We start from the raw sequence: 127,312 nt of genomic DNA on the forward strand, positions 1-127,312 counted from the left end.
TCCAGAGAGAAACAGGCCACGACAGAGTTCTGAGAATCAGGATGGCCATCTTCCATGGCACCAGGAGCTGCCATACAAGAAAACAAGGCCTTTCAAATGTCCAACCTAGAATTCTGCTCTGACCACGCATCTCACTAAGGCCCCTGGTGGGTAGGTGGATGCTCCAGCAAAAGGAAGGAGCCAGCTAAGAAAGCAAGATGTGGGCCAACTGAATAGGGGAGCCAATCTGGGGGAGAGGCAGTCTGGACCAGCGACAGGAGGACCCGGGCCTACTTCATGCTAAGATTGGGACAGACGGCAGCCGGCTTTGAGAAGCACATCTCCAGGAAGAAATGGGGTCACAAGAAATGAGCAACATCTAATGGAACAGAAAATCTCTGTTACGCTGGAGGCATGTGCTCAGAAGGAAAAAGCATCAGAAATTCTGGGAAAACAGCAAGCTGAACAGTGGCATGAATTGGAGGAACGAGTAAAGGGCAAGGACAGGGTCTGCGCCTCCTGGCCTCGGGGACATTTCCCTTCAAGGTCAAGCCAGTGGCCCAGGACGACATTTCCCTCCCCGGAATGGTTCTGTCCGTCACTCATTCTTCAGGGAATAACAGCTACGGACTTGTGATCACATACATGTTCCTTCTGATTATTCTGTTTTTTCAATCAACCTATATAGATCCCAATACAGAAAATTCAAAATGTAAAAAATAACCCCATGACAAGTGGATGGGGAAAAGAGAAGGTGAAATAGTGGGCGGAGTGGGATGGGCATTTATTTCTTATTTCAATCAAATGAAACAGCTTAAAATGAGTGAGAAAAATAAACACTCAAGCCCAGCATCTGACAATAAACAGACAACTGATAGAAGACCTCAAATAGCACACATATTTTTTAAATTTAGGGGGCAACAAGAGACGTGGGGGTAAGTGGGTGCAAAGTCATCTCTCATTCCAAGAAGCCACTAGCTACCCTCTAACACCGATAAATCAGGAAACAGAAACATAGCACCTTCTGTTAGAGTTTACGGAGGTAATTAAGAGAATCCAAAAGTGGTTTCTCTGGGGCTTGAAATAGGAGGCAGGGTGAGAATTTTCTTTAAAATGTACTTCTGTGTGGTTGGATTAAACTGTTTTTACCCTGTCCATGTGTTACTTTTTTTTTGCGGTACGCGGGCCTCTCACTGTTGTGGCCTCTCCCGTTGCGGAGCACAGGCTCCGGACGCGCAGGCTCAGCGGCCATGGCTCACGGGCCCAGCCGCTCCGTGGCATGTGGGATCCTCCCGGACCAGGGCACGAACCCGTATCCCCTGCATCGGCAGGCGGACTCTCAACCACTGTGCCACCAGGGAAGCCCCCCATGTGTTACTTTGATAGCGGTTTACAATGAGTTTTAAAAGAATGAAGTAGGGCTGAATGTGTGCACATTGAAGGGTGTCCATGAGTGAATTGCAGAATGAAATTTAATTGTACAGTCCCATTTACAAATAAATAACAGAAAGCAAGAGAGATAAATTCATACCAGAGCTTTTAAAAGAGTATGTGCATATTTACATGTTTGTTTGAGGGGGAACAAGGCCTGGAAGAAAAAGCACCAAAATGCTAAAATGATTGTGCTACAAAATGGGGGGAAAAGGAGGGTGGTCATCTCTTATTTTGTTTACTTCTATTTAATTTGACTCCTTTTGAGATGTTTGCATGATAACTTTAAAGCATAAATGATGCAGTTCCACACTGTAGAGGGCTTTCTGTTGAAACTAGGTTTCACTAGCATCTCCTTCTAAATGTCTCATTTACTCTTGCATTTTGCCTCAATGATAGAGAATTTCGCCTTGATTTTGGTTAAAACTCAATCTTTGCAAACATACTCTCTTTCAAGATGATTTTGGTTCTGTCCAATAAAACACCCCTGAGCACTTTGCAAGCAGGCATGAAATGCTGGCGCTGGGGAGGGCTGTCCTGTCTCTGGAGGGGAGCGTGTGGACAGCCGGATGGTGGGGGCCAGGACGGTGGAGGGTTTGATGGTCTCAAAATGCTTAGACAACGGCCTGATTCGAAAACAGTTTTTATATCTGTGGTAAAAATGAAAATTCTTTTGATTTCTGCTAGCAATTCCGGAGTGCTTAGAGAAGGATCTTTCAGTTCAGCTTCTTCATATAATCTTTCAAAACTGGATCATAACAGGTAGGTTGTTGCCATTTGTGGGCATGTGGTATTTTCATTCAGAGTGGACTATTTCCTCTATCCTGCGGGGGAAATAAACAGCACAGTATGCTCAGCATTCAGTGAGTGCCTCCAACGGATACGATGAAAGTGAAGCTTGGAGATGCTGTGAGAGGAATGTTGTCAATCTCCAGAAGGCCTAGGTAAACAGTCGTAGACAGAGAAACCACGGGGATAGAACAGTGGCAATGAAGTCCTGGACTTTTCTCTTTATAGACTGATTCTTTGTACCTTCTAAATCCCTGATTAATCAGAGGGTAGTCTGGATCACAGAGTTCCTTGTCCCCAGGGTAGTCAAGGTGGGCATGAGACTGAGGGGCTGCCTGCAGTTCTCGGGGCAGGCGGCTTACCCATCACGTGGTCTGATCATTGCCTGGTTTCGCACAAAACCTTCTGACACATCTGTGTGTAGAGAGGCACCACCAGGAAGCCCCAACACCAGGGTCCAAATCCTGCCTTAGAAGGACATAACCAGTGAAGAATGAACGAAACAGACCTGACCCGGTTTCCTGTCTGACAAATGAGGCCAGCATACCCTGCCTGCATGTTTGTATTGGGAAGCCCGAGCCCTGGGGTGTCAGACACACAACTCCACCTGCCGGTGCCTCTGTCCATCAGGAATGCTCCAGTGGAGGTGGGATGCTCGCCCAACCCTCTAGCAAGAGCTGAGTGTACCACCATTTTTAACTACATAACACTTTTCTTCCTTTTTCGCATTTTGTATTTTTGATTGAAGTATAACTTATGAACATAAAAGTACAGAAGTCCCCAGGGCAGAACTCAATGAATTTTGGCATATGTATATACTCGGCTGACCACCACCTAGGTCCAGATAGTGAATGTTTCCACCCCCTGTGGTATACAGACAGAACATATGGTGTGGGCTCTTTTGGGTCTGAGTTCTTTCACTCAGAACTATATCTAAGAACCGTGTCTTCATCCATTTCGTTGCGTGGAGGTCCTTCCTTTTTCACTGCTGAGTAGTATTCCATTGTGGAAGTATACCAGGATTCCTTTGTCTTTCTACTGTTGATGCTCACTTGGATCGTTTCTAATTTGGAATTATAACAATAGAACTGCTATGAGCAATTTTTTTTTTTTTTTTTTTTTTTGGCGGTACGCGGGCCTCTCACTGTTGTGGCCTCTCCTGTTGCGGAGCACAGGCTCCGGACGCGCAGGCTCAGCGGCCATGGCTCACGGGCCTAGCCGCTCCGCGGCATGTGGGATCTTCCCGGACCAGGGCACAAACCCGTGTCCTCTGCATCGGCAGGCGGACCCTCAACCACTGCGCCACCAGGGAAGCCCCTGCTATGAGCATTTTTGCACGCGTGTTTTGGTGAACAAATCCATTTAATTTTGTTGGGATTATACCCAGGAGAGGAATTGCTAGGTTACAGAGCATATGTATGTTTAGCTTTAGTAGCCCTGTGGAATATTTTTCCAAAGCAGCTATTTCATTTTACACTCCCACTAGCAATGCATGAGCGTTCCAGTTGCTCCACATCCTCACCAACGCTTGGTATTCTTGATTCTAGATATTCTAGTGGTTGAGTAGTGTTCCACTTACATTTTTTATGGCACTAATTACACTAGAGTGTGTACGGCAGTTTCTAATTGTCCACACATATCTAGTTCTCCTTCCTTAATGTAGTAGACTTTCAGCTGGGCACACAGTCACTCAGTTAGCACCTACATGTCTAAACCTCCCTTGAAGCTACATGTGGTCCCAGGACTGAGTTCTGGTCAATGGTGTGGACCGGGGTGATCCGTGCCACTTCCTGGACTATTGAATTGCATAGTTTGAATCCTGCCTCCAGTCGGATGGGATGGCAAAGCTGCCTGCAGTCACGGTCTGGTCCTCTACCTCTGGCAATGTTACGTAAGAAGTAAATAACTCCTATTGCATTAATGAAGGAGACAGGACTCTTGGTTGCAAGTGACACAAGTTCAGCTCAAACGTTAGGCTCACTTACATTTAAAGGTACTTCAGGTACAGCTAGATCCAGGGGCTGAGATACCATTGGTGGCCTTCGTCCTTTCACTGACTCATTTCCTTCTTCTCTCTGATTGACTCTGGTTCTGCTTGGGTGTTGGTTTCACTCTCCTGCCACAAGGCCACTGGCAGCCTCAGTTCAAAATGATGACAAAGATTCTTTCTCACCAAACTACGCATCCCATGGAAGGACTTTGGTTGGCTTTGTTGGGTCTCCTGCCCATCCCGTGAACTTATAACCCTGGACAGGGCTGGAGAACCACCAGTGGTGGAAACCACTGTGTTTTATGTCTCTTTATCGCAGCAGGAAGCGCTGTCCCCCAAAGAATGCACTGTGATGACTCAGTTGCCCTCTGACTCTAATACAGCTGGATGGTGTTTTTGTCTGCTCAGCAGCATCTGTCCACTAGTCACCTAGCCCTGAGGTTCTGTGAGATTATTAACCACACCCCAGCAGGGACGTAAGCAGGTGGCTCAGGTCTGACCGCTGGTGGTTCTCCAGCCCTGTCCAGGGTTATAAGTTCACGGGATGGGCAGGAGACCCAACAAAGCCAACCAAAGTCCTTCCATGGGATGCGTAGTTTGGTGAGAAAGAATCTTTGTCATCATTTTGAACTGAGGCTGCCAGTGGCCTTGGGGCAGGAGAGTGAAACCAACACCCAAGCAGAACCAGAGTCAATCAGAGAGAAGAAGGAAATGAGTCAGTGAAAGGACGAAGGCCACCAATGGTATCTCAGCCCCTGGATCTAGCTGTACCTGAAGTACCTTTAAATGTAAGTGAGCCTAGCGTTTGAGCTGAACTTGTGTCACTTGCAACCAAGAGTCCTGTCTCCCTCATTAATGCAATAAACATGTTTGAGGGCAATTTTATACAAGCATTGTGCTAGATGCAGGGGATCCAAAATCATTTACCCTTTAAAATGGTCATTTTACCTTCATTATTTACCCTTTAAAATGGTAATTCTTAATCTGGATAGACTTTGGAGGGCCCATACGGATAGAATCCACGGGAAAAAAAGAACTACGTTGCCTCCCCACCCCGCTAATCTCTAACTGACATTAAGCAATTTTATTCAAATATCAATGCAGGCAACAGAATGCAGTCATGTTAGCCCAATGTGCAACCTGCGCCCAGCAGAAATCACAGATATTTGCACATCACATCTCAAAATACTGGGCAGCTTGGTCACGACTTCAGAATTCCTAGTTATCAGGCTTGCTGCTAGAGCGTGTTATTCAGTGTGTAAATAACGAAGCAAGTGGATCGCATTTTGAGATATTTTGTTAACCGGATTTCAGTCTAAGAGGTTTCCATTCTAATTCTGTATTTTACTTTATGCGTTTCAAAGCATATTCTGAAAAGAGGTCAAGAGTTCACTAAGCTCTAGGGGCTCAAAACGAAGACCAGACTAAAAGAGAAACACAGCAAGAAACAATTGTAGCGCAGCCTGGTGCAGGTGGTGATTGAGAGCCATGCAAGGTGACATCACAGCAGGAGGGGAGGCTCTGCTCTGCCCAGGGTGTGGGTGGGAGGGTGGGGATGGAGAAATGATGCTCCAGCTGTAATGCCTGATGGGCCTCTGCCAGAGGCCGGATGTCACAGGGAAGTGCTGTGGCTCGAACAGCTGGTGGCGTAGGTGGCCTTTGGGGGTCGGGAAGACATTGCTGTTGCAGGTCAACTGAGGACACCAGCTCTGGTTAAAGTTAATGGTCAGCCAGGGCAGCAGGCCAGCATCCTGTTCTGCGTCCCCGATTTCCACTCTGCCTTGTTCCAAGTGGGGTAGCGCTCAGCGGCTTTCACCAACCCAGCTCTCAGGAGTATTTACACTCCGTGAATACCACAAAGGAAGCCTTGATAAACCAAGCTTTGCATTTAGCAACAGGGAAAGTGCTGCGGAAGAGTGTGCATGAGGCCTAGGTTACACCCCTGAACCAGAGCGAGTTAGTACTTCGTGATCTGACAGCTAAAATACTGCTCGAGGCACACAGGACAATGAGGACAGCTCCAAGCCTTCATTTATAAGCTGCTGCTGGAATGCAGCTTTCAAGAGACGAGTGCTCCATGTTCCGTGGGGGTCCCAGGACAGCAGCACAGGAGCGTACTGGGGGCCCCGACCACTCCCTCTCCAGCTGAAGAAGGTGCTCTGATAATGAGGTGCCCAGTGGAGACCCGTGAGGACCCTTCCTCTTACGGAGGCTGCCAGGAAATGGGCCTTCTCTGGAGTGGGGGAAGGAACCGTGAGGGTGGGGCGACAGCCATGCCATCAGCACGCTAACAGCGGAGGCCTGGTCCCATGCATCCCAGGAGCACTTTTCGGTCACATTCAAAGGGTGGGAATGTAAGTTGGTGCAGCCATTATGGAAAACAGTATGGAGGGTCCTCAGAAAACTGAAAATAGAGTTACCGTATGATCCAGCAATCCCACTCCTGGGCATTTATCCAGATGAAACTCTATTTCAAAAAGATACGCATACCCTTATGTTCATAGCAGCACTATTTACAATAGCCAAGACAGGGAAACAACCTAAATATCCATTGACAGAGGAACAGATAAAGACGATGTGGTACATATATACAATGGGACACTACTCAGCCATAAAAAAAGAATGAAATAATGCCATTTGCAGCAATATGGATGCAACTAGAGGTTATCATACTAAGTGAAGGAAGTCAGAAAGAGAAAGACAAGTACCATATGATATCACTTATATGCAGAATCTACAATATGGCACAAATGAACCTATCTCCGAAACAGAAACACACTCATGCACATAGAGAACAGACCTGTGGTTGCCAAGGGGGAGGGGGGTGGGGGGATGGAGTGGGAAGTTGGGATTAGCAGATGTAAGCTCTTATACATAGGATGGATAAACAACAGGGTCCTACTGTATAGCACAGGGAAATATATTCAATATCCTATGATAAACCATAATGGAAAAGAATATAAAAAAGAATGTATATATATATATATATATATATGTATATATGTATAACTGAATCACTTTGCTGTACAGCAGAAATTAACACTACATTGTAAATCAACTATACCTCAATAAAGAAAATAGTTCAGATATGTGAGGGGGATAAAAGGACATAAAAGTTTAAGAGAGATTACTCCTTGGCGGTAAAACTGAAAAAGTAAATAAGTAAATAACTTTTGGTGTTCAAAAAAACAAAACAAAAGACATTTCCCCAGACCTGCAAGCAAGTGGGCAGAGGTTGCCCAGACATCACCTCAGCCCCCAGGGCCCATTTCTCCGGGGGTCACAGCCCTCTGCTTTGCCAGCCCACGTGCTAAGCCCTTGTTCACAGGCTTGGGCTCGGGCTGTACCCTTAGCTGCAGGTGAAATGCATAGGGCCAGCTCTTCTAGAAAACATTTCCTCCTTTGCTCAGATACTCCCCGTGTTGGCGGTCTTTAAAACTGCTCCCAATCAACCACACACAAGTTCCACTGCCCACGGAGGAACAGAGGTGGAGAAATGGGTGTTTCTCCTCCTGTCCCTTGGGCCATGGTGGAAGCCCAGTGTAGTGGTGCCCTGTAAACTGACACAGAGTTTTTTTTCATGTGGGATTGAAATATCATCTAGGCAGTCACTGTGCTCATCCACACAGAGATGCATCAACGTTCTGACAGGAAATGTAGAGAGACTTCACAGAACATGACCTAAGTATCCAAACATTTGGCGTTTCTGGGGAAGCTGGAAGACAAATTGGTGGAGAGGATGTCTTTGATGTGTTTCAATTTAGTGTTGGAGGGGGGCAGGGAGTGGGTCAAAAGTGACACAAGATTACCATCCCTGTGCACAGGGTTCCTTTGGTTACTCTTCTGAAGGAGTTTAAAATGTCCCATAATAGAATGTAAAACATCAACAAGAATGAAGAGACACACTGGGTCAGTTTGTGTGATCCGGATGAGTCCCTCCCAGGTGCTGGGTGGTGGGAATGTGTTGTCATCTCATTGAATCCACCCCTATCTCCTTTCTACAAATGAGGAAACAGGCCAAGAGAGGTTTATTTTGATTGTCGAAGGTGCTGAAGCCGGAAGCATGGGCTCCGGGTCAGGCGTGCTCAGTCAGTCTCTCCTTTGCCCGGCCACCCTTTGCTTTGTCTGCAGAGGGAGCAGGCAGGGGTGCAGTTGCCTTATTAAAGACAGCGTGGCATGGTCTAACAGCTGGGAGAGGTTCCAGGGGTCAGCCCTTCTGCGGGTCCCCTCCAGCAGTTTCCCGTGGTGGTCCCAGAACCTGTCTAGACGCTGGCCCTGTAGGACGTGCTCCTCTGGCAGGCAGATCTGCCAGGAAGCACTCACGAGTGGGAGGAAATGGACTCTCTAATCTAATTTCCACCCATCTGTCCTCGTTTTGCCCTTCATAACCCCGCAGGGTAATCCTTCTTCCCGGACAGCTTTGCAAATATTTGGATTCCACCATCTTGTGCTCCACACATGGATCTTCCAGACTGAAGGCTCCCCACGTGTCAATTAATTCCATCCGTATTACCAGCAACTCCTACGGCCTGCTGGTGGCCGTCCTTAGACCCCAAGCAAGGGCACCGTGTTCTGGATGAGTCACACTAGTGAAGAGCCCAGGAGAGCACCCCCACCCCGCCCCAGCTCTGCAATACTGGCTTTTACCAATCCAAAGAATGGGTCCCTTCTTGGGGCCTAGGCTGCTGTTAAAACAGCCCTGCCCTAATCTCTTCCCATCAAGTTTTACTCCAAATTAGATGGCGAACACAGATTCACAGACTTCTCCCACTGGAAGACAGCTTGGAAGGGACATCTCCCCCATGTCTTTCTCATAACAGTAGCCAACGATGAATGTGGGCCACGTGGTCCTGGGGGCTTTACCCAAGGTTCTCTCCTCCGTGCTCAGCAACGCTTGGAGAGATCCTCACCTTGGGAAGGGCGGGACAGGGCTCACAAGGTCACCCTGGAAGCATCAGAGCCAGGACTGAAACCGGAGTCTATCAGATTCCAGATTCCATGTCATGATCTCTACCTACAGAGGGTAAGGAGGTGAGCTCCTGGCAACCCCTACCTGCACCCTTGGCACTAGTTTCACCATCTTAGTTTTGCTGGCCCCGCGTCGGTGTACTGGCCCTAAGGCCTGCCTCTTGGACTGTCAGCACGGAAAGGCAACTGGCCCCTGAAGGGAGTGAGGCTCTCGGGCCTATTACTGAACCTTTAGGAATGGCTTCATTTTAAAACTCTCATCCTGGCTCTCAGTGGCTTGTAGGCATCAGGAAAGCGGCCTCAGGTGCCCTGGGAGTGTGCCTGCAGCCTGGAGATCTATGGCCAGGCCTCGCGACAGAGCTCCCTGACTCCTACACATGGGGAAATCCTGGCTCGTTCATTGGGAACTGTACCCCTTTCTCTGGAGAGCATCCCTTAGCAGGTCTACTGGCCAGGCCAGCCACCTTCCAGGCCTGTCACTTCTTTCTCCAGGGCAGAAAGGTTTGGAGCTGTCTTCAGAGGGTACCTAGGCCCTCAAACCTGTGGGTTAGTATAAATGTTGGGTAGCACATGTTGAACACGAAACAAACAGTTGGCCTGGAGGCAAACAGAAGGGCTGCAGCAAATCCTAGATTGGTACCAGCCTGCCTCACCCTGGAAAAATAGCAGGAGGTTTGGTTTGGAGTATTCTCATACAAATCAGATTTGCTTGGAAGCAAAGGAGCAAGTGTCCTGGGAGCCCACATGCTTTGTCCACACGGTGTGCAGGTCAGGTCCCCAACACAGCTGCACCAGGGCCTGCGGGCTCGAGAAACCTTGGAGATTTGGGGGGGGCCTGGAAAGGGTGGGGTCAGGTCAGTCTCCCAGATGGGGCAAGCTGCTCCATTAGCAGGTGGTGAGGAGGGGGTAACTGGGCACTTCAGCAGAACCTGTGTTGGACCCAGCAGAGAAGTGGCCAAGACAGAGGGAAAGTGTGGCGGTGGCGGGGGAGATGAGGTGGGAGGTGGTAGGGGCCAGTGGGGGAGGGGGGCGGGGAGAAGTAGAGGAAGGTGAAGAAAGGGGAGGGAAAAGGGGAGGGACGGAGAGGGTTGGGGAGAGAGGAAGAGGGCGGAGAGCCGGGCGGGGAGTAGGAGGAGGCAGGGGAGAGGGGGAGGGACGAGAGAGGAGGCGGGAATGGGAGGAGGGGAGCAGAGGAGGGGCCTGCGCACCACCCCTTGCCCTCCCTCCCGCGCCGGCCTCCGCGCCCTCGCGCGCCGCAGCATCCCCGCGCCGCCTGGCCGCGCCGCCCCTCCGCGCCGGGCCTGAGAGCCGGCCGCCGCCGCCGCCGCCGCCGCCATTCCTACGCCCGCGCTCTCTGGGCCGGGCACCGCTGTTTCGCGCGGCCAGGACGCACCGCGCCAGGTAAGGGCCGGCGGGCAGAGGGAGGGCGCGGGCCGGGCAGGTGCGTGGGGGCGGCGAGACCCTCCCCGGGCCGGTCCCCAGAAGCCTCCCGGAGCCCCCGCCCCGAAGCCCCGTGACTCCTCCCGGACCCCCGGACTCTCACGGAGTCCCGTTCCCGGAGCTCCCTGACTCCTCCCCGGACCCCTCCCGGAGTCTCCACCCTGGACCCCCAGGACCCCTCCCCTGCTCGGCTCCCTCCCTGCCCCGGCGCGCAGGTGGGTCGGCGGCGCTGGGGCGGCGCTGGGGGTTCGCGGCGCGTGGCCAACCCTGTCCAGGGGCGGGGGCGGCGCGTTCGGCCAGGCCCGCCGCTCCTGTCCACCCGGCCCCCGCCCCACTTTGGCCATTCGGGCCTGGCCAGGCCCCGCGGCTTCTATTTCTGTCTCTGAGGCCTCGGATCCTGGGCGCTGGACCCGGAGCCGCGTACTCAGACAGGTGGGGCAGGTCGGGGCCCTGGTGATGAATGCTGCAGGCCTCGGCTTCCTTTAGGGTTTTGGCTGCGTGATTCTAGAACAGCCAAGGAGAATCAGCAGCCTTAGCTCAGGGCTGCACCTGTTGCAGCCGCTTGGTGAGCTGCAGGAGGCTGAATCCACTGGGGTTTTGCCAATGCAAACATGGAAAGGAGAGTTGGGTCGTGGTGATCCTCTTCGTTTATTTGATTTAGTATTGGAGGTGGGGTGCAGGGGAGTCTGGAGGTGAGCAGTTCACCGAAAATGAGGCCTAGGCCTCATTGTCAAGGGCAGGGACCTGCTTTCTGGAGCGTTTGCCATGCGAAGTTGTTCTGCTTTTGATTTGAAAACCTCCCCTTATGTTAAGCACATCCAGGACTTGGGAACTGTGGCCAAGTGCCTGGCTCCCCTATTCTGAGTCTATTCAAATCCACTAGGCGCTACCGAGCGGAAGTTTCCTTTCCAAGGGGTAAAGTGACATCGGTGACCTGTCACCTCATATCTGCCCCAGGCCTGCGGCCTGCCTTCTGGCTGCCTGGAGGCCGTTATTTGGGAATGTTTACTGTGTCCCAGAAACAGACTGCCTTGGCCAGTGCTGAGGCCAGGATTCTGGTAGAGATAATGCCCCGATTGTCACTTGAACCGTTGGTGTCTGTGCATAACGTCTGCAAGAATAAAGAAGAATAAAGCAGGCCTGCTCTGAGTACTCCAGGCACCAGGTCCTACCAGGGATAAAACCTACAGGAATGAGGGGAGGGTGAGGGACACGCTGGGGTATTTCTGTGGACAAGGACTGTCCCCGCCAAGAGGCCGGACCTTCAGATTGAACAAAAAAGTGTTTGTAGTACAGCCAGCAGGTAAACCAAATAAAGAAATAAAAACTAACTGCTGGCACTGAAAGGCAGCCCTGCCCAGTTCCACTCTTGCACCGTGTTACAGGACCCCGAGCTGGCATGGGAACTGGCTGCCTTTGACTGTTGGAAAATGCAACCTTTCAGAGACCCTCCACTGGTAACCGGGGTGCTCTGGCAGGCTTGCTCAGGGTCCTGGCAGATTTATGCATCCACCCTGGCTCGGGAGTAGGGGGCAACGCCACACCACACAGCTGTCCAGTGGGTCTGGGGGCAGGGAGATGACCTTAATGACGTCATTCACTCGTGGTCTGTTCCCTGTGGGTCAGCCAAGGCGAGTTTCATCTCAAGTGCCTTCCCCACACCAGGCAGGGATGTCTAGGCCAGTGCTTGGGAGTGCACACTAATGGCTGGCTTTGAGTGATGGGGGAGGACCATCCGCTGGTGCCAGCACATAGCAAAATCAATAATGTGTTGCAGAGATCAATGGTTTTCTTGCTGGTCCTCTGTGCTTCTAGAGGGAGCCTGCGTCTCCCACACTGAGCATGGACAGGCCCAGGCTTCCCAGCCCTCCCTCTGGGTTCCATTTCTGGTGGGGGGAGGGGGGGTTCGGCCGGGATGCTGGCCAGGAGCCTCTTCCTAACCCCTTGTTCTGTCTGATGAGCCTGGGGCCAGAGCTCTTGGGTTGGCACTTTGGACCCATGTTCCCTCCCCACCAGCAGGAGTCCCCAGTGTCCCTGGGTTAGGCCCCTGCTGCTGTGTAAATGAATTGGCTTTCTGATTGTTCCATAATTAACAGCAACCTTCCCCTCATGCTAAGAATTTGTGTGATCAGAAGAACTCCTGGGGGGGCTTCCCTGGTGACGCAGTGGTTGGGGGCCTGCCTGCCGATGCGGGGGACACGGGTTTGAGCCCCGGTCCGGGAAGATCCCACATGCCGCGGAGCGGCTGGGCCCGTGAGCCATGGCCGCTGAGCCTGCGCGTCCGGAGCCTGTGCTCCGCAACGGGAGAGGCCATAACAGTGAGAGGCCCGTGTACTGCAAAAAAGAAAAAAAAAAAAAAAAAAAAAGAACTCCTGGGAAAGTGATGTGGCAAGTAGTTCCTCCCCGTGCCCCCAGTCCCCCATCCCCAGGCTCTTCTGAGAGTGACTGTCCAGGCCTGCAGGGCGCTGCGGGGTGAAGCTGGCCATGTGTAAAAATATACACATGAACTTGCCATCAGTTGACTGTTGAGGGTGGTTTTGCTGGAAGAAAGATTACCGTCCTTCCTGGGGCTTGGCAGGTGCAGCCTCCCCAGCCCCACCTGTGCCACTGGGGCCCGTGGCCACTTGGGGATGTCTCGGGGCGTCACCCGAGAGCAGGCCGGTCGGGCAGGCTCCCCTGTACTGGAGACTCACTCAGCACAACTCATGGCCGTTTCAGCCTGCCTGCTGTCAAGAGGTGATGTGGGGCAGTGGAGATTTATTAAGAGGAAATAACTGTTGATTCAGTCAAGCGGAGACAGCGTGTAAGTGGGCCTCGCCTGGAGCTGGGATGGCGTTTTTCCGTACGACAACTAAGCTGATCTTTGGGTTAGGCAAATTGACTCATCCCAGTTCCTTGGAGTGGCTCACTTTCCAGCTGCCTGACCCTTCCCGAGTGCATGAACGTTTACCTGGCAGGGTAGTACCTGGGCCAGGCATCACAGCAGCCCAGGTGTCATTCCCCCATAACTGCCTTCCAGTGTGCCCTTGTGATCCTCCAGTGGGACAGGGTCCCTTATTTGCTGTGAAAGTCTCAAGATGCTGTCTGTGAAAGTAGAGACTACACCCCCACCCCCTCCCCACCTCGGTTGCTTCTGCATAGCAGCCGGGATTGCAGTCTTTGAACAAAACGCAGTCAACCTGCGTTTGACCCAAGAATCACTCCTTTCAAAAATTACGGTATTTATGAGATAGTTGGACATTTGTTGAGTGAATGATGATTTTAAAGGATAATTATATTCCTTAGGAACAGCACTGAGGTTACGTTGAAGCAATCTTTAGCCTTTAGTGATAGATACTGGAGTTATTTGCAGAGGAAATGATACAGCATTTGAGATCTGTTTCAGGTTAGCACGGGTCAGGGTGGGCTGGGGTGGTGGAGGGCCAGGATTGTCCATGGTTGGATGGTTGTTGGCTCTGGGTGACCGTACCTGAGAGTTCGTTATTCTGTTCAGGCCACTTCTGTGTATTTTTGAAATTCTTTATCATAAAAAAAGTTAATAATCTAAGAATCCCATTCCACCCCCCCCCCAGAATGCCATAGGATCCTTCACTTCATGAAATAGTTGAGGGTTACTTTAAAAGAAGTGCCTATGTATTAAGTGAAAACACTGCTCCTTAGTGTAGACTGTATGGAACGACTCCTTTTATGCATGTGTAGGTAATAAGGTGTAGAAGCATCTGGAAGGACAGACGCTGTGTATTGAACAGATGATGATGGAGTGCCACTGTGGATGAGTGGGACAGGCACTGCTCCAGGCTCTAAGGACATAGCTCCAAGCAAGAGTGACTGTCCAGCTAGCAACAGGGGTGGGAGGGAAGGATGTGTGTGTGCACGCGAGTATGTGTGCTTGTGTGTTGAGGCAGGGTTGAGAAGGGGGAGGGCGGGAGGAGCAAGGGGACCCTGTCCTTTCAACCCCATGCACTTCTGTGTGGTTTGTTTCTTTTACAGTGGGATGATTTTTGTAATGATAACATGTATTTTTAAGAAGGGGTCTCCATTAAGGAATAGAATAGCCTATTTTAAATATTAAATTTCTAAATCTAAATTCTAAATGGGTTTGACTTGTAGGAATTCATGTTCCTACACAGCTTAATAACGGATGATGTGGCTTAAATGAGGCATTCAATGAATCGATAGTCACTGATGCTCTGAGTATGTGATCTGTGGGCCGTGAAAAAGAGACATTGATACCCTGACCTCGGCAATAGCAGAGACAAGACCCAAACCCTGAAAATTAAACAGCAACATCATCTCTCAATGGGGGCAGTAAGCTGAGGGACCATCCTGGTTCTGGGCCGTGGGATGGGGAAAGCCCTCAGCTCAGACCCACCATAGTCCTGTTTTCAGTGGAGAACCACCTTCCCTTCCATGGGACTTGGCCCAGAAACAAAAGCAAAGACGGTCCAGGGCCTTCGTGGGTGGATTTCCACTGCTAGTTGGATGACCTGCCCCTGTGGGGCTGTCCCACACATTTTTAGCAGTTGCTGTTTTTTCATTTAGTAGAGGGTATGTTAAGTCACTTTCATCTATACCAACAAAAAAGCATACAAATCCTATATCCACAAAGTAAAAAAGTACAAGTTTTCTGGGGTCCTAAGTTTTTTGTTTTTTTTTTCTATTTTCCTGTCCTATTGCAAGAAATTTGAGTTGCTTAAGCACCAGAATATAATCTGCTTTGATCTAGCATTTGGGTGTTGTTTGGCTCTGATGCGTGTTTTGATTTTGTTTGCAAGGACACTACGTTCCCGGGGGCCTGCCTTGAATAAGGGCCTCAGCTGGACCCCACTTTGTTCTCACCATGTGTTTGGGAGTTTTGTTTGTCGTTGTTGTTTACTAGTATTTTCTGTGGCTGTGGGAGGGCACAGCCAGGCCTACAGCAGGGTGGCTCTGCGCTGAGCCTGGGGTCTTGTCTGTGTGGCCGTGAGCCGCCTGCCATCAGAACGGGCTGTAAATACACAGCCCATTTTCCCATTGAGATCAGACGTGCTCCTTGCATCTTAGTGCTTCCCAGAGGCCTTAGGGATCCTGCCCAAGTAGAGCTGTGCTGTCCGGGCATTCAGGGCACACAGGAGGTCTGTGTCCTTTGTGGGTGAGGTCCCATCATTCATCTTTCTTGAAGTGAAGGAATTAGATACCTTTAAGCCCCCTTTCAACTCGCAGATTTGTCCACTTCATGGAGTCTCACCATTTCCCCCAGCAAATGTTTATTGAGCTCCAATTGCAGCAAGAAACCAAGAGACAGAAGACTCTGCCAACTTGGCACTTACGGTCAAGTAGCAGGTGATGGAAGGCTAAGGAGAAGTAATAAGTCAGAATGTCATGCATGGGGGCCATAGTGCTATTGTGGGGTCCAGGTGCTCAAGGGAGCCAGCAGTTAGGGGGAGTTTGAGATTTGAAATCAGGTGGCTGGTGGGCTGGCGGAGGAGGTGAGGAGTGACCCGAGGGGACATCCCAGCACACTGTAGCAAGACCAGGGGGCGGGTGAGGCTGGAGCACAGGAGCAGCCCCATGCAGGTGGTGGGTCTGGCTAGATTCTGGTATGTTGTGAAGATGGAGCCAACAAGATGATTGGAGCAATAGAGGAGTCCAAGGTGACCCCGAGATTCTTGGCTCAGGCAACCTGAGGGATGGAGTGGGCATCATCCTGAGATGGACTCTCTGTGGGCAGAGCAGTTGTGGGGAATTCGGGAGGGCGGCTGGCTCTCCAGATAGTACCTGTGAGCTCCGTTGCTGTCCACGTGCTGGTGGTGAGGGGCTTTTCAGGCAAGTGAGGCTGGAGTTTGGGGGAGTGGCCTGGGCCCGGCAATCAACCTGGCTCCTGCCGGCACACAGGTGTGATTTTTAAAACTGAGTCAGCACAAGATGGCAGGAGAGTTGGATGGATGGAGGAGAGGAGAGGTTCAAAGTCAAGGGACCAAGAAGGAGTGCCATCAGGGCAGGAGAAAGCCAGAGGTGTCGGGGGCATCCAGGGGCCACGGGCAGATCATGCATGGGGAGGAGGGGCTGCCTGGCCAAGGAGTCCAGTGAGGCGAGGACTGAGAATTATCCTTGGAGAATTGACCTTAGCAACGTGGAGGTCATCAGTGTCCTGATGAGAGGTGTAGGGGTGTGGTGGGCGAGGAAAGGGGGAGAAGGAGAGCTCGGGACAGCAAGAGTCGGTAACTCTTTCGAGAATTTTGCTGAGAAATGGGGAGAAGCCGATGGGCATAAGGATTTGAGAGAAGGCTTATGTTTCAGGTTCCTGTCCTGAAGGGAAGGACGGAGCGGAGGGGAAGAGTGATGAAGAAAGTGGGGTGGGGCCCTTGCCCAAGTCCTCCGATAGGGGCAGATGGGAGGCCAGCTGTTCCCCCGCAAGCAGACTTTCACTGGCTCTAGTGTGCACTGCCCCTCTGCTTGGCCCTGAGGTAGGCAGACAGGGGAGAGGAGCCAGGGTCTCAGACAATGGTTATGGAAGCTTGTGACAGCAGAGCCTCTGAGTACGGCCGTGGGTGCCCAGGGGCGATGGAGCGCTCTTGGGTGGTGAGCACAGAAGGCCTGGAGAGCTGAGTTTGCTAGGCTCCTGGGCAAGGGGTGGATGCCCTCCTGGCTGAGAGGACACCTGTGCGGGGCAGGAGAAGGGCGGAGGGGGGCCAGGTCCACTGGCCTGATGGGCCTGGCCAGAAACAGAGGCTGAAAGTGGGGCTGTGTCCTCAGCCAGAATGTGAGCATTTCCCTCCTGATATTAGCCTGGCATTTCCTATATATAGGCCCCGGCCACTAGCGAGGACCTGCGTGTTATCTGCAACACTGCCTTAATTCCATATCCACTGAACGCTGCGTGAATGAGCGAGAGAACCCGTGTGCAGGAGTGGTTCCTCTACCAGCGGCATCACATCCCCCGAACTTGCCACAAGTGCAGGTTTTCACCTCTACCCCGGACCCCCTGAATCAGAAGCTCTGTGTTTTCATAGGCCACCCAAGGCTGGGCTAAGCACAGCCTGCCCTTGTGGGCTGCACTCTGGAGGGCAGACAGGAGCACAGAGGCAGGGCTGTGGGCCTCACTCTGGACGTTCGTTAGACTTGGGGTGTTTGTCTGTAGAAACAATGTTTCATTAACCAGTATTATTGAGGCATAAGTTACGTACAGTAAAAGGTACTTTTTTTTTTTTTTTTTGCGATGCGTGGACCTCTCAGTGTTGTGGCCTCTCCCGTTGCGGAGCACAGGCTCCGGACGCGCAGGCTCAGCAGCCATGGCTCACAGGCCCAGCCGCTCCACAGCATGTGGGATCCTCCCGGACTGGGGCACGAACCCGTGTCCCCTGCATTGGCAGGCAGACTCTCAACCACTGCGCCACCAGGGAAGCCCCCAAAGGTACTCTTTTAAGTACCCTGTTCAGTGAGTTTTGACAAAGGTACACAGTTATGCAACCGCCAGGAGTGGGTGAACTCTGGCCTGCAGGTCAGGTGCACCTCACACATTCATGCACCCACACCATCCCTGGCCACTGTCAGCCGGAGTTGAGCAGTTGCAGCAGAGATTGTTTCGCTTGTGAGCCCTCCCCAAGTTTCCTGTTGCCTCTTTGCATTCAGCCCTCCACCCAAGCAATCACTGATCTGCCGAAATTAGACTATTATGAGATTTGTTTCTTTAAGAGTTTCAAAATGGAAGCATGTATTGTAGACTCTGTGTCTAGCTTCTTTCCCTTGGCACGTTTTTGAAATTTGGTGCATGTGGGTGTACCATGGTTTATTAATTAATTCACCTGTTGGTGGATGTTTGGATTGCTTCCTGTTTGAGGTTGTTGTGAATAAAAGTGCTGTGAGCTACAACTCAACACAAAAGGAAAAACAACCAGTTGAAACATGAGCGAACGTATTATATCTCCAAAGAAGCTAGACAAATGACAAATAAGCACATGAAAAGATGCTCAACATCATTAGTCACTAGGGAAGTGCAAATCCAAACCTCAATGAGATACCACTTCCGTCTCACCAGAATGGCTTTTATCAAAAAAAAAGGGAAATAATAAGTGTTGGTGAGCAAATGGAGAAATTATAAATTTCATACATTGCTTTGAGAATGTAAAATGGTGGAGCAACTTTGGAAAACAGAGATTCCTCCAAAAGTTAAATATAGAACTGTCATATGACCCAGCAATTCTACTCCTGGGTAAATACCCAAAAGAATTGAAAATAGATATTCAAACAAAAACTTGTTTACTGCTGTTCATAGCAGCACTGTTCACAATTTGGGAACCAACCCAAATGCCTATTAGTGGATGAATGAATAAATAAATGTGGTCCCTCCAGACAATGGAATATTAGTTAGCTGGAAAAGGAATGAACTACTGACACGTGCTGCAACATGGATGACCCTTGAAAACATTATGCTAAGTAAAAATAGTCAGACATAAAAGTGCACATGTTGCATGATTCCATTTATACGAAATGTCCAGAATAGGCAAATCTACAGAGTCAGAAAGCAGATTAGTGGTTGCCAGGGCTTGGGGCAGGGGAGAATGGGAGCAACTGCTTCATATGTATGGGCTTTCCTTTGGAGCTGATGAAGATGTTCTGGAACTAGATAGGGGTGATGGTTGCATACCCTTTAAAATGGTTAAAGTAGTAAATTTTATGTTCTGTGTATTTTACCACTATAAAAAAAGATATAGGGCTTCCCTGGTGGCGCAGTGGTTGGGAGTCCGCCTGCCGATGCAGGGGACGCAGGTTCATGCCCCTGTCCAGGAGGATCCCGCATGCCTCGGAGCGGCTGGGCCCGTGAGCCATGGCCACTGAGCCTGTGCGTCCGGAGCCTGTGCTCGCAATGGGAGAGGCCACAACAGAGAGGCCCGCATACCGCAAAAAAAAAAAAAAAAAAAAAGATATAAAAAATGCTATATTCATTCGTATGCACATCTGGGTGCAGACAGGTGTTTTCATTTCTCTTGAGTAACTACTTAACAGTAGAATTGTGCGGTTGTGGGGTAAGTGTATCTTGAACTTCATAAGAAACTGGCAAACTGTTTTCCAAAGTGCTGTGTCACTTTACATCCCCACTGCTAATGTGCGAGCACAGTTATTTCACGTCCTTGCCAGCACTTGCTGTTGTCAGTCTTTTTAATTTTAGCTATTGTAGCGGGAGTTGTTGTGCTGGATCATGGACATTCTAGTTGAGTATCTTTTCCTGTATTTATTTATTTATGTGTGTGTGTGTGTGTGTGTGTGTGTGTGTGTGTGTGTGTTATGTGGGCCTCTCACTGTTGTGGCCTCTCCCATTGCGGAGCACAGGCTCCAGACGCACAGGCTCAGCGGCCATGGCTCATGGGCCCAGCCGCTCCGCGGCATGTGGGATCTTCCCGGGCCGGGGCACAAACCCGTGTCCCCTGCATCGGCAGGCGGACTCTCAACCACTGCGCCACCAGGGAAACCCCTCTTTTCCTGTATTTAGTAGCTGTTTGTATTTATTCTTTTACGTTTTTGTTCAAATCTGCTGACGTTTAAATTGGGTTATTTGTCTTCATATATTTGAGTTCTAAGAGTCCTTTACATATTCTGGATTCAAGTTCTTTGTTAGATATTTGTATTGCAAATACTTCCTCTCAGTCTATGGCTTACCTTTTTACTTTACTAATGATATCTCCTCGGGACTTCCCTGGTGGTCCAGTGGTTAAGAATCCGCCTTCCAATGCAGGGGACACAGGTTCGATCCCTAGCCAGGGAAGTAAGATCCCACACGCCGCGGGGCAGCTAAGCCCGTGTGCCACAACTACAGAGCCCACACACTCTGGAGCCCGCACCACTACTAGAGAGAGGCCTGCATGCTGCAACGAAAGATCCTGCACATTGCAACTAAGACCCGACGTGGCCAAAAATTAGATGAGTAAATAAATATTAAAAAAATGATATCTCTCAAAGGACATACATTTTTAGTTTTAAGTCCAGTTATATCAATTATTTTTAGTAGTTTAGGCTTTTTTGTGTCCTATTTAAGAAACTTTGCCTCGCCCATAGTCATAAAGATTTTCTCCTGTGTTTTCTTCTGAAAACATTATGGTTTTAGCTTTTATGTTTAGATCTGTTATCTATATTGAGTTACCTGTTAACTGGAAAGAGCTAAGAATTGAGGTTTATTGTTTTGAGTGTGGATAGCCAATTGTTCCAGTGCCATTTGTTAAAGAAACTATCCTTTCTCCACAGAATTATTGGCATCATGTTTGAAAAGTAATTGAGAATCTGTGTGGCTTTGTTTCAGGCTCAATTCTGGTCTGTTTTGGCTTATTCACCATTGACCCTAGAACCATTCTGTATTCATGACTTGCTGTATAGTAAGTCCTGAAGTCAGGTAGTGAGACTTCCAATTGTATTTCCTTTTCAAAATTGTGTTGTCTAGCCTAGATCCTTTGCATTTCTGTATAAATTTAAAATCAGCTTACCAGTCCTTCTATGAAAAAGCCTGCTTTGATTTTGACTGGGGTTGCATTAACTCCTTAGATCAACTTGGGTAATGTAGACATTTTAACAATATTGAGCCTCAGTCAGTGATCATGGACTATCTTTCCGTCTGTGTTTGCCTTCCTTCATTTTTCTTAGCAGTGATTTGTAGTAGTCACTGTAGGTCTTATACATATTTTATTAAATTTATTCATAAGTATTTTATGGTTTTGAATGTTATAAATGGATTTAAACATTTTTTGTTTTCTAATTGTTTATTATACTATAAAGAAATACAATGGATTTTTATATGGTTTATTCTATCACCTTTCTAAATTTACTTACTTGTTTGAGTAGCTTTTCTGTAGTCCTTCAAGATTTTTGCACAAAGATAATGACAGTTACAAATAGGGACTATTTTACTTCTGTCTTTCCAGTTCAAATGCTTTTTATTTCTTTTTCTTTTATTCCATTGTCTAGGATGTTTAACAGAAGTGGCGACAGTGGGCATTCTTACCTGTTCCCAATCTTAGGAAGAAAGAACTTGTCTTTTCATTAAATATGATGTTAGGTGAAGATTTTATGTAGATGCCTTTTCTTTTTATTTATTTATTTATTTTTGGCTGTGTTGGGTCTTCATTACTGCACGTGGGCTTTCTCTAGTTGCGGCCAACGGGGGCTACTCTTTGTTGTGGTGTGTGGTTTTCTTATTGCGGTGGCTTCTCTTGCTGTGGAGCAGGGCCTCTAGGCGCACGGGCTTCAGTAGTTGTGGCAGGCAGGCTCAGTAGTTGTGGCACATGGGCTTAGTTGCTCTGCGGCATGTGGGATCTTTCCGGACCAGGGCTCAAGCCTGTGTCCCCTGCATTGGCAGGTGGATTCTTAACCACTGCACCACCAGGGAAGTCCAGTGCCTTTTTATTTTGAGGTTAAGGAAGTTTTCTAGTTTGCATGGAGTTTTTATCAGGAGTGGACGTTGAATTTTGTTATATGCTTTTTTTCGGTATCTGTTGAGATAATCATATGGTTTTTCCTCTTTTTTTTTTTCTTAGTAAATATGCTGAATTACATGAGTTAATTTTTGAATGTTAAACAACCTTGCATTCCTGGCACAAACCCCAGTTGGTCATGATGTATAATCCTTTTTATGTATTGCTGTATTCAATTTGCTACAATTCTGTTAAGGTTACTTATAACTACATTCATGAGGGATATTGTATTCTTTTCCTGTAATACCTCTGTCTGGTTTCTGTATCAGGGTAATGTTGGCCCCACACAATGATTTGGGGAGTGTTCCCTCTTCATTTATTATTATTTTAAGAGTTTGTGGGCTTTCCTGGTGGTGCAGTGGTTAAGAATCCGCCTGTCAATGCAGGGGACACAGGTTCGAGCCCTGGTCCGGGAAGATCCCACATGCCGTGGAGCAGCTAAGCCCGTGCGCCATAACTACTGAGCCTGCGCTCTACAGCCTGCGAACCACAACTACTGAAGCCCACGTGCCACAACTACTGAAGCCCGCGCGCCCAGAGCCCATGCTCCACAACAGGAGAAGCCACTGCAATGAGAAGCCCGCGCGCCGCAATGAAGAGTAGCTCCTGCTCGCCGCAGCTAGAGAAAGCCCGCGTGCAACAATGAAGACCCAATGCAGCCAAAAATAATAAATAAATAAAATAAATTTATTAAAAAAAGAAGGGTTTGTGTAGGATTGGCATTGTTTCTTCCTTAAATATTTGATAGAATTTATGAGTGAAGCTATCCTGGATTTTCTTTATGGGGAGGGTTTTAAATTATGAATTCAGTTTATTGATATAGGGCTATTAAGACTTTCTAATTCTTCTTTTTTATAAATTTATTTATTTATTTTTGGCTGTGTTGGGTCTTCGTTGCTGCAGGCGAATGAGGGCTACTCTCCGTTGCAGCGCGCGGGCTTCTCATTGCGGTGGCTTCTCTTGTTGCGGAGCACGGGCTCTAGGAGCACAGGCTTCAGTAGTTGTGGCACGTGGGCTCAGTAGTTGTGGCGTACAGGCTTAGTTGCTCTGCAGCATGTGGGATCTTCCCGGACCAGGGATCGAACCCGTGTCTCCTGCATTGACAGTTGGATTCTTAACCACTGCACCCCCAGGGAAGTCCCTCTATTTCTTTTTGAGTCAGTCCTGGTGATTTGTGTGTTTCAAGGAATCTGCTCATTTCACCTAAGTTGTCAAAGTGGTTGGCATAAAATTGTTTATAATATTCCTTTATGATCCTTTTAATGTCTCTGGATTTGCATGATGTTCCCTCTTTCATTTCTGAGCCTGGGATTCTTTAAGAAAAAAAAAAACAAAGTGAAACAAAACCCCAGTGTCTGTCCCCACACCTGCCCAGTTACATCAGAATCTTTTGGGGTGGGAGGGAGGGCATGGATCCATGGTTTTGACAACTGCTCAGGTAATTCTTGTGCAACCAGAATTGAGAACCTTTGACGCAGAGGAAGGAGGGATTAATCTTTACTTACTGGTAGTCCAGGCAGGCCTTCCAGAAGGGGGAGGAGGAAGATCTGAGCGGAGGAGGATTTGGGTCCTGGAGTGTGAACACAGGGTTTGTTTGGAGAACAGCAGGCCAGCAGCCTTGCCGGGGGCTTTAGGTTTGGTGTGGACCCCGGTTGGGCCTGCAGGTGCGGAGGGCATTCTGTATGTGCCAGATCTTGGAGTAAGCGAGAAATGGGAAGGAAAGCAGCTGGCCAGGAGACAAGGCCTGGAACACCAGACCACACGGCGTAGACTTCCTTCTCTGCAGGGTTGTTGTTTGTTTTTAAGTGAGATCTCCTGAGGTATAATTTGTGATCAGGAAAGTTCACCCATTTTCATGTCCTGTTCTATGAGTTTTAAAAACATAGTCATGGAACGATCACCAAATCGAAATATGGAAAATTTCCATAATTCCACAGATTTCCTTGTGTCTCTCTGGAGTCAGGTCCTTCCCCCACCTCCCGGCCCCAGCATTCACAGATCTGTTTTCTGTCCTTATAGACTCTTCCAGAATGTTGTATAAGTGGAGTCATACAGTGAGCAGCCTTCGAGTCCAGCTTCTTTCACTCTGCCTAATTGTCCAAGGGTTTGAGCAGTAACTAATGCCATCAGATCCCTGGTTAGCAGTGACTCTGGCATCTCTGGCTTATATGAGTTGGAAAGGTGAGGATGGAGACAGGGAGGCCGTTATGGGAAAGAGTGACTTAGTGATATTTATGGTAAATGACCTGCCACATGCCTTCTATACCTGTCTCATGGAATCCCGACCACAGCCCTATCAGCCCTGTTAGGACAGTTCTTCCCTCTTTTACAGGTGAGGACGTTGAGAATGGAGAGAATAAGAAATTTATGCACGGGGTCACTCAGCCAAGAGGTGGTGGGACCCAGACGTGAGCGAGGGGGCGGGGGCCTGAAGCCTGCAGGGAGGTGCACTCTGCATACACAGCTCCTAATGCACTCACTGAGGGGCGGCCATTGGTCGAGGTGTTTTAAAATTTTTAAAGATGTGTGTACCCCCGGCCATGGCAGTCCAGTGTCTAGAAGTTTATCCTAAGGAATCATGGATGTAAAGAATCATTTATTAGAAAGGGTGCCGGGTGTTGATAAACGGAAAACCCAGATACCAGCTGAAAGCCACTGACAGATGGTCAGGGATGAGGAGATACAGTTAGGCTAGCCCATCTCTAAAAATAGTAGTGTAAAATATGACTAATTTGATGGGGGATCAACATACCACATCAGGTGCTGAGAACCATTCCTAAAGCAGTACGTACAGCGAAGACCTATAATTTGCCTAGAAAGCACTGGATAGACTGTGTCCAGAATAGGAGTCACATGGTTAGTTGATGCTGTGGCTTTTGTTTCCTCCTTGGTGCTTGTCTGCATGTCTCCAGTTTTCTGCAGCAATAAAGGAAAAATACAAAGAAAAATGGAAAAACACAACTTCATATCACACGTGCGGGTACACACACGTCATATGCCTTGAGGGTCTGACACGCTTTTCTTAGACTTGTTATACCTGCCTTGTTTAAAAAGCAGGTGGGAGTTCTGTTTGTTGTGCTCTTAAATGAAAAACATACTGTGGGAAGCAGACCAGCCATGCTGGCCTCCAGACAGGGCGAGAGTAGCTGCCTGGGTGGGAGTGCATGGCTGCCCTGAGCCACGCACAAGGGGTGGGCCCGCCACTCTCCTCCGTGCCCGGCTCCAGCGAGAGCCCATTCTGACGGTCGGCATGGGGTTGGCCGCGAGGTCCTACCTAGGCCCTGTGTGTGGTGCGTGCGGCCTCAGCAAGGCCTGATCCGTTCTTGAGTGGGGTCAGCGACACCGGTTCCTGGGGGCTGTGGGATTACAAAAATGAGGTGACAAGTGAAACATCCCTTCTTGGCAGACTTTGCACCGGGATGCACATGGAATTCAGTGTCATATTTAAAACCAAGCTTCAGAGAGGTTCCAGTGCTTGTCTAATGTTGCTGCAAACATTTTATTAGAATATTAAAACCTCATGGCAATCAGGGAGCCTGGCTGCTTTCAGACCCTGAGGGCGGCTCACGGTAAGACACGCATTTGTCCTGGGAAGCAGCATACCTGCATACGTGTGTGTGCACACGTGCATACAGGCGCGCGTGCACACACACGCATGCCCCGCCAAAACCAGAGTTTTCCTCAGCAGGGCACTCACCCCTGACCACGTATGATGCTCTCCGATATTTTGTTCAGTTGCATCGTATTGAAAACTGTGTTTTCACCCCCACATGGAAAAATACGAAACCCCATTTTGTCATCTGGCCCTACGTGTGGCTGCGTGGACGTTTTAAACTTTGGGCCTTAAGCAAACGTGTGCAGGCTACATATTATCATTTTATTTCCCACATCAGCCAGTGGCTGTGGTACCTCATCCTTGGTCTCTGTGAGTCTGGGGCTGAGTGCAGGTTGGAGCCTCGAGTAGAGGAGGTGCCCCCGCCTCTGCAACAGCTGCCATGGGGCCACACACGGGTGCCAGGAAACTGGGTCAGAGCGGAGCTCCTGATCCACAGAAGTGGATCCTTGGCGGGGTCTTTGAAACCTGACGGAGTGGCTTGGGTTTCACATGTGAGATCCCTCGGGCCTCCCTGGAAGCAGGGCGGCCTCCGTTATGTTTATGTCCCTTCCCACTTGATGGACAAGACCACCAAGGGAGCAGGGCTTGGTTTTCCCTGGCAAACCGGGGAGGGGGTGGGAACACAGGTTTTAAAATAGATGCTCAGTGCTTAGGGCCTGGAGAGGCAGGTCCACTCTGGTCTGTACTGATGGCTCTGTGGCCCCCTGAAACCGGTGGGCCTGGACTTTCTGTCCTGGGGAGAAGGTACCACTTACAGTGAGCAGAAGGGACAGACATCGCTTCACACACAAGCGAGACCCAGGCCGCGCTCGCTTTCCCCCTCTCCCTGGGAGAGTAAGCAGCATGTGCGCGCACCAGCCCTCTCCCAAGGCCCAGACTTCTGCTGAGATGTTTTCTATCAGGACTGTTTTCAGGCCTTGACTAGCATTTATGTTGCAGTCCCTAAAGACAGGAAAACACTTTGTCCGAACACAGCCCCTTTTGTTAGCCACATCAGGTGTCAGCCTCTGCAGACCGCTGGCTGCGGGCTCGGGGAGCAGTGGCGTGGCTTCTGCCACCAGGGTGATTTTCATGGGCTTGGCAGCAGCTGGTAGCTGCACCGGCTGAGAATGGCTGGGCACTTCCCGGGGCAACCAGAGCCAGCGGGGTGCCTGTACCAGCCTGGCCTGTGCTTCTCTTTGCACTTTGACTGTGCAGTGCCTGTCTGTTGAGAGCTGAAGGAGGGTGGGTCTGTTGGAAAGACATGTGCTCCTAAGGCTGTGGTATCACAGTTGTTTTCTGCCCAGCAGAGTGACCTGTGTGTGGCCCTGGGCCGGCCCTCCTGTCCCGGGGCACCCTCTCTCCAGGAGAGCAGCCCATCTTCTTTTCATGGCCGCCCATCACTGGCTGCTTGGCAGTGGGTTCCCTTGCCCAGCTCGGCGTGGCCTCTCTTCCTCTCCCACCTTGAAATGCAAGGGAAGGTCACCCACAAAACAGAAGCAGCAGCAGAACCGTCTGGCCTGCTCCTGCTTCTGTGGTCATCTTCCCATTTCCCTTCTTCCTTTTTCAGTGAGATGTGTGCAGACTTTACAGTGATGCACACATGACCTTGCTTTGCTCACAAATGGAGCCCAGCTGTGTGGTGCCCAGAGCACCGCCAGCCCCGCAGCCCTTGGGCCCTTCCGACACTCCTCCCCGAGGGCACTGTCCCCACTGATTGCAGCAGAGGTGCATTCTGGCTGGGTTTGGTTTTGCATACACTGGGCTCTGGAGCGCACCCACGGCTGTCCCTCGGCGCCTGTGTGTGGCCGGCCTCGGGCCCTGCTGCCCACCCAGGGTTCTTTCTTCTTCCCCGCCGTCCACCATTCCCTGGGGGCCGTGCACCACGGTTCACGTGCCTGCTATGCTGTTGGCTTGGTTTCCGGCTTGGGCCATTATGAACGTAGCTTGTGAACATTCTTGTCCCTTTATTCTCCGTTCAGGGCGCCCCTGCTGCCGTCTAGCCCCTTGGGGTCTCTCCTTGCCACCCTCTGCCTCGCCCCACCTGGTGGGCCCAGCAAGGCTGGGTGGGAACCTCCCTGGTCATATTAACATGGTGGTCGGTCCTTCTCTGTTCCACTGTTGTGTCTCACTGCATTGTGCCCTCTCACTCTGCTGTGCTGCCGTTCACGCCTTCGGTGAGCAGGTGACGTGCTCTGCGTGTCCCGGGCGCTGTGTTTGTGGCAGGGGATGGGGATGTGGAGGGAGAGCACATAGGACGTGGTGCCTCCAGCTGGATGACAGCACATAGGCGCGCTGACGGGGATGTGTGCCAGCAGGGAGGGAAGCTTGGGGGGTGGGTGTTGACCACCAAGGATGGGCTTGAGGTCTCTAAGTCAGGAATGCTGAGTCGGAACTCAAGAACAGCAGGAAGCAGCCGAAGCTGAGTAGGGAGAAAAGCTGTGGCAGTTTAAATACAGTACCTGGCTGTAAATCTGTTAGCATTGCTGTCGCCGAGTTGCTGTGTCTGTCTTCCCTGTGGGTGGCCTCTTGACTGCTTGGATCTTGGAGCCCGGAGATGCCCAGTAAGGGTCTGATGGCCCTGCGGCTGCCATGCTGTGAGGAAGCCCAACCCCCAAAGACCACGTAGAACTGGGACTGCAGTGGGCAGTCCTGGTCTCTGCACCCTTGTCGCCAGGACCCTGATGTGTGAGGGGATCGGCCGTCACATGCTCGCAGCCCTTGGCCATCAGGACTCCAGCCGGGGCCTCAGATGTTGGAGCACAGACAAGAGTCCCTGCTGGGGCCCGTTGGGACTCCTGGCCCACAGAACCGTTGAGCGTGGGGAAGTGTCTTGTGCCACCGAGTCCAGGGTGGTTTGTTGCAGTGCAGTGGTGGTGTCTGGAACAGAGTGGTGGCTCCCCAGGGAGCGGGCAGGGCCTGGGGGTCGGGTGGGGTTAGCCCGGGACACAGGTGCTGGGTGGGAACCATACCGGCTACAGTAATGGTAATTACTTGAATTTCGTCCTGCAGTTTTTCATTGTCTGTGTAGCAGGGAGGCCTTATGCCTTCTCCATAAACTGACCGTGAAGGAAAACATGCTCACACTTCATAGAATCACAGTGTGCATGCATGTTTCCTAGAGTCACCATAAGAAAGCTTCACAAAACGGGTGGCTCAGACAACAGGAATTTATCTTCTCCTAGTCCTGGAGGCCAGGAGTCCAAAATCAAGGTGTTGGCAGGGCTGTGCTCCTTCTGAAGGCTCTAGGATAGGACGCTTCCTGCTTCTTCCAGCTTCTCTTGGCTCCACGCATCCCTTGGCTTGTGGCCACATCACTCCAAAGTCTGTCTCCGTCTTCACGTGGCCTTCCTCCTTGTGTCTCTCCTCCATGTATCTCTTATAAGGACCTTTGTCAGTGGGTTTAGGGCCCACCTAGGTGACCCAGGGTGATCTCGTCTGAACTCCAGGATCTGAATTATTGATACATCTGCACATGTTTTTCCAAATGTCACATTCACAGGCTCATAGTCAGCGTTCTTTGCAAGCTCCTGGAGCACATGAGAAGGCAAGAGAAGTACTGGGTGGGGCTGGAAGGAGGCGGGTGGCCCTGGTGGGGGGGCGGGGCTGGCCTGGTGGCTGGGTGCAGGGGGAGGGGGTGTGGACTGGGGCTGGCAGGCATTCACCTTCTCCAGGATATAGTTCAGCGAGGCTTTATCAGCAGGAAAATGGAAACTGCGGCTGCTTTCTGCATTCGTGGGAAGTTATAGAAATGAGAGTGTGGTGGAAACTTGCTGCTTTGTTAAATAATTGTGCATTGACTCAGAGGGGAAACAGGAAAGGGCCTTCTATCTTTTTATGTGGGTTTTTATCTCTGCTGCTGGAACCTTTTCTTTTAAGTAGCTTTTCTACAAAAATGCCCGTTGAATCTTTAGTGTGAACAGGAAGTCAGATATGCTGACTAACTTTTCCTTTATTTTAATGGCCTTTTTATTGTTTCGAAAATGAAGAGAGAAAGCAAAGAGTAAAAGCGACCTCCTCGTGCCCAGGGTACATGCCACTGCCAGCTGCATTTCTGAGGTCTCCTCTGTGCCGTTTACATACACACATATGTGCGTGCACACACAGGTACACATGCATGTAGATGGTGGTTTCCCAAAGATGTGGTCACACCTTAGAGGGTTTTGCAACTCCCTTTTTTCACTCAGCACTGTGGCATGGACACGCGTGCTCTGCATTGCACCGTGAAGCTGTGCACGAGTCTCTGAGCACAGTGTACCCTGTGTCCCTTACCGCATGATGGAAATTTGGGTGTCTCTCTAGTATGCCACATCCTTGACAATGTTTCTTGGTGTACTCCAGTGGATATTTGTATAGGAGTCTTAGAATGGAAATATTTGAGTCAAAGGGTGTATGCAATTTTAATTTTGACCAGAGTGGCTGGGCTGTCTGCCAGGACAGCACTGTGCCCAGCTTACAAGAGTCTCTCTTCCCCCTTACCTCCCAGCCCCAGAGCATTACCGGTGTGTTTAGTCCTCACCAATGTGATCAGGAGAAGGGAAGGTCATGGGTCTCTGACCCCATTGCTTGTTTGTGGTTTATTAGTCGTTTGCATTTTCTCCTTGAAGCACCTGACCTCGGTCTTTATCCACTTTATCATTCACTTTAATGGAAATTGAGCTGTTACTCTTTCACTGATTTTATTGATTTGGGGCATTTCTTTCACTTTAGAATATTCTGGAAAAGAAAAGCCTATTTACAAGCATTTCATCCGTAAGCTTTTTAATAGATGCCAATGAACTTTGATTGGAGACCCGTGGGACCATCACCTGCTTCTGTCGTTCGCTGGGGGGTGGGGGTGACCTGAGGGGTCCGAGCCTTTCATGTCCATTGCTCTGGGACAGGCATGGGTCTGCTTTGGCTGTGCCAGCCTGGCCACCTGCCTGCAGGACATGCAATGGCCCCCGTGAATGGTGGGGCCCAAAAAAGAAATTGGTGATATTTGGAATTGGCTGTGTGTGTGTTCGTGTGCATGTGTGCCTGTGTGTGTACATGTATTCCTGAAAAATAGTGCACAGCAGAACTGCAGGATTGCATTCCAAAAGGTTTTCATGGATTTAGGAGTCTCTGCTCACTAGGAGGCTTATAGAACTAGTTTTCTATAAATCTTTTTTTTTTTTTTTTTTTGCGGTACGCGGGCCTCTCACTGTTATGGCCTCTCCCGTTGCGGAGCACAGGCTCCGGACGTGCAGGCTCAGCGACCATGGCTCACGGGCCCAGCCGCTCCGTGGCATGTGGGATCTTCCCGGACCAGGGCATGAACCCGTGTCTCCTGCATCGGCAGGCGGACTCTCAACCACTGTGCCACCAGGGAAGCCCTCTATATATCATTTTGATTGTATTTTTAGCCAGATGATAAAACTGACCTCCCCACACCCCCCCACGCTTCTTGCTTGTTTAGAATGACAGTGCACAAGTGAAAATTCATCAAAATGTCATCCGTAACGCAGCATGTTTTCCTGGGAGGCAGTTATGCGCCCCAGACAGATGTTGGGTGGTGTGTCCTGTTCGCACACATGGCTTCTCACTGAACCCTTCATAGGGTGTTGTGTGCTCATAGAGGCTTTCTCTCCACGGTAATGTTCTGCTCCAGAGTGGGGGTGGCCCAGGCTGGGTGGCATCTCAGAAGCTGTGGCCCTGATTGTATCAGTCAAGGCTCTCCAGAGAAACAGAACTAGTAGGGTGTGTGTGTGTGTGTGTGTGTGGAGAGAGAGAGAGAGGTTTATTCTAAGGACTTGACTTTTGTGACTGGGGAGGCTGGCAAGTCTGAAACCTGCAGGGAAGGCTGGAGACTCAGGCTGCCTGGAGGCAGAATCCTTCTTTCTTGGCGGAAGATCAGTGGTTTTTCTACTAAGACCTTCAACAGATTGGATGAGGCCCACCCAGATTGTGGAGGGTAATCTGCTTTACTCAAAAGTCTACCAATTTAAATGGTGATGTCATTCAAAAAGTACCTTCACAGAAGCCTCTGGAATAATTTGGCCAAATATCTGGGCATTGTGGCCCAGCCAGGTGGACATGTAAAATGAACCGTCCTGATCAACACCCCCAAGTGCCTCAACCCCATGGTGGGTTATAGATTAGGTACATGAGCTTGTTTAGGGTGTACAAGGATGAGGGGTGACCTGCTCCCTGAGCAGACGGGGGCTTGTGGCTCGTCCCCAGGGGCCACGGGACCCAGTGCCAGCGTGGAGGAAGGTGACGTTTCTTGCATTCTGATGGTGCTGGGAGCACAGCTCTGGCCTGGTGCAGGCTGAGCCCTGTACTTGCTGCCTTGGGCCTCATTGGGACCGCTTCTTCATGCCGTCACCTCTGGCCCCATGTTTAGGCCTGAGTGACTCCCTAGGTGCCTCTGGGGAGGATGCTTGTCATCCTCTTTCTATAAAATGCTTCAATCCCTGACATGGCCACGGTGGAAGTATTTATTAGCTGAAAGGCTTGGTGCTCCGCATCCTGGTATTTTCTTTTTCCAGCAGAAACCCTTGTTCGGGTCATGGTCTGGCTGTCCTTTCCTGTCCTCCACGCCGCTGAAGTTGACCTGTCCGCCTGGCATGTTCTTATCAGGCCTCTTGGCTGTGCTGTTAATTGGACGATAAATAATCAGTGAAACAGAAGAAAAGCAGTGTGGTGTCCCCAGGCAGGCTTGGCCTGGTCCTCCAGTTTCTGTAGGCTTGGAAATGACCTGCTTGGTGGATCAGGGAAGGGAGACCAACAGGAGCTCTGCAGCGTTCCCCAAACTGATGAAGGAACATGGCTCTTCTCATTCTTTTCCATCGGGTGTGCCATTTGAGGCTAATGAATGAATGAAGGAATGCATGGATGGGAGAGTGGGCTGGTCCCAGAGGTGGAAGGGCTTAGAGGGGCAGGCCGGAGCCCGAGGGGCACGGGTGCCAGGGCTGTGACCCAGGGTTGGGCGGCAGGAGGGAACGTCAGTTCTGGGCCTGGCACTCGGGGTGTCTGGTGGCTTCTCACACACCTCTGAGCTGGCTGAGGCTCAGAGAGGGACGTCACTAGGCTCCCGGGGACCCGCGACCTCTCCTTGTCTCTGGGTGTGTGGGGCACAGTGCGGGCACAGCTGCCCCCAGGCGTCTGAAGCTTCCCGCGAAGCCTCGTGTATCGCTATTTGTTAGAATAGCCGGGGGCATGCCTGAGCGTGCAGCTCTCCTGGTGCTCAGGGGCTGTCGGGCCTCTGTGGTGCCCGAGCCTGACCCTCTCCCAACCCAGGAGGCCAGCTGGGATGCCAGTTGGGATGCCGGAGAGCTGGCACTGGAGATGCCTGGTGACAGCGGTGAGTGCCAGAGCAGTGTGGCAGCTTTGCCTCCCCCTTCCCCCAGGTCCTAAAGCACCAGCTGTTCCTCTCAGAAGCGCCTTCTGGAACTTCTTAGGGTGGCCCGGTGGGGCGTCCGGGGGCTGCCCAGTGACAGACCTGAGACCAGATCTCTGGTCTTGACACACTGTGGAAAGGTTAGCCAGGAGGGATGTGTCAGTGAACAAACATTCTTTCTGACTTTTCTCTCTTCTTTGAGGGACGTAGGTCTGCAGGTGGGGGCTTGGGAAACCAGCGGCTTGATCATTTTTCAGCCCTGTCCTCAGTCAGGATGTTCTGGGAATCAAACTGGAAATAGATGACGAAGTGTATGTAGTTTTCAAAAATGGTCCATGTCTGCTGCAGCTTGTGTTCTGCAGGGAAGATTAAGGGTTAGAGGCCGAACCACAGAGAAGGAAAGAGAAGCTAATTTAAACACAGTTTACAGAGATTATTTACTTGGCTCTCTCATCTGTGTACACAGAGGAATATTGCTAGAAACTAAGAACTTGGAAACACTCAGATAGGTTTTTATTTTGTTTGTCCAGCATAATCTTTGTGGTGTTCTTATCTGGATCAAAATGCCAGTGATTGCTTGACTCAACCACCAACATGGAGTTTAAACGAGGGTTAATTACCATTCAGAAGCTTGTGATGCAAGCTGGGCGAATGAGTCAGGTTGTGTGTGTTTTTGGTGGTTTTTATTTATTTATTTATTTTCTTTGCAGTACGAGGGCCTCTCCCTGCTGTGGCCTCTCCTGTTGCGGAGCACAGGCTCCGGACACGCAGGCTCAGTGGCCATGGCCCACGGGCCCAGCCGCTCCGCGGCATGTGGGATCCTCCCGGACCGGGTCATGAACCCGTGTCCCCTGCATCGGCAGGCGGACTCTCAACCACTGCGCCACCAGGGAAGCCCGTTTTTGGTGTTTATTGATTCCAGGTATCTAGAAGCTGCAGTTTGCATTTGGACATCATTGGGGTTCAGTCTGTTGGCAGCCAGTGGGGGTGGTGGGAGGACCTTGCCCAGAAGCTGCAAAGTGGCTAGAACTTTCCTGAATCAGGAGCATGGGTCACACAGTGCAGCTGCCGGGACCCAGAAACACTGCCATGGGGGTGTAACCCCCCTTTCTTTCTCTGCCCTCTTCCCTTCGTGATCTCAAGGAGGAGATGAGGAACAGGGTCCAAACTTGTCATTGACTGATTGGGCCAGAGTCTCCATAGCCCTCTGTCTACATGCAGGTCTGTTTAAGGTTCTGGTCAGCTCAGGTATGGCTAAAAGTGCAAAATGCTTCTTCAGGTGATCGATGTATTTTACCGACTTTTTGGTTGCCTCTCGTGGGAAGCAAAAGCATGATTCTTTGAAAGTCCAAAGGATTGGACAAGTTGACTCAGGGTGTCTGTCTGTTTTGTGATCACAGTGTGAACAGACCCTGTCCCATGTGTAACGGAGCCTGCGTGCATGGTTCATGCAGGGAAAGTCTGGAAGCCGCACTCCAAAACAAGCAGCACAAGTCTGCAGAGGGTGATCCGCAGTTAAAGCTTTAACTTCCTGCTTTTAGAACTCCCTTTTATTGTTTTATTTTCATACAAGTACACTTTTGTAAATCTATTTTTCTGATAAAGTTGTTTTAAAATAGAATTTACCATTTTAACCACTTTTAAGTGTGCAGTTCAGTGGCATTAAGTACAGTCACACTGTTGTGCAGCCATCACTACCGTCCACTTCAGAACCTTTTCATCTTCCCAAATGGAAACTCTGCACAGATTCATTAAACACCAACTCCCTAGTCCCCCTCCCCCAGCTCCTGGTACCCACCATTCTACTTTCTGTCGCTATGAATTTTGCTACTCTAGGGACCTCAGACAAATAGAATCATGGAGTATTGTCCTTTTGTGTCTGGCTAAAAGTGAAGCGTTTTTAAAAACATTTGAATCAAATTAATATAGTCCTTTTACTCTTTTTTCCTTCATATTTTAAATTATTTTATAGTAAAAATGATTATTTTGGTGTACAGTTCTGTGAGTTTTAATACATGTATAGATTTATGTAACCACTTCCACAATCAGGATTCAGAATAGTTCCATCTCCCCAAATTCTCCCCTGTACAGGCAGACCTCGGAGATATTGCAAGTTCCGTTCCAGATCACTGCAATAAAACGTATATTCCAGTAGAGCAAGTCACATGAAATTTTTGTTTTCCAGGTACATAAAGTTATGTTTACACTATACTGTAGTCTATTAAGTGTACACTTTCATTATGTCTAAAAAAAATGTATATGTACCTTAATTTAAAAATACTTTATTTGTATCATTTTTTTAGATTCTGCATATAAGCAATATCATATGATATTTGTCTTTCTCTGTCTGACTTACTTCACTTAGTATGATAATCTCCAGGTCCATCCACGTTGCTGCAAATGTCATTATTTCATTCTTTTTAATGGCTGAGTAATACTCCATTGTATATATGTACCACATCTTCTGTATTCATTCATCTGTTGATGGACATTTAGGTTGCTTCCATGTCTTGGCTATTGTAAACAGCACTGCAATGAACATTGTGGTGCATATATCCTTTCAAACCATGTTTTCCTCTGGATATACGCCCAGGAGTGGGATTGCTGGATGATATGGTACTTCTATTTTTAGTTTCTTAAGGAACCTCAGTATGGTTCTTGATAGTGGCTGTACCAATTTACATTCCCACCAACAGTGTAGGAGGGTTCCCTTTCTTCCACACCCTTCCCAGCATTTATTGTTCGTAGATTTTTTGATGATGGCCATTCTGACGGGTGTGAGGTGATACCTCATAGTAGTTTTGACTTGCATTTCTCTAATAATTAGTGATGTTGAGCATCTTTTCATGTGTCTCTTGGCCATCTGTATGCCTTCTTTGGAGAAATGTCTATTTAGGTCTTCTGTCTAACAAATGAACTTATTTACAAAACAGAAACAGACTTATTGACTTCGAGAACGAACTTATGGTTACTAGGGGGAAGGGTGAGGAAAAGGGATCGATTGGGAATTTGGGATTGACACGTACACACTGCTATATTTAAAATAGATAACCAACAAGGACCTACTGTATAGCCCGGGGAACTCTGCTCAGTACTCTGTAATGACCTAAATGGGAAAAGAATTTGGAAAAGAATAGATACATGTATATATATAACTGAATCACTTTGCTGTACACCTGAAACTAACACAACATTGTTCATCAACTATACTCCAATATAGAATAAAAATTAAAAATAAAATTAAAAAATTTTTTAAAGGCAAAAAAAATACTTTATTACTAAAAAATGCTAACCGTCATCTGAGCCTTCAGCGAGTTGTAGTAGTAACATCAGAGATCACTGATCATAAATCACCATAACAAATATAATAATAATGGAAAAGTTTAAAATATTGTGAGAATTACCAAAATGTAACCTAGAGACACAAAGTGAGCAAGTGCTGTTGGAAAAATGGTGCCAGTGTACTTGGGTCAATGCAGGGTTGCCACAAACCTTCAATTTGTAGAAAACACACAGTATCTGCCAAGGGCAGTACCGGTAAAGTGAGGTATGCCTGTATTATCCTTTATATTCACACCCTCCCATCACCCCTGACCACATAGAACTGCTGACCTACTCTGTCCCTCTGGTTTACCTGTTCATGAACTTCCTATAAATGGAGCCATAGAGTAGGTAGCCTTTTGAGGTTGGCTTCCTTCCTAAGCATAACACTTCTGAGGCTCATTCAAGTTGTGTGATCGACAGTTGATTTTTTTCTTGTCGCTGAGTAGTAGTCCATTGTACGCTTGAATAGAGCTGCCATAAATATTCATATGAGGGCTTTTGTGTGAGTGTATGGTTTCATTTACTTACGATAAATACCCAAGAGTGGGATTTCTGGGCCATATGGTGAGTGTGTGTTTAACTTTATAAAAACTACCAAAATATTTTATGGAGTGTCTGTCCTGTTTTACATTCTCACCAACAACCTGTAAGAGTTGCAGTTGCTCCACATTCTCACCCATACTTGATTTTGTTAGTAGGTTTTTTTAAATTGAAGTATAGTTGATGTACAATATTATATGTTACAGGTGTGCAGTATAGAGATTGACAATTTTTAAAGGTTTTACTCCATTTATAGTTATTATAAAATATTGGCTATATTCCCCGTGTTGTACAATATATCCTTGTAGCTTATTTTATACCTGATAGTTTGTACCTCTTAATCCCCTTTGTCTGTATTGCCCCTCCCCCCAACCCTCTCCCCACGGGTAACCACTAATTTGTTCTCTATATCTGTGAGTCTGTTTCTTTTTTGTTATAGTCACTAGTTTGTTGTATTTTTAGATTCTACGTGCAAGTGATATCACACAGTATCTGTTTTTCTCTGACTTATTTCACTTAGCATAATGCCTTCCAAGTCTATTTATGTTACTGCAAATGGTAAAATTTCATTCTTTTTATGACTGAGTAGTATTCTGTTGTGTGTGTGTGTATATATATATATATATATATGTATATATATATATATTTATTTATTTATTTATACCACATCTTCTTTATCCATTCATCTGTTGATGTACACTTAGGTTGCTTCCATAGCTTGGCTGTTGTAAATAATGCTGCTGTGAATATTGGGGTGCATGTATCTTTTCAACTTAGCAGTTTTGTTTTTTTTCAGATCTATACCCAGGAGCGGAATCGCTGGGTCACATGGTAGTTCTGTTTTTTAGTTTTTTGAGAAACCTCCATACTGTTTTCCACAGTGGCTGCACCACCATTGTTTTAGTCATTCTAATTTGCATACACTGTGTCTCCTTGTGGTTTTAATTTGCATTTCCTAGTGACTGATGTCATTAAACATTTTCTCACATGCTTATTTGCCATCTCTACATCCTCCCTGGTGAAGTGTCTCTTATTTTATTGGGTTGGTTTTTTCTTCCTGTTGAGTTTTGGGAATTTTTCCTATGTTCTGAACACAAGTTCTTTGTCAGGTTCAGGGTTTTCAAATATTTTCTTCCAGTCCGTAACTTGTCTTTTAATTCTTGTAACAAAATCTTTCACGGAACAAAATGTTCTAATTGTGATGAAGTTCAACTTACCAGTTTACCATCATTTATAGGGAGTTCATGGGAAGATGATTCATTTTCTGTTACTGATCTCGTATCCTGTGATTTTGCTCAACTCACTTGTTAGTCCTGAGAGCTTTTTTGTTGTTGTTGTAGAGTCTTTGGAATTTTCTGCAGAGGCAATCATGCTGTCTGTGAAAAGGCCATTTTATTTCTTCCTTGCTAATCTGTATGCCTTTTATATATTTTTCTCGCCTCATTCACTAGCCAGGCCTCCAGTGCAGTGTTGAATAGAGGCAGTGAGAGGGGACATCTGCCTTGTCCCTGGTCTTAGGGGAGAGCCTTCAGTCTTCCATCAGTGAGTATCATGTTAGCTATAGGTTTCTTCACAGATGTCTGTTAGTAGACTGTAGAGGTTCCCTTCTATTTCTAATTTGCTGAGAGTTATCATGATTGGAGGCTGATTTTTTTCAGATACTTTTTCTACATAAGTTGATACGCTTGTATGTTTTTTCTTCTATAGACTGTTAATATGGTAGATTACATTGATCGATTTTATATATTGAACCAGCCTTGCATTCTGGGATAAACTCCATTTGGTTGTGGTGTACCATTTATGTGTATATATATATATATATATATATATATATATATATATATATATATGTAGCTGGATTAAATTTGCTAATATTTTTTGAGGATTTTTGCATCTGTGTTCATGTTGGTTTGCAATTTTCATGTGCTATTTTTGTCTGGTTTTGTTATCAGGGTAATGCTGGCCTCATTTAAGTTGGGAAGTGTTTTTTCTTCTGTGCTCTGGAAGAGCTTATGTAGAATTGATGTTCTTTCTTAAATGTTTGGTAGAATTTGCTGGTAAAACCATCTGGGTCTGGAGATGTCTTTCTCAGAAGAGTTTTAAAGTATGAATTCTATTTGTTAAGTATTGTTCAGGTTACCTATTTCATCATGATGCATTGTGGTAATTTGTGGTGGTTGAGAGATTGGATTATTCCCTTTAAGTTGTTGACTTTACTTGCAGAGTTGTTCGTGGGATTCCCTTATTATCCATCACTGTCTGTAGGTCTGCAGCGATCACACCTCTCTCTCCTGGTACTGGGATTTGGGAATGTATCAGACCTAGTGTCTGAAATGTAGCCTTTGTTTGGAATGGGGCCAGCATCCTAGCTGAAGGCGTTGCCCCGTCTCCCTAGGCTGGATTCCCTGGGTTTCCATGGTATCTTTAGGGAGTAGCAAATGAGGTGTGTTCGGAGGAACTTTAAGGCTTTTGGGCAGCATTTGGTGCCCAGGGGTGGAAAGTTAATACACGGCACCCCAGTGACCTGCATGTCTTCTTGTGTTTCCGGAAGCATCAGTTTGCTGCCAGGGAGCAATTTCACACGGCGTGGGGGGGTGGGGTGGGGCGGGGGTGTGTGGAATCTCACTAAAGGGTAGAAGAGATTCCCCCCTTGTTCATGGTGTTTAAGGGGATTGTTCCAAGTGGTGTGTCTGTAGTATTGACTAATTTATGTTTCGTGTATTTCTAATCAAGGCCACAAACTGGGTTACGTTTTTGTTTTTTGTGTTTTTTGGCTGCATTGGGTCTTCGTTACAGTGGCTTCACTTGTTGCGATTCATGGGCTCTAGGCACGCAAGCTCAGTAGTTGTGGCTCGCAGGCTCTAGAGCACAGGCTCGGTAGCTGTGGCGCACAGGCTTAGTTGCTCTGCGGCATGTGGGATCTTCCCGGACCAGTGTTCGAACCCGTGTCCCTTGCACTGGCAGGCAGTTTCTTAACCACTGTGCCACCAGGGAAGCCCCTGGGTTGCTTTTAAAACCCTGGTAAATTAAGGCCAGTGTAGTGGTATGTTTTAATTAGAGGTTTAAGTGGAGATTGTTTAGTAGTGGTCGATTATTTGGCAGGGATGGAGGATAGTTGATAGCATGTCCTTCTGTATAATACTTTGTTTTCCTTCATCAGGAATCCTAAAGTAAACATTTTTAGACTGACGAAAGCTGTGGGGTTTGGGCTGCTGTTACAAAATGCCACAGACTGGGTGGCTTATAAGCAACTGATGTTTGTTTCTCACAGCTCTGGAGGCTAGACATTTGAGATCAGGGTGCTGATGTGGTCGGTTGGGTAGGGCCTGGGTTCAGGTCTTGGACTTCTCACTGTGTCGTCCCAAGGTAAAATGGGCGAGGGAGCGTGCTGGGGTCTCTCTTATAAGGACACGAATCACATTCACGAGGGCTCCACTTTCATGTCCTCCTCACCTCCCAGAGGCCCCCCCCCCAATACCATCATGCCGGGGGTGGGGGTAGGATTTAACATGTGAATTTGGGGTGGGGGGAGACATAAACATTCAGACCATAACCGTTTCTGACCCTGATAGTGTGACATCTTCCTAAGGGAGAGAAAGGGTCATAGTTGTTTAGTAATGTGTCAAGCAAGATTAATTTTGCTTCATTTAATTAAAAAAAAAACTGTGTCACACTGGGCTTTAGAATAAGAGAGGCATTTATGAGCAATAGAAAGAAAATAGGTTTTTGCAAAAGCAGAAGGGTTTGGAAACCTGTGCAGGCCCTGGCGAGGTTAGGGGACACAGCGTTTCCTAAATGATTGCAAGTCATTTGGAGGACCAGGCCTGGCACAGTGACCACCCTGCTTTACTCACTGTATCACAGTCCTGTGGCAGCTCAGTCTGTCCTTCTGCTGCTTGCCTGCTGCGGGCTGGTCAGGAAGTTCCAGGTGAGGGGCCGTGGCTTGGATACTAGCCACCAGGACAGCTTAGGTCTTTGGAGGGCTGTTTCCAAAAGTAGGGTGGGGAGCCTTTCAAGAATTGTAATTCTTCTAGGTGTAATTTTCCCCCTTACTATAAAAGTAGCACATGTACTGTAGGATGTACAGAAAGGGGAATTAAAATCAGCCCCTCCTCCGAGAGAGTTTGGGTGTAAATCCTTTTAGCCCCTGCAGCCCTAGTCTCCTTTGGGGCTGAACTGTGGGCACCACATGCTGGCGTGGTGCCTCGGGGGGCGTCCCACTTGAGATCCCAAGACCATCTAGTTCTGAGGTCTCAGAAGATGGGCAGCTAGGCTGCAAGGACGTGAAAGTACGCAGACGCACGCTCTCCCACCTGTTCCCCGTGTCCTTGTGTCCTTGTCCGCATGTGGCCGCCAAGAGGGAGGCAGGTGCCGGGGCACAGGTGGGGGCATGGTGGGGAAGGAATGCCCACTCCTTTTGACGGAGAGTGTTCAGCTTTGACAGCTGAGAGGGGGAGCCCCTGTTAATTCTTACCTGTACGATTCGCTCTGCAGATTAATCATTCTGTTTCTTTCCAGGAGTTTGGTGACATTTTAGTTTCTGTTCTGATTGCTTGTAAAAGAGTAACAAAACCCTCTTTGGGCCATGTCTTCTGGAGCTTGTGGCTTAGAACCTAATAGTTACATAGTAAGGAGAGGGCAGTGGAAGTGGAGCAGCATCCTTGCAGAAGGTTCCGGTAACGGACGTGGTGTTCATGTGTCATCATCATGTGAACCCAGCAAGGAAACCTCGCATCCTGGCAGTGACCTCCTTTGGTGTCACATGAGAACTCACCTGAAAACACCGACCATCAGGACTGCAGATGTTGCCATGTGCTGTCCGGGGACCGGATATGAGGGTGTTGATTAGTGCACACAAATTACAGTGAAAAGAGCACAGGTTGGCTGTCACCAAGGAACTCATGCATGCATGTGACCAACTCAGGCCTTGAGACGGATGTTTCTCAAGCGTGGCCTTGTGCGGACGGAAGCACATGCCCTCTCGACATGACACGGCATGTGTTCTCTACAGAAGGAAACTCACTGACTCCCTGGGCGGCCTCTCAAGGAAGCGTGTGCCCCAAGAACAGTCTCTCCTCTGACCTCTGAGGAATGGTCTGCTTGGCATCCGCGTGTCTGAGCAGGTGTGTGCAGGCTGGAAGGGGTCTGGGGGGTGAGCAGACCTGGGGTAAACGTGTGTGGCTTCCTAGAGCAGTGATTCTTTTTCAAAGAAAGAGAAGGCCCCAGGTGCCCCCCTCTCTCTGACGTTAGGGGTTCTTAGAGATGTTCGAGGAACCCTGGAAAGAATTCTAGTTTGGCAGAAAGAAAAGGCATTTCTGAAAGTGAATGGGCGTCCCTGTTCCTTATTTTCAAGGCTGTGTGAGCACAGACCTGAGTGATCAACATGTTTTTTCATTCGAGTAAGGGGGTATCTTTGATTCATGTCATTCAGCAATTTATGTGTCAGCTCCATTGGCACATGCCCCAGCTGGCTGCAGTTCCTTGCTGGGAATGTCCCACAGCCTGGGAGGGGCTGCTGGGACGCTGCTGGGCCTCTCACTGGACAGTGATGCTCCAGGACCTGCGTCCCTGACACTGTCGGGGCAAACCTCCTCCCTGCTCCCAGCTCCCCAGCTCTCCTCAGCCCCCTCTCCCCTCTAGAGATGCAGGAGTCCTTCTTGGTACCACTTCCCCCTTCACCTCACTGGGTACCATTGCCGGGTCCTGAGCCCCTTTCCCTCCCAAACCTCACAGTTCTGGCCTCCCTTCTGTCCACCGTGGACTTTGGAATGAGCATCCTTTGGATGGAACATTGGAGCCTGTGGGGTTTGTCTGGCTTGGTACAGCTCTGTAAGTTGTACATAATGCAGACAGTCCTCGCCTGTAGACAGGCAAATGAATTCTGTCCAGCGGCAGGGCAGTTGACTTCCTCTCACGGAAAAATCCAGTTTTGTGCCTGTTGGAAGTTCATTTCTATATTTCTTTATATATATATATATATATATATATATATATATATATATATATATATACACATATATATGTATTTTAGTTGAGCTGAAGTGCACATAACATAAAATTAACCACGTTACAGTGAACAGCTCAGTGGCATTTAGGACATTCACAGTGTGTAACCACCGCCTGTATCTAGTTCTAAGACCTTTTCATCACCCCCTGCATGATAAAAGTGGTACTTCACTGCTGCGTACCACTAAGCAGTCACCCCCTTTCCTCCTCCCTTGGCCTCCATATAATCTTGTGCCTTCTTTGAAGGCGCTGTAATGTCTCATTGGTTCCTCATGAAAACGAGTTAAATAACACTTTTAACATGTGGTCTTTTTTTTTTTTTTTTTTTTTTTTTGTCTTGCGGTACGCGGGCCTCTCACTTTTGTGGCCTCTCCCGTTGCGGAGCACAGGCTCCGGACACGCAGGCTCAGCGGCCGTGGCTCACGGGCCCAGCCGCTCCGCGGCACATGGGATCCTCCCAGACCAGGGCACGAACCCGTGTCCCCTGCATTAGCAGGCGGACTCTCAACCACTGCGCCACCAGGGAAGCCCAAATGTGGTCATTTTTTGAAATGACCTTTTAACAACCATCCCGCCCTTGGCTGAGCTGCCGGCCCTTCTCACTGGGTGGTGCTGGTTTTCAGTCCTCCAGCGTCTCCTGTACGTCCTCCATGGCATGCGGTGGGCTGGGTTTTTTTTTTTTTTTTTAGAATGAGAATCTGGTCATGGAGGGTAGGTGAGCACTTCACGTGTGGACTTTCCTATCTTGTCTGGGGCTCTTGGGTGATATTTTGAAACGAAGTCATCTTCCTGGGCGGGCGCTCTGTGCCCTGTCTGGTCAGTCAGCAGGTATTGATTAATTATCGCAAGTCCAGTGCTGTGTTGAGCAAGCCAGGTGTTTACAGTTGTGGAGAGGGCATAGTGCCAAGAACAGAAATCCCATGCAGTCGGAGCCAATGGGCTTGCGTGCTAGGTGTCATCATCAGCTGAGCAGAGAGCAGGACCTTCACCCCCTGAGCTCTCTGGGCCCTGTGGTAATGGCCAGGAGTTGGCCCAGGCTGTCCCTCAGGGGCTGAGGACTCCCTGGTACCCCATGTTCCCAGCAGACCTAAAGCACAACCTCCATGTGTGAAGGTTGAACCCCTAACTGGCCCGAGTCTCAGTCAGTCTTCCTCGTGGGGCCCTCACTCTGGTGCCACCTCAGGTTTGAACTTGGCCCTCAGTGACCCTGGCTTTTCCCAGTCCCTTGGCCACGTGGGGAGGGACCTTTCCCTGCTGTCCAAAACCAACCGCAATAAGCAGGTGGTTGTGACCTTGAGCAGAAAGAGAAAGGTCAAGCCTTGATTGTGGGAACCCCCAGAATAGTCCTGTTGAACAGAGACAAACCCCTGTCTGCAGAAGGGACTGGATTGTTGGACAGAAGATGGCTGGTGTGAGCTCAAGATTTTCACCTCAGGAGGGCTGTTGGCGCTTTTGTAAACGGCCAAGGACAGCTTTCAGTTCAAGGTGTCGTTGGCTTGTTTTTGATTTAAGTGATAGGCATTTGTTGTTTCCTGTTGGCTGACATTTGGGGGAATTTTCACTCCTTCAGATGTAAGACATTGCATCATTGTACCAAAAAAAAAAAAAATCTATTTTGTAAAGAAAACACAGCTCTCGTATTACATGCGTATCCACGAGGAAACAGCGTCTCCACGTCCTATCTGACGGCTGCTTGTTATCGCTCACATCAGTGTGGCACGAGGGGAGAGCTTGGGTCCCCTTCCCTCGGAGTCCCCACTTCTCCCCTGAAGCCAGCTTTGCGGGTTTTCCTATCGTAAATAACACACGGCTAACGACCTTCATTTCTGCGAGGAGTTGTGGCACCCAAGTTTGGGAGAGAAGTTAGTGAAATGTCCCAACATCTGTATTCATAAGAAATCAAGTTTCAAGTATTTACAGCACAGTGGTGTGGAGCGATTTCTAAGCACCTCCCTGTGGCTACGCAGAGGATGTCGCAGCCAGGGTGGCGTGTGCGTGTGTGATTTCAGCACCTCGCTCTGCAGTTTGGGTCTCAGTAGGGCCTGAGGGTTTCCCTTCCTAACCCAAACCGAGTTTAATCAGCTGCTAGGAAAAGCGGTTTGCTAAAACCCATCCTACCCTTCTGTTCAATCTGATCCGTTAATTCATTTGTTACTAAAGACACAGGTTGATCCCAGGACTTTCTCCAGGGTTTGTACACTGTGGTTTTCTATCCTCATGCCATTCTCCAGCGTAGGAGAAAAACTCAGGTGGATGCAATTTCTAGAGGTTTATTTTGATGGTTTTTCTCACGTGTCCACACACCTCAGGTAGGGCAGTGGGTGTCACCATTAACTCCTTGGTTGGCTGAGGAGGTTTGACTCAAAACCACAGCAATCTGCTCAAGGTCATGTGTCCAGAGAGACACGTACGCACACTCTGGTGCCAGTCTGGTCTTGTATATACTCTCATTTATTTAATCCTCTCTTTTGGGGATGTTTTCAGTTTTATGCTATCGAGAGGCTCCTGGATGAGAACTTTTGTGTGTGAGTACCTGTCCCTGTTTCTTATCGTTACCCGTAGCTAGCGTTGACTTTTCTAAGGTTCCGGATGTTGCTTCTTGAAGAGGCTTCCTGTTGACATTGGGGAGGGACTCATACCTCCTCACCACCATTGAGCCTCATCATTTTTTCGTTGTTAATTCTGTAGGGGGAGAATGGCATCTTGTGTTGATTTGTATTATTCTGATTACCAGTGAGATGAACATTTCATTTCACACATTTAGTTGCAGCATGTTTAGAAGAGAATCTTTTGTTTTCAGGAGAGCAGTGACCGCCCCCCCCCCCGCCCCGCCCAGAGCATGAGGGCAAGCATTTGTTGGTGGTGGGAGTATTCCCGCCGGGAACTTCTCTCCCTGCAGGGGCCCGGAGAGCAGGGGTCCTGGATACACTGTGTGTCGTGCTTTGGATGGCCCCATGAAGCCCTGCCCACCTCCTGGAGGGGTGTCCGCTTAAGCAAAAGGTCCCGTGTGCTGTGTTTGATGTTTCCAAGGAAAGGCTGAGTTTTCCGCAGCGAATGGGATGCTGGATGTGCGTGAGTGGTGTGATTGTCCTTTGATGTTGCTTCCCCGTTTCTCTTGCCTGCCAGCCCCCAGGAGCAGCTGTGACTTGAGGTCTCGGACACGCCCCTGAGTTGACTCCTGAACCAGTCCCTGTTTGTACCGTGACCCTGGACTGGTGGGACATTATGGAACCCTATGAGTCTTCAGGAAGGTGGAAGTCAGAGGTCTCACCTGTCCATCAGACCCATGTGTTTTGGGCTTCAAGTAATTTGTAATCAGTTGTCACAAGGAAAACAGAGCCAGACTTAGTAATAAGAGGCTTTATTAGGAAGGATTATTATGGGGGAACCAGGGAGGCGCCTGTTGCAGTGGAGAGATGTGTGCCCAGGACATGGGCGAGCATGTCAGGGATCGGCAAACTGGGTTTTTTCTTGGTAGGGAGGTGTAGACAAGGCTATTAGGACCCGGGTGTGGGGATGAAGAGTGATGGGGTGGTAGATTGGAGGATGTGTCCCCCAAGGCCGGCCTGTTCTCAGGGGGGCCATCCGAGCGCTCAGCCTCACGGTGGGTCGACGGAGGCCTGGGGGAAGGAGAGAATCTGAACCAGAGTCGGGTAACAAGGGTTTTGTTCCGATTTATCTGTAGGGGCGAGCTGTTCAGCCCATCACTACAAGGCACAGAGTGGAATTCGGGGGCCCGTGTCTCACCTTGCCCTAGGTGAAAGGGGCCCCCGTCTTATCGGAGTCAGGCGCAGTGAGCCCTTCCTGGATCACAGAGGGATGGCGCGGTCTACCTGCCGATCGCAGGGCCAGGTGCAATCAAGACTGTCAGGCTGAGCTCTGCAGGGAGTGGGTCTGTCATGGCGGTGGACGGGTGGCTGCCTGGACTGCGTGCTTCGGCCACCTGGGCGCTGAAACCACAGTGGGGCCACCCTGCCCCCGCCCAGGCCTTTCCCATGGGGACCTGCTTCCAGCGGAGGCACACGTGAGCTGGGCTGTGATGGATGGGAAGGACCTGCCGCACGCAGGAGCGGCTCTGGGGACAGGGCCGTGCGAGGGGGCGCTGGCCATCTACAGTGTTGTGCCCTTGAGCTGCTCGGTGGGGCTTGGTCAGGGGGTTGGGGTGCCTCCTGAGGGAGGCCAGGAGCCCTGTGGAAGGAAGGAGCCCCGGCAGAGGCTCCTCCTAGGCTCTGATTGGGGGACGTTTAGTAGGCCCGCCCTGATTACAGGGTCATGAAAAACTCTCACAGATTCCACGACATTTTTGGTTTCTTCCTTTCTTTTTTCTTGCCGTGACTCTCCCCCTCTTCCTCCCCCCTTTTCTCTTTTTCTGATTTTGGGTTTTCCGTTCGTAATTCACTTTAAAACTTAAACATTGTTGAAATGCTAAGCTTGAACACCAGCAGTTTCTTACCATGTGATTGTGAATTAGGGGCCAGTTTGGGAGCCTGACCCGCCCCCACTCCTGCACCTCCAGGAGCTCGTGCTCCGTGCTCACTGGGCCCAGGGGAGTGGCATGGACGCAATCAGGGTGCAAATGATGCTCTTTGCTCCCAGTTCGTGCAGATGCTGCGTCTGGTCTCTCCTGGCCGGGTGAGCTGCACCCCATGACTGAGTCCCGGGGGCCTGTGGCGTGGCTGGGGCATCTAATCTGCGTGTAGGATGGGGGGTAAGGGGTTCCGGCTCATGGTTTGCCCTGCTCACGTGTCCCCTCTTCTCACTCTGTCTCAGACTCTGCCATCCCAGACGGTAGTGGGAAGCCGCATCCCAGTCGCTAAAATGTTTCATGACACCGATCATCGGGTAGGGGATGAAATCCACCTGCAGAGCTCAGTTCTTTTTAGAGGTGGCTCCTGAGCAGGTCTTGCCGTAGGTGTTCCTCCCGTCAGCGAGCGGCTTCATCTGTTTGTTACGCTCCTGGCACCAGCTGGGGACTGGAGAGCAGAGGAGGAAAGCTGGGGTCAGAAAGCTCAGGCGGGGGCTTCCCTGGTGGCGCGGTGGTTGGGAGTCCGCCTGCCGATGCAGGGGACATGGGTTCGTGCCCCGGTCCGGGAAGATCCCACATGCCACGGAGCGGCTGGGCCCGTGAGCCATGGCCACTGAGCCTGCGCGTCTGGAGCCTGTGCTCCGCAACGGGAGAGGCCACAACAGTGAGAGGCCCGCGTACCGCAAAAACAAAAAAACAAACAAAAGAAGAAAGCTCAGGCGGTCCTGCTGGAGGGTTCACAGTCCGTCTGGGAGCTGCGGCTGCAGAGGCCAGGGCAGGAGAAGGGCTGCTCGAGGCCAGGCTGCAGGAGCAGGTCCAGGAGTGGGGTGTCTGTGGTCAGCGCCAGCTTCTCTGGGCAGGAGGGAAAGGGCCGGGGCTGCAGAATGGGGTTGCTGCCCAGCGCTGGCATGAGCGTTAGCTCCAAGCCTCTTCGCTTTCCATCCACCGCTGCCTTTGATGCTACTCCTCTCCTGCGGGGGCGTTGGCAACCTGGGACCTCCAGTCTCACACCCTGGCAGTCAGATCTAAACTGGATTTGCAGCTTTGGCACTCGCTGTGGCCCTGGAGGGCCGTCTTCAGCTCAGGGTCCGCCTTGGGCCCTTCTCGAGCTTTCGTCACATTTACTTGCTCTGATTAAGCCAGGAGAGAAGAGAGCTTCTGATGGAACGAGTCTGTTTGTTTGGGCTGGGAGCCAGCAGCCTAAGAATCAGCTTCCAGAAGAGCTAACAAAGTGAGCAGGACCCATGCTGGCAGCCCTGGACATGGCAGTGGAGGAGGGTGGTGGAAATGTCGGCTGCCAGGCCCGTCCGTCACACTCCGAGCTAGCGGGGCCACGGCCACTTCAGACCCGCAGACATCTGTGCGTGTCCCTGCAGAGAGACCTGGATTAAAAGTCTTCCAGACATGCTTGTGTTAGAGGGAGCCAGGAGTGACTTTTATTTTCAGTGTGTACACAAGACATTTAAGTACCATGTCCTCTCCAGATGCCCATCCTGCTGATAGAATTGTTCTTGGGGGGAGCGTTCGGTGTTTGCTGCCCAGGCTTCTGGCCCTGCCCTGAGTCCCCGGCCCTGGGAACTGCCCCACCCCCATGTTAGGAATCTCCCCTTGGCTTCTTTACCTGTCACATTGTAAATAGACGGCTTACAAAAGATAATTGAAAAGGCAAGGCTTAGGAAGATTGAAGAATACTCTAGAACTTGTGTTGAAGTGAAGAAAACAACTCATTTCCAGGATCAACTTTGCCCCTTTGAAGGGGTTCATACGGAAACGTCGTGCGGGTGGGTTCTCTATGTGAGGCTGGAGCAGGTATGTCCTTGTGTTGCTGCTGTGGGCCCGTCTCTCTCTGTGATGAGAGTCCTGGGGACGTGCGGTGAACTAAGGTCAGCCTCTGTGAGGAGCTGACCTCTGGGATTGTGTGTCCTCCCATGAGGACGGGGACCAGGTGGTCTGGGAGGCCTGGCTTCAAGGCGTGGGTCTGTTGGCGGTGCTGGGGCGCCTACCTTGGGGACGTCACCTGCCTGTGGGCTTCCCCGAAGCATGGAGCAGCAGGGGCCGTGAGGGGCTCTGCGGCCTCCCAGGATAGGGTTCCTGTGGATGGCTGCGGGGTACAGTTTTATGTCTCATTTGTCCCTTTTTCCCCTTTGACTCAAACTCCTAAAGCCTGGTGGTCCTGCTTATGGTGAGAACTTGAGTGGAGGAAGTGAATTACTCTGCGTGTTTTTGTTTTGGTGCTGCCTGGTCGTTAATCCCATGGTTTTATTCTTAACAAGAGTGCGCTGTGCGTGCTGCCTGGGTACCAGGGTGGCCCCCGGAGGCAGGGGGCTCCTTGGGCATGAGATAGAGCACCTGCCCATTGGAGGTGTGCTTTATTTTTAGCAAATGGCATTTAGTGTCTTGCAGAGCTGAGAGCAGGATGACTGTAGATGCAATTAAGTGACTCTGAAACGGGAGTTAATTACTTCTGCATGTGTCAGAAGGCCAGGGAGGGTCTCTCTGGTCCTCTGGCTGCAGCCCTGTGAGGCTGTCACCTGGACAAGCTCCCAGGACCATCCCTCGAGGGCATCCAGGGTCCTGTGGATGCTGCTCTAACTAATGGTGAGTGGTCTGAGCTTTTAAGTCTGTGCAACTGGCCTGAGGAACTGAAAGTTCATGACTCTTTAATGTAAAAATTATATACAAGGAACTTTATCCTAATGCTGATCTATGCATGGTATTAGCCCAAATGTGTCCTCTCAAGGCGTACAGAACAGATTATGTTACAGGAGCAACAGGTTACTGACAAGAAGGCACGTATGTATAAAGCGGTGTGTCCAAAAGCTGCTGGAACAGGACGGAGGGCTTGAGCACCGCCCAGCTCAGGGGCTGCCCTGGTCAGTGTCTAGTGAGAGAGCACCCGTGGGTGCTGGTGCCCTGTCCATCCTACTAAGGACGGGGCTCCAAGGAACCAGGACCAGGGTGGACAGAGGGCTGCGTCTAGGACCTCCCTCCATAGCTGTCCCCAACTCTGATCTTGCTGGGTCCATTCATAGTGACTGGAAGCTTCCACACCTCCAGCCACACCTGGGCCCATGCTGTCCGGTGCTGTGGCCGACACCACACGGGGTGAGGAACGCTCCACGTGTGGCCGGTCAGAGCCGAGCAGCGCTGTGGCTGTGGAGACCTAGACTCAGAAGCAATGGTAGGATATCCTGTCCACGACCCTATTAATTATGTGTTGAAGCGATTGTGCTTTCGACGTGTATTGGGCTAAATAAAATATATTATTAAAACGAACTTCACCTATTTGTTTTTACTCTCAATGGGACTTGTAGGCACACCTGAAATCATGCACATGGTCACGTGTGCGGCCCGCCTGGTGTTTCTGTGGGGGGCACAGGTCTCGGCTATTCTCTGATACCCTCTGTGTTTGAGTTCCCCCTTCTATCAAGGCCCAGCCCGTAGGCTGGGAGGCACAGATTAGGAACAGGTAGGTATATCAGGCTTTGAGAATACCTTGAACCCAGCTCTGAGTGCTATTGTTTTTGCATTTCTGCAGACAGTTACACATGGACTGCTGGGCCTCATCCAAGAAATGGGTTCTGTGCTCAGATGGTGTTTCTCTTGCACAGGGAACCGAGCACTTGGCTTTGGTGAGCACGCTGCTCCCCTGAAAGGCCATCCCAGCTCCCTGTCATTCAGGCTGCGCCTTATCCGGACTCCCTGTTTTCCAGGCTCCCCGTTTTCTGGCTCCCCGTTGTCTGGGCTTTTGTCTCCCTGATTTCTGTGGATGAAGAAACGTGCAGTGCATCTGGCCTGATCTCCTGCTTACAGCTGTGGCCTGTGCGTGCTGGTTGGCGTGCCAAGCCCGTGTGTCAGCGATGGCTTTGATGACCTCCTGCCACTGATCTGGTGGGAGGAGGGACCACCGTTTAACCCTCTTCCGCCCCTGGAAGCCCCGCTGACAAGCTGGTGAATGTGGGCTGCTGTTTGAGTAGCTGCGGGGCACGTGGCCCGAGTCCTGGGAGAGACCCACAGGCCTTCCCACATCTGGCTGGGCTATTTATATCCCACAAAAGCCTGTTTTTCTCTGAAAAGAGTGAGCATGTGTCGATGCTGTCACGTGCATGGGTGAAGCCACTGAAACAGCCTTTCAGTAAACTCCTTCCTGGTGCATCCGACACGTTTTCAGGGCACGCACAGGCTTCCGGGTTCCACATCTGCCCTGCCCTGTGGTGTTGGTGCACACTTGGAGTGCGGGCAAGCTGTGTCCCCCAGGGCGGCCCTGCTCCCATGGCGGGAGGGCATGGCTGGCCCAGGGTGTGGAGCCCCAGCTCTCCCTGATAGCCGGGGAGGGACAGGTCCCTCTGGGGCCCATCACTCGAACAGCATACTGAACTCCTGAGCTGTGTCCCACGTGCTCTAGGCACCGGGCTTTCCAAAGTGGAGAGAGCTTTCTCGTGTTGGGGAGGATGGACCACAAAGGGGATCAGTTAAGTCAGATATGGAGGGGGGGTGAGATGGTGGTGGGTGCAAAGAAGAGAAGTCAAGCGGAGGAGGGGCAGTTCGTTGAGAAAAGACAGGAGCTGGGCCTGGGTTTGGGGAGGAGTGTTCCAAGCAAAAGGGACAGCAGGTGCAAAGGTCCTGAGGCAGGAGTGTGCGGGAGGGACAGGTGAGAGGAGAAGAGGTAGGCAGATGGTGAGTTTATCTGTGCTCAGGGATGCTGAGATGGGAGCCCTGGGAGCCAAGGGTTTGGACAGGACCACAGGCCTCTAGGAAGAATGGACCCTGGAAGGTGGAACAGGGCACCCTGTTAGGAGACTGTGAGGTGATCCAGGGAGAGACGTGGTGGCTTGGGCCAGAGTGTAGCAGTAGGGGTGGGAGGATGGCCCGACTGGGCATTTATTTGGAGGTGGAGCTGAGGGGACTTGCTGCCAGGTTGGATCAGGGATGGGGTGGGGGCCGAGGATGCACCGAGGTTTTGGCTGAGAAACTGGAAGGATGGAGGGTCCACTTACAGGCCAGCTCCACCCAGGCTGTCTAGGAGGCATCCCAACCTTGGGAGACGGGGAGTGTGGCTTGGGGACACGTGAAGTTTGGAGGGGAGGAGGCCCGAGGAGCCTACGCCTGAAGCTGGGGAGATGTCCAAGGAGTGGCCCCGAGGGGTAGTTCCCAGCTGGAGCTCAGCAGCAAGTTCTCCCAGAGAGCAGGCTGCCTTGCCTGGAGAAGTCCCTCAAGCATGTGTCCATCAGTGAGGCTGGCCTGTGGGGGACACGAGGATGGGCCCCTGGGGTGAGATAGCCCTTGATGGGAGACTCGGACAGGTGGCTGTACGGGAAGGAAGAGGATGTGGGTGGCACGCGGGGATGTGAGTCTTGTCCAGCTGAGCCCTTCGGTGTGGGTGGCGGGGCCTTAAGCTGTCTGGAGGCGGGGAGAGAGCGGTAGGAATGTGGGTGAGGCCGAGCCCCTCCCCCATCCCTGGCATGGCTGGCTTTGAGGACTCTGCCCAGCTTGGTTTGGGGAGCAGAAGGTGGGTTTGGAAAGCGGGTGCCTCCATCCTTCTATGTAAACCCTGTACAGATACGCTTCATGCCTTCATTGCCTTGTTTTGCTGCCTCGTTGGAAAGACATGGCTCTCTAGGGTCTTGGATGGCCCAGGCCTTTGAGTCCAAGGGGGCACTCATTTGTGCAGGAAAATGCCATGGGCAGCAAAGTGTCCTCACTAGAACCTGAGAGAGGCCCAGCTGTGTTCATTATGGAGACAAGATCGTGTGTCTTTGTCTTCTTGGCCATCTTTGTGGGGGGGGGCGGTGGGTTAATTACCGACTGGTCAGTGTTCATTATGAACTTGGACCAGGCCCCACTTGGGGCCACTCACTCAGGCTCCAAGATCGCTTTTTTTGGTTCTCTGTAGTAGGCTGAATAAGGGCCCCCAAAGAAGTCAGATTCTAATCCCTGGAACTTCTGCGTGTTACCTTTTCTAGTGATGGGATCTTTGCAGATGTGATTCAGTTAAGGATCTTGCATGAGGAGGCGATCCTGGGTTATCTGATGGGCCCTAAATGCCATCACACGTGTCCTTATGAGAGGGAGGCAGGAGAGATGTGAAAGACAAGGGGAGAAGGTGACGTGAAGATGAAGCAGAGAGTAAGAATGACGTGGGTGTGACGGCTGATTCTGTGTGTCAGCTTGGCTGTGCCATGGGTGCCCAGATACGTCGTCAAACCTGATCCTGGGCGTGTCTGGGTGGGATTAGCATTTGGATCTGTAGACAGACTAAAGCAGATTGTCCTCCCCCATGTGGGAGGGCCTCATCCAATCAGTTGAGGGCCTGAATAGAGAAGAGAGGCGGAGTAAGACAGAATTCCCTCCCTCTGCCAGGCTCTCTTTGAGCTGGGACATTGGTCTTCCCCAGTCTTCAGATATGGACCAGAGATGGAACTTGTACCCTCGGCTCTTCTGGGTCCAGCTTGCTGACTGTAGATCTCGGGGCTCTCCAGCGTCCATGGTCATGTGATCAGATTCATTATAATAAATCTCTTTCTCTGTATATACACATCCTGTTGATTCTGTTTCTCTGGGGACTCTGACATACAGTGGCCACAAACGAAGGAATGCCACAAGCCACCAAAAGCTGGGCGAGGCAAGGAAGGATTCTCCCTCAGCGTCTCCAGAGGGAGTGCAGCCCTGCTGACACCGTGATTTCAGCCCACTGAAACTGATTGCAGACTTCTGACCTCCAGAACTGTGAGAGAGTAGATTTCTGTTGTTCTAAGCCACCCGGTTTATGGTCATTTGTTAGAGCTGCTACAGGAAAAGAACACAGCCAGTGTAAACAGTGCTACTGTAAACACCCCAGCCACACGCATGGGGCTGTTATTCAGGCATGGATTTCAGGCACCGCTGGGGCGGGGTGTGTGTCTCTTTGTTTCATAGATCAGGCCAGATAACTTTTCAAAAAGATCTAGCAGCCGGTCTCTTCCCTGCATGGATGAGTGTGTACCCTGATCCTGTACGCTCTCTCTGCGGTGGGCATGAGAAGTCTTTTCGACTTTGTCCATCTGAGAGGGGCGGAGCTGCAGCTTTGTTCCTTGACATGTGTCTCCTTGAATCTGGTGAGTTTAGGATCTTGGCTCAAAAGATTCCTCCGTCTGTGAAACGCCTGTTTGTGTTCTTTGCCCGTGTTTCTCTCAGGGTGTTTCCCCCTCCCTTATCCATTTGTAGGGGCTGTTTATTTGTTACACATGTTGTTGATTTTCTGCCTTGAAAACATTTATTCCCAGTTCTGTTGTTTGCTAATTACGTTTATTAACGTGTCGTTTGCCATCAAGATTAAATCATTTTATTGTCGAATATGTCTTTCTTTCCTTTTATGACTTCTAGGGACCCATGTTTGTTAGGAAGATTCCACAGGCTGTCTCTTGATTTCCTGGCAGGTGTTTTATCGTTTTGTGTACAAATTCTGCTCTTGAGTGTGTGCAAAATGCTTTTGCATAATATGGAGTAAGATGCTTGAGGGAGGGGAGTCTGGTTTTATTTCCTTCCAGTGTACCAGCACTTATTATTCAGTAATCCATCCTTTGATCAATGAACTGAACTTCAGCTCTGTGGTATAGTATGGTCTCATGTAAACTGGTTGCCTTCAGGGATTCTCCATTCCATACCACTGGCCCGTTTGTCTTCCATTTTCCAACTTTACATTGGTAGCGGCTATATGTAGAGTGTGTCTCGATAGCTGGTGAAGGAACCCCACCCCCTCGCTGAGCTCTGTGTTCACAGTGAGATGTTACAGGACTGTTCTTATATATGCACTCAGGACTGCGTGGCCACATTTACGTGTGTCTCGTGGCTCCTGGGCAGAGGAAGATTTGGGTGGACACACGGTGGCTGTGCTGCCAGGGGCAATGGGCACAAAGGTATGGTGGAGGTTGGAGGGAGGGCCAGGTGGAAAAGGACACAGCGACCATCGCATTGCATAAAATTACCCCTCTGCGCGTGCAGAATTTTTAAAGACCATTAAACAAGTGAAACAGTAGTGTCCAAGGGAAAAGGCACTCAACAGAGAACAGGTTTTTCATGGGGGAGTGAAAAGATAATACATTGCACCGGCTCCACCATTGTGTTGGGGACTTGCCATGGTGTGGCTTTTCTCTGGGTATGGGTGCTAGTACTCTGCACTTGGTGGGGCGTGTGTGTATGTGGCGGGGTGCATGTGCCCTTGGCGTGTGTGAATGCGACTGTTCCCAGGTACCCCGTGTCTGACGGCTGCCCTCAGGAGCTCACACCTGGGCACTGACTTGGGCCCTCTGAGCAGCACTGCTCTGTTTCCCCACGTGTCCTCTGTGTCCCCCAAGCACCCTCTGTGCCCAAGCTCCCGCTGTGCTGCCCAAGCTGGCCTGGCTCCACCCACACTGGGACCCTGGTGTGGTTAGGGCCTGTGCTGACCCTCTTGTGGCCCTAGCCCCGCCCACACTGCAGGGGGAGGTATGCCTTGAGCTGCATACACCTCACCCCACACAGGATGACAACAGACTCACATAAGGAAGCTGGGCTCAGCAGAAGAGGGGGTGGGGTGGGGCGGAGGGGTGTGTGGGCGCTGGAGGCCTGGGGCTGTCCTGTCACTCTGCCTTGCGAAGGTCCTCCTTTGGCAGCTGCTGGTGGCCCAGCCTGCTTCTTGGGTGGCAGCCACGGGTGGGTGGGGTGCAGGATACACTGTGCAGGCGGGCTCGTCTGTCCCCCAGACACCTGGGTGGCTGGAGGCTCTGCAGGAACAACTGGACCGTGCACACCTGCTGTGCAGTCAGTGGAAGGTGAACCAGGCACCTTCCTGTGGGTGGAGGACAGGCCCCGTGGGAAGGAGGGAGGAGGCTGGGGAGCAGTTAGCGCTGCTGCAGGGGTGGTGTCTGCCCGCTCTTAGGCGTGCTCCTCCTGGGCGACTCGGGTCCTCTAGACTCGGGCTTGGCTGCTTGTGACAGGGTTTGCAGACAGTCCTGGCACACCGAGGGGTGGGTGTTTGCCTGGTGCACTTGAACCAGGTCCCAGGGTGGATCCAGGGTCTGTGCCTGGCGGTCTGTCTGCTTCCTTACTGGGAAGGGGTGAGGAGGGCGGGCCAAGGACCCCGGCCGTGCCGGGCAGTGTCTAGTGCTGATCCCCTCCAGGCCTGCGTGGATCATAACCCCCCACGAGTGGGTTTTGACACAAGAGCTCGAGGTGGGGGAGGGTGTGTGGTGCTGATTCTTTGCCAGCTGTTGGGTGCCTGCGGAAGTGAAACTCATCTGTCTTTCCAAATTTCACCTCGGACTCCGTATTTCCAGCCAGCAGAGGAGGTGGCCCTGGCCGGGCAGTTTCTTCTGATGTTTCAGATCGCGCTGGCACTTGCCTCTCCTTGCTGCAAGCACCCCGCTCCGGAGATTCTGCAGGCCCTTGGCTTCCTTATAATTCCTCCTGTGCTGCTGTGACCAAGTAAGAAGTTCAGTGCTCCTTGCAGAGCTGTTTACATTTAATAGACACTTGGGGAGCTTGAGAACGTGAAGCCACTCTTTCTGCGCCAGTGGGGCTGTGGGTGGGTGCCGGGCAGCTCCTTGGCCTCCGTCCCACGAACCCCCCTCCCATTGCTGTGGCACTGACCATGACCCAGGCCACACAGGGGAAGTAAACCTAGTTGGGGCCCAGAGGCTGTGGCCGGCAGGGGTGGGAAGGATGTGTGAGGCGCTCCCGGTGGCCTGGCCGGGGAGGGGGCATTAGTAACATGCCAGCTCGCCAGCCTTGCCTGTGACAGTCAGCAAGTCCGTACCTGCACGATTCGGGCATGTGCACATCGAGCTGCGTGTCCAGTGGGGAAGAGAGACGTTTAAACCCAGCTGTGGGGCGTGTGCCCCGGGAGGCGCTGTCGGTCCCCGCCCACGTCTGCCTCCTCCCTGCCCTGCTGGGTGACAGCCCCCTGCGTGAAGAGGTCACCCTACTGCCAGCCCCCAGCCCTTTGTCCCAGCAGTGGAGGCTGTTGCTGCGTTGCTGATCAGAGGCCACATTTTAATGGGATTTTAGTGCAGGTCCAAGTAGGAAAGCTGGAAACAGAAAGCACTGGCCTGGTGTGGAGGTGGAAATGGTGAGAGCGACTCAGGAGTTACGCCCGCAGGAAGCAGCCTTGATGGCAGGTGGGCTGAGGGGGCCAGGCGTTTGGGACCCTACGGCCCTGAGAAGCAGCCCCTAGTTCTGGGCGGGAGGTGAATTGTGCCCTCTCACTCTTCCTGCCTCTGGGCTCCCTTTGCCCCCTTCTCGTGGTGGGGGCATCCTGACACAGCCTGGCCCCATACACTGTGGCCAGGGCCCAGGGTCACCCTTTCGGTATCAGCATTCTGGCCACATCTCTCCTCTGGCTTTGGCCCTGATATGCTGGGCTCTCGCCTCAGCACCTTTGGGTTGTCTGCCTGGAAACTCATGTTTCCCCCAACTGGATGATGGCCCATCCACCACTCATACCACATCCCCAGGGTGGCCTGTCCATTGCACAAACCCCCCTGAGAGTACCCAAGATGGCATGTCCACCAGGCAGACCCCCTGAGAGCCCCCATGATGGTCTGTCCATCGTGGCCTCCTTTTTTTCTAGAAAATCAGGGACATGTTACCCAGAGGGTATTGGGCCACATTGGAAGGGTGCGGAGGATACCCTGAGTGGCTGATATGTGGAAGGTGCCCGTGCAGAAGACAGGGCCAAAGGGGTCAGCGTGGCTGGGAACAGCAGTGTGTGGGGTGTGTGCAGGTGAGGGGCTATAGGAGAGAAGCCCCATGTCCTGGGTGGCCCACACAGGGAGGGTCAGGTCAGAGGACAGGTGATGAACCACTGGGCCTCCATTGTCTGTCTGGACGGTTCTTGGTGAGACTGAAGGCAGGCTGGTTTGTCCCTGGCGCTTTTCCTCACCCTAGCTGGCTCTTGGCAGCTGTGACCAAGGCCGTGCACTGACTGCAGAATTATTATACGGAGCATCCTTGAGCCAGATAAGGTTGTATTCGTGCTTAAAATTGAGGCTAAGATGTGGTGAGCTTGAACATGGGTCAGCTGGGTTTCATTTGACCTAAATTTGTGCATTTGGTTCTTTGCTCACTTTTTGTAAAGGTGCACGTCCCTGTAAATAGGTTTATAAAAATAGACACTTCTCTTGCTGTTTACCATAAACTGAATCGACCCATTGATACACTCTGGGGCCTGAGGTCTGCGGTGGGCTGCAGAGATCTTGAGATGGGTCTGCTGAGCTAGTGCTGATCAGAGGAGCACCTTTTCAGTGGAAGCAGAATTAAATTTTGCATCTCGTTATTTGCGGAAGGCAAAGGCTGCTGTTTGAAACCCTTAGCCTCTTGTTTGGTACCTTAATTTTTTTGTGAAGTCTTTAATCACAGAAGAAAAGTGTTTCCTCAAGTGTTTCCTTTTTTTTTAAGATACAGATTTTATTAAAATTGTTTTAATTAATTAATTTTTGGCTGCGTTGGGTCTTCGTTGCTGCACGCGGGCTTTCTCTAGTTGCGGGGAGCAGGGGTTACTCTTCGTTGTGGTGCGCAGCCTTCTCATTGCGGTGACTTCTCTTGTTACAGAGCGCAGGCTCTAGGACACGTGGACTTCAGTAGTTGCGGCACACAGGCTCAGTAGTTGTGGCTCACGGGCTCTAGAGCGCAGGCTCAGTAGTTGTGGCGCTCGGGCTTAGTTGCTCTGTGGTATGTGGGATCTTCCCGGACCAGGGATTGAACCCGTGTCTCCTGCATTGGCAGGAGGATTCTTAACCACTGCGCCACCAGGGAAGCCCCCAAGTGTTTCTTTTAATGTTACTGCTACTTTAAGAAAATTGCCTTCAGAGCTTATCATCTTCGTAGGCAATTTACAGACCAGAGTGGTTTTGACTCGCAGCAAGGAGACCTTAAAGGATTCAAAGAAACTCTGTTCTTTAAAACAGATAGCTCGTATATTATAAGTCTATGAAAATATTCTAAAATTGTAAAGCATGTTGCAGACTACAATACATAAGTTATATATAATTCTAGTCAGTGAGTATAAAGAATATTTCAGTCCATTGCCTCAAAATATCTTTAAAGCCAGAAACGTTCGTGTTTCTCATGAACAGAATAAAGTGTTTTCATAATGCTGGTTTGACTGGAGCAGCTTTTAACTCATGACGGGATGGATTAATATTTTCCCGAATTTCATGAGCCCAGCTCTGTCCCTAGCTGAGGGTCACAGTCACCTGGCTCCGTCAGACAAGTCACGGAGCATGTCTCCTTGGACTTCTGATGGGAACCATCACAAGGCCCTGGGAGGCTCTGGAAGTCGTCCCCAAGCCATCCCAGGGCGTGGTGTTCCCAGAGCCCACCCCAGCTGTGGCCCTCCTGCTTCTCCTGCGTCTTGTCTCCAAGCCTGCAGCTCAGGGCCTTGTCACCAAAGGCTCTGAGGGAGAGGAAGGTGTGAGAGGTCACGGGACAGGTGCCTGGGATCACGTGGGGCTGCTCCCTGCAGAGTCTGCCTCACCGCCCCTCGTCACAGCCTTACTGCGTCTAGCGCAGACTGACCCCCTCCTGCTGCCCCTGTGTCTCATTAGGAACCGTCCAGTTAGAAAGGGCAGCGGCCATCGTGCTGGCAGCTGCCTGGGCGCTGTTTGTTTCAGCAGGTGGGATGGACCTGGTTGCTGCGTTTAAGGGATTTTAGAGTTGAGGTCTGGGAGAGAGCAAGTTACTGTCCTGCCGGGGCAGGGCGTGGACCTCTCATACAGTGTAGCTCCGTCCGTCAGATGGGTGCGGCCAGTCCCCATCCAGCTTATGCCCGAGGCTCAGACACCCAGTGTGCGTGGCCATCATCTGTGTCTGCCCACATCGCGGCCCAGCTTCCTTCAGCCCAGGACTTGTCAGCCAGCCCTCCGTCCTGGTGGCCGCGTAACCAGAGGTAGACACCGGAGTCTGTGCCTGTTGCAGGCAGCACGTGTGGGTCGGCTCCTGCTGTCACCGCTGTGTCCCAGGCCCGTGTCCTCCCCTCCTGGAGCCCAGAGTTGCTCATGGCGGCAGCAGAGGTGCGGGTGCTGCATTCTGGGGAAGGGGAAGTTGCTGTGGTGCTGGGTGCCGGTTGGAAGCCGTGTCTGGGAGGCTGAGCCTGCGGCGTCTGCCCGTCTCCTCGTGTTCGTTCACAACCACGTGTGGGCACCACCATCCCCACGCTGTGCCCCCTTCCGGGCCCCGCGGGGGACGGCCAGTGCTGCACTGGTGCTCGTGTGCCGCCCCGCCCCCAGCCAACCCCGCGACGGCGTGGCGGTCCCAGGGTGAGGCCCGCTCATGGGAGGACGTGCCGACGGGCAGTGGTCAGGAGACAGAGAGGCGCTCCTTGACCAGCACCTCTTCCCGCGCTGGTTTTTGGCCCGAGGTTCTCTGCATACACCATGTCCCCATTCACCCTCGCTGCCAGCTTGCAGCCACCACATGATCAGATGCCGCGACCCTCCCTGTTTTCAAGGCTGGACACCGACTCTCAGAGGGGCTGAGGGGCTTGCCCGGGGCCCTGCAGGGGAGCCAGGAAGAAGCGCAGCTCCCCATCCTCGCCCCGGAGCCCAGAGGCCCTCGGTGACTGCGTGGCCAGGCCTGTGTGATCCCTGGGCGCCGAGGGGCCCGCCCTCGGCAGGACCCCTCCCCCCTCCCTGCAGGGCTCTAAGGGCCTTTCTCCTTGGGGACAGGAGCTCCTGCCTCCTCCTCCCTCGGCCTGGGCTGGCCCTGCCCGCCCCCCTGAATGAGCCCACACAGGAGAACAATCGGGCCCACATCGATGGAGCACAGCCGGCCATTGAAAGGGACGAGAATGGGGCAAGCGTGTTCCATGGCCCGAGGGAGGCTCACTGCGGGGCCTTGTCCCACAGCTGAACGGCGCCTTGTCGTGGCCCCAGTGGGCCCAGCTGCCTGTGGCCCGTCCCTGTGGCCCCACCCGGGCTGCACCCTGGAGACCCAGGTGTCAGGACAGACGCCCTGGGCGGCAGAGCTCCCCGTGAAGGTGGGGCGGCCGGGCCAGAGGGCATCCTGAGCGCCGTCCTGCCCGTGGCCAGGGTGGGGTCAGGGAGCCGGCCGGTGAGTGTGGCCCCTGGGAGAGGGGAGGCCACTGGGCCTGGCGGCAGGGGCTTGGCTCTTTAGGGTTTGCTGCCAAGAGGCTCAGCATTTTCTTTTGTTCCTTTCTTTTTTTCCAGATGGTATGATTTGTTATTTCCTACTAGAAGAATCCAGAAGGATCTATAAACTACCAGGTAGAAGAATGTATAAAAATCAGAGTTTGGTTCTTTAGTTCTGAGTGCCTGACATGTGGCACCTTGCTTAATCCTCTCAATACTTGGGATGAGTTCCAGTCATCCCCATTTCACTGACGAGGAGACGTGTACAGCGAGGCTGAGTACTTAGTGCATCCCAGCATCTTCTCATTATTCGTGCCGATGGGATTTTGTTTTCCCACTTCTCACGGCTCAGTTGAATGGGAGCGGGCTGAGTTAGCAGGCAGGTGTCCTTCTAGCCCCCCACCCGAGTGACCAGGGCCTGAATGACCGGTCACTCTTCTAGAGGACTGGAGGAGTTTGTCTGTGAGAAGTCCATCTGTCCATCCAGTAGGTCGGCAGGCGTCCAGGGCCGAGGCTGTGACGCAGGGCAGGTGCTCTGCTGGCCAGGGGAGGCTCCTGGGTCCTTTTCCTGGGCAGCTGATTCAGGTCCCTGTGGACGTGTCACAGCAGATGTAGATATGGGGCAGGGAGTGTTTGTCACCTCCCTTTATTGTTTGGATTGCTTAGGTCTCTTGGTTTCTCCCTTTCATATGTGCTTGGTAAGAAGCCGATGAAGGCCACGGGCCTTGAGTCCGGTAGGACTCAAGTGTGTGAAAGTCCGAGAACTGGGGAGGGCCCTGTCCCTGGGGGTCCGGAACGGGGCGGTGTGGCCAGAGACACACCAGAAACTCCGCTGTGCCAGCTTGAAAAAGCTGCCTGTGCTTAAGGGCCTCATCAAGAGAGACAGTGGCGGGAAAGTGCCCAGGCTGGGAACTGTGGAGGGAGAGTTCTGAGATTAGAATTAGCATAGGAATAGGGCTGTGAATGGGGGTGTTTGTAATCCTTCCAAAATTGGGATAAAATTTGCATCTGAATGACTCATCAAGTCAAGATTACCTTGGAATGTGTGGTTTCCTTCTTATTTTCTAGTTCCTATTAACAATCATTTGCATTTTTATTCAACCAGCATTCTTAAAATACTTGCTACCCTATGATTGCCCTCATCCTGACTTTTCCTAGCCTGGATTTCTGTGTTGGCATCTCCAACGCTGTCTGACCTCATGGAGGGTGTGCAGGAGTGGCGGTCTCGCCTCTCAGCGGCCCCCTCCACCACGGCACCTATGTGGACTCTTAGCTCTCAGGCCAGCTGGCTAACTCGGCCCTCAAAGGCAGATGGGTCTCGTTTGGACTTCCCAGTATTAAAAAAGGAAATCTTAATTACTTTTCAGTATCAAGAAATTGGGAGACCACCTAAAAACCTAATTGTTTTCTAGGAGAAAAATCAGGAGTTGTGTCCTGTAGGGCCACATTACTGAATAGCAGTAGGGCTCTGCTAGGGGGTCTGCAGGTCCCTAAACACGTCCACATTCTAATCCCTGGAGTGACTGTGTTGCTTTACACGGTAAAGGGACTTTGCAGATGTGATTTAAGTTAAGGATCTTGAGATAGGGAGATTATCCTGGTTTATCTGGGTAGGCCCTCAGTGTAATCACAGGATCGTAATAAGAGAGTCAGTGGGGCAGAGAGGAGAGAAGTTGCTGTGCTGCTGGCACAGGGGAGGAAAAACTTTTCCTCTGCTCTTAGGTTCGGTGACTGGGGCCTGTGAATTAAACTGACAGCAGATTAACGGGGGGGAAAGGCATACAAAATTTAATATTGTTATATGCACAGGCACTTCACACAAAAGAAGTAAAAACCCAAAGAAGCAGTTAGACTTGGGGCTTATATATCACTTTAACAAAGGGCAATAAATTTTGAAGCGACAAGACAAAGGCAAGGGGGGTTGGGTCCCTAGGGCTAGTAAATTGTGGGAAGGTGACTAGGAAGCATATGGTAGATAAAGGATGTTTAGTAAGGTTAATTATGCAGACTCATCTCAGCGTCATCTCCAGTACACTGTACAGAGAGAATTTATGTCCTGCTTTTAGGCAAATGGGGGAGGGCAGGGAGCTCTTCTTGTATCTGCTGTTCTCAGTTGCCTTCAGCTCAAAATAATCCTTATGCTCAAGTGGGCTCTTTGGCCTGTGCTCTTCACTCGCTTTAAGGTAGAGGAATGGGCCACCAGCCAAGGAATGCAGGAGGCCTTTGGAAGCTGAAAAAGGCAAGGTAACGATTCTTCACAGAACCTCCAGAAGGAACACAGCCAGCTCTTGAATTCTAGCCCAGTGAGTCCCATGTCAGACTTCTGACCTCCAGAACAGTTGGGATAATAAATTTATGCTGTTTTAAGTCACCAAGTTTGTGGTATTATTTTACAGCAGCCATAGAAAACCAATGTAGGTCCGTTAAGATGTGGTTTTGTGCTAAGAGGAGCTTCACAATCACTTATGGAGACAAGATAAACGAACCCATTACTGAGCAGCAAAGAAAATGTAAAATCTAGTGTGAAATTGCTTCATGTAGACCAGTGGTGTTCAAACTTCAGGTAAGAAGCACCTAGAGGGCTTAAGCAGACATAGCTTGTGCAAACTTGGAATGCTGCTGTGGGGCCGTGAATGTGCCCGTGGACTCCACTGCTGCTACTGCTGGCCTGGCATGGAGCTTTGTGTCACCTTCTAGACTGCAGGTGCTGCAGGGGTTTAGAGTAGCTCAGAAGCGGCTGGAAGTCCTGCTGGCTTGCAGAGGACAGTAGGATTTAACAACAGGAGGGAAGGAGGAGGTGGTGTGTCTCGGGGGACTTGGACGGTGGGCGCAGGAAGTGTGCTGGGGCTCTGCCCTGACCCCAGCTGCACTGAGAAGGAGCCCCCTGCTCGGGGGCAGGATCCGTCATCCCTGGTCCAGCATCTCTTCCTGCCCAGGGACCTGACCGAGCGTGCATTGTGCATGAGGCACTCATGCGTTCAGGGCCAGGCGAGCAGCCATGGGCCCCAGGCATGCAGTACGGAGAGAACAGAGGACAGTGTGAACGGGGCAGGAGGAGTGCCTTCCCAGGTGCCCAGCAGGAGGAACGAGGAGGGCCCCGCGGCCAACCCCCTCCTCGGTGCTGTCCGGGCTGCTGCTGGTTTCAGGTTCAGGGCCCAGCAGCCTGGCTCTGGGTGCCTTGGTGCCCCTGTGTTCCCAGCCCCGGCCCTGCCTCTGGTTGGATTATGCCCCGTCACAGACCTTCTTTGTGTCCTCTCCAGTGACACAGTTTAGCTTATGTGACCTTTTTTTTTTTTTTTTTTTTTTTTTTTTTTGCGGTACACGGGCCTCTCACTGTTGTGGCCTCTCCCGTTGCAGAGCACAGGCTCTGGATGCGCAGGCTCAGCGGCCATGGCTCACGGGCCCAGCCGCTCCGCGGCATGTGGGATCTTCCCGGACCGGGGCACGAACCTGCGTCCCCTGCATCGGCAGGCGGACTCTCAACCACTGCGCCACCAGGGAAGCCCTATGCGACCTTTTAATTCAACAAACTACCCCAGTTGGACTTTAGATTCAAGCTCCTTCTTCTGCTGTAGCTTGGGACCTGGGACGCATCTTTTCCAGCTTATATGTTTCTGTGGGATTTAGTGTCTTAGCCCCTCAACGGGGCTACGGGTTTCGAGAAGCATCTGTGTGGCTCTAGATTAGCTTTGTGTCAGCCAGACCAGCGGATTCATTTCCTTTATGGATATTTTTGGCTTGTTCTGTATAATTTCCTGACAGTTAGCAAGTCTGAGTATTATGCCAGCACCCCCCTCCCTACCCTGCCTGTTCTTACCGGGTTGGGTGTGCAGGATGCCGTACCCCTGGACTCTGTGAACTTGGGTTTTGGTGGAAGTGCCCTCTCTGGGGTGGGATTTGGCTGTGCTCTCGGCTGTGTGTGGGGGGGAGGTGGGTTTAATACAGGAACAAGCTTTTGGAAATGGTTACACTTTCCGCCAGAGGTACTGTTGATATCGTCCCCTTTCAGGTAAAGACTGTATCACAAACTTTTCCCAGACCCTACCCTGAGGGAAAGTCTCTTTCCCAACAAACCATGAGATCCATGACCCAGTCAGGTCTCCTCCTTTTCTTTTAACCAGCAGCATCCATGTGTAGCTCTGTGGTCCGCTCTTGCCCTGGTCTCTCCAGGCTTCTCAGTCAGCTCTTACTTTATTTCAGGATACACACATGCAGATGCACGCCCACACTCTACACGCACCACACACACACCACGTAAACCCACGTACACCACGCACTGTGCACATACCACGGTGCACTTACAGTGTACACATATCACACACACCATACCCACACACTGCGCATACCACCTGTGAAAACAGGTATTCCAGCTGACCATGGGTCTCTGTCAGCCTGGAGCGTGTGGCCAGGAGATCTTGGTGGGCAGCGTCAGCCTCAGTCCACAAGGTGGCCAGAAGCCTCCTGCTGATGTCCTCACTTCTCGAAGTCTCCCGGAGCCTGGCTGTCACCAGGACGGTGGCCCCTGACCCTGCCTGGCACTCAGCTTCCCCAGCCTTTGATGGGAGTGGAGCAGCTAGGGAGTGGGAACCTGGTGGACGTGGGACAGGCCTGGCTGGCCGTGCCGGCCATCAGAGCCCGCTTTTCAGAAGTATCATCATGTCTCGCGGCCAAGGTCTGGCCTATCTTGGAACTCAAACACCTGGAGACGGCTCCTATCCCTGCCCCCACATGGCAGTACTGTGTGAGTTCTCCACCTGCAGAGGCCCATTCCGGTGGAGCGGGACTGGCGGAAGGGCCGAGTCAGTGCGGACAGAGGTTCTAGAAGAGGAGGGGGCTGCTGGTGCTCCAGCGCTATCTCAGATGCTCCAGATGCCGTCCAACCCTCCACCTCTCTCCGTGTGCAGGGGAGCTGTTCTCCCTCTCCTGTCGCTTTCCTGTCCTGGAGAGAAGAGGTGTGGAAAGGTTGAGGACCGAGGATCCCCAAACACTGGTGTTTTCTTGTTAGTTTCAGCTCTGTACACCTCTGAGTGACTGCCTCGTCGGCTCGTGGTGCCCCTGGATGCCAGGTGCAGTGCTGGGTGGTGATGGTGCACCTGGCTGGGCCACCTTGGAGGGGCAGCTGGCGGGGGTGTCTGAGGCATGTGGGCTGAAAGCCTTTTTTCCTTGCTGGAGAATCTACTATTATATCCTATGGATAGATCCCATTTTCTTCATCAGAGGACCCTTGGGATGCTTCCTTCTTTTGGCTTGTGAATAATGCTGCCATGAACATAGATGTGCAAATATCTGTTTGAGACCTCACTTTCAGTTCATTTGGGTGTATAAATGGAAGTGGAATTAATAGATCATGTGGCAGTTCTGTGTTTCATGTTTTGAGGACCCTCCACCCTGTTTCTCACAGCAGCTGCACCATTTCACATTCCCACCAACAGGGCACCAGGGCTCCACATTCTCACCAATGCTTGTTTTCTGGTTTTTTGATTGTGGCCATCCTAAGGAGTATGAGGTGATTGTCTTTGTGTTTAATTAAAGCCTCCATTTGGAAACTCACCTAATTTTCACGTGGTTATTAAGGATCATTCTGCAGCACCAAATCCAAGTCTATTCTTCGGGACCTGCGAGTCCCCAGAGGGCATCTCATGCTGCGTTGGTGACTCCAGGGAGAGGAGGGAGATCCGGATGCCAGTGCACAGTCATGGGTGTGAGGCCGGTGTGGCCGTGGCCCTGCCTTGCCCTGCACGGGGTCGGCCCTGGCCACGGGCTGGCTGGAGGCACTGCTCCAGGATGCAGTTGAAGGAGGACCATCCTGGGACCTTCAGGTTGAGAAGGTCAGGCCGGCCTGTGCTCTGGGGCTTCGCTCTTGCCCTGTATCCCAGGACCTCTCGTTACCTGTGTGTCACCTTCAGCAGTCCCCGCGTCCCAAGGGGGCTCTGCCCACCTCAGCCTCCACGCTCACCCAATTCCACAGTCTCTGTGTGGGCAGGTGTGCCCGTGTGGGCAGGCGTGATGTGTTTGCGTACACGTGTATGTTTGGTCCTTTAGGATCTGTGTCTGTTAGCCCAGGCTTCACGTTGCTCGTGGAGTCCCCCGTGGATGACCAGGCAGCTTCTGCAGGAGCTCCGTGGAGAGTGTTTTCAAGCTCTTTCCTGGGAGGCAGCTCAGAGCTCCCTGGCAGGGGAAACGGGCCCAGGAAGCTGCTGGAGATCTGGTAGACATGGGATAGCACCCTGTCTCCTGAGGTCCTTCACTCGTCTGAGCAGGACTCAAACTCACCATCCTCACCCTGGCACCAGAATTCCCTGTGGGAAGGAACTGTCCTTGAGAGACTAAGGAACTGCAGAGGTGAGGTCTGAGCTGCGAGCAGAGGCAACCTGCTGATCCCTGTGGCCGCTGGAGAATTCTTCAGACAGGGAATGGCAGGGGAGACAGGAGGGGGCGGCCAAGCTGTACAGGGACGTGGGGAGCCCTAGAGGAGGGGTGCAGAGACAGCCAGGGACTTGGGGGAACTGAGCCCTGGAGTGGGCAGGACCTGTGGAGGGGAAGCTGGTGGCTGTTGGTCTTAGGAAGGACCTGGCATGGCGTGGGGTGTGTGCTCCAGTCTTCACACTTCTGGGCTCACCTGTCCTGGGGTGCACTGCTCAGCCCCACGGGCTTTCTTTGGGCTTTGAGTTCTCGTTGCTGCCATTAGGAGAGGAGACTGGATGGCATTGACTTCCATGTTTTAGTGTTCCGGGGCTCTCACCAAGGTGGGCATGACTTCATCCCCTCTGGTCTGGGCTCCCAGGTGGCCCCAGGGTCCCATCCTGGCTGTCCAGGTGCGGGAAGCACTGCCCAGAGCAGCACAGGGAGCTGCCCGGTCGGCACTAACCTCACTCTGCTGGCCCTGCCCCCCCAGATTCTGTCTTGTTTGCCCAGAGCCCGTGGGCATTTGCACCTGGGTCCTCGTGTGACCGTGGATCAGGGCTTTCTTCCCCCTGGACCGCAGGTGTTATGGGAGCAGGGCTGTGGGTTGGGTGTGCCTCTCACGGGGCTGGCACGACATGGGTCTCTGAGGGTGGAGGTGGAGGGATGGAGAACAAGGCACAGCAGCAGCTGTGCGCAGCCCAGCTCGGGAGGCCCCGCGCCTGGCTGTTGGGGACCGCTTCTTGCCAGCCCCTCCCCCGTTATGGGCTCTGATGGCTCTTCATCCCTTCAGAGGCTCTTATGCCAGCCGCTTAAGACCTCGGTGACCCAGAGGCAGCCATATCCAAGACTGGCGAGGGCCATTTGATTTATATTCTCTGAGAGACAGTGTTCTTGGTGAGAGCCACGGCTGACTCATCCCAGTGACTGAATGTTTTAGAGTTAAATCAAGGAAGTGATAACTGAGCCAGTGCAGGTGTCTGAGGCACCTGGAGCTGTGGGCACTGCTCCCGCTGTCCCCGTGTGAGCCTCACTCCGGTGCGCCGGCAGGGCCAGGGGATGCCTCTCCTGGCCTTGGCTTTCACAGGTTGGCTCTGGGCAACCCAAGTGCCCTCCTCCCTTCCACGGGTCTTCTTAATCTTTCTGCTGTGGAGTATGAATGTTAGGTCACTGCATGAGGCAGCTGCTCTCGTCAGCAACACCTGTCCCAGGTGTCCTCCGGTAAGCAGGTGCCACCCTGCAGGGTGACATCCTCTAGGACAGGACATGAGAGTCACAGGCTGAGATCAGTGCTGCTTGGAGGTGTGCAGAAGAGGTGGATTTCCTCAGACGCCAAGGACAAAGCTCCTTCCCTCTCTGATCAGTTTCTTTGGGGAGAAGTTGTTGTCGAAAAAGCAAAACGTGAAAATTGGCAGAGTTGGGGTGTGTGTGTGTGTGTGTGTTTTTAAAATTAATTAATTATTTTATTTTTGGCTGCGTTGGGTCTGCGTTGCCGCATGCGGGCTTTCTCCAGTTGCGGCGAGCGGGGACTACCACTCGTTGCAGTCTGCAGGCTTATCATTGCGGTGGCTTCTCTTGTTGCGGAGCACGGGCTCTAGGCGCACGGGCTTCAGTAGTTGTGGCGTATGAGCTCAGTTGCTCCGAGGCATGTGGGATCTTCCTGGATCAGGGATCGAACCCATGTCCCCTGCATTAGCAGGTGGAGTCTTATCCACTGTGCAACCAGGGAAGTCCCGGCAGAATTGGTTTTTTATGGCTGCTGCCCTTAGCAGGATTCGGCAGCTACAGTGTGATGAGCTTGTTAAAGGCTTAGCAAACGGCCCAGGCCGTTCCCTGGTAGATTTTAATATCATCTCTGACATTAGTGGTTACCGTCTATCATGCCAAGGGGTGTCATAATAACCCATGTACTTTTTGAGGCCAGCTCTGTCTTACAGCTCAGAATCCGAGGGGCTGAGGGGTTAAATAGCTGGCCTGGGTCACACAGCTGGTAAGGGGACCCAGAGCTCAAACCCAGGCTGCTGGGCCCAGCACCCAGACTAATTTACGTCTCTCTTGGTGGGTAAATGGAAGGGTCAGACTTGATGGGGCAAAGCAGCACAGATGCACAGGGGAATGTGGTGTGACTGGCACATGGAGACACAGGTAACTAGAGTCGTGCTGGGGATTTGAAAGTGCAGATTCTGGTCTGGCTGAGGACTGGAAGTATTCGAATGTGGCCGTGAGGGTGGCAGGACTGCACTCTTGGGGGGACTCGGGGCCACCTTCCCCTTTGCTGTGGGGTGGCCTAGGGGCCAAAAGACTGAAAGAACCTGGAGAAGCTGGTGTTGTTTGGAAATGACATGATTGTTTTGTAAGAAAAGTACTGAAAAATGCATTTCCTAATGTAAAAAAATGAGAAGATACAGAAAAGTCTAAAGAAAATATTGAAAGATGCCCCAGAAGTCTCCTGCCCAGAACTGAGCACCTCCCGCACCTGGCCCCTCTCCGCCTCCGACAGGTGATCCTGGTCAGCTTGCCTGGTGCCCTGGGCTCCAAGATCAGGTGCACTTGGCCCCAGAGAGCTCCCCTGCAAAGGCAGGTGATGTTGCCCTGTTGGGGTCAGGGACTGAGCTCCAGTGAGCGCTTGGAACAATGATGCCCACACCCTTCTGGGCGTGAGCTTTCCTGGCTATTTTTTTACATGAATAAGCTTACCTTTAAGTGCTGTTTTATCGTCTCCCCTTTGCATTTAATAATATATTGTGTTCATCCGTATTTGTCAACAAGCATTAACTTGATGGCAGAGCGTGCTATCGTATTATTATTTATTTAGCCAGTTCCTGATGAGTGTACATTTAGATTATAAATTTTTATTTTCGTTAAAGTGACATGGAGGTAAAGATTCCTGGGCTGGCATCCTTTTGAACTTGTAGGATTGCTGAGTCTGAGGAAAGAAGCGTGGCGGAGCTTGTTAGACTCCTCCAGAAAGCCAGGCCCAGCTCCGCCCTCACCAGTGAGCAATAACTGATGCAGGTCCCCTTGGCCTGGGAAGACGTGGTCAACGGGCTGTGCTGCTGGCCAGGTGCCAGCTTCTGCCAGGGTCGGGGTGTGGGGGGAGGCTTTGCAGCCTGGCAGCAGGCACCTCCAGGAAGGCAGTAAGTTGTTTCCCACTGAAGACTGAGGGGCTTAATCCACTGACGGTGCATGAGCGGGAGGGAGGGAGGGGGGTTACCCAGCGTGGCTCTCCTGGTTTTTGGAGAGAGCAGAGAGATGCCCCAGGGACCTCGCAGGGTAGGGGGCCGGGGCGCCAGGGATGGGCTGGGCAAGCTGTAGCAGAAGCTTCGAGTTTCTGGTCTGCACGTTGGGAGGGCCTTGTTATGTATGTCCTTGCCTCTGAGTAATCCCCTCCCTGTGGCTGAAATGTTTCTAGAAACTTCTGTCACCCGTGGATGCTTTGGGTGTGCTTGCCATCCCCAGCCTGGAAGCCTGTCCTGGGCAGCCTTCTGCAGAGCCACCCACTGGGTGCCCCCCTCTGACCACAGGTCAGGGTGAAGCAGCAACTTTGGAAATGTCTTTTCCAAAGTTTTGTAGCTATGGAGTTGTTGGGGTTTTTTTTTTGTTGTTGTGAACTTAGCTCTTATTTATTTGTTTATTTTTAAATTAATTTTTATTGGAGTATAGCTGTTTTACAATGTTGTGTTAGTTTCTGCTGTATAGCAAAATGAATCAGCTATACATATACATATATCCCCTCTTTTTTGGATTTCCTTCCCATTCAGGTCACCACAGAGCACTGAGTAGGGTTCCCTGTGCTATACAGTAAGTTCTCATTAGTTATCTATTTTATACATACTATGAATAGTGTATACATGTCAATCCCCATTTCCCAATTCCTCCCATCTCCCTCTCCCCTTTGGTTGTAGTTATAGAATTTTTAATGAGGTTGTATTATCAGTTGAGTTTGTCCCGTCTAGCAGAATGTCCCGTCTGAAACAGCTTGACATTGAACAGAAACCACATTCTTCTGAGCATGAAACTAGTCACTCTTCATTCACTGTGCAGGCTGCAGTTTGTGTGAATTATTTCATTTCACTCTTATGCCTTTTTTTTAAGCTAGCAAGAAACGATGGGGAGTGTGCACTCCTGCCTGACCTAGTTAGCAAAGTGCATTTATTTGGAAAGGGCGTGCTTCCCGGACTGCCCTGGGGAAAGGCATCTCCTGGAGGTGGGGACATGTGGGTGGCCTGGAGATTGAGATGCAGCCGCCGTCCTTGGCCAGAACCGTCCTTTACAAAGTGTCTGCTGGGCTCCTAACTTGGAACAAGTTGAGATTTTGATGAGAAACTGGATTTAAATAAGTCCAGTTAGGCGGATGTGTTTACTAACGCGATGTGATCCACCTAGGTCAGGATCTCTGACGTGGGAGTGGGGAAATTTCTGCTTTTCAGCCCTGAGGAGTGGCGAGGTGACGTGGGGAGCAGGCCTGGGGTGAGACGGTGGGTTTCAGACGCTTGACCCCACTGCTCGACACTGATGTGGCTTCTGAAAGTTTCCAGCCCTTTGTACTCTTATCTGCAAATATCTGATGATGATCACGGTTGCTGGAAGGAAGAATCCCTGTGAGACGGCAGTATATTCCTGGGGTCATAGGTGGCCTGGCTCACTCCCTTCCTGCCCCCCCACCCCCCCACCCCCCAACCCCTGCCGGGAAGGCTCTTGCAGTGATAATGGCCTTGCATCTGCTTGGCTTCTCACAGGTGACGAGTGACGCTAAGACTAGAGGTAACCAGGGGGAGATGGTGTGGCTGCCGGCTGGGGGGCCCCTGGTGGGTAGGGGGAGCTGCCTCCAGACCTGCATCAGGTGGTCAGGTGCCTGGTGACCATTGCTGCGGAAGGAGCTGGGGCCACCTTGGCTGTCGGTGCCCTGGCTTGCGCTGCTTCCTGGGCCTGAGATGAATGGCTTCCACCCAGGGGCCCCTCCCTGCCCCTCCTTAACAATTTCCAGACCCAGGGCTTTGGGGGGCTGTGAGGCAGCCGGAGGCTGAGAAGGACGCCAGGGGGCTGATGGAAGGTAGGCAGGGCCGGGCCAAGCCAGCCCTGAGGGAAGCCCCATTGGCCGCTGACAAGGTCAAAGATCAGGACGAGAATTCTGCTTTTCCTGGTATCCCCACAGCCAGCCCAGAGTTGGAGCTCATTTTCTGCTCTTCTGGGAGCACTTCCTCCCTGGGGGCGCCCATCACCCCACACCTGGAGGAAGGGCTGGCGTGAGTGCTGTCAGGGTCCCAGTGCAGGGGAGAGCGCCGTCCTGGTAGAGGTGGAGGGCCGGGCAGGGCTGAGACCTGTCTGTGTCTCAGTTTCCTCCTGTCTGAAATGAAGGGGCCAGGTCCTCGGGGGCTCTGAGGATTTACCGGGTTGACATGTGTGCAGCTCTGGGAGGCGTGCCTGGCATCTGGCCCAGGATTCCCACCGCCTGCTCTGATGCCCAGCGCCCCCCTGGGTGGCTGCAGGTATGCCCGGCCCCCGTATCTGTGCCTGGACTTGGCCCTCAGCAGGTGCTCACAGGCCTGCCTGAGTCCCTCGCTGTGTCCAGCATGCAGTGACTCAGATGTCCCCAGCAGGGACCTGACCAGTGGCACCCAGTGTAGAGCCCAGAGGGAAGCTGTGGCGGTGGGGGCGGCAGTGTCCTGAATCCGTGACCGCTGGGAGCATAAGGAAGTACCTTCATGGGAAGTGGCACCCACACCGCCCAGGAGCATCTGTCTAGACCACGTCCTTCTCTGTGGTCACAGGGAAAGCAGAAGTGCCTGCGGGAGGCCTGGCCCACAGCCAGCTTTGCAGACATGGGAAGCACCTATTCCCAGGACCGGGCACCAAGCCACTTTTGTCCGAGGCCAGCCCACCAAGCGCACACTCCCACCCCAGGGGGCAGCAGCCCACCCCGAGGGACCCAAAGGACCCACCTGCCGGACCCTCCACGGGTGGACATTGGCCCCGTATGAGTTCCCGCTCCATGTCCCGTGACGTGAGGATAGCAGGAGTCAGGTGGACCTCCTTGGACGCAGCGGTCATCAGGGACCCACTGGACGAGGAAGGCCTGACCCTGTGTCTCTCGTGGGACTGCATGATCACGAGGAGGCCCGGCACCTCGCCCAGGCCTCGGGTTGGTCTTCGCAGGGGCGCCCAAGGAGGAGCGGTTGTTCCTGGGGCGGATGTGCTCCAGGTCCAGCTCGGCAGGAAGCGAGGCCTCCAAGCTTTGGCATCCTCAACAGAACGGGGATGTTTGATGTGTGCACACACCCCTATTTTCTATCGGCCGAGTAAGTCCGACGGTCAGAGAGGAGATTCGTGCAGCACAATTATTCACATTTACTCAGCCTTTAAAACCATGGGCATCTTACCAGAAAGGGTCCTGAGATGTTAGAAAACCAAGTCCTTTCCTCCGGTTGGCGCTGTTCTAGAACCACATTCGGTGTCCCCTCTATTCCATCCCTATATCCCATCCCCGTGTCCTTTGTTGCTGGACGAGGGTGCCCGGCATGCGCCAGTTGGCAAATGTGTGCAGCGCTCAGAGGCCTTTCCCTGGCCGGGCACCTGATGTAACTGCGGCAGGTGCTGAGGAATGTGCCTTGCCCCTGTGCCCAGTCATTCTGGGCCCAGTCATTCTGGGCCGAGATACCGTCCTCCACAGGGACAGGTTGGCACGACCCTAGTGGGGGTGGGGGGTGGAGCTGGTGGCCCCGTGTATGTGGTTTAAGAATGTGCAGAATGTCATGTAGATTTTTCAGTTAATTTTGGTTCCCATGAACGGGGAGGATAATAGACCTCCTGGCTGGAGACCCCTGTCTCTGCCTCTGTTCCTGCTTCATTCCTAACCCGCTCCCTAGCAGTGGTCCCAGAGCGGAGGTGCCTCCTGGGGGCGGCAGGAGACACAGCGAGGCTGGTTAACCCCTCGGCTGCAGTTTTCCACCTGGAAGATGACAGCGTGATGGTGATGCTGTAGCTGCTACTTTTCCGGGTCTCACACGTTCTGAATCATCTGGAAGGTGACACGGGGCTCAGAAAGGGAACGCCCTGTCCGCTGTGCAATTCCATCTGCTGAAAGGACAGGGCCTTTGCGGGCCCTGGGGCCATTAGGCCAGGCTCCAGGCAGGTTGCAGGTTAATAGGACCCGGGTCCGGCCAGCAGCGGCTTGTGAAACGTGGGTGGTCTCTTCCGTGTGTGGCGACTTCAGAGTGAATTCCCGGGCTGTGGGGGTGTGTGTGGTTACTTCAGATGCCTCACTGTGACTTGGACTTCGCTTCACACTGGGAATTCTAGCGGAGGTGACTCCCAGGCACCTTCCTGCCATCTGGAGGGATACAGGCATTTGAGTTTTCCAATATGGCCGTCTCGCTGGACTGTGTGCCCTCCTGACCTTCCTGGCGGCTTCCACAGCACCTTGGGGTCAGGCAGACAGAGGCCCCTTGGTCCACCGTTGACTAGGTGGGGGTGGTGTGGTGTGACCACGGTTCAGAGGCAGCAGAGTCTCAAAGTAACAGGCTTTCCTGCAAGGTGCTCAGCCGAGTCCAGGGCTGAGTTGGCGTCCCTGAAGTCCCCTTGAAGGGACGTGGAGGCCGGCGAATCAGACTCAAAGGTCTGTGCGAGTGGTATGTGCACAGTAGAGAACAGTTGGAAGTCTAAGATCAATACTGAGGTGAATTGGGCCCAAGATGATGGGACACGGCTGTTCCTTTGTGTCCTGCCAGGGTGAGATGACTTGGGCCTTCACGGCCCTTTTGCCGGAGCGTGTGGATTCCCTAATGGGTTTTGCCAAGCTGGGAGGGAAGGCCACGTCCGGGGAGGGAGGCAGGATTGAAAGCAGAGCGCCTCGTGTTGGCTCCGGCCTTTGCCGACCCGAGCTGGATGACGGCCTGTGGTCGAGCTGGCCTGACTTTGTACCTCTGCTGTGTATTTTTAAGGAATCACTAGATAGGAAGGCAGAGAGAGTGGCATTTTGTGGTTTGGACTTAAAAAAGAAATCCCCGCTTGGGTCTGGGCTTGGTGGGGCTCCCAGGCCCGTCCCTCCCGCCTTGGCCAAGAGGAGAGACCTTCTTGTCCTTTTGCAGCCGGGCTGGGTCTGGGGGCCCTGTGCAGGGCAGGAGGAGTCTTCTCCCCTGGTGCAAGCACACGTGCTTCCCGGAGGACCCTCGGAGGGGGCCGTGAGCACCCGGGGGTGCAGGATCCTGCCCCAGGCAGCCCTGAGTGCAGTCCTCCGCCAGCCCCAGATTCCAGATGGTTCCTTCTGGGCAGATTCTGTGACGTCTTCACCAAATGGTGAAGAGAAGAAACCCCTGTTTCTGAAGTGCCAGCCGTGCGGCAGGGACGCCCCTCATCTCTGCCCTGAGTTCCTGGAGAAGGAGGGGTGGGAGCTGCCGGCTCCAGGGCAGAAGGAGCATCAGCTCAAACTGGAGACACGAGGCTTCCCCAGAGAGAGCGGTTTCTGTCCTGCTCACTGTGACGTGCCCGCCCCACCCCCGGTGTGATGGACTGTCCTGAGCTGTCAGGTGCTGACAAGGCCTCCGGGTAATGCGAGACCTTGGAGGGAGGGAGTCCCAGCTCTGATCTTGGCTTCAGGCCAGTTGTTGCATTTTCTGAGTCTCTTTCTCTGCAGCAGCAGCACATGAAACCCACCTCCTCAGGGCTCTGAAGGATCCGGAGGTTGCTGGGAAGTGGAAGTTACCGCCGCTCCCGGAGGCAGCGGGGGTCCGCACGGCTGCTGCCCTGTTATCGGTGCCCAGTCTCTTGGCCCACGCCGAGGGCTCCTTCAGGTGTCCAGTGTTTATGGTCAGGCACGTGCACACCCCAGAGAGTTGCACACGAGGGACGTGAGTGACCTCCTATCTCATGATACCGTACGTGCCCTGGGTCCCTCACAGTGCAAGGGGTGAATACAGCAAAGCGCAGTGGAAACCTCCGTCATGAGTGATGCTGGTGGAGTCCGGCAGGAGTGCCCGCTTTGCTCTTGTGAACGGTCACTTTCTCACCTTTACCTTTTGGTGGGATGTTCATTATTCTTCTTGCTAATAACTTTTCACAGGACCCAGGAAGCGAAGCTCGGTCAAGTCCAGGCATCCATTCTGAGGGCGGTTTTCAGGCTGCCCTGGCCCCGTGAGCCAAGCTGTAGTGACAGCCAGGATTTCGGGGGGTGGGTATGATGGAGATGTACCCAGCAGGGCACAGCCGGGGTGTGTGGAGCAGGAAGGCAGGGTCACCCTGGGAAAGGCAGGCAGTGCGGTGGCACTTCTGCTGGTTCTCAGCCCCTGAAATCACACGGACTCCGGGTGGCCAGGGGGCTCCAACCAGGACGTCTGTAGGTGAGTCTGGACCGTGTGCTCTCAGAGCCCTGCCGGAGGGTGGACAGCAGGGGTGGAAGGGGGTGCGGCCTGAGGGGGAGTCCTGGGGTGGCGCCGACACACAGTTTGGGAAGAGAGGGCAGAGGTCGCTCTGGGGCAGCCCAGTCAGGCTCTCAAAGAAAGGGCTTGATTGAGTTTGGAGTCAGATGGACCCAGAGTTTAGACCTTTTCAGGTTCATGGAGCAGGGATGGTAGTAAAAGCTGACGTCGTAGCCATGCGTTTTAGAGAGAAAAGCTTTAAATCTAGGCAAAGTCGCAGTTAGAGCTACCACGGGGATTGGTGTTGGCTTGAAGACACCTGCTTCTCCCCCACACTTGTTTCTGCTACGATGTGTCTGAGTGTGGCTGTGATGTTCTGGTGGACCTTCCCCAGCACTGGGGAGTGTCCCCACTGTATCACAACAGCGCAGTGTCGCTTGTGTTGCTGTGTTAACATTGATTCAGTGTGCACTCCTGTAGTATGTATATGTGCTTACAACTCCTCATTCATGCAGCTTCCTCCGCAGAGAGTAGCGGAGGAGGTGGAGGGGCTGAGGGAGTAGCTGGGGAGGAGGTGGAGGGGCTGAGGGAGTAGCTGGTGAGGGTGGAGGGGCTGAGGGAGTAGCTGGAGAGGGTGGAGGGGCTGAGGGAGTAGCTGGGGAGGAGGTGGAGGGGCTGAGGGAATAGCTGGGGAGGAGGTGGAGGGGCTGAGGGAGTAGCTGGGGGGGAGGTGGAGGGGCTGAGGGAGTCGTTGGGGAGGAGGTGGAGGGGCTGAGGGAGTAGTTGGGGAGGAGGTGGAGGGGCTGAGGGAGTAGCTGGCGAGGAGGTGGAGGGGCTGAGGGAGTAGCTGGGGAGGAGGTGGAGGGGCTGAGGGAGTAGCTGGCGAGGAGGTGGAGGGGCTGAGGGAGTAGCTGGGGAGGAGGTGGAGGGGCTGAGGGAGTAGCTGGGGAGGAGGTGGAGGGGCTGAGGGAGTAGCTGGGGGGGAGGTGGAGGGGCTGAGGGAGTCGTTGGGGAGGAGGTGGAGGGGCTGAGGGAGTAGCTGGGGAGGGTGGAGGGGCTGAGGGAGTAGCTGGGGGGGAGGTGGAGGGGCTGAGGGAGTCGTTGGGGAGGAGGTGGAGGGGCTGAGGGAGTAGCTGGGGAGGAGGTGGAGGGGCTGAGAGAGTAGCTGGGGAGGAGGTGGAGGGACTGAGGGAGTAGCTGGGGAGGAGGTGGAGGGACTGAGGGAGTAGCTGGGGAGGAGGTGGAGGGACTGAGGGAGTAGCTGGGGAGGAGGTGGAGGGGCTGAGGGAGTAGCTGGGGGGGAGGTGGAGGGGCTGAGGGAGTAGTTGGGGAGGAGGTGGAGGGGCTGGGGGAGTAGCTTGGGGAGGGTGGAGGGGCTGAGGGAGTAGTTGGGGAGGAGGTGGAGGGGCTGAGGGAGTAGCTGGGGGGGAGTGGGTAGCTGAGAAGTGGCAGCGCCAGACCTGATCCTGGGCCGGCTGGCCTCAGCGTCCACGCTCTGGCCACGCACTCTGGCCACCACACTGCTGCCTTCCCATTAGGGGAGAATAAACATGGACTGAATTAAGGCATCTAATTTGCTTGAAAGAAATATTTAAAATGTTTTAGATGTTGACTGTGTAATATCATTGATAATATGCCTTTTCAAAATACCTCAACTCATGGAAAAATGAGAAGTGAGCCCAATTAATATCTTACGAAAGTTATGTGCAATATTTCCCAACAGAAGGAAGCAAACCCATGAGCATGATGAAGTAAGTGTGTCCTGGCCCCCACCTATGTAAGGGGAGAGCCTTATGATGAACTTCTCACGGTGTCTTCTCTGGGCCCCCCGACCTCGGCAAATAGGCTCCGCATTCTAGAAAGAAGGGTTTCTAGCTCAAGTTTTGCTGGTTGTTAAAATCAGTCTTTAAAAATGAATTTTAGGTAGGAAATTGACAACGGTCTGAACGTGCAACATTATCATATTTAGCCATACAACATTGCATAGTCACAAGTTGGTGCTGGGGAACCCTGGATCATGTGGGATGGGGCCACATGTAGCGACTCATGGGGCACAGTTCACACTAGGGCCCTCACTTCCTCTCCCCGCTCCCTGACTCAGCAGCCCACAGGCTGCAGGTCCTTTCTTCTTTCTTGAGTTCCAGGTCTCTGTTCCTCTTGCTGCATGGCCGTGAGCCTGCCTCTCCCACTTCGGGGTCTGCGGCACTCACCTGCACCAAAATGCTTTCCTCTGTGTCTGAGTTTTCTTAGGATAAATAGGTCCAACAAAACATCGGAACTGCTGGAAATGATGTAAAGTCTGTTTGCTGTTCTTGAAAACTTCCATTTTGATGAAATGCATTTAGTACATTTCAAAAAGGGAATCATGTTTTAATAGTTATAATAGTTTTTTGAAATTGCCAGAAATGTTTTCTTCTCTGACCTATTATTTCCTAAGTTTTTTACATTTAATATATTTTACTTTTAATATCAGATTTAAAGTATTTTAATTAGGAAACCACATGCTTAAGATAAGAATTCAAATAGTAATAAAGAATACACATAGTAAAAAATGAAATACACCCCTACTGCAGACCAAAGCCACCCTCTAGTCGCTCACTGCCAGCAGATTCTTGATTAAGTGCTGATCTAATCAAATAGTTTTGAGTAAATTATGTGCACGTACAAATGGTTACATACCCTGTGTCTACACAAATGAGACCATATTATAACACTGTGGGGAACCTTAATTTTTACTGAACTAAGTATCTTGGACATCCTTTCATCTCAGTGACCACTTTATTTTTTAAGAGCTGTGTAGTATTGCATCCTATAGGTGTGCCACAGCTCATACACAAATCAGCTTACACATGCAGTATATATACATGTGTGTATACACACAAACACACACAGACACATATGTGCCCACATGCACATGAACTGATGGACTTCTAGGTGTTTCCAGAGTTTTCCTGTCAGCAGCCTCATACTGTGCTTGGGCATCTTGTACACGTGGGGGTGTGTCCAGCTGAATTCCTGGTGGAGAACTGCTGGGTCAGAGGGTCTGGACATGGCATCTTGGCAGGAGTCCCCCAGTAGCCCCCAGAGAAGTTGCCCCAGTGCATGTGAATGCTGCCCCCGGCCCCTCATCACCGTACATTTTAGCCAGCCTGTCTCGTTGCTGCGCTTCTCAGGGGTGGGAGATGGTGTCTTGCACTAATGTGCAAACCCCACCCCAGACAGGGCATGTGGGTGGAGTGCTGATTGAATCTCCCCATTTCACACTGCCCAGACACCTCCAGCGTGGGCTTCTGGGCTGAAGTAAGGCAGTTCAGCAGTTGAGGCTCGAGGCCCCTTCCCCATCCACGGCCGCAGAAGCAGGGGCCCTGCTCCCAGGAGATTGTGGATGTGACCCCAGGCAGAGCCAGGCTCTGAGCTCGGAATTCCCTGTGAGAGGAGGAGGCTGGTAGAGCCTTGGTCGTGGGGAATGGGGAATGTGCTTACGCATGCCCAACGCTGATATGTATGTCTCTCAAGGTAGGTAAGTAACAAGTGAGGTATAACTGGCTCCGCTTCACAGGTAGAAGAGTCATAGTTGATAGTTATGCAGTGCTGGGAAGCTGCCAGACACTGTTTGAAGCTCTTCACATAAGTTACTCATGGCTCTTTACAGCAACCAAATGAGGTAGGTACTATTATTATGCCCACTTTCTGGATGAGGAGGCAGAGGCCCAGAAAAGCCCAGTAACTTCCCCAAGGACACACAGCTGGAAAATGGAGACGCCAAGCCTGGAACCCAGCTCGTTCTGACCCAACAGAGTCCCATGCCTGGCCCCATCCCACGTGTGTCTTCTCCACGTACTAAAGAGAACACCGGCTTACTGCTGAGGCAGGGGGCCTTCGGAAGGTGAGGTCACGTTGGCAGAATGCAGGCAAGGTGCATGCAAGATGAAGACCCCCCTTTGTCATAAATGGTCATGAGACAGCTGCCATCGGGGCACGGGCCTTGGGGCTCCCATGCTCTCCTGCAGGATTGGGGGTGTGGTGGGAGGTAAAGGCCAAGTTTCTCCGTGTACCAGAGGAAAACACTTATCTCTCTTCTGACTGATGCCATTCCTTTCTTTTGCAAATGGACTGTACGTTATGTGCATTCTAAGCAGGTTTGCATAGTCAGAGGAGATGCGTAGTCAGAATGATATGGTTAGTAGTTGCATACAGAGCATGTCTTTTGCATTCTTCAGTATGGTGATAACTAATTATAGCCTGTGGGTTTTTATGTTGGGAAAGGAGAGAAATTGCTGTGGTAAAGGGTGCAGACAACTGGGGGCCCTCAGGGCCTCACGGTTGACTGAGCCAGAAGCGAGCATTTTCACTCAGGAGCCTGGGGGCTAGAAGCTCTTTGATGGAGGGTAGATGTGGAGACTTGGCTGGAAGGCAGAAAATGAGGACCCCAGTGTCCAGGTGCATTGTGTGAGGTGATTAGGACACACACGCAGGTGCCCTAACCTGCTGCCACTTGTTGCTCAAAACCATGAAATCAGGGTGAATATGATAACGCACCTTGTCCAACCACAGAACAAGCAGCTCTGGGCTTTTATTTAGTAAAGTGACAAAGACTTACTGAGTCTCTAGAAGAGAGAAGTTTTTTGGTTTTAAAATTCTTAGTATTCACATTATTTATCTAAACCTCTTACTTGTGGGTGACTCACTTTCTTTTTTCCTTACGAGTTCTCAGCAGTCCCCAGTGGCTGCTGGGCCCCGCCTGCCCATGTGCTAGGAAAGCCCCGTGTGAAAGGGTAAATGCCATAGTTCATTGGGTTTGCCCACCGCCTGTCCATCTGTTTTGTCAGCTGCTCGCCCAGAAGAGCATAGAAACAGAAGACATAGGTTCTGTGTCTTGCGTGGACATAACTTTGTCTAGGACACTTACCTGCTTGCTCATCTGAAGATAGTTTTGCTTATAAATTGGCCATCAGAAGCAGTCGCTTCTGTGGGAAAGACCCAGACCCAGTCTTAGGCAGTACATCACAGTGAGGCGGGTGAATCCTAACCATTTCTGCCGGTCACTTTGAGGTCTCATCTGCTGACTTGAGTCGTTGGGCACTGAGGGACCCTGGGTGGCCCTGGAAACTGTGTGCTTGGGTGGACATGTAAGAATGGGGTACAAACTGGTGTCTGGGCTGCAGGCATGATGGTCCCGCTCCCCGGGGTGCGGGGGCACTGTGTGGGAGAGATGGGGCATCAGTGGTGTTTTCCAAGGAACATCTCCTACTTCTCAGCTGTCTTCAGAAAAATGGCAATGATTGTGTAAACCCTTGAAGCAAAAGAGAACAATAATTCCAACCACAAAAAAATGCTAGAGCTTGATTCTGAGCTTTAGAAAATATGTTGGATCATTTGCAGTCGTAGAGGCGTCAGCATCCATTTATCCAGCCTCTAAACCTTCGTTAATCCTACACTGTGACCTCTGGTTTTGCAATTTTGATTCTCTGTGTCTGATAGTTTGTGATCTTCCTGGACTTGGGGATTCCTATTTTGAGGGCTCTATCCTGCACTGGGAAGGGGTAACAAATACAATATAGAAACTTGCTATACCACTGTGGACATTCTTCTGTTTGGCTGAAAAACAATAATCAAAGAAAAAGGGAATTAAATGGGTTTTTTAGGAAATCATTTTCTCGTGAATATGTTATCTGTATCTCTTTTTCCTTCATCGCCTGGTGCCTTTGGATTTCAATGAAGATGAATTCTAAAGGATACATATCTGAAGTCAGTAGCCAGTAGATGATACTTTTTTTTTTTTTTTTGCGGTATGCGGGCCTCTCACTGCCGTGGCCTCTCCCTCTGCGGAGCACAGGCTCCGGACGCGCAGGCTCAGCGACCATGGCTCACGGGCCCAGCCGCTCCGCGGCACGTGGGACCTTCCCGGACTGGGGCACGAACCCGTGTCCCCTGCATCGGCAGGTGGACTCTCAACCACTGTGCCACCAAGGAAGCCCAGATGATACTTTTTTGATTGATGGACTCGCAGCTGACAGTGACTCTGGCTTGTATTTGAACGGCTTGTTCTGCAGGGAAGTGGTGGTGGTCAGTGGTTGGGGACCAGCTCTGGCACCTGGGTGACCAACAGGTTTCACTTCCTTTGTTCCTGGGTGAGCAGTTGCACAGTCCCTGCCTCCTCCTGTTTGCACAAGTGAACAAGTGCCAAGCCATCTTGGGTCAGAGCGTCAGCTCCGGGGCTCCAGAAGTGAAGGCAAGAGTTTGTTCTCTGCCTTTCCAGAAGTGATGCTGAGTTTACGTGGACAGTTTAACTGTTTAAATATTCCCATTTCCCATTATTTTCAGAGCCAAGATTTCTGAAGACTCCTTCCTAGAAACAATTGGGAAGTTTCAAGAGGCACGAGATACAGGTAAAATCCCTTTGTTTCTCAGTCTGTCTCGCAGATTAGCAAAGCTGACCCCTTGTAGACGCCTCAGTGGGATCCAACCGAAGACTGGTTCTTGGTCCCTGTGCTATCTTAGGGGCAAAGATCTGGACTTGGCCGCTGCCCCTTGGAGCTGGCTTGAGGGAAGCCTACAGGGCAGTAGGGCCACTGCCTGTTTGTTTTTCTTCCCCCACTGCCTTTCTGCCCCGTGCTCCTTCCCCTGCCCCCTTTCTGGGCTGCAGGCCCCTGCTCTAGGCACTGAAATGCTCCATCTTCTCTTTTGGGGATGGGGGCGGTCATCAGTGATGTCTGGTGTAAAAAGATGGCTGTCCGTGTCATCTGCCCTGAAGCGGAGTCATTTTGTGCTTAATCTTAATTTTGGTCAATTAGTACGTGGTCAACCGTGTATTTCCAGTTTTAGAGGAAAGTGAAATGCCAGTTTAATTTGTAAACACAAAAAGTAAGCCCCTACCTTCCCTTCATCCTTTTATGCTACTCGTGTATTGTGGATTAGCTGACGGGGTTGCCATTTCTGCTAGCTTCTCCACACACCTGCTGCCAGCGTAGTCTTTGGTGTCTGCCATGCGTGGCAGTCACGAGGACTTGTGATGCCAGTTTTGGGGGGGGTGGTTTTAATGAACACAGCTTCGCTTCTAGGGGTACTTAGCACTTTCTGTGTTTATTGGCTGGTTATATACATATCCATTTTTATTTTTATTTATTTATTTTTTTTTTGCGGTATGCGGGCCTCTCACTGTTGTGGCCTCTCCCGTTGCGGAGCACAAGCTCCAGACGCACAGGCCCAGCAGCCATGGCTCACGGGCCCAGCCGCTCCGCGGCACGTGGGATCCTCCCGGACCAGGGCACGAACCCGTGTCCCCTGCATCGGCAGGCGGACTCTCAACCACTGCGCCACCAGGGAAGCCCACCTATACATTTTTAATTACCTGCTCTGTTTGGCCAGGGCTCTGTAGTTTATTAGGTCTTTTCTTTCTGTAGTTAATTAGATCACTGCACTTATTAGGAATTCCAGTCCCTGGCATTTATGTTACAAGTGTTTTTTCCTAGTTTTTTTTCCCCTAGATCATTTGTCTTTGGATTTTGTTTGCTGAACACTTTATTTTAAAGAAATATTTTGGAATCTTTGGACCTAAGGTAATTGAAAACGGGTGGTTTCTTCTGTTCAGTACTGTATTGAGTTGTTAGAGAATCCCAATGTAAAATTCTAAGAGGGTGGACTCTCACTTTTACCTTGTGGTCACAAAAAGCATGAAGTATATGCAGGAAAAGAAGCCACTTCTCATTTTTATGTAAATGCAAAAAGGGCAAAGAAGTGGCAAGGATAGACTTCTGTTACTTTTACCCTGTGGTCATGAAAAGCATGAAGTATATGCAAGAAAAGAAGCCCCTTCTCATTTCTATGTAAGTGCATAAGGGCAAAAAAAATAAAGTGGTAAGAATAGACACCAAGAAATGGGCTGGGTTGTGGAACATTACATACCACTGCACAGGTTGATGTGCTGGATGTAATATTTGTTCACTGACTTGAGTCTAGTGTAGAGGAGACATACATTTTTAACGTATTAATTTTTTACAAAATATTATAAACATGATTCACTGTTTTAAAAACAAACATTAAAAAGTGAGTTCCCTGGCCGTTCTCCCTCCCCAGAGATAATCACTGTTAACAGTTGGATGAATGTCTGTGTCCGTGTGTGTCTATATGTGCACCTGTGTATCTCTGTGTGTTATGTCCATGTGTGTCGGTATCCATGTGTGTCTGTGTCCGTGTGTGCCTCCGTGTGTGTGTGTGTGCGTGTACGTGTATATGGACTGGCACCTCCTCCCTGGACACACACGGGTCATCTTGGCCAGCTGTTTTGCCCTTGCCTTTCCATGTGGTCAGGGTGCTGTGTGCTTCCTGGTGGTTCCTGTCTAGCTTCTTCGGTGTCCTGCACGTGTCTGTTAACTAGCCCCCGCCCCGGTGGAGGCACATCCCTCCAGGTGCCCTCGTGGGCTGTCCTCGTCCACATGGCTCTGCACACGGGGCTGGTCCATAGGATAGCTGCCCAAGACTAGCTAGGAAGCAGGAGCCATTTGGAAATTCAGAATCGCCCTCAGAAATCCTCCAACCCTTCACCAGCACCCCTAGCAGCAATCTTAAATTTCTCTGTCTCGTGGGGGATAATTAGGTATTTTATTTTAATTTACATTTCTTTATGACTGGAATTAAGCACCCTTGGAGTTGCTTTGGAAGGTAGGAGAGTTTTATAAGGTAAGGAGAAAATTAAGAAGGCAAATAAATTCCAGTTAAGGCAGAACTTTTCAACAGTATCGTTTATCTAAGTTTGCCCTCTGTACTACAGGTCAAACTGGGGACTGAAGCACCAGTTTTGCTGGCATTTAAAATATCTCCTGGTGCACACGGTGTCCTCCAGCCCTGGGGAAACAAGTCTGGGGGCACATCTGGAGCTGAGCTCCCTATGACGCCAGCAGCCCCTGGACAACAGACATTCCTCCCTGGGGGTGGGCCGACGGGAAGAATCAGGCCAGGGGAGGAAGGTTCTTTTATATTCCCTGGTGCCAAGCGGTCCGGGCTCAGAGACACATGCACACGCTCTGCGAGGGTGCCACACGCCCTCTGAAGAGACAGTGTGGCTGTGAAGGGTAGAATGATGTCGCACAAGGTGGTGTGGTCCCTCCCTCCTCTGGCCTCTGTGCTTCAGGGTCCCTGCTGCCCTGCGAGTGCCCTTCTCAGCATCATCGCTGCTGATTGATGGCTGAGTAACTGGTTGGTTTGTACATCTGTCACCCTGCCGCCCTTTTGCTCCTTCCTGGCTTCCATCGGTACATTTGTGACACACGCGTGCCTGGGTTTAGGTGAGAGAACGAGGGTTAAGGTGTGTCGGGACATCCTGACCAGCTTGTTTGCCCCTGCGGGGCGGCTGGAGGGGAAAGCCGGTGTCCTGGATGCTTTTCCATTGGGGAAGCGGGGAGCGTCCAGCTGGCCTCAGCTCTAAGGCTGAGCCTGGCTCCTGGGAAACTGAAGTTGAAACAAAAAACTGTTTGCTGTGTGTGTGACACAGAGAGCTTCTGAAACCTGATTCCTGATTCCTGAGGGGGCAAGGCCATTTGGCAAGGTGGTGACATCAGCACAGCCAGGGGGTGGGGGAGGACAGCACTGAGGGTGGGGAGGGGAGTGGGGGGGAGCACAGCCTGGGGCTGGGGCTGGGGGATTGGGTAGGGAGAGGAGCTGAGGGTGGGGTGCAGCCTGGGGGCGGGGCTGGGGACTGGGGTAGGGGAGGGGAGCCTAGGGTGGGGGCCAGCCTGGCGATGGGGACACTGGGCCTGGCACCAGCACTGGCAGGGCATGGTCTTAGGGTGGCTCTTGTGTTGTCTGCTCCCGGCTGGGAGGGGAAGGTATATTTAGCTGTGTGTCTTCCGCTGTCCTGGCCACAGGGCCTAGAGGGTAAGTGGGGCTTCACCTGCCCTGTCTGGGCAAACCCCATAGACAAGAAGCGTCAACAGGCTCCCCCAGTAGTTGTCCACGGCTGTCACCTGAGCTCCCCTTTCATGGGTTTCCAGGGGATGCCAGTGGGGACACTTCGAACATTGGTTTAGCATCCTGTTGTCGATGCCAGTATTGACGCCTTCCATGGGGTAGTGAGTGGTGTCCCCTCTGTGACCCTACAGACAGCTGGTCCCAGAAAGGGAAGCCAAGGTGTGGGTAGGCGTGACAGACCCCAGACAGTACCCTCGGCCCATGGTTCCTGCCTTAGTGGACCCTAGCCTTTCGTCACTTGTCACATCTAGGAATGCAGTGCTAGGTCGGGATTTCTGTGCTGCCACAGAGAGCACACACGCTGTATGGGCATGTACATACACACGTGTACACACACACACACACACAGGCACACATGAACAGACACAGATGCACACGCACACACCTACTCATATGCACACACCTACAGGTGTGTGCATGCATGAATGAACACACATATACATAGATACATGTATACAAACGACACACGTGTACACATACATGAATGCCCACATATACAGGTCACGCAGAGATGCATACGTGCACACATATGCCCTGATACACACTTAAAGGTGCACACATATATGTATATATGTGCACAGGTACACAATACACGTATGCACACACACAAGCATACGTACACAGATGTGTGTACGGTTTCATGAAATAGCCCTTACCCTGTTTTCTCTGCCCCAACCCCCTGACTTGATTCAGCGTCGCTCAGGTGGAAAGCTGCTGCGTGACAGGCACTGACAGGCCCCTGAGTGCCGGATTCAGAGACCCCTCTGGGTTCCATTCTCCTGACATTTAAAGTGGGGTCATGCACTCCTCCTGAACCAGCACAATTACGTGTAGGTAACGGGTGTGACATCGTATGACCCTGTCTTTCTAATGGGCCCCTGTCTCACTGTGACACTTTCACATGGGGGAGGCCAAATGCACACTCCTGACACTTGGCTCCCAGCAGAAGTGCCCACGAAAGCCAGAGGGTGGGCACTTTGTCCAGTTGTTTCCATTTGAACATTTAAGGCTTCGATTCTTAACGCGACAGCGATCGCCGAGCCAGCGTTCCCGGTTGAGTGCACCGTGGCTGTGTGTCTGTGTGAGTGTGCTGTGTGCTTTGCTTTAGCACTTTTAAATCATACGGAACAATGCATGCTATTGAAAAAGGACAAACATCAAACCCTTCCAATGCCATAAAGCAAAACATGCATCCCCCACACCCCTTCCCCAGAGAGGAGTCGACTGTGTGTGGCATGGACCCTCCTGACCTTTGGCTATTCGTGTGGATTTTTTTTAAAGACCATTTGGGGACGAGACGCAGGGTCTGATTGAGGCCATCGGGAATCTGGCGCCTGCTGATGAGGTAAAGACAGTTGCGAGCTGGATGAAGCCCATGCCGGGAAGCTTCTGCAGAAAGAACTCGTGCCCGTCCTCGGGCTGCCGTGGGCAGGGCGGGCCTGGGAATGGCTGGGAGCGAGTGGCCGCCTGGCTAGTTCAACACCCGCCCTGTTCCTTAACCACAGTGCCTGGGTTGGTACAGGCTCAAGGCGATTAAGAAGCATGTTTTCCCTTCTCACCTAAACCAGTGTGAGCAGCCCGTGTGCACAGCGGCCATTCCTGCACCTGCTCTCCCGGTAGGAGAGAGACTGGCCCTTCCACCCGCCTCCGCTGAAACTCACTGGGCCCATTTGTTAGGGCAGCTCAGCCTGTCCTGGAGTTGTGAATCCATTCTCGATTTCTGTTCCTTCTGGCTATGATGTGTGCGAAACTTTCCGCCACGGGGGCCTCACCTTGGTTCTCTCCAGCTCTGGCTTTAGTCTTCTAACTGGGATGTTTGTATTTCCTCTGGTTCTGCCGGCCCTAGAAGGGAACACATCACTGAGCATTTTCAAGCCCCCCTACTCATGCTATGAAGAAAATAAAGCAGGAGGAGGATGGAGGTGGCCTTGGGGCCAGGGTGCATGTGGGAAGGAGCCAGCTACCAGGAACTCCTGGGTGGGGAAGCGGCGTGGGGGGCGGTCACAGACTGTTCTGGAGGAGGGAGCGGCAAATGCAGACACTGGGGTTAGGGGGTGGTCCGGGGCGAGTGAAGGGACGGGAGGCCAGGTCCCCTTGCTGGGCACTGTCGCAGCTTCATTTTACACTAACTCCTGTTCTGCTGCTCAGGGCACTTCTGCCGCTTGATGACTAATCCTATTTCTGCAAAAATATATGAACCCCAGTGTGTCTGCATAAGCACATCTTGCTCTGCCTGGTCCTTGGGACGGCTGCCTGTAGGGGGCCGTGTCCCCTGCTTCTCCACCCACTGAACTGCTGTCTTCCAGGCTACAAAGAATCAAAGCATTGATTTCTTTAAAAAATTTAATTAGCTTTTATCAGAGCAATTAATGCGCATGATTTTAACTTGAAATAATTACAGCTTATGAGAGAAAACAGGAGCTCCGGTCTTGTCGCTTTGTCCCTGAGACAGTGAGCTGCGACTGTTTTAGCCATTTTGGGTAATATTCCTTCAAAGTGCTTGTACAGATATTTCCTGCATTGGCTATTTTAGATCCTGTGTTACCGTGGAAGGTGAGGATTGGGGTTCTCTGACGTCCTCCTTCACTCACCCCTCCCCCACCCTCCCAGTGACGTTGCTCCACGTTTGTTTGTTTGTTTTTTCTTTTTTTTTTGCGGTACGCGGGCTTCTCACTGTTGTGGCGTCTCCCGTTGCGGAGCACAGGCTCCGGACGCTCAGGCTCAGCGGCCATGGCTCCGCGGCATGTGGGATCCTCCCGGACCGGGGCACGAACCCACATCCCCTGCATCGGCAGGCGGACTCTCAACCACTGCGCCACCTGGGAAGCCCGCTCCACGGTTTTTGTTATTGGTGCCATGTCAGTATTGCTCAAAGCTGGGCCATAATAAGTATGCTTTGATCACATTTCCTTTCAAGTTTCACTTTTGCTTTCTCTGGGGTTAGTAACTGCTTCATTTTGAGTGTGTCTGCTTCGTTTTTCATCTATGAATGTGTCGCTCACTCATCCTCAGGCTCCCCTCATATTTCAGCGCACAAACCCACGGTAACTCTGCACGAGCTCTCCTGCACCCTCTCGGCCTCTGTCTCCTGCCCCCTGCACCCCTTCTCCACGGAGCACACCCTGTCTCTTGTCCCCCAGCTCTTCTTCCTTCTCAGGAAGACCAGGGAAACAGCTCCCTTGTTTTGGTGGCGTGAGTCCTTCAGTAGCTTTCTGAGAAAGGATGTAAGGGAGGTAGAAGTTCTAAGAACTTTCATGCTTGGGACATGTTTCTGTGCTACACTCCAGTGACTGATAATCGGGTTTGATTTGAGTCCGCATGAGCAATCCTCCTCCTTTGAGACTTTAAAGGCATCGTGCTGCCTCCGAGCTGTTGGCGTGGCTCTTGAGAGGTCATTGTCTGGAGCCCGTTTTCTCTCTGGAAGCTTTCAGAATCTCCCCCTTTGTCTCCCAGGGCTCTACTGCAGTCTTTCTTCATTCACTGCACTGCTGGGCTCGTCTATTCTATAAACCTGTGGGTTTTTTATTCTGGACATTTTCTTGTTATTATTTCTCTGGTAACTTCTTGTATTCTCACTCTCTTCTGGAACTCCTGTCAGTTAGACATGGGTCTCCTGAATCCATCTTCTAGCTTTCTTCTCTTTTCTCTCCCTGTGTTTCTGTCTGCCACATTGTTCAGCGATTAGGAAACCTCCTCAGTTTTATCTTCCAATCCTTCAGCTGAACGTTTTGTTGCCTTAATCAAGATTTTAATTTCTAAGGTCGCTTTCATGTTCTCAAGTTTCTTTGTGACTTCTCCTCTCACAGGCTCCGGGCTCAGCTCTGTTTGTCCACAACGGCAGTTAATTACTAGCAGTGGTGTGCTAGTGAACACAGCCATTATCAAACACTAAATTAGGTGGACTTAAATAAATTGTATTAAAAATACAAGTGAAGGGAGACTTCCCTGGTGGCGCAGTGGTTGACAGTCTGCCTGCCGGTGCAGGGGACGTGAGTTCGTGCCCCGGTCCGGGAAGATCCCACATGCCGCGGAGCGGCTGGGCCCGTGAGCCATGGCCGCTGAGCCTGCGCGTCCGGAGCTTGTGCTCCGCAGCGGGAGAGGCCACAACAGTGAGAGGCCTGCGTACCGCAAAAAAAAAAAAAAAAAAAAATACAAGGGAAGGTAAACATACTCAAAACCCACTGCTTCCTGTGCATTTTACTATTCCCTGTAGTATTACCTGCTCTTGAGGCCACATGCCTGTTGTATCTGTGTGGTGAAATTACCGTGCACTGGTGTGCTACCGTGCATCTCGTCCTATCCCTGTGTTCAGTGACATCATGTTGGAAGCTCGAAAGCGGCATTTACACCCCAGGGATCGGCATACACTACAAAGCAGGGCACCCTGCCCCCTTGGAGAGCCAGTTGTTAAGGTTTGCCGGTACACCACTGCTTACGCTCATCTGTTTTCTTTCTAGTTTCCCAGGTTTGTTAACGTCCGCATGGGCTATCACCCTCTCCCCATTTTTATCCGTATGGGATTATGTCCTTTGAGGGTGTCAGAATTTTACTGGGTGTGAGGAGGGAGTTGAGATCAATCTCTGTGTTCTGGGCACCGGTTTCCAAAGAGGGGTTCTCGCATCTCCCACATCTGGGTTCTAAGCTGGTTGCAGTGCGTGTCATGGGATGTCCCAGAGGAGAGTGACTCCTGTCAGCGACCGAAGTAGGAATTTGTTCTTGCGGTTGGATCCTTGCAAACCATTTCCCTCCAACAGAGACTGGGCTCCATGCTGATGTTTGAGGGGAAATGAAACATCCCTGTGGGCCTCACATCTGTGCCCCGCAGCCAAAAGGGCACTGCAGGCTGTGGGCACACATGCTCCTTTTGTGCTCAGGAAAGACCTCTCTGAGCTGGTGTGTTGTGGGTTTTTTTTAACTAAACTCTCTATTTGAGAGCAGTTTTAGAGTCACAGTGACGTTGAGCAGAAAGTACATAGAGTTTCCATATATCTTGTCCCCTCCTCCACATCGGCGTCTCACTCCAGAGTGGTAGAAATCCTCTGAGCTCTGCCTGTTCACCCCTCACTCCGCTCGGACCCCGGCAGCCACTGAGCTGCTCCTTGCCCTGATTTGGAGCATTCCTAGAAACCTTACCTGTTTGGGAGCTCGGAGCAGAGAACCTTTGGGGAGGTACTGCCAGTCACTGATCAATCATACAGAGAGAAAGTCTTCTCTGGTAAATGAATGAGACTGTGCCGTGGGATTTACACATGTGATCTCTGGTACAGACACATTTGGAAATGCTCTGAATTGCTTTGCCAAGCAGTGGGAAGACGACCTTGCAGATGGGCCAGGCTCCGCATGTCCAGAAATGGCTGGGACAGAAAGGTGGAGGGAACATGAAACAGGAGAGGCTGGATAGAATGTCAGCCAAGGTGGTGCGCTTGGGTTTAATCTGAGTGAGAAATGTTTCACGTAGGGAAAGGATATGCTCTGCTTTACATTAAAAACTTTATTCTGTCTGCTGCTGCTGTTTGGTAATAAATGTGTGACAGGGAGGTTGTATCTGTTTGGAATTGCATCTGACTGCTGGTAACAAAGATCTGAAAAAACAGTCATTTAAAAAGAGTAGTAGTTTAGTATCCAGCCTAGAGGTAGGCAGAAGAAAGCAGGTGTAAAGTCTCCAGTATGTTGTGAGGGTCCCCAGTTCTTCTGGGTTTCCACTTGGCTGTTCTCAGAATGCGACTCTTATCTTCATGTTCACAAGGTGGCTGGCAGAGCTCCAGCCATCAAATTTGAGTTCCAGCAGCAAAAGGAGGAAAGGCTGAAGACCAAAAAAAAAAAAGCCAACACTAGCTGAGTCAGCCTCCTTTAGAGAGCTTTCCTGGAATTCCTACCTAATAACTTCTGTCCTACAGTTCTTTGGCCAGGACTGCCGCCAGGGGAGCTGGGAGACATGGTTAGCTGGCCACACTGCCCTCCTAGGTAAAATCAAGATTCTGTTAGTGAGAATGAAGGGATGTGGATGCTGGGACAGGAAGCTAGCAATCTCTACCCCAGGCAGCAAGAACGGAAGCAGGGTTAAAGGGGTGGGAGGCTGTGGAGAGGTCAGGATGGGGGGTGGGGTGGGGTGGGCACGGCTTCGAGTAGACTGGTAGTGGCGGAAATGGACCCGGGAACGAGCTAGGCGGGTGTCTGGTGCACCCCGAACCAGTAGCATCATCCACGCAAAGAGCCCTCGCCAGGGCCTGGGCGTCCTGCGGGCTGTGTAGGATTGCTGCGGTGTATTTAGCGTTCACTGGACACTCTGGGGTTGCTTGCTGAGTGGGTCACATCGGGAACCCCTCGCCTGGCCTGGGCTTCTGGAGCCACCTTGTACCTCACTCCCCTGCTAAGGGCAGGAGAGCAGAGTCCCCACCAGGGCCCCGGCCGAGGGTGACTGTGACCCACACGGTGGGTGCCTCTACGAGCTGGCTCTGCAGAGAGTGAGCGCTCACGGCTACCCCATGAGGCAGCTCTCTCTCTCCTTCCCCTCCTGGCCTCCTTGGCCTCCTGGTGCATCCGGTGTTGTGTTTAGCCTGGATCGTGCCTTTGCCACTGGGTGTCTGGGCTGACCGTCCCCCTGGGCCCCCAGCGCAGGGCTTGGCCTGCAGCCCAGTGCCCATCCTGTAAATAGTTACGTTGGCAAACGGCCATGCTCATCCATTCACACGTCATCTGTGGTTGCTTTTGAGCTACCACGCTGGGCTCGAGTAGCTGGGACGGAGGCTCTAGGAATCAAAAAGCTGAAAATAATGCCCATCCGGCCCTTTGTCGAAAAGAGGTGCCCGTCTCCACCCAGGATGGGCCAGTCCCTGGAGGAAAAGATGGACTCAGTGTGCTCCCTGACTTCACGGGCCAATAGGCGTGTTGGGGTGGAGAACAGATCCTGGGTGGATGGGGAGCCCTGCCAGGCAGCCTTCGGGCTGGGGGGAGGAGGTGCAGAGTGGGTGTCTGAGCAGGGAAGGTGGGCGGGCAGATGAGGCTTGGCCCCTGGTGTCTGGCCCTTGCCCAGCATCTCCCCAGTGGCAAGTGCTCACCGTGAAAGTCCCCCATGAGTCCTTCCTTTGTGAAGGGGGTGGTAGTGGCCCGTACGTACACATAAAAAGTAAATTAAAAATAAAAAGACCCCAGAGCACTGTGGAGGGTGAGCCGCGCTCCCTGCTAGGCTTTGGGGGCCAGAGAAGGACACCAGGGTGTGAGAGGTGACTTCCCAGGCAGAATAGGAAGGAGCAGGAGGGCTCCCTGGAGGCAGTGACTTAACCAGGTAAACAGGAAGCCGGACCTTCTCCCCAAACCCTCTCGGGAGGTTCGGTTTGGCCTGATGTGTCAGAGGGCAGGTGGCTGCACAGGTGCTGCCCTGTGGCCCTTTGTGGGGTCCCCAGGGAGCCAGAGCCGGGAGAGGCCGGCTGGAGAGGGAGTCAGGGAGCTGGCTGCCCCTCAGGCGTCCTGAGGGATGGTGGTCAGGATGCTGACAGTGGTGATGGGTGCAGGGGAAGGTTCTAGAGAGGGAGGGCCCGGGGGTGTCAGTAGGACTGGTAGACCTGGAGGGGGGTTGGCTTGGTGGGAGTGGAAGGAAGAGGACGACGTGAGCATGGCTGACTCCCAGGGCCTGTGGCGGAGGGGAGAGGGGTGTCGGGGAGGCAGCTGCTTCACCATTTTGCAGCAGAGGGGGTACTCAGTCGAGGAGCCGGTTGCATGCCCGTGGATTCCGTGTGGGCCCCGCAGGGCAGCACATCTGCGAAGTGCAGTCGTTCTGCTGTAGCTTAATTATATTCTCCAGATGTGGCTGGCAAGCGTCCTGCCTCTGTTCAGGCCGACGTTTTGCTTCAACCTCCCCCTGAGAAGGCGGGAACAAGCCCATCTCACAGTCTCACTGGGATCCTGGTGGGGCCTTGGGTCAGGGGCAAACCCTTACCGCTCCAGTTCACTGATGTGGAGCAGGGCTGCCTGCAGCCCCCCACAGGGACCCTTGCAGATGGTGCACGATGCTGAGCAGGCGGGAGGCCGGGGCTCCAGGCAGTCGTGGGGCAGGGTCAGAGTGTGGGTGCCAGGAGATCTGAGGACCCCCGGCCCCACAGTTTCTCTGTTCGGCACAAGCCTGTTCTTTCCATGAGGTGCTTCGTCTCGGTGACAGATCAGAGGCCATGACCAGTTTCCGTGACAGGCCGACTTTTGCGGTGAGGCTGGAGGGGTGAGGCCATCGGGGTGGCCCTGTCCCCTGCAGGAGGTCAGCTCCTCCTGCATGACCGGGACATGCGTGCGTGCATGTGTGTGTGTCTGGATGCATGTGCATCTGTAGGCCTGCATATCCGTATGCGTGCATACGTGTGTGCTTGCACAGACGCCTGTGTGTGTGTCTGTGTGTGTCCTCTCACGTTTCAGCCTCTGCGCAGCTCTCCAGGCTTTAGTTCTGGCTGTCAGCCTCCATGAGTATTACAGGAATTGGGAAGCCGGAGTCTCCGAGGGAAACTGAAACCCTGGTTCCGTTCCCTACCTTCCCATCGCGTTACCAGCTGGACACAGTGCCCGCACAGGGAGGAGGCTGGGCGGCCGGCAGGCATTTGTCTCCCTGGTCTGGGTCCCTGTGTCTGTCCTGCGTTCCGGGCCCACCTGAGGACCAGGAAGCCCTGACTCCTGTAACTCTGGGATGCGGTGTCTGTGTGGGGCTGTCCCCACAGGAAGCCCTCTATGTCCCCACCACTCTCTTCTCCTCAGCACACAGAGTCCGTGGCTGGGGATGGGGTGAGAGGAGAGCCGTGGGGGGATATTGAGCAAACAGAAAGCAGGCGTTATTACGACACATCCTGACTCGTAACCCTTCCTTTTCACTTTCTTCCAGGATTTCTTCAGAGGGCCGCACGCTGTTTAAGAACCAGGTGGCCTTTGACATTTGCAGTGGTGAGGGCGGCTCGACCTCACCCAGAGTGCTGAGAAATGCGGGGCCTCTGGGCTCGCGCCGCCTGCCAGCTCCAGGCTGCCCTGCTGCTCTGAGTGGCGACCACCCTGACACCCACCGTGGGCTCGCACGCCCGCGGGCATTTGCTGCCGAAGTCCCCACTGCGGCCCCAGCCGATGAGGATGTGCGCCCCCGTCGGGGGGCTGCTCACCGCCCTCGCCGTGGTGTTTGGGACAGCGGTGGCGTTTGCACCCATACCTAGGATCACCTGGGAGCACAGAGGTGAGGGCAGAGCCGTGTCCGGCGCTGGTGGCATCTGAAGGGAAGGGCCACCCTGCCCCCTACTCGTGGCGTTGAGATTCACGGGCGCCCTTTGCTCTGCTGGGTCTGTTCTACTGGCACTTGCGTGTGGGCAGATGGCCTGCACCGCCGCTTCTGGGGAGATGGTCCGATAACTGGGAACACTCGCAGGGCTTGTTCTTGGCCTGCTGATTTGGCTTCTAAATCGGGGCGGGGGGAGCCCTGGAAGGAAGTGTATCTTTCTTGTGCCTGATGATGTTTGGTGCATGCTGCCTGAGCACAAACCACACCAAGGAGTATCCATAGTTTGAGGATATTTAATCATGTGTAGCTGAGCTTCAGGCCAGTTGTTTTCATTTGCTATTTATTAGCTTCTCTTTTGTTTATTTCCTCTCTTGGGAGCTGTGTCTTAGGAACCCTCTGCTCCAGTCTTTCAGGCTCAGTGGTCCTGAGCGAGGTGTGCTTGCAGGGCTTGAGCTGTCTTGTGCAGAATTCCAGGCAGTGTGGGTGCTGGGAGAGCCTCTGTCCTGTGTGCATCTTTCTTCAACAATGGGAAATTAGAAGAGCAGAAGTGTGAACCCCTAACCCTTCAATAAAATCAGAGCTCGGTGATAGATGGAAAACCAAGTTGAACATTGACTCTGGGATGGTCAAAAAGAAGAAATATCTCCTTAAGAAATAGTGTCGGGCTTCCCTGGTGGCGCAGTGGTTGAGAGTCCGCCTGCCGATGCAGGGGACACGGGTTCGTGCCCCGGTCCGGGAAGATCCCACATGCCGCGGAGTGGCTGGGCCCGTGAGCCATGGCCGCTGAACCTGCGTGTCCGGAGCCTGTGCTCCGCAACAGGAGAGGCCACAACAGTGAGAGGCCTGCATACCACAAAAAAAAAAAAAAAAAAAAAAGAAGAAGAAATAGTGTCAATACGTTTATATTACTCCTAAATAGTTCATCCTTAAATTCCTCATATTCCTGAATAGCTATTGATGCGATTACCAAATAAGTGAAAAAGCCATTTGTTTCCCTGCTCTTTAAGCTTGTGGTGATTATCCTTGGAAAATGCTTGGGTTAAGGGGTGTAATCGCTGAAATAGGTTTTTTTAAAGGCTTTGAGGTAAATGATTTTTTTCTGAATAAGAAAATCCTAAATAGTTATATTCTTTGTAAACCTCATCTGTGGATGATTAAATACACATAGACAAGAGTTTGATGGGAGGGAGAGGCAACCACAGTGGTCAGCAGTTTAAGGTGTCTGGCCTGCAGTCTCCTGGGAGGTCACAAGGTTACACTGCAGAGAGGTCACACTGCCTGAAGGTCATGTTCCTAGGAGGTCACGCTGCCGGGTTTGAAGCTCAGCTGGGCTGGAGGGAGCGGAGCAGGAGGGGAAGTCAGGCCACAGCACTGGTCGAGCACAGTGGCTCTGGGGCCTCACACTTGGTGGCGGCCTCCGCCCAAAGGTGCCTGAGTTCTGGCCTCGGCTGGGGCCTGTCCACTGTGGCGGCAGAGCCATGCGTGGCCCCAGGGAGACAGCCACGCACTAAAAGGAGACCAGGTGCTCGGGGTGTGTCCAAGCTCAGAAGTACCTAATACGTTCTCCCCCGACCCCGCCCTCCCCAGAGGTGCAGCTGGTGCAGTTTCACGAGCCGGGCATCTTCAACTACTCGGCCTTGCTGCTGAGTGAGGACCAGGACACCTTGTACGTGGGCGCCCGGGAAGCCGTGTTTGCCTTGGACGCACACAATATCTCCAAGAAGCAGCATGAGGTATGGTCTGGGCTCCCCGCTCCCCTGCTGTCTGGGCCACACACCCTTTCCAGTGTTTTCTCCTCACATCCACACGCCGGCCTCCTCCTGGGACGTCGGGCCCTCTCTTGGCTGTGGAGCCTGCTGACCCCAGTGGCCAGCGCCACGGACGTCCTGTGCATCTAGCAAGCAGCCTTCCTGTCCACCGGGGCTGAGGGCCCTGTCATCCTGAAGCTTCCTTCCCGCCCTGTGTCCATGAAGCCCCATCTCAGGGTGTCCCCTGGCAGCCTCCGTCCTCCCCAGGCTGGCAGTTCACCCAGGGATCACCCTCTTTTTATCTTGGATTTTTGAACGTTTTATTACGGAAAATCTCAGGGCCACACGGGAGCAGAGGGAGTGAAATGATGAACCCTGTGCCCGTCGAGGCTCCCGCAGGCCGGGGGTTCACCCCCATCCTCCCATCCACGTCCTCCTCCTCTGCTGCCTCTGGGAGGCCTTGCAAATCCCAAACACGTGTTCTTCATCTGCACATGTTTCCCTGAGCATCTCCTAAAGGAAGGGACTCCTTTTTTCAAAATAACCAAGATATCGTATTGCATCCCCAAAATTAATTTCATCAACTAGTGTTCACGTTTCACGGACTCCCTCCTAAACGATGTTTGACTGTTCAGTTTGATCGGGTTGAACTCAGGCCGTCTGTGTGGCCAGGCACTCTGTCCGCCGTCGAGTCGCCATTCCTAGGAGCCGCCCTGGGTCTGCTTGCTGGGAGAGCCACTCACGGTCCTGTCCGGCCCCCAGCCTCAGTCTGGCTCCTGTGAGAGGCCGGACCCTCCACCCAGGCGAGGGCGTCCTCCTCCTGGCCCTGGACCGTCGCAGTCTGGAGCACGTCAAGTGTTGCAGGATGGGACGTCCCACCTCGACCTTTCCCTCTCTGTCTGTGAGCTGGAATATTGTCTGTGACGGGGGAATGCCCGTTGCCAGCTCTTCACATCTCCCGAGGCCAGTTCCTTTGGACATGGCAGGATCACTGCTTGAAATCTTCGCCTTTATTTACTAGTTTTCCAAATAATGAGTAAGTTCTCCCCAAAGGGAGACGGTGGGTTTTTGGACTGTTTTTGGTTTTTGAGTATGACCACGACTCGTGGATTTAAACGTGTTTGAAGTGCCTCAAGTCACTGTAGCCAATGCTCGGACGGTCCCCTCCTGGCCTCTGGCAGCCTCTCCTCTCCTCCTGAATCCTTAGACACACCACCCTGGTGGTTGGTGTAATTTTCTGGTTCTCTGGAATCAAGCCGGCCCACGCTCACCTTGTGCCTTTTCTGCCCCAGATCTCTTATTTTTTGGTTTCATTTTGTGTTAGTCTCCAGAGTCAGGCGTAGAAGTTAATTTCTGTTTCACGTAAACGAGAGGCTGGTCATGACCCCGTGAACATAAAGTGCTTGAAACAGTAGGCCCTTAGAGCAGAGGGATGCCAAGGGCCTGCCCTGCTCAGCCCCTAGTCCCTGTGTTCATTGAACCCCCTTCCCCTGAGCCTTACTGTCCTTTCCAACCACTCGGGCTAACACTGCCTTTCAGAATCCCGTCTTGGGAGCATCGTGATTCCACCGTGAGCTTGTGCCACCCTGCAGGTGCTCAGTCAGAGCCCCCGTTCTGTTAATGCCATCACTGTGGGCAACCGAGAGGCTTAGGGCTCTGCAGACGTAAAAGAGGGGAAAAAAGTGAAAGGACTACAGCCAAGCTTCAGTGGAAACGCCGTGATCAAGGGCCTGTCAGAGTTCATGTTCCCGTGTCCTTACGCATTGCCTGTCGATAATGATGAAATTGTCTACATTTTAATTTCTAAAGGAAGCTGCTATTGGAAATGGCACTTTGTTCTGCTTTCATGTGTTCTGATTAGCACTTCCATTTCTCTGAAAACACATTGCTAGGGGATTCACTTCACTGCCATGCAGAAGCACCGTGTGCTTCCTGACCTCTGAGTGGCCGACGGCCAGCTTTGATTCCCTGGGAGGAAATATATTTTGGCATCAATCCTGGAATATCACACGGGCAGATGGGGCATCTTGGGGACAGTGAGGCGGGAGCGTGGGGAGCCTTCTGCGATGCAGCGCTGTTGCTCCCCGTCCTCTGGAGGGTGGGGGGCTGAGGCATCTGCCAGCCTGGCTCGTCCACCTGGTGTGGAAGAAGCAGGAGCACAGGTCTCAGCGGGAAGACATCTGACCCGAGGGAGCCCCGTGGCTTCATCACTTTCACCTGCTGCCGTCACATAAAATTTAAAGCATCATAACCATGCTGTCCCACTGATAAAGTAAACGTCAAGACATGTTACTAGACTCGAGAATCCGTTTTGAAGGGATGAGAAAACCCACTTGATGTTTGAAAATGCCTGCAGTTTAGGGAACTCCCTGGCAGTGCAGTGGTTAGGATTCTGCGCTTCCACTGCAGGGGGCACGGGTTCGATCCCTAGTTGGGGAACTAAAATTCCGTGTGCCATGCAGTGCGACCAAAAAAAAAAAAAAAAGAAAAGGAAATGCCTGCAGTTTATTTTTTTGATAAATAATTGAATCCTCCCCACTTTCAGTCATTTAGTTTTTGCAGTTTTTTTCAGTGAATGGCAGTCATCTGGGAGGCACCTTCCAGGCCCCCTGGCTGCAGCATGAGGATCACAGAACTTTCACGAAGCCCCGTTGCTCACAGGTCCCAGCGTCTGCTCTCTGAGCCTTGCTTTGCAATCTGAGATATTTATGTCTCGGGAAATACCTGTGCTCTAAACACCACCATGTGCTTTGTAAACTGTATGTTTTTTATACCAGTATCTCCTTCTAAAGGGGGAATGTGCACTGAAATGGACTCTCGTTTTTCCTCACAGGCATATTGGAAGGTCTCGGAAGATAAAAAAGCAAAATGTGCGGAAAAGGGGAAATCAAAACAGGTAATTTCTTTTACAAGCTTCAGAGCCCACCCAGGCCTGTCTTACTTGTTTGACTCTTCCGAACACCCTGACCTCTGTGGTGCAGCCCAGGCAGGTTGCCCCGCCCTCAGGATGCTGCCAGGCTTGCTCACGTCATCGCGACTCATCCGGCAGGTTACCTCCCTGTTCCCAAGTGGCGAGCCTGGGGCTCTCAGTGTAAGTGCCAGACATACTAGGCTTTAGAAAATTACTTTAAAGTTTATCTGAATTGAATTTATTCAAATGGCCTGATACTTTGACTACAGAAAAAGATGTCTGATGCCTGCTGGCCTAAAGGTGTACAGTGCAGGGTTCATGCCTTCCCTGAGCCCCAGTGGCCTGGAGGGGTTGCTATAGGATTTCTGGATTGTTGGCAGCATCTGTGCCTTGAGATACTGCTCCTTCTCTAGGAGATACTGGGCATCTCGGTGTGGTGGCCATCCGGGAAGCACTGGGCTGAGTGTCCATCCATCTCCCTCCAGAGCTCTGGGTTATGGCTACCACCACTTGGGCCGCCCTGCCCCTAAGTGGTGCTGGGCCAATGTCGGAGTCTTGGGGTATAAGCACCCCGTCTTCCTTGGTAGTTGGTTAAGACAGCTGAGTTATAGTCAATTTCAGTAGTTGTTGGCTAATTTCAAAGCAATTAAAATTTAAAAAAAATGTTTTGGCTAAACTTTCTTAGCAAAGTACTAAACACTTTCACCAAAGTTGCTAAATTCGAAATGAGGGAAAATGCAGGCATTGCGCTGTAATAACAGGTGTCGCAGGGAGTTGTCTTAGAGCTAAATTAGAACAGGCACTTTGGCCGGCCCCACGTGGAGGCCATACAGCGGACAAGGGTCCCTCCCAGTTCTTTCAGGGACGATGAATTACTTCCAACCAGTTTCAAAACAATCACGGCAAAAAAAAAAAAACAAAACCTTTCCCGAGTGGAGATAATTTCAGACGCTAGCACATATAATCCAAGTACATTTCATCCTAAAATAGCGGCTGGGTTCTTCAGTGGCATCTGGTTTTCCTGCCGGGCCTTTCTGACGTGGAGCCGGGCTCGGAGCCCCTCATTAGTCCTGCCTCTCCCCTGAGCTAGGCGGGCCGGACACCCCTCTCCTGAGAAGCACTGCTTCCAGTTGCGCACATTGGGGCGTCGAGGGTGGGGTCCCCCAGAGGAAGGGAAGGTGGAGGGAACTCTGCCCAGCACACCTCCCCTCGGGCCTGCCAACACAATGAGTGGTCTGTGTGTTCAGTGACAGTGAATGCGTGTTTCCCTGTGCCGGGTGTCCAGTAAGGTTTCAGGTCAGCTTTCATTGCTTCTTGGCTGATACATCTTTGCTGAGTATAAATCAGTGACGGAGGTGAAATCTCTTTGGCGCTTGACAGCAGCCTGTGGACCCTGCAGAGGCAGAAGCACTCTGGCCAGCTGCAGCTTTAGGTTTGTGCAGGGATGGAGCCGGGTCTCCGGGAGCCTGCTCCCAGCGTGCCAGGCAGGGCAGGGCTGGCCTGTGCAGATGGATGCCACCTGAGGCCCGAGGTGGAAGGGTGGCCGTGAATTCACAGTCGGGTTGGTCATCAGTGAGCTGTGAGGAGCTGCTGGCGGGCGTGTGCTTGGTTGGTTCGTGCTCTGCAGCGAACAGGCTGGACAGCCGGGGTCACGGAGGGCGTCCGCTGGAGCCTGCTCGGTGGCTGACCCGTGCGTTTCTCTTCCTTGTAGACAGAATGCCTTAACTACGTCCGCGTGCTGCAGCCCCTCAGCGCCAGCGCCCTTTACGTGTGCGGGACCAACGCGTTCCAGCCAGCCTGTGACCACCTGGTAAGGCCGCGCAGGTCCCCTGGTCAGCAGTTAGAGCAGCGTGGGGCTCGAGGCGGCAGCGAGTGGTCTCCACTCTGCAGTCTGGGAGGATTTTCTCCTGCCGGCTGTGTGGGGTGGGGGGTGGCCCGTGGCTCCGCAGAAGGCCTCTGCCCACTGACCGGCCTCCTCTAAGCCTTCCTGACTGTAAACCACCATGATTGAGGGCATGACGGGTGCAGGACTTACAGGACCGCTGGCCCATAGTGCACAGCTGGCAGTGGTTGGTGGGGGGGACCTTCTGGGAAGGCCAGTGTTGACAGAGAGGAAGCATCAATGTGCCCTGATCCAGCATCCTGCCTATTTCTCCTTGTCACATTTTGTATTTTGTGAGGGAGCCCTGGCTAGGACATGGGCCCTGGTCAAGTGGAAAACTCAGGACTTCTGCTCTTGGATCCCTTGTTCTTGGTTCATATATGTTTGTGTCTCCCCCAAATCCATACGTTGAAGCCCTAATTCTCCAAATGTGATGGTATTTGGAGATGGAGCCCATGAGGAGGTAATTAAGGTTAAACGTGGTCATGAAGGTGGGAGCCTGATAGGATGATGGCCTCATAAGAAGAGGAAGAGACACCAGAGCTCTCGAGCTCTCTCCCTCGGTCACGTGAGGTCACAGCAAGAAGGTGGCTGTCCGCAAGCCAGGAAGAGGTTTCTCACCAGGAACCAGCCATGCTGGCACCCAGATCTAGGACTTCCAGCCCCCAGAACCATGAGGCGGGAACATGTGTGGTTGCAGCTCCCCCGACCCTTGTCTGTGGTCGTCATGGCAGCCCGGGCTGACAAGGACGGTGTCTGCTGCTCTGGTCTTGGGGCACCACCTTCAGTGTTGGCTGTTGGGGTACAAGTTGCCCACTGATAGGCAGTTCTGGAATTCTTCCCTCTGAGTAGTGACAATACAGTGCCAGTTTGCTGAGCGGTTATAGAAGCGGGACCCATCTCTCCGTCACCTGCATCATGTCCTTGACTCTCCTTGAGCCTCGTCAGTTGTCAGTAGGGTCCTTTGGAGAGGGGCCCTCACTCTTACACCACCCTCCCACCACTCCTGATTCCCTTGCTGACGGGTAGCCGGAAGGAGAGAGCGGATTAGACAGCAGCATCTCTCTGGGAGATACTCTTTTTATTCAGATAATCTGATGAGCCATTTATAACAACCACAAAGAGGGAGGAGTGTTTTAAATGCCCTTGAGGATCGATAATGAAGCACAGTTTCTAGTGTTTGTCCCTATTTAGTGAGTAACTGTCAAGTGTGAAGTATGCTAAAGTGGAAGCTTGGTTTGCTAGAACCCCAAATTCATTGGAATTAAAAAAATGTTTTCCGGGCTTCCCTGGTGGCGCAGTGGTTGGGAGTCCGCCTGCCGATGCAGGGGACACGGGTTCGTGCCCCGGTCCGGGAAGATCCCACATGACGCAGAGCGGCTGGGCCCGTGAGCCACGGCCGCTGAGCCTGCACGTCCGGAGCCTGTGCTCCGCAATGGGAGAGGCCACAACAGTGAGAGGCCCGCGTACCGCAAAAAAAAAAAAAAAAAAAAAAAAATGTTTTCCAAGCTTGAGTCGGAGATACATGACGGGACAAAGTATGGGCGAAGTAAGGACCTGCTTCGAAAACCTTGTATCCGCACACAGACCCCTGGGGTGGGGTCCATACATAGGGTGGGTCTGCCTGGCTGTCTGTGTCCACAGACTCTGGCCACAGAGGTTGGGATCGGGGTAGGGGGTGCATCTAGGTGTTGAGATCTTCAGTCCTCAGACAGACTTAGTTTCTTTTTCCTTAGGTCACATTAGTCGTATTAGAAACATTTTGCACGTGAAAGGATTTCCTGGCTAAACTCTAGCTAGAAGCTTAAGGTATGGAATTTAAACTTAAATTCCATAGGCATGTCAGTTGTTGAGGTAAGGGAATCATATGTTTCATTTAAATCTAGACCTATATTTTTTCCCAATATTTAAAAAAAAGTTCAAGCCGACAGAAAAGTTGATCACACACATGTGTTCTAACCCCACAGATTGCATGGTTGGGAGCGTCCGTATGTGTGCACAGGTGTGAGCACACCCATGACCCCTAGATGCCGTCACATGCCTCAGAATAATGACATCTTCCTACCATAAGGCCGGGTTTGTCATTATATCTAAGGAGATATACAGTAATTCTCTAATGTCATCTGACCTCCAGTCCCTGTTCAGATTTCCCCAAACATCCTCTTGAAATGCAGTCAGTGCATCACATCAAGTGGGGTGCACTGTCACCCCAGTTCGCACCTCCTAACCTAAGAGGTGAAGAGTCTGTATATTGTTTCCACCAGCCTGTTAGAAATGTAACGGCATCTTTTCCCATGCCCCTGAGCCCCCTCTGCTGTGTCTGTGACACGTTTCCCTCGCTCTGACAGACGGCAGGGCTGCCCATCCACCCATCGCAGTTGGGGGGTCCATCTTCTTAAGCTTCCCCAGGCTTTCAGGTGGAAGATGGTACCGCACTTTCATTGCCTTGTGCTTCCTGGCTTGCTGGCAGCTCAGGCATCCTTTCTTATCTGTGCTGCCGGATAGTTTTCTTCTTCTCTAACTTGCTATGCTTTGACCGTTTTCCTCCTGGAAATGCTTTATTACTCATTTGTACAAGCTTCTTGTATATTCAGGGATGGAAATGCCTCCTCTGTCATTGTGCAGGCATTTCCCCCACTTGGTCACTGTCGATCTCTGTCTCATTCTTCTGTGGACAAACGCTTCCCAGTGCCTTGTGTACTGGATCTGTCTATTTTTTCCCTTACTTGGCTTTGGGCTGTCTTGTCAGGTGAGGAGAGATTATCCCAAGACTGAAATTGTCACCCATACTTTCTGTTAGTGCAGCACGGTTCCGTTTTTAATATTTAAATCTTCGATCCACCTGGAGTGTGTTTCGATGGGTGCAATGAGGTAGAAATTCTGCTCCTTTCTTCCTGTTATCTGTTTATTGGATAGCCTGGTCCCCCGCTGCTTTGAAGGCGTCTTTGTTGATATTAAAGTTCTGCACGTGGCCTTCCAGTCCCTTCCGGAGCACATCCTGTGTTTGGTTCTCCCTGGCTGTTCTACGACCCTAGAGCCATCGGCATTGCGGTCTCCGTCCTATAGGAGAGTCAACTGAGGCTCCAAGATCTGGAGGCGCTCTCGAGGGTGTCAGAGGGTGCCAGGGCACCAGCGTCCAGACCTGGGACCAGGGGGTAGACCATGCATGTGCTCTCTCTGTCCCCCCAGAAGAGTGAGTCTGTAAATTAAATGGTCCCACAAAGATGTATTATGACTACAGAAGTTCAGACATTTTATGGTACTCTTTCTTTTCATTCAATTATAGAACTTAACATCCTTTAAATTTCTGGGCAAAAATGAAGACGGCAAAGGAAGGTGTCCCTTCGACCCAGCACAAAGCTACACGTCCGTCATGGTTGGTGAGTCCTGCTCTCAGGGTCTGTCCCTGGCTTAGCTCTGCTGGACCCCCAGGAGGTCCCGATCCTCCTCCTCCACAGGGGTCTCCCTCTGCTTCGTGCCCATATTCAGTATCCTCACAGAAGGTACGGGAGCCTCTCCACAGACCCGCTGGTACAAGCTTTCGAATTCATTGTTCAGTAGGATAACCAGCCACCTACACAGTCCTCAGGTTAGATTTGTAGGAAGAGATCATCTTATATCTGTCATTTGTGCAAATCATCTGCATTACTCGGTCACATTGAGTTAATGCTCCTGTTTGAGGGACGTTTGTGACTGAGCCATGACCTGCCTTGGAACGGCCTTGTACACCCAAGGCGAGCAGGCCAGGAGCCTTGTGTGCACCCACTGTTGTGTTTGTTACTTTACTGGAGGCAGGAGTTACTTGCGTTACTTATTGCCCCTAACAGTTTAGCATGGAGCCTAAAATTACCCACGTCAAAGAAACAAAACAGAAGACTCAGGAAGCAGAAACACGCGCCCAGAAGCAGGGCGATAGTCTCTCCGCTTCCTGGGAGGACTTGCGTTAGCTTGGGAGGAGAATGTGGTGCTGAGCATCTGTCCCCGGCACTGGTGTTGATTCCCTTTTCCTCTTTCTGCCTGAAGATGGAGAGCTTTATTCTGGGACGTCATATAACTTCTTGGGAAGCGAACCCATCATCTCCCGAAATTCTTCCCACAGTCCTCTGAGAACGGAGTATGCGATTCCTTGGCTTAACGGTAAGAAGCAGGTGGCATCATGGAAGGTGTGTTTCTGCTCGGGGTGGCTTCCTCGCCGGCAGAGCCCTCGCTCCAGTTCTCCTTTTGCCGTCTCCCAGCCTCACAGGAGGGCATCCGTGGCTCACCCTCCTGTGTCCCGGGGCTCGTGTCAGCCCCAGTGCAGTAGGGGCGCTTCTGGAACTGCTGGGGGCTCCACAGCCAGCATCCACGGGCTTCTTTGCTTTCTCCTCTGCTAAGAGAGCGCTCTTTCAAGCCTGCCTTTATCCCTTCTTGAAAACGGATCTGGGAGGCTCAGAATGCCGAGCTCAGGCTCGTTACATCAGCACGTGATATTATACCATAATCTCTGGACATCATGTGTCCATGTTGGATTCACGGTCCAGATGGCTCGCAGATGCTCACAGGGGACTTTTCTCGTGGGCATCGGCCAGCCAGCCAGAGCCTTGGGGCACCTGGATCTGGTGGTCAGCAGTTTGTCTCTTTTAGGCACATGCTGTTTATTAAACTGGCAAATGCATATCTTCTGGTGGGTCTCCAGGCTATGGTGGGATCTAGCTCCCTGGGGCCCCAGGCTGCCTGCCAGTTGGGAGGCCCAGCCCTCAGTTGTTGGGCTGGACCGAGAGGCTGTGCTGCAGAACCCCCATCCCGGGCATCTCCTTAGGCCAAGGAGGGCAAGATGGGCACCGTCATCATTCCCGGGCCCTGGCGTTTGTTTGGGGTGTGGCATGGGCACCCTCCCACATCCTCGATAGGGGGTGCCCGGGCCCTCGGTGTGCACAGGCATAACCAGAGCGTCTGTTCCCTGCAGAGCCCAGCTTCGTGTTTGCTGACGTGATAGAGAGCCCGGAGGGCGGGGACGACGGGGACGACAAGGTCTACTTCTTCTTCACGGAGGTGTCTGTGGAGTACGAGTTCGTCTTCAAGCTGATGATCCCAAGGGTAGCGAGGGTCTGCAAGGTGAGCCCAGCCCCACCCCTTCTCTTTGGTCCCAGCCCTCAGTGAGAGCGTGTCGCCCAGGCTCCACACTTCCTGCGAGATGTCCATTTCCCGACCACTTTATTTTCTTCCACGCTACAGATGTCAGTGCGGACGGGCCGAGGGCTCAGACCCCTGTCCTCCCTGCGGACCTCTCTGGAGACCGCAGGAGCACCTGCCCCGTGTGTGACAATGACTGTCCTCAGGGCTCTGCTGTTAACCCACCTCCCTCAAACCTCCCCCAGTTTATAAAAAGTTAGTTTTGCTGTACCGTGTTAACCAAATTCTGTTGGAATTGGGGTTTTTCCATTCCAACGTAAAGATGGGGAGGGGTGCGTTTTCACTGTGTCCAGAATAAGTGAGGGTACGTCGATTTCACGTTCTTCTGCATCCAGGTGTAAGAGTTTCAGTATTTCTCTCCAGACCGAGTCATGTCAGGGGTGTTTCACGATTGCTGCTTGGTGGTCAGTTCACTAAAAAAGTGTTTTGGAGAACCTGGCAGGACCAGAGCACCTCAGCAGATAACTTGGGGGCTGGAAGGGAGTGAAAATTTGATCTCCCACAAGGAGCGCCTTTTGGGGGAGACCACACTTATACACATTGGCCTGAGACGGATTGGGGAGCCTGTGCATGCACTAGCCCCTGGCTCTGCCAGTCACTCACGGACGGGTCGTGAGTCTGGATATGCACATAAGCCAAAGGGCCAAAGCAGTGAACATGTGCAAGGATGGCGGGGGTCTGCTGCGTGACACAGAGTGTGGGCAGAGTCGAACGGTTGTTCTAGCTGCAGTTGGGAGCCTGCTCGTCGAGAGGGCTTTGTTGGTTTGGTTTTGCGCTTCAATCGATGACCCGAGCTGACATGAAGGGAGTTGCTGGCGTCACTAGTCGTCTGCAGCCGGCTTTCCTTTTCAGCCTTGGCTTCCTTTCATTCAGGCAGAGCTGCTCTGGGCCCAAGTACATCACTTATCACCTGCTCACGGGGGAAGTCTGCCCTCCTCGTACCACGTGTGTCTTTGGGGTTACAGGGGGACCAGGGCGGCCTGAGGACCTTACAGAAGAAGTGGACCTCCTTCCTGAAGGCCAGGCTGATCTGCTCCCGGCCGGACAGCAACCTCGTCTTCAACGTGCTGCGAGACGTCTTTGTCCTCAGGTCTCCCGGCCTGAAGGAGCCCATGTTCTATGGGGTCTTCACCCCACAGCTGTGAGTGCCCGGGTGGGTGGGTGGGTGGGTTGGGGGTGTTTTCGCTGCACCCCCCACTTCAGGGCAGTCACGTTGCCCTTTCCTCCCCAGGAACAATGTGGGGCTGTCGGCCGTGTGCGCCTACAACCTGTCCACAGCCGAGGCGGTCTTCTCCCGTGGGAAGTACATGCAGAGCGCCACGGTGGAGCAGTCGCACACCAAGTGGGTGCGCTACAACGGGGCCGTGCCCACCCCGCGGCCCGGGGCGGTGAGTGGACCAGGCTCTCTCTCCACGGGGAGCGGGCGCCCACCCGGGACTGGGTAGGGCCGCGGGCACGCTCTCCTCTTCCTGGTTTTTTCTCATCGGTGTGTTGTGTAACAGCTGTGGCTACAAACTGCCCGAACAAGAAAGCTCTTCTGGCTGGCCCAACTGTTCTGTGGGATTAACATTGCGTAATAAAATTAGAGCTTTTTCATTTTCTGTTTCTTGCAGAGAAACACACGATTTCTTGGCAAAGGGATGAGCGATACTCTGCATTTGTTAATATGAGTCACATTTTTCTTTCTCCTAAGAGTAGTGAATTTTATGTAGAAATCAGTGTGGGTGTCTAGGCTGATGCGGCTGCATCCATTTATTATGTGACTGGTGAGCTGGGCCGTGTACATGGCCCATGGGTGGGGTTGTGACCTGGGAGAGTGGCCTGGTGCTTGGAGCTCACTCCCCCAGGATGGTCCCCCTCTCGGGGGTACGTCTCTGCTAACACAGGTCAGTTCCTTTCATGCGTATCTCTAAGCAAAAGGTGTTCACCTGTGGTTGTGAATCTTGGTTTACGCACATCAAGAACTAGGACACGAAAAAGAATCCTTTGCGCTCTTGACCTTTATGCTATTTATTTTTAGAATTGGACTATTTTTAGCCACTTTTAGAGGCTTCTCTTCTGGGAGAGCTGTGGAATGCTAAGTGTGTATTTTTCAATTTCAAAAGTGTGATATGCTTCTTTCATTTATGAATGGATGAAAATTACTTCATTGACTATGTATCACGAGACACACTTGTGTCTTGTGGACAGAAAGACAGTTGCATTTCCTTCCTGCTTTATAACTGTGTCTTCAGATTCCTGAGGAAAGGTCACCTCAGCGTTTCCACTTTTTCGAGAAATCCACCATGTAGTCCTAAGTTCTTCACCTCGGGGAAGCCTCCCCTCTTGTGCGGAGCGCGCGCCACGTGCCCGTGCACCCCGCGGTAACGGGTGGTCTGTTCCCTTCAGTGCATCAACCGGGAGGCGCGTGCGGCCAACTTCTCCAGCTCCCTCAACCTCCCAGACAAGACTCTGCAGTTTGTCAAAGACCACCCTCTGATGGATGACTCCGTGACCCCGATAGACAACAGGCCCCGGCTGATCAAGAGTGACGTGAACTACACGCAGATCGTGGTGGACAGGACCCGGGCCCTGGACGGGACGGTCCATGATGTCATGTTCGTCACCACAGGTGGGTCCCGGGCCCTGGGTAAGAACATGGGTGAGTCCAGCTCATTTCTGCTGCCTGGAGCCAGCATCTCCCCCAGATGCCTGAGTGGTTTGTTACGGCACGGAAGGGTTTCTGAGAAGTCACCACACCCGGGTGGCTTCAGATCTCTGTGACCATCAGAACACCTGGGGCGCTGGTTAAAAATGCGAGTCCTGGCCCAGATCTAGAAATTCCGGTGTGGTAGGTCTGGGCAGTGCGAAGCGAGGCTGGTGAGAGCCGGCACACGGGCACGTCCTGCCTCCCTGCCTGACACCTGTCCTGACCTGCCGTGGGAGACACACCTTTCCTGGTGGTCCGTAGACTCTGACACAAGTCTTCTGGAACAGTCTTGGCAGCCAGGCACAGCAGCAGCTGGCGGGCTCTGTGGTCAGCTCTGGGTGCTGCCCAGCCACCAGCCTCCCCTACCTGGGGCTCCTGGCACAAGGATGGCACCCTCAGAGGCCAGTGCAGCCCAAGAACCACGTCACGTTTGTTTGGAGGACACGGTGTCCAGTACTCTGATGAGGGGTACTGAAGTCAACAAAGGGCTGTTTATTTTTCAGATAAAAATGGGATGACCCATGTCAGTCCGGTTGTTTATTTTGCTGATGGCTTTTCCTTTTCTGTGTCTGATGCAAAAACATCTGTTTCTAAGCCTCCTACTGGGGGAAGGAATGGGAGGCAGAAGAGTGACCGTTGGCTGCGTGGCTGACGGTGCCAGCACCGTCCTCTCCCCCTGGGGAGTAAGTAACCTGCAGCTTTGACCTTGCAGACCGGGGCGCCCTGCACAAAGCCATCAGCCTTGAGAACAACATCCACATCATCGAGGAGACACAGCTCTTCCAGGACTTCGAGCCTGTCCAGACCCTGCTGCTGTCCTCCAAGAAGGTAAAGTGACTGGGTTGGCCGGCTGGATGGCCCCACGTCTCGGTGACCATAGGCTGGGCCGGGCTGGGCCAGGCAGGCCCCGTCGTCCATCTGGCCTAGAGGAGCTGACCTTCAGGCTCTTATGGAAAGTTCTTCCATGAGCTGTGGGGTATGGGGTGGAGGGAAGGCAAACCGTGTCCTAAAAGCTGCAGAACCTCACTGAGTTGTTGGGACCAATGTACAATGCCATCGGGGGGCTCACTGGCCTGTGAAAACACTTCTTGTGCCGGAACTTGGTGAGGGTTAAGACCCAGTCAGTGGGGGTGCCCTCCGTGCAGCTTCCTCATCTGCACAGAAAAGCGTCCTCTGAGTAACGACGCGCCGTGTCTGTAAAGCCCCGTTTCATGAGGCGCTGCCTCTTTCACCAGGGCCGGCCCACTTTGTCTGTAAAGGGCCAAGAGTGAATGTTGGAGGCTCTGATGCCCGTGCTGTTGCAGTTTGAGAGCAGCCGTGGGCAGTCCGGAAGCAAGTGAGCCCTGTTATGACCTACCAAAGCCTCATGTACAGGCACTGAGCTTTGCAGTGCGTGGAATTTTCATATGTCACAAAATATTATTATTTTGATTTTTCTTCAACCGTTTGAAAATGTGAGACCCACTCTTAGTTGATGGGCTGTATAGAAACAGCCAGCGGGCTGGATTTGCCCTGTGGTCCACAGGCTGTCCCCTGCTGTACATCCAAAGTGGCTTTTGGGAAGTGTGCCGCCCGATTTACAGCCGGGGTGGGGAGTGAAGAGCAGAGCTCAGGCCGGGCACCGGGTGACCTCGTCCACGTCCTGGCTCCAGGTGCGTGACTGTGAACCTGGGTGGGCCAGTCCTGCCTCGGTTTCCTCATCTATACGGTGAGGGACGGCAGCCCCTGGGACTGTCCCGGACCTGCCCTGTGACTCCGCATGCTGTGAACCCTGGGCCGACAGGCTCTAATCAGCATCAGAAATTGGTAGCCTGGCCATGCATCGAGTTCCCCTCCACTGCAGGCCCACCCATCGCTTGGCCGCTTCCACCTGCACCCTGTTTGTAAAGCCTTGCTTGGGAGCACCAAGCCAGGCTGTCCTTGCTCCGTATGGCGTCGCCCTGTTGCTGAGATTTTCCCTTTTGACCCGGGACGCTCCTGGGCCATCCTCTCTTCACGCTGGAAAGAGGCTGTTCCTCCAGCCCTTCAGGGCATCCTCCCTGCCCTGGCTCTGGGCTGGGGCCTCCACCCGGCTCGTGGGGCCCAGGCTCACTCCTCCCTGGGCTGTGGGCAGTAGGAAGGGGGTCCCGATAGCCAGGTGAGAAAGAAAAGAAGGCAACCTCTCGGTCAGGCGCGTATTTTCAAACTCCACACACGGTCTTTCGTCCTCTCCCTATCGTCATGAGCTTGAGGAGTTGGATCTGGTTTTCAGACTCCCGTAGCAGGGTCACCTCCCCTCTTGGCCGCCGCAGTGTGTGTTTTCTCGCTCCAGTTCTAAACGGGAAGGAAGACGAAATAGCCTAATGGGGTTAGGCTACCAGACATCTGTACCTCTCGGGTGGGTGCTTTGGGCCCCCTTTCCCCTGGGCCCACCTGCATCGTTGTTGAAACAGGGAAGCCTAGGAGCCCTTCTGACCATTGCCACGTTGCTCAGGTGCTTCAGCCCGGCTGGGGCAAGCACCCTCAAAGCCTCCAGATGGTCTAGTACTCATCAGAACCAAGGCCAGGCCCCCAGTGCAGACGTGTGATGAGAACAGAGCTCGGCTTTGCCCCACGACATCATTCACAGACCCAGCTGGCCCTTCCATCCCGAACCCAAGTCTTCCAGGGCGTGTGGGTGCTAATCCCATGGGAGGGATGGGGGAAGGAGAAGGGAGGGAGGGGGCAGGACCACCTGTGGGAGGTCCGGCAGGTCAGTCCTGTGCTCACCTGCCTGAGGTCAGGATTGGTCATGTGGCCGGGGGCTAGCCATGCAGGGAGCCTGGCACCCCGGGCAGTGAATTGCCTGTTCCCACAGGAGACTCCACTGTGCTGGGATGCGGCTCGCTGCCCATGGGGTCCCACACCTTCTCCTGGGCTAGTGGGAGGCTAGGGTGGCTTCAGAGTGCTGTCCGTGCTGCCGTGGCAGCAGGCAGCGGCTGTTCGGGGTAAAAAGACACCTGCTCCCCCATCCCCATTCCCCACCCGCAGCCTCTTCTGGGTCGATCATGCCTGGCTCTCGTTGCAGGAAACTGACGAGCAGCTGCCACAGGGCTGGGGGAGCACAGGTAGGGCTGCCAGGGAGGGGGGTCCCTTGTCACTACCTGCCCTCCCCTGACAAGTGCATTTGTTTTTTGTTTTTATTGTGGTAAGTGTACATCATATAAATTGTACCACGTTCATTATTTTTGAGTGTACACTTGAGCACCATTAAGTGCATTCACATAGTGCAACCCTCATCCCCACCCATCTCCAGAACTTCTTCATCTTACAAAACTGAAACCCCAGACCCATTAGACACTGACTCCCCCCTCTCTCCCATTCCCCAGCCCCTGGCACCCACCATTCTCCTTCCCGTCTGTGTGTGTTTGACTGCTCTAAGAACCTCGTGTTGATATAAGTGGAATCCTACAACATTTGTCCTTTTGTGAGTAGCTTATTTCACTCAGCATGATGTCTTAAAGGTTCATCCATGTTCACCCTTGCTTTTCAGGCCTGAATAGTATTCCATCCCATGCACCCACCACGTCTGGTTTATTCACCCACTGGTGGACACTTGGGTTGTCTCTCCCCCTGCCGCATGAACAGCCGTGTTCTCCAGCCTCTTGTGCGTACATGGCAGGCATGCTCTGGGCCCATGGAGCAGGCTGAGTGTGGTTTTCCCAGGGACGCTCTTTGATGGTGAGGTGCCACCTGTACAGCAAAGGTGGGAGCTCCTCCAGCTCTGGCCATGTCCACCCACGATCACCCACCTGTGTACACAGAGACCGAGATGTGACTGAGAGAGCCCGGTGCTGCAGCTGAGGGCACGGCCACCCAGAGGGTGGGGACCCGCAAGGGGGCCAGCAGGAGGGCACCTGGGCACGTGCGTGCTCAGCAGATCTCACAGGTGCCGGGTGGTACCCGGCCATCTTGTTTTCTCTCACAGAAGAGCTGGGGTGAATAGTACAGGGGTCCTGCAGCCCTTCCCCAGCGCGCCTGTCTAACCGAGGAGGCCTGCTGGCGCAGCGCCTGCACTCACCTCCACACGCCCAATCCCCGCGTTCCCACGACCTGCTTTTTGACTCCAGGGCCCCCCGTGGCCTCCCTCGGTGTCTGTCTGACGGCTTCCGTTTGCCCTCATCTTGGTGACCTTCACACATCTGGAGAGAACTGATGGGCGTTTGGTGGAACACCCCTCGGTTTGGGCGTATCTGATGTTTTTCTCGTGTTGAAGTCGGGGTTGAGCGTTTGACAGTTGACCACTGTCTCGGAGACACGGATTCAATGACTTCTCAGAGTTACTTGGTTTCTCCTTCCACGTTGTCCCCACACCCTGTGGTCCGTGGATCCAGTCCACCTGGGGGGCGGGGAGCTAAGCCCCAGCTCCTGGAAGGAGGAGTTGAAGAGCTCGGGGGCCGTGTTCAGCCCCCGCGGCGGCTGACACTTATTTGTGGGTGACCTTGCTACACCGACACCCGGCTGCCTCTCGCCCACTGACTTGCATGTCCACCCGTGGGCCTTGCCTGCAGCGCTTGCTGCCGTGGGATCTCAAGCCACTTTTCTGTCCCCTTCCCGTCCACATTCGTTGGAATCGGGGAGGCCCTGCCCTGTTGGGGAGCGAGGGCTGGAAGCCGAGCAGGCTGTGGTGCGAGGAAGATGCAGGGGTCCTGTGGGGCTCCCCAGGCCACCTGCTCCGCTCTGCATGAGCGTCCGAGCCCTCTCCAGGGCCCCTACGTAGGACCCCACTGAAGTTGCCCACTTGGCCGGTCTCCCCAGGAAATTTTTCCTCACCTCTGAGCCACGTGATCCCAACTGTGATACAGGGTGTCGTCCTGATTCCTTCTTACGACTATGGGCTCACCTGGCCTCATCTGCCCAGGTCTCTGCCGACATGGATAGGCCGGCACTGGGCCTGATTCTCTTTGCCACCTGCCATCACAGTTTGACTCTGTTGCACAGGGGACTGCCCTGTCTCGGCTGTGCTCACACACAGTGGGTCTGTGACCCCTGGGCCTTCAAGGCACCACAGGCCAGGAGATCTGGGGCAACGCCAGGGCCTTTGCACTCCAGCCAGACTCTGAAATTAATTCAGAACATGTCCTCAGAGGATAGATCTGTGTTTAAAATACTAAGTAAGCTCTGTGTCAACTTGGGAATCTTTGGGCATTAATCAGCGACCTTTCTAGAGCGTCAGGGTGAGACCGAGGCTCATCAGCAAAGGAGAGAGAAAATGCCGTATGTGAATTGCCAGCCCTGGGTCTGCTGCTGGGCTTCAGGTGGACTCCTTGGGGGAGCCCTCGTTCTAGCTGAGTTCCGTGAGAAAATCAGCCTGCCCCAACTGCCCGTGCGCCCGGCTCCCTGCCAGTGCCGCGGGCGCCGGCGGCATCAGCCTGCGGGTGGAGACGTCCCAGGCCCAGCATTCCAGAACACGGAGGAGCCCGCTTTGCTCTCTGCTTCTGAGCGTGGCTGTCCATTTCCCCAGCCGCGTTCATTTCTCGTAAACATAGATGCGTGAGAAACGAATACCTCCTCACTTGTTGAACTCTGTTTACTAGAGCTCTGTTCACTCTCCACCTGTGTTCACTGCGGCCCCGCTGGATTCCCACACTGACACGGGCCGTCTGTGTGCTGGTGCTCACGTGTTGCAGGCACGAGACGGGCTTTGGAGGCTGTGCCCTTTGGCCTCTGGTCTGGTGAGGCTGGGAGGGCAGTCGGGAGTGTCAGGCTAGCGGGTCTTCTTACACACAGAGCGGGCAGAGGAGGTGCAGAGATGCGCTGCTGGTGGGTAGGATGAGGGTGGGTGCTCGGACGGGGGAGGGGAGGCATTTGGACCAAGGCCCAGCATGCTCTGAGTTAGCCCGTGGATGCCGCCCAAAATCCACCCGTCTGTCACGACGCTGCAGATCTGTCTTGGATCTAACCTGGCCTCGTTCCACTTCCTCCTCCAGAAGCTCGGGGCGATGCTTTGTCATCACTGCCCATGAGCTAGACAAGCACCGGGCGCGTTGAGGGCCGCCCCCACCCAGTGCCCACCGTTCTCATCTGTTTCCCACCCACAGGGCAGGAGGTTTGTCTATGCCGGTTCCAACTCGGGCGTGGTGCAGGCCCCCGTGGCCTTCTGCGGAAAACACGGCACCTGCGAGGACTGCGTGCTGGCCCGGGATCCCTACTGCGCCTGGAGCCCCGCCACGGTCGCCTGCATCGCCCTGCACCAGACCGACGGCCCCAGCAGGTACCGGCCCCCCTGCATGCAGGCGCTCCGCCCAGCCCCATGGCGTCAAGTGCGTGCACTGTGTAACCTGTGCCCGGTTGTCTTGCAGGGGGTTGATTCAGGAAATGAGCGGGGATGCGTCCGCCTGCCCCGGTAAGTTGCTCCTCCTCGCTGCCTTCTCTTCAGGGACGGCCAGGTCACGTCACCATTTCATGATGCTTTGCTGGTGTGGCATTTCATACATTTTGTTTTTCTTTCTCTACTCGGAACAGAGGTCAAGTAATCTCGTGGCAGACCCCATGATGTTTCTCTGTCCCTTTTATCACAGAGCAGGATGTTGAAGCCACGCAGAGTGTATTTGTTTACTGGAAGGCACTCTCCATCCCAAACTGTGACGTCTGCGCTTGAGATGCATCCTCTCTCTTCTGCTTAGCTTGGGGCGCGTTAAACAAAACCTACACCTCTTGTGAACAGGAGGGAGGAACTCATGAGAGATTAGTCCCCGTTCCCCTCGGGGGATCCCACCCCTGCCAGGAGGTCAGGCATGTCCCACCTGAAGGCAGGCGTGCCCTGGGCCCCTACCCTCCCATCCCTAACCCGCTCGCTAGCTGTCATCAGTTAAGACAGGTTTAGGAGGAGGGTGCCAAGGCCCACCGAACGGCTAGCACACCCGGCGGCCGCTAGCAGAAGCCCCGTTGTTTGATTCAGCGCCGCCACCAGAAGGCACAGCTGACCGCTTCCCAGCCTCCCCGGCCTGGGGAGTTTTCTCCTGGGAAATCAGGGTGCAAAACAAGATTTCTTCTGCTCAGAGTTGGCTTCAATTTCTTTGTCCCCAAGGGCTGCCATTGGGGTCTTAATCTTTGCTTTTCCGTCACGCATGTCTTTATCTCCTTGCCGTTCTGGAAGATTCCATGTTGCTCCACAGGGTGAAACTCTTGTGTCCTCTTGTGCGTGTTAACCTAGTTTTGAAGGAAGTATCGAGCAGGGTTGTTGATGCTGTGCACGTTTATTTTGATGTTCCAGATAAAATTAAAGAAAGTTACCTGCAGCATTTTTTCAAGCATGGTGGCACAGCAGAACTCAAATGCTCCCAAAAGTCCAACCTGGCCCGGGTGGTGTGGAAGTTCCAGAATGGCGTGCTCAAGGCCGAAAGCCCCAAGTACAGCCTGGTGGGCAGGAAGAACTTGCTCATCTTCAACCTGTCGGAAGGAGACAGTGGGGTGTACCAGTGCCTGTCTGAGGAGAGGGTCAAGAACAAGACAGTGCTGCAGGTGGTGGCCAAGCACGTTCTGCAGGTCAAGGTGGTCCCTCGAACTCCAGTGGCCTCCACCTCGCCGGTCACACGGACAGAAGGGAGTAGGATCACCTCCAAAGCATCAGCGGGGCCCACCCAAGGCTCCTTTGCCCAGACCCCAGCCGTGCAGGTCACCACTCCCAGTGCTATCGCCCTGCCCTCCAGCCCCGAGGGGCCCACCAGCATGTCCTGTGAACCAAAGATTGTCATCGACACGGTCCCCCAGGTCCACTCGGAGAAGACAATGTATCTCAAGACCAGTGACAACCGCCTCCTCATGTTTCTCTTCCTCTTCTTCTTTGTCCTCTTCCTCTGCCTTTTCACCTACAACTGCTATAAGGGCTACCTGCCCGGACAGTGTCTGAAGTTCCGCTCGGCCATGCTCCTCGGGAAGAAGCAGCCCACGTCGGACTTCTCGGATTGCGAACAGAGCGTGAAGGAGACGCTGGTGGAGCAGGGCAGCTTCTCCCAGCAGAACGGGGGGCAGCCCAAGCCGGCCCTGGACACCGGCTATGAGACAGAACAGGACACCATGGCCAGCAGGCTGCCCACTGACCGGGAGGACTCGCAGAAGATCGACGAGCTCCCGGTCAGGGACCGGCCATTCGACGTCAAGTGCGAGCTGAAGTTCGCCGACTCGGACGCAGACGGGGACTGAGGCGCCCGCTGCTCCCCGGGAGGTCTTCGTGTTGCCAGTTCAGTCCCCCGTCCAGTGCTGCGTAGGTAGCCGTGGTCAGCGAACCTCAGTCTTCTGTGTCTTTTCTCTTGGGTCGCGCTTGTGACTTGGTTTCTCTTTGTCCTTTCGGAAAACGGCGAGCATCGCGGCCGGCCTGCTGGTCGGTGGGGCCCTTGGAGTCATGCCTGCAGGCTCGCCCGAGGCCGCTCTGGCGGGAAGACGGCCGGGCCGCCACCGGCCAAGGAAGAGTTGGGCCGTGAGCGTCCCCTCCTTGTAGCAGCCACTGAAAGAGAATTGAATTCCAGATTGGAAATGACGTTTTAGTTTATCAGATTGGTAACTTATTGCTTGTTGTCCAGGTTGGCACGAACCTTTTCTTCCACAGAATTACTTTTTAGGATTTTTGCTTTAATTATGTTGGCGTGTTGGGTCGTTCATTTTTTAAATTACTAAAGCAGATGTTTTAATATTTGGAAGATGTACATCTTCTGGATTTTGTTGTATATTAGGGTAAAGGTATGGCTTATGTTGCTTAAGATTCTCAGGGATAATCTTACTTTTGCTAAATGCATTCTTTTCTGCTTTTAGAAATGTAGACAAAACCATGTCTTGAGCACGTCCTTTTTTTTTTTTTTTTTTTTTTTTTAATTTTGTTCCTTAAGGGAAGCATCGTTTTCAGAGAGACTTTTTTTCTGTACCTTTTTTTTTTTTACTCTTGTTTTAACTCTTCTGAGGAGAAGGCTGTGGAGGACTGTCCCACGACACCGGGCAGGGTTTGGAGGGACGGATGTGGCCCCCAGCGTGCTCTGGGTGGAGCCGGGCCGGCCCAGAGTTGAGAGGACGAGTGAGTTACAATCCAGTGCCCACGGCCACTGGTCAAAACCTGCTGCCCACACAGAACGTTCACCGGGACGTCTTGGTCATCTGAACATCTCCTTTTTCTTTTTGCTTCCATCTCATGCCCTCTGCCCGCCCAGACTCTACCCTTGGCCTCACCGAGCTGTCCACAACTGGAAGGGAGCAGAACGGCCGGGGACAGCCAGGCTGCTGGTGAGCACAGCGCCCCTCCCACCAATGCCGCCGCCACGGACCTGCCAGGCCTGGCGCCCTCTTTCAAGGTGCAAGTGGGCGGCACAGTCTAACCATCACCGACGTCACGCTCCACATTTCCTGCTTTCCGGACACCCACGTAGAGGAGCCTTTCTTTCCATGGCAAAGAGCAATAAACTCTGAGTGTGTGTGTGGCCTGTGTGGACAGTGTCATCTTCCAGCATGATGGGCTTCGACCGTTTTGGTGTAAACATTTGTGTTTTATAAGATTTACTTTGTTTTTATTTTTCTACTTTGAATTGTATACGTTCGGAAAGTAACCGAATAAACAGAAGCTTATATCCTCGACGCGGGCGCATGGTTCCCTGTGGCTCTCCCGCCGCCGCCTCCCCGCGCGGCCTGGGCCCCTTTCTTTCTTGCACTTTGTGCCCCTTCTGTGGCATGCGGTGTGTTCCTGATGACCTCTGCCTCAGAGCCCTCTCTCTTTTCTGTCCTCTGTCTCGCAGCCTCATCTCCTCTGCCCTTTCCTCCTCCGGGGTCCTCTTCCCTGTCCTGTCTGGTCCCTGACTCATCTTCCTCTCCCCGAAGCCCCTGGCCGGCCTCGGGCCCGGGGCCTGACAGCCGCCTGCAGGTCACCTTGCTGCCGCCCTTGCTCAGCGACCAGGCCCAGCACGTGCATGCCCTGGGGACCTTCCACCTCTTCTGCCACGCCACAGGTGAGCGGGGCACCTGTCAAGGTGGGGGGCGGGCAGTGGGGGCCTCCTCCACGAGCACGGCCTTCCTGGCTGCACCTCTCCCGTGGTCCCCAGCGACACTAAACTGTTACCCCGAGGCTGTTCCAGTGGACAGCAGGGCCCGACCCGTGTTTCCTCAAAGAGCCAAACTTCTTTGGCTTCTCCGGCCATGGTTTCTGTTGCAACTACTCAGCTGTTGCCTTGTAGCTTGAAAGCTGCCGCTGCGCGAGCACCAAAGTTCACTTACAAATGGCAGCTTGCCGATTGCTGGTATATAGGGTTACTTCGTCGTCGGCTAACAATTTGGGTTTGATGTATGTGGCGTTTGGAGATTTAAAACATGAACCGTAGTGTCTCCAGAATGGGAATTGTTTTAACAACTTGCTTCAAGATGTTTAAATGCAGAAAAGATTGGGAGTCTGGCATGCCCCCTCGGATGTAGGAGGCGTTGGCACCGTGTTGGATGGTATTGGGATGGGGCGTCAGCCAAACCCACATTCCGAGTCTGTCCTGGGCTTTGGGCAGCGCCCGGTGGCCCAGTCTCCCCAGGGTGCCGTCTTCTAACTCATCAGTAGCTGTGGAGAGAAAGCACGTGGCACGTTCCGGGCCTGGCGGCTTGTTCTCTTTGCTCAGAGGCGAGGAATGAAGTTAGTGAGAAGGACAAGCAAATCTCATGTTGTTCCTGTTTTTGAGAATTTAAGCAAGCTGTGAGAAGCTGCTGCGTGTCACGCTGTTGCCTGATCCCCCATGGAGTTGGCTCACAAGCCTTTGGGTGGCTCTGTCCACTGGTGACCCCGCACGTGTGGCCACTGGTGACTCCTGCCTGGGCCTCAGGCAGTGGGCAGGGAGGTTGCCAGTGAAGGCGACTTTCGCAGACAGACCTCCAAGGGGCGGGTCCGTGTGGCCCCGGGTCACCTGGGTGCTGCTCTCAGCCACTTGACTCCCTTGGGACAGGGGCCCGGGAACTGCTTCAGGCCCCGAGGCCCGTCCCACAGTGGCAGGGTCCTCCACAGTCACACTGGGGAACCTCCTCGGTGGTGGGAAGGCAGGGAGGCTCGGTGCTGGGGACACCAGGGTCCCTTGCTGGCGGACACAGGCCCTCGGGGACCCCATAGCTGGGCCTGCGAGGACCCGCCCCTCAACAGAGCAGTTTCATGTCTGCACTTGGGGAGCCTACTCTGTCCAAGGGCAGCCTGCTGTTGAGGGGCAGAGTGGACGGGAGCATGTCCCTTGTGTCTGCGGCCCCACGCAGGCCTTGTCCCCAGGCTCATCCTGCCGCATGTCACTGGGTTGGGTGTCCCCAGTGACACATCCAGATCTAGGCAGGCGCTGCCCTCTTCCTCTCAACCTAGCCCAGTAGCCAAAGCCGGTTCCCTGTGCAATGTGGGTGTTCAAGTGCACAGTGTTTAAAAAGGCAGTGTCTCTGGCCATCCCCTCCCCCGAGTCCCTGAAGGCACCAGAACTAAAGACCAAGTTTCTTGTCAGGCTGCAGCTCTGCAGAAATGTTGGCTCCTGCCTCTGCCTGCAGGCACCTCCCCATCCGGGTTGCTCCCACGTGGCCTCGGTCTGAGTGTCACTGCAGAGCTGGGCTTAGGGGACCATCTCACAGTGGCTCAAGCTCTGGCCCAGCTAAGGCCAGGTCGGCTTCTCACGGTGGGCATGGCCTCACGGCTGGGTGGCTCAGAGGGGCTTCTCAGCTTACTGTCTTCTCTGCATCTCCAGATCATGCTGGTGGAGTGTGTGTGCGCGCCTGTGTGTCTGTATGTTGATGTGTGTATTTGTGTGTACATGGATATGTGTGTGTGCTTTGTCTGCTGACATATCTCTGTGCACATGTGTGTGCAGGTATGTCTGTTCTTGTGTGGACGTGTATGCACACATCTGTGTGTGTGTGTGTGTGTGTGTGTGTGTGTGTGTTTCTTTTTGGTCCAAAGCACTCTGCATGATGTGCCTTGTGGCCATACTTCCATTCACAGACCCTGAGTCTTCAGTGTAAGGAAGACAAATTCCAGGTTCTGGGGTGCGTCTCCTAACTGCTGGCTGTCTTCCGTTTGAAAGCGATGTATGTGCCCAGTTAGGGGGAGTTAGGAAAATACTGACAAATACAGAAAAGGGGTTCTGTGCTGGAGAAATTACGAAGGCATGTAGTCACGTTTCACTTTTCTGAAATAATCCATGCTCCTTGAGGGAAAATTAGAATAGTACAGATAAGCAGAGAAATCTCCCACTGCGTGCACATGAGCACACTTACCTTTATTTTGGCTAAAAATACAGATAAAACATACAGGCACATCTCGGAGATGTTGTGAGTTCAGTTTCAGACCCCGCAATAAAGTCACTATTGCAATAAAGCGAGTTGCACAATTTTTTTGATTTCCCAATGCATCTAGAAGTTACGTTTACACTATACTATAGTCTATTATATATATAGTCTATATATATATAGCCATGACATTATGTACCCTAATTTAAAAGGACTTTATTGCTAAAAACTGCTAATCATCAAGCAAGCCTTCAGCAAGCTGAAATAGTAACATCAAAGTTCACCAACCACAGTCACCATAAAATTATAATAATAATGAAAAAGTTTAAAACGTTGTGAGAATTACCAAAATGTGACACAGAGACACTGAGCAAATGCTGTTGGAGAAAATGGCGCCGATAGACTTGCCCGATGCAGGGTTGCCACACACCTTCAATTTGTAAAACACATAGTGTCTGCCAAGTGCAGTAAAGCGAGGCACAGTAAAACAAGGCAGGCCTGTACGTGTAACAGCGATTGATAACGCGTCCATATGCACATCTGTGCAAAGCGTGTGTCTGCACACGCACCGTGCACATATATACAGACAGAAATAGATCTATATAATTTTTTAACAAAAGTAGAACTTCTCTTTACCCTAACGGCCCTACCCTCATTCCTGATACAACTGTTTATCTATATCAGAGTTAGACCTGTGTTGTTTTTAAAGCTAAGAATGGATCCTCTCTACTTTGGGTGACATTTGCATATTCAGGTTTCGGATGGCCTTTCATGTTTTAACTACAGTGTTAGAAATCAGAGCCCTTTAAGCCACCGGGGTCAGAGGGGCAGAAGTGGCCTGGGCCTCGGCGCTCCTGCAGCGACCCCGTGAAGTTGGCAGCCGTGCAGGCATCTCCACTCCTTCCGACATGGCCCACAACATTGTCTGTAAAGCGCCTTTTGCCACCTGAGGTCCCAGGGTTTAGGATCTGGATATTTTGGGGGTCCCTCTTCAGCTGACCACAGGGCCCCAGCACCTGTGTGACGGGCTTGAGACACTTTGAGGAGGAAAGCTGAGGACCTTGGGGTGGTGGAGACCTGGGAGAGCCCCTTTTCCTCTCCCGGGCAGGTTCTCTTGGTTTCTGTACAGGTGTGAACTCTGGGCCACGCCGGGGAATCCGGAGTGAGTGTCCTTGGTGCATGCAGCCTCTGGGTGCTCGGAGAAGAGCCGCCCCCAGGGGTGCACCCGGCTGCCCAGTAGCTGGAACGACCCTGACCCTGGGTGTGAGTATGGGTGGTGGGTTGGCCCCCGGGCAACTGGGCTGGGGCCAGAGTTGACCACACGGAGGATGCCTGGAGGAAGGCTTGGCTGCCTGGAGCTGCACGGAAGGCAGTGGGGCAGCTGTCAGGACGTGGCCTGAGGACTTAGGGTGGATCCCATCACAACCCCCTCCAGCTGGGGACTCTCAGGCCCTCCGCCTCTAGGATGGGCCGGCTTCCCTCGGAGAGAGGCCATTGCTCGGGGGGATTCTAGTTTTGTCACACAGTAGAGTCAACGCTACACCAGTGGGTTTCCTTAGACGGTGTGGGTCGAGGTGCGGGCAGGACGGAGCCAACAGTCCCGCGATCCTGAGGTGGGCTGGGACCCGAGACTCCTGGTGGCCCCGGATTTCCGAGGAGCGGGCCCCTGTGGGACGGGTGGGTTTGGCCTGCTGACGTCATGTGGTGGCCCTGCTGACCGGTTTTAACTGTCGCTTTCCCTCTCTCTTTAATCTCCTCTGCCTTCGGAATTAGTTGGATAGTTTTAAAAAAGAATAAATGGAACGTAAGTACTTTAACATATGTGATGTTTTGCTACCGTTCAGTACACATGTAGAGAACATTTAACGGTGCCTGACGCCGTCCTCACCGTGGAGGTACATGTGGTTTCTGTCCTTGTGTGAGCCCCGGCCGCTGTGGGTGGAAGGAGAATTCGGCTCCTGAGAGGTCCTGGCCCATGTGGTTCAGGGTGACGAATCATCCCCAGCTCAGGCCATCCGGGGTCTTTGTCCCCGTGTCAGTCATAAGAACCTTCCAGAGGCTCCTGTGACCCATGTTCGTGGCCCCCGTCCTGGGGGGCTCGGTGCACGGCACCACTGAGCCGGGCGAGGGGATGAGAACCGACTTCAGTGTCTGAAATTCAGAGACGAGTCTCGCGTTCTTAATCAATAATGCCTCGGGCGTATCAGCTTTTAAAGTTAGACTCCACCAAGGTGCCTGCTGGCCAGGGAATGACTAAATGGAACATGGTGTCACCAAGTGCATTCAGTTAAAGGGAGGAAGTACCTCTGCCCGACTGACAGGCGCCCAGGCAGATGCACACAGACGTGGGGCTGTGTACGTGTGCGTATATGTACAAGTATGTACATCTGAATGTATACGGAGAGCATGTATAAAGTTATCTATGGGTAGAGTACAGAACGCTTTGTTTTGTATATTATACAAAAATTTATAATATGCAAAACTATAGTGATAGAACAAAACACCAGAAATCCCAGAAATCCTGCCCAGAAAACAACTAAACAGACCCCTGAGGGCTCGTCCAATGGGCCAGGAAGGCTGGGGGCTGCTGTGTAAAACGCTTCTGAACAGCTTTCAGGATTCCCTCCAGAGCCTGTGTAATGTGTCTTTCTTCCAAATAGCATTTTATTTTTATCATAAAATCAGTATTTGTTTGTTGTGGTGAATTTGGAAACTTCAGTAAAATATGAAGAGCAAAAACCTAGTCCCCGCCAAGTGTAACCAGCTGCAGCCCCACTGGCACAATGGCCACTTTTAGGCCTTTTCTCACGTGCATGTGTCCACACACATGTACATACATACACAATGTACTTACATATGGTCTTGATTTAATATAATGTTATTGTTACTTTTTCGTGTTACTAAATCTTTAACGTGATTCCTGATCGGTGACAACACGGGTGGTTGCCACAGCATTCAGGGGACCCCTTGTGGGACATTTCCTAATTTCCAATAAAAATGGCTTCAGTGGGTCCTGATCAGTGTCTCGGATTCATTCCTAGGATTGTCCAGTTCAAGGGTCTCACCTTCCCTTGGAAGGAAGTTTCTTTGAGGATCCTGAACGTGGTGGGTCACTGATGCAGGGACTGCACAAAGGTGAATAGGTCCTAAGTTGGTCATACGGGGACCTGACTGGCGACGAATCCATCAAAAGTAATCATATCTAAACTAGAGGTCTCTCCCCCTTCTAAAAAGCCCAGCACGTGACAGAGAAATGTCTGCCCACCACCGTTCCCACCTGGCCGTTCACACAGGCTCCCGCACGCAAGCACACCCTGATGCCGGCTGTTCTCATGCTGGTTTTTAATCCTGTGGCGCTATCATTTGTTTTTCCTGCTCAATGAACCCCAGCCACAGGCAGACGTATGCCTTGTACTGCTGTCCATCCTGCATGAAATCATGTTTTATGTGATTTCCCAGGTTGGCGGGCATCGGAGATGGAATCTAGCTTTTAAAAGCTGATTCTCAGGCAGGATTGTGATCAGGTCTGGGTCAGGGTCAGCCTCACAGCCTGCCCGTCCGGGGCGGCGCTGTCCACGCGGAACAGCAGGCATTTGTCAGGGAGCTGGGTCCTTGGACAAGGAGGCCAGAGGGCAGGGAGCCATGGAGCACAAGGCACTAAGGTGTCTGTACCCCTTTGCTCCCAAGGGTCACTGGGGACCACAGTGGGGAACCACCCCCAGGCCTCCTCCAGGGGAAGGACAGGGACTTACGGGAAAACTGCACTGTCACTTTGAGTCCAGCTGGGACGAGGCCCCTAATCTGGGAAGCCCCCATCTCCTGTGCCAGGATAGTTCCCATGGTTCCCATGACCCCTAGTGGGGGTCCCGGTGGTGAAGATGGTCTGTGTGCCCCCAGGTCCTGCGGACGTTCACTTGCTCTGGGAGAAGAACGGGCGAGAGCTGGAGGTGTGTGTCCCCACGCAAACCCACGTGCTGCCTGATGGCAGGGCCCACGTGCTCAGCTGGCTGCGAGACGCCCTCCGGGAAAGCGCCGAGTACCGCTGCTCCGCGCTCGCCACGGCGGGGAACAAGACCTCCAAGGTGCGGGTCACCGTGACCAGACTCGGTAAGTGCGCTCTCCTACCCTCGCCTCTTCACTATTTCCCCTTGTCCCTCGAGCAGCAGACTTGCATGGGAACATTTCAGTCTGGGGATTACCTGTAGGGTTTCACGAACATGGATGAGTTAG

General features: G+C 52.4%; 1 protein-coding gene across 3 annotated transcripts; it reads left to right on the top strand.

The window, feature by feature from the left end:
• The first annotated feature begins 10,472 nt into the window (after positions 1-10,472).
• On the top strand, positions 10,473-119,574 carry SEMA4D (semaphorin 4D). Of its 3 annotated transcripts, none has more exons than XM_060101278.1 (16): positions 10,473-10,558; positions 83,570-83,634; positions 96,072-96,410; positions 98,040-98,185; positions 101,034-101,096; positions 102,823-102,921; positions 106,280-106,373; positions 107,017-107,130; positions 107,939-108,087; positions 109,131-109,306; positions 109,397-109,553; positions 110,554-110,776; positions 111,567-111,682; positions 116,914-117,086; positions 117,175-117,218; positions 118,089-119,574. In XM_060101278.1, the coding sequence occupies exons 3-16, from the start codon at positions 96,305-96,307 to the stop codon at positions 119,015-119,017; spliced, it is 2,589 nt and encodes an 862-aa protein (XP_059957261.1). In that variant the 5' UTR covers positions 10,473-10,558; positions 83,570-83,634; positions 96,072-96,304; the 3' UTR covers positions 119,018-119,574. The 3 variants fall into 3 exon arrangements, with proteins under 3 accessions (XP_059957261.1, XP_059957263.1, XP_059957262.1); XM_060101279.1 differs by lacking the exon at positions 10,473-10,558 and adding an exon at positions 54,407-54,482; XM_060101280.1 differs by lacking the exon at positions 83,570-83,634 and having other exon boundaries at positions 10,475-10,558.
• The last annotated feature ends 7,738 nt before the right edge of the window (positions 119,575-127,312 follow it).

Source organism: Mesoplodon densirostris, chromosome 6 (genome assembly GCF_025265405.1).
Source record: "Mesoplodon densirostris isolate mMesDen1 chromosome 6, mMesDen1 primary haplotype, whole genome shotgun sequence".
NCBI lineage: Eukaryota > Metazoa > Chordata > Mammalia > Artiodactyla > Ziphiidae > Mesoplodon > Mesoplodon densirostris.

Bases quoted from the DNA above. Each gene is read 5' to 3' on its own strand.
- SEMA4D (XM_060101278.1), top strand. From the start codon at position 96,305: ATGAGGATGTGCGCCCCCGTCGGGGGGCTGCTCACCGCCCTCGCCGTG. The intron at 110,777-111,566 runs GTGGGTCCCGGG...TTGACCTTGCAG, and splicing joins TGTCATGTTCGTCACCACAG to ACCGGGGCGCCCTGCACAAA. The intron at 117,219-118,088 runs GTAAGTTGCTCC...TTGATGTTCCAG, and splicing joins GGATGCGTCCGCCTGCCCCG to ATAAAATTAAAGAAAGTTAC.